The 144179-nt window shown below is 37.6% G+C and overlaps 2 protein-coding genes and 1 long non-coding RNA gene across 7 annotated transcripts; 2 read left to right on the top strand and 1 right to left on the bottom strand.

Moving 5' to 3' along the window:
* Positions 1-6145: 6145 nt before the first annotated feature.
* On the top strand, positions 6146-13419 carry CENPA (centromere protein A). 3 transcript variants are annotated; one of them, XM_051976320.1, is made up of 5 exons: positions 6146-6352; positions 6485-6579; positions 6673-6788; positions 7207-7284; positions 12930-13419. In XM_051976320.1, the coding sequence occupies exons 2-5, from the start codon at positions 6489-6491 to the stop codon at positions 12981-12983; spliced, it is 339 nt and encodes a 112-aa protein (XP_051832280.1). In that variant the 5' UTR covers positions 6146-6352; positions 6485-6488; the 3' UTR covers positions 12984-13419. The 3 variants fall into 3 exon arrangements, with proteins under 3 accessions (XP_051832280.1, XP_051832278.1, XP_051832279.1); XM_051976318.1 differs by lacking the exon at positions 12930-13419 and adding an exon at positions 7779-8120 and having other exon boundaries at positions 6148-6352; XM_051976319.1 differs by lacking the exon at positions 12930-13419 and adding an exon at positions 7779-8120 and having other exon boundaries at positions 6148-6579.
* An 18546-nt stretch (positions 13420-31965) lies between these two features.
* Positions 31966-32985, bottom strand: LOC127548760 (uncharacterized). The gene is made up of 2 exons (XR_007950466.1): positions 32898-32985; positions 31966-32502 (listed from the first exon to the last, which is right to left on the bottom strand). It is a non-coding gene; the product is annotated as an uncharacterized LOC127548760 (long non-coding RNA).
* On the top strand, positions 32958-139943 carry DPYSL5 (dihydropyrimidinase like 5). Of its 3 annotated transcripts, none has more exons than XM_051976316.1 (13): positions 32958-33079; positions 74186-74450; positions 104864-105022; positions 107831-108010; positions 108809-108877; positions 109810-109854; positions 111677-111752; positions 115410-115566; positions 119716-119861; positions 121904-122042; positions 122893-123100; positions 132501-132669; positions 136495-139943. In XM_051976316.1, the coding sequence occupies exons 2-13, from the start codon at positions 74190-74192 to the stop codon at positions 136578-136580; spliced, it is 1695 nt and encodes a 564-aa protein (XP_051832276.1). In that variant the 5' UTR covers positions 32958-33079; positions 74186-74189; the 3' UTR covers positions 136581-139943. The 3 variants fall into 3 exon arrangements, with proteins under 3 accessions (XP_051832276.1, XP_051832277.1, XP_051832275.1); XM_051976315.1 differs by lacking the exon at positions 32958-33079 and adding an exon at positions 33120-33222; XM_051976317.1 differs by lacking the exons at positions 32958-33079; positions 132501-132669 and adding an exon at positions 33115-33222.
* The last annotated feature ends 4236 nt before the right edge of the window (positions 139944-144179 follow it).

Raw genomic sequence — 144179 nt, 5'->3', positions numbered from 1 at the left:
CAAAAATTAAGATGAAAATATATGTTAATAGGAAAGTGAGATAAACTCATAAAAATTTACAAGCCACAATAGATCTCTATTACACAATTACAAACACATAAAACTTCTAATTAAAAAAAAAAAAAAAACATAATTGTTGAACTTGTAAGCCAAAGTCCATTAGCTTGGAGGAAAAAAAAAAAAAAAGATTTTAGGTTACATTATCTTTATTTCCAAGAAAGGCCCTGAGAATTGCAAAAGAAAACAATTCAATTCTTTTACTAATAAGCATTACATATGCTATTTGAATGACTATAAATTGTGACTTAGGATGGCCACATATTATTGGTATGAACCAGTGAAATTTTAGTCTATTTTAGAAAACTGAAACCACTATGTAGCCTTTCTTGAGTTACATGACAAAGCCAATCTGTGTCCTATCTAAGAATGGAACTTTAATACTAGACTTCGACTCTAAATTATATTATCTCTCTCACTAAAGCTCATTTGTAACAGAACTTTTCACAGCCTTCCAGAGATGATCAAGAAAACAAAGCACTCTCTGTATCTCTGCTCATTTAATTCTGTTTGTCTAATTCCATTGAACATTAATGGAAATTTTAGGTCCTAATACACACATACACACACATACACACACACACACACACACACACACACACACACACACACATATATATACCTTCAACTCTTCTACATTATATATATATATGTATATACATACTTTTAACTGTTTCTTGTAGTTTTTATTCCTGAAATAAAAGAAATAAAATGCATCACTCATCCAAAACATACAATATGGGTGGGAAGTCAGGAAGAGCAGATCAGGGAAATATATATCGGGCGTTTTCAACCTGCTTTTTAGTAGCAAAAGGTGCTTCTAATTTCAAAAAGGCATGTTCTTTCTAGTAAAGATAGAACAGAATGGAACAGGAGAGCTCAAAGTAAAAGGATAGAGAAATGTTTGAAAGGTACAATAATGTTGGGGTTTTTTTTAACTTATAAATGTGAGATGCCCAGAAATTGATTCATAGCATATGCAAAGTCATGGCAATATTCGTGTATCAAGTCACTTGGCAATGACAAAAGTGCTCCTAACTTATCTTTGTCAAGAGAAAACTTAATTATTACTGATTGACATTAAATCTCAAAGTAACTATGGTATATTTAATCTCTCCCTATTCCCCCTCTGCTGGACACCTTTACATCTGCAAGATATCCTGCTATTGTAATTCTTTCCTCCTGAAAGAATTCCTAAGAGCAGTAAGAATGCTATGCTATTAAAGGAAAAGATTAAAAAAAAAAAAAAAAATCCAGACCATGGGTGCCAAATTCAAATAGAAATAGGAACCACTAAACATTATATAACAATCCCTGTAGGTCACATATTGACTTTAAAATTACATATTCACATTATATTTTATTGTATTTTTATTTTGTTAAATATTTTCCAGTTATACTTTAATGTGGTTCATCCCTCACCATGGAGGTTCCCCAGACATGTGTTTGACACCTCATCCAAAGAGTAGGAAAGGAAATCTTCTGGGATATTGTAATGCCAGAGAAACTGAGCAAGACAAGAGATTAGAGACCAATTCAATAATTTATTAAATGGAGAGAAATACTGGGACCAATGGATCCATGTTTGATCCCAGGGCTGGACAAGACTATCATCTCAAAGAGTCCAGCCCTGAATCATCCGAGGGCCAACTTTCATAGGATAACAAGAACAACAACACAATGGGGAAGGCACCTGGTGGATATAACCCAATGGGGGGGAGGCCCCTAGGATGACACAATGGAGGGAGGTATTGGAGCGGTTACTGATATTCTAATGACATCTAAAATGGATAGACTTTTATCCTGTCAAACATTAAGAAGGAATGTCTATAACCTAAAGATATAAAACCTTCATTTCATCAACCATTTAAGAGGAAATGATTATAACCTGGGGTTTTGGGGAATAGCAAATGAGGTAGACTTTTATCTCATCAAACATTAAGAGGGGAAAGTTACAGACTTGAAACTATTTCTAGCTATATGAAAAGATGTTCCAAGTCATTATTAATCAGAGAAAAGCAAATTAAGACAACTCTGAGATACCACTACACACCTGTCAGACTGGCTAGAATGACAGGGAAAGACAATGGGGAATGTTGGAGGGGATTTGGGAAAACAGGGACACTGATACATTGTTGGTGGAATTGTGAACACATCCAGTCATTCTGGAGAGCAATTTGGAACTATGCTCAAAAAGTTATCAAATTGTGCATACCCTTTGATCCAGCAGTGTTTCTACTGGGCTTATACCCCAAAGAGATACTAAAGAAAAGAAAGGGACCTGTATGTGCAAGAATGTTTGTGGCAGCCCTGTTTGTAGTGGCTAGAAACTGGAAACTGAGTGGATGTCCATCAATTGGAGAATGGCTGAATAAATTGTAGTATATCAATATTATGGAATATTATTGTTCAGTAAGAAATGACCAGCAGGAGGATTTCAGAAAGGCCTGGAGAGACTTAAATGAACTGATGCTGAGTGATACGAGTAGGACCAGGAGATCATTATATACTTCAACAACAATACTATATGATGACCATTCTGATGGACCTGGCCATCTTCAGCAATGAGAAGAACCAAATCAGTTCCAATGGAGCAGTAATGAACTGAACCAGCTATGCCCAGCGAAAGAACTCTGGGAGATGACTAAGAACCATTACATTGAATTCCCAATCCCTATATTTTTGCCTGCCTGCATTTTGGATTTCCTTCACAGGCTAATTGTACAATATTTCAGAGCCCGATTCTTTTTGTACAGCAAAATAACAGTTTGGTCATGTATACTTATTGTGTATAAGAGGGGAAGATTATAACCTGAGGCAGAATAACTAAATATGACAATTGGAGAAACTGGGTCACGACATTAAAAGGGAACTTTGGCACAACAATATTAAAAATCAATTCCTTTGTTATGCCTATAAAATATATTTTTGGGTTTGTTTCTATCATTTTGAATCATCTTGCTGCACACTCCTGCAAAGGCAAACACGAACTATCTTTTTTTCATATCTGAAAAATTGAAAGAACTCTAATATAAATCATCTAATCCTCCCCCCCAAAGCAGTTGGTTGTTCGGTTGTTTTTTAGTTGTTCTTTGTGACCCCATTTGGGGTTTTCTTGGCAGAAATACTAGAGTGGTTTGACATTTTTTCCTCTGGCTCATTTTACAGATAAGGAAACTTTAGCAAGTGGGGTTAAGTGACACGTCCAGGATCACACAGTTAATAAGTGTCTCATGCTACATTTGAATACAGTTAAATAGGTTCTACAATATCCCAGTAAGTAGTCCTTCAGGATCTCCAGCAATGCTTTTCATGATGGGGAGCTCCTTGTCCATACCCAGCAACCAATTATATTTTTAAAATTCAATTTGTTAGAAATCTCTTCTGCAAGTTGAGCTAAAATCTAACCCAATTCTATTCCACCCCATTAATCCTAGTTCACTGAAGTTATTCAGAATATATATAATAGAATCCTAAACCTACTTCTACCCAAAAGCCTTTCAAGTATGTGATGCTAGATTTCAGATTCTTAAATCTCTTTTACAGACTAATTAGCCCCAATATGAATACCGTATGTTTTTGGTAAATATTAAAGGAATAACCAACAGTTTCTGAATTTTTAAACCTATATATATTCCTTTGGATGCCTCCATATTTGGTACTATCCCTAAACTGCAAACCAGAGGACATAGGACTGTCATCTCCTTTATTTCACTTAAACTGTTTAGTATGAGACTAAAAGTCTGTGATTCCATTTATTAACTACAAGATCACAACACAGCATTTTTTTAAAATCAAGACATATATTTAGTCCCCATCTTTTCCACTTCCAGAAATAAAATGGATCTCTTCTGTAGCCACTACCTTTTTTTTTTTTTATTAATCAGTTCAATAAACAAAATTATTGAGAGGAAGGAGAAAGAGAAGAGGGAAGGAGAAAGACAGAGAGTAGGAGGGAGAAGAAATATAAAGGGACGGAGGGAGAGAGAAGAGGAGGGAGAAGGAGGGCGAGAGAGGAAAGTTAACAAAGAGAGAGACAGAGACAGACAGAGAGAACAGAGAGAGACAGAGGGACAGAGACAGACAGAAGAGAGAGAGAGCACTGTTAGCAGTAGAAAGCAAAAATGGAATTGTTCCCCCCTCTCCCCACCTCATGATTATTAAATATTACATTTGATCTAGGGGATCACCTAGCTATTTTGCTCTTTTAAATCAATTTTATTACTTTTGTTTAGCTCTCTGAAATATTCACGTGGTAGATTAATTGCTATAGCACCAAATATGTAAATTAATATGCATTTTTTTTTGTTCAGTTGTTTTCAATCATGTTTTTGTAATCCCATTTAGGATTTTCTTGGAAAGAGATGGGGGTGGCTTGCCATTTCTTCTCCAATTCATTTTACTGCTGAGGAAATTGAGGCAAACAAGATTTGCCCAGGGTCACAAAGCTAGTAAGTGTCTGAGCTTGAATTTGAACTCCTGTTCCTAACTCCTGGCACAGGTCTCTTATTTACTTAGCCAGCTAACTGCCCTAAATTAATATGCCGTGTCTCCCTTAAAGTGGTGGTAAGCCATTCTTTGTCAGGCAGTTCAAAGTTCAAAAAGAGCCTCTAAATGGGTCATATGTCCCCACTAAGTTACTTCTTAGAGTTAAAATTGCAGATAGCATGAATCTGATTTGGTAGACAGAACTAGTATCCAAATATTGTGGATACAAGATGAATTTGAATCTGACTTCAGAGATTTACTAGCTCTAAGTGCACCTGTTTCCTCATCTGTAAGAGTAATGATAGTACCTGATGGGGTTATTGTGAGAATCAAGTAAAATAATGTATGTAAAGAACTTTTCAAAAACTTAAAATAGTATATTAATGTGTCAAGTAACACCCTTCAGCCCAGGAATTTAGCAAGCAGTTTGTTCCAATCTCCTTATATTCAGTGGCTCCCCATTCCTGAATGACAGATATTATTTATTATAGCCTAGGGATGTTAGAACAGTGAGTGGATTGACTAATTTCACATTCCTAATTGAAAATACTGAAGATATGTATCTAGATTAAGTGATGTAAGTGGATAAAGCCCTGAACCTGGTCAACTAGCGTTGAGATTGTGGGCAAATCACTTAACTAGTTTGCTTCAGTCTCCCCCTACCCCCGGCCTGTAAAATGGGAATAATGAAATGAGATAATGTGTGTAAAGATCTTTGCAAACCTTAAAGAATTATATAACTGCTCATTTTTTTTTCACCTAAAATGGCTTCTTCAAATGTGAACTACTTTTAATCAATGAAAGTGCAGATCCAGGGGGAAAAAAAATCGGCACTTTTTATTACGTTGGCTCAGTCAGACCAGACAATGAATGTACGTGCAATTATTTGTCTTTCTGTAAAAACAAGTATTTTTCTTTTAAAAATGTTTTATAATTGCATTTATGTCCTTAAGTCTCGTTAGATTGACCTGTACACATATGCGTTTTGAAATCACTTTGAATAGGCTTTCTCCTTCCGCCATCTCCAGATTTTCATGGATTTATTGCAAGGAGGCAAAGGGGGTCCCTAGAGCTCGAGACTTTACAAGCATCCTGTCTCCCCCTAAAACAAGAAAAAGGCGGCCTTCATTGTGTCTATGTGGGAAAAGGCCAGAAGACTATAGCAGTGGAGAGTGAGACGATGAGGAACACGATGACAATACGTCGCGAGAGTTGGGAGCGGAGAAACTCACGCCAGACCCACGAGTCATCGCGGAGGTGAAGAGCCGGCAGGGAACGCCAGACGAGCAGAAGCCCGGATCTCCGCCAGGGGGCGTACCCATTCTGGCCAAGCTACCTCCCCTAACTCGTACTGACGTCAATAAAGTCTAAACTATTCTACTGCCTCAGGCTCTAATTTGTCGGCTGACGCGGAAGTTCACGGACTGCCCACTGGCGGACCCAGATTATGAGTCTCTATTGGCTATTTTAGCCTTCAAACAAGAAATGCCCCCTCCTGCCTGCTTTTTCTGTCACATTTATTGGTCTTCGGGCATAGGCTCCTCCCTAATTCCCGCCCCCCAACTAGTTTATACTTTATTCTGAAACTAGTAAAGGGAAAAGCCGGAAGTGATGTATCTGCTGCGCGAAGTTTGAATTTTAAGCACTAGAGCAGCGGTTAAGGGGCACCTACCTAGATGCAGCCAGTGACTCCAGGTCCGAAGGGAGTCCAAACACATCTGTTCCTGCTCTCCAACTTTCCCCGGCTCTGCTCCGTCATCTGATCTTCTCTCCTTCCCCGGACTGTCCCGTGCCTTCCAGATCGCAGGTCAGTCAGTCAGAACGGCCTCCCTCAGCGCGAGGCGCCCGGAGAAGGGAGGGGAGGAAGGAAGGAAAAAGGGAGCTCTAGGTTCCCAGGACCCGGGAGCTTCGATGCCTACACTCTGCCCCCACCTGCCAGGACCATGAAACCGGGTCGTCGCAAATCCACCCCTAGGAAGCGCCTCTCGACCTCGTCTCAGCCCCGCGCCTCCACCTCCACCGCCATCCCCGCAGGTAAGCGGGAGGGCATCCGACTCCAGCCCCCTCCCCCCCCCTGCATCGTCCTCCCCCTATTTGCCTCCCCCTAATGACCATTGTTTGTCTTAGGCACTTCTCGCCGCCGCCGCTTTCCCGGTGGACAAAGCCATCGAGTTCTTAGGGAGATCCGAAAGCTACAGAAAAGCACAAACCTGCTGATCAGGAAGGCACCCTTTGGGCGACTAGTGAGCATCAGGGATAACCCCATCCTAACCTCTAGGAGTTCTTGTTTGTGAGCTTGCCCAGGACGCTGCCTGCCCTTAACAACGCATTTTAACTTTCTCCGGAGATTTAGGGACATCCTCCCAAACCCCAGGACTTCCAGCGGTACCTTCCACCTTTCTAACTACCCCCACTAGCATTTAACATGATTGATCCTTTGCTTGAGATAACCACTTAACACATGTTTATTCTGTCAGATGACTGCTATTCTTTAAATACCTTCCTGGTGCCGTGTCCGTCTCCTGGTTGGTATTAAAACCATTCCCATGAGTGAAGTCCAGAAAGGGGGGCGGGGAGGGGGAGAAGATTCTCTTTCCTGGCAAGACAATGTTTTAGCCTTGATCTTTTCTTCTTTGTTTTTCTGCCATCCTCAAACGACAGGTTAGAGAAATATGCCTCCGATACACTCGAGGAGTGGACTTTTACTGGCAATCTCAGGCCTTACTGGCCCTACAGGAGGTGAGAAGAGGGTCAGAGGAGGTTCTGTTTAACTTCAAGAGGGTGGTTGGTTGTTGGGGGAAAAGGTTGTCACAAAATAGTATAAGCTTCCCAAATAACTGATTGGAATATGGACTATCACAAATAACTGAACTATGAGGCAGAATGCCTTCACAAAGAGAAGGGAGACTAGGAATACAAGGAAATAAATAAGGGCTTGAGGGGACTTCAAAGATCTAGATCCTGCCACTGTAATACAATGCCTTCAGTGTTATTAGGTTCCATCTCTTACATAGTATTGAGTCCCTCTCTAAGATTGAGGTTCAGGAATGAAAAATTGTATTGCATCTTTTCTTTTTGAATTTTTATATATTTTTAATATAATGAAACTTACTTGGGCAAGGTCAGCTGCCTCTGAATTTGATATGCTAAGAATAGTAAATGAGTTGGGAGCGGAGAAACTCACTAGTTTTTCTAGACAACTTCAATTCTTCTATCTCTTTCCCTATACCCAGGCAGCCGAAGCATTTATAACTCATTTATTTGAAGATGCCTACCTCCTCTCCATACATGCCCGGAGAGTAACCCTGTATCCCAAAGATATTCAACTGGCCAGAAGGATCCGAGGTTTACAGGAAGGACTAGGCTAAATATTTGAGTATCAATGGACCCTTAAACCCAGGAATTAAAAATACGATTCTTTTCTATTTGTTCAATCCCTTGAGTTCCCAATCTGCATTTGTTACTACTCATCTTCAACATCTTGTCATCATACCCTTCTCTTGGGCACAGTTCTCTGGAGAATCTTGGATTGTTCCTTCATACAGAATTTAAATAAACTGTTTTTTAATTAAAAATTGGCCAAAATCGCCCTCTCTTTGGTGGGGAGAAGAGGTGTGTGTGTAGGAGGAGATGAGAGCCGGGAGTATCTAGAGAAGTGTCCTCTGGAGTATGTTACCAGGTTCCTTAATGGAGAATTCATTAAAAACAGAGATAGGAATTAGATCTGTGATTTTATTGGTGTAGGTGAGGAAACTCCCTCTTCTGAAGCAGTGACACCTCATAGCTTTAAGAGTCAGGTGGTGACTTGTCTGGTATCACAAAGTTCATATGTGATGATTAGAAACTTTTCCAGGTTTTGCAGCTGGCTCTCTGCACTATAATACTCTGCCTATCAAATTCACCCCAGGTATGGAAATGGGAATAGGAACAATGGAAAGAATTAGAGAAGTGACCTTCAAGGTAGTACAGAATTTTTCTCACATTCCTCTTTATTTTTCTCTCTTACAAGTGGCAGTACCTGCCTGGTTGACCATAGGCCATCTTTCCCCTTGGGTAATAATTGATAGGGTAGGATAGGACTTAACTATTCTGAAACCTATCTTTCTCAAGGTACTTTGACTATAAGTTGCATCCTCCACTGCTTCTGTACCCAGTAGTGGAGACATATATGTCTTTCCTCTCATGAATGTAATGCTAGTGCCTGACAGTTACATGGCTTATTGTTCAAAATTAACAAGGGTAAGTGAAGTGGCTAATGAAAAGTAGGGACATCTGTAAGCTTTAAAACTCTAAGAGACATGGTGGTATGGTTGTCATTTGAAATCGGGAAGGTCAGGGTTCAAATCCTACCTCTGACATATGACAACAGAGTGAATCTGTACTAGTAATTAATTTCTCAGTACTCTAAGCAAATCTTATAAGACATATTACAGAGTGCAGAGGAAGTCCATTCAGAATATTTTTTTGTACCAATGAAATCAAAATTACGATGCCCTCAAAAGCCCCAAATACAAATGTAAATTGTCATGTTTGAGCTGATCTTCATCTTAATAATGTTTAGCATATTTTTCTTTGAGTTAAAATTTCCCCAGTGTTATCAATTATTTTAAAGCTGTATGCATATATTTGCAATCTTAAAATAATTAAGAATGAGTACAATCTGCCAAGATGGACTAAAGATCCTAAATTCAACTAAATGTTAAAAAAATCTGTCCATGAGAAGAGAATCACGAAAAAGTTTTCCCCTAATGCAGAGAGGCCTGAATTAAAGATACTTTGGTCTTTAAAACAAAATGAAAAAAGATTAAGTCTTAAGCAGCCAATAAAATTGCTAAAATGTCACTCAACAAGCATTGGCTAAGCACCTACTATATATCAGGTACAATGATGAGTAATTAAATGAAAAATATTAAAAGGGTGAATACTGGGTATTTGAAAAAAATCCATATTGATGATAAACATAATGAAACATGCCTGTTTCTTCAGCTAAGAGGTGTTATATATATTATTAGATTTTTTACTAGTTATTTTTACTTAATTTTTTGTTATAAGGAAAAGTTCAGTTCTAAGAAGTAGGAAGGTCATGGGATATATTTAAAAGTGCAAATTAAAAACAAAAGGTATCAATACTCATAATCACTTTAATCTGTTATCTAGAACATGAAAAACATATTAGAACAAAGAATCATAGACACTTGAATATTTTGCTTATAAAGTACATTCCAAAAATAACCACATGAGTATAGTATTTATAGCAACTCTTTTTGTAGTGGCAAAGGACTAGAAACTTGCAGGGCATCCATCAGTTAGGGAATGACTAAAAGAATTATGGCATTTAAATATAATAGAATATTATTAGACCTAAGACACAAAAGGGAAAGTTTCAGAAAACTCTAGAAGACCTGAGAACTTATACTGAGGAGAACCAGGAAAACAGTTCATATAATAACAACACTAAAAATGAATAACTTTGAAAGATTTTAGAACTTTGACCAATGAAGGAACATGATACTCATCTTCTGAGACCTATCACAGGATACAAAATGAGAATAAATTAATAGACATAGTTAATGTAGAAATGTATTTTTAAAACTTTTAGAGGTGCCATGTGTTTTTGTTTGGTTTTTTTCCCCCTGTTTATACATTTTTTAAAATATATATTACTTTATGAAACATGTTGGGAGAGAAAAATCAGAACAAAAAGGAAAAACACAAAAAAAAGAAGAAAAAAAAGTGAAAATAGTATGTGTTGATTTACATTCAGTCTCTTATAGTTCTCTCTGGATGCAGATGGCATTTTCTATCCAAAGTTTATTGCCATTACCTTGGATCACTGAACCATAGAGAAGAATAAAGTCTTTCATAATTGATCATCGAACTATCTTGCTGTTACTGTGTACAATGTATTACTGGTTCTACTTGTTTTGTTCAGTATCAGTTCATGTCAATCTTTGCAAACCTTTCCAAAATCAGCTTTTTCATCATTTTTTTAATAGAACAATAATATTCCATTACTTTCTTATACCATATCTTATTCCGTCATTCCCCAGTTGATGGGCATTTTATTCATTTTTCAATTCTTTGCCACCACTAAAAGAGCTACTACATTTTTGTACATGTGGGTCCTTTTCCCTCCTTTATGATTTCCTTGGGATACAGCACTACTGGATCAAAGGGTATGCACAATTTTATAGCCTTTTAAGCATAGTACCAAATTGTTCTATACAATGGTTGGATCATTTCACAATCCCATCAAAAATGTATTAGCATCCCACTTTTGCCTATCTCTCCAACATATATCATTATCTTTTCCTGTCATCTTAGCAAACTTGAGAGGTGTGAGGTGATAATCTTAGAGTTTTAATTTGCATTTCTCTAGTGATTTAAAGCATTTTTCATGTGATTATAAATGGCTTTAATTTCATCATCTAAAAATTTTTTCTTCATATCCTTTGAACATTTATCAATGAGGGAATGACTTGTATTCTTGTAAATTTATAAATTATATATTTTAGAAATGAGGCCTTTATCAGAAATATTAGCTGTAAAAAATTCCCAGCTTTGTACTTCCCTTTTAATTTTGTTTGTTGGTTTTGTTTGTGCAGAAACTTTTTAATTTGATATAATTAAAGTTGTATATTTTATGTTTCATGATATTCTCTAGTTCTTTGGTCATAAAGTCCTCCCTTCTCCAAAGATCTGAAAGGTAGACTATCTGTTGCTCTCCTAATTTGCTTAAGGTGTCACCCTTTAAACCCAAATCATGTACTTATTTTGGTATAGGATGTGAGTTGTAGGTCTATGCCAAGTATCTGACATATCATGTTCTGTTTTCTCAGCAATTTTTGTGAAATAGTAAGTTCTTATTCCAGAAGCTAGAGTTTTGGAGTTTATCAAATACTAGATTACTATAGTCATTGATTATTGTGACATGTGTATCTAACCTTTTTCACTGAGCCACCACTTTATTTCTTAGCCAATATCAAATGGTTTTGGTGATTTCTGCTTTATCATATAGTTTTAGGTCTGCTGCTGCTAGACTACCATCCTTTGTATTTTTTTAAATTAATTTCCTTGATATTCTTGCCCTTTTGTTCTTCCAGATGAATTTTGTTATTATTTTTTCTAGCTCTTATTTTTTGGCAGTTTGATATGGCACTGAACAAGTAAACCAATTTTGGTAGAATTGTCATTTTTATTATAATTAGTTCAGCCTACTTATGAATATTTGGTATTTTTAGGAATGTATTTAAAGCCTTGCCAATATCTATTTGTAATCAAGTTAGTTGTATTGTTTTTCCACGGGGAAGGAAAGAAGAGAGGAGAAGGGAAAAAAAAAAATACTTAATAGTTGAAAATGTTTTAAAAATAAAACTGTTCAAGGATATTTTAATGTTTAGGTTAAAGTAAGAGAGGGAAGAATCAAGACTAACTCAAAGGTTCTGAACCTCATAAATGGGAAGATGGTGATCTCCTAACAGAAACAGTAAAATTTTAAGGAGCGGGTTTAAGGAAGAAGATGTGATGATTTTTCTGTATTACTAAGACAGCTAGTTACATAACTAGTTGGAACTTGCAAAACTTAGCTGACATCAAATTTAGCTCCAAATAATTAATTGATTAGTGAGAAGAGAATTTCTAGCTCAGCTTTACTACCTCTATTCACTTAAGATGAGCATTTCAAGTAATCAGACATAGCTCCTGTGTTGATGATTAATCTGTATATTCCAGGTTGATCCCTGGACTATGCTGACTAGTTTGTTATTTTATCTGTAGCTCTTTCCCTTCCATCTTCTATCCTTCATCCTTTACAAATATTCTTCTGTATCCTTCCTGCCTTGTCATTTTAACCTATGTAAGATTGCTGAAACAGCTTCTCAGGGACCATTGGTGGTTGTATACCATGGATCTATGTTCAGCATACAATATAAACTGGTTACTAAAATGTTTCTGCATGTTGATAAATATGATTGGACAATTTTTATATCAAATATCAAGTTCCATTTTGGGATATGAATAAATACACGAAACTGTATGTATTAAACCTTTACTATGTGCCAGACACTATTATGTGCTTAAGATATCAATACCAAACCAAAATGTTCCTTTAGGAGCCTATATTCTAATGGGGGAAGAACAATGCATAAGAGTAAATGGTGGCAAGGGAAGAAGTTTTTATCTAGAAAGTTAAAGAGAAAGTGATAGAGCCACAGAGCAGTTGATTAACTTGTTCTTTTCCAGCAATAAGAAGACTGAGAATAGCATGGCACCAGGAAGGCAAGAGAGAGCCTGTTTTGTCTGGTCTGAACTGGCTATATAGAACTCTCAGCCAGAAGAGGAGTTGAAGTGCCAGGTGGGATATATTAAATGTAAGGTTCCTTTAGGATATCCAGGAGGAGATACCCAACAGGCAATTGATGATGTGGAACTTCAGTTAAAGGGAGCCAACTTAGAGATTTGGTTATCATCGGAGTAGAGGCGATACTTGAACCTACAGAACTGAACTGGATCATCAAGATGGGCAGTGTAGAGAAAGAAAGAAAGGGTCCAGGACGTTCCTGAGCTTGGGACAGCTGCGAAGGAACCGTATTCCAGACATGGAAGGTAAAGGGGATCTAGAAGTAGGCAGTGGAATGGTGATCTGGAGGCATAGCAGGCTGAACTAAATAAAAGTCTTTCATGGCTTCTACTTTCTTGCTGCTCTTTAACCTCTGCATTCTGGTTTCTGACCCCACCACTGAACTGAAACTGCTTTCAACCACACAGCAGTGATTCCACCTGCTTAATATAATTCCATTTTCTCAGTCTTTATCCTCCGCAGCCTCTTTGCAGCTTTTGACATCACTGACCATGTCTTTCTCCTGAATTCTTTTTCCTTCTTTAGCTTCCTAACTAGGAGGGAGGAGAGCTACTATGGAGCAGTAGAAGATATAGCAGACAGAGGCATTCATGGGCGGTAGTGACAGGTGACACCTGGATGTCTGCAGGATTGCTGCAGAAGATAAGCATTGTGACAAAGCAGCCATGAAAGGTAGCACTGATGGAAGTCCTATGCAGGGTAACAATGGATGTCACAGAGACTTTGCAAATCTCTGTGGGGAGGGAAGGGTCACTGGAGGGTATTATTTTCTAGTGGCTCAGATGCAAATATCATTTTTTTCTATTAATTTTAAAATAAAATCATTCTGTTTTGAATCTTTTGAGCCTGTGTGCTTATAAGAAGTAATTAATTACCTTTGGATAGTGACAGATACTAAAATGACAGACGAGGGAAGTAAAAGAGCCCCAAAATATACCCATGCTCATAGTGTCACAAGTGAGCCTCTGACACAAGTTAATATAAAGAAAAACTACTTAACAATTCCAAAAGTGTGATAGTTTGTCTCAATATATAGTGAGTTCCCATCACTGGAAATTTTCAAGCAGAAGTCAGAATCACTAAGTTCAGGTATTGTAAAGGGAATTACTGTTCAGATAGAGATTATGCTATATCATATCTGAGACCTCTTCCAACTCAAATTTTGCGTCTGATTTCTTTTGCCTCACCCCTAGACTTTCTCAATAGATTGTAAAGATAAATTCCAGTTTTCTCCATGTAACAAAAATAACCTCCTAATCAAAAAAAGAGGATATGTTTTGAGGAGGTAACTTATTGATATCTAGCCCTCCATTCCCATCCTTAGGCTCCAAATTGTTTGTTGTTCTCTCCTTCATTTTCCAAGAGGACCAATGGCTTTAGGAGGGTGATATCTTGACTTAACAATTGAATTGGACTTAAAGAAGGCAGGACTGTGCAGAGTCATCAGCCGCACTCTCTCCACAGTTACCTAACTCTGACAAGACATAAGTAAAAACAACCGACTGTGGCCCAGCTCTAGACAGCTACTTCCAGACCCAAGGCACTCTGAATATTACCAGAACCACCTAACTCAAGATCTATCAATGTTAAGTTTTAACTCTGCCAGAAAGTCTATACTAGCTCAGAGTAAAAAGCATTTTTTTTAACAGAAGAGAGATAGTAATAGTAACTATAAAAAAAAAAAAAAGATATCCCCCAAATATACAAGATTATGTTCTCTCAAAGGTTACCAAAGAATTAGTGGAAGAATACCTATGTGGAGAGGAACACAAGAGGTCTGTGCAATTCACATCTTTTGCTGCAAAACAAAAACTACAGATGTTTTCTAGTGACATCATCATGTTTGTGTTGTGTGGATGTAATGAACTGCTTTCTGTTAACATCTGTTGGTCTCTAAAGAGTGAGCCTTTGGAGGCCAGCAGGAAAGTAACTAGAAAACCTCTCCTTCCAAGGGAAGCATAAAGTTTTTAGTATGAAGCTAACCGAGCAGCCAGCAGAAGCTGTACACGACTTCTATTAATCACTCTCAAAGTCCCTGGTACCTGCTAACTATCTAACTTGGGGAAAGAGAATATCTTTTAACTCTTGTTAAAACCCTAGTTGTCTACCTGTGTTCCTCAAACCTTTGTGGCAGGTACACCTAATAGAAGCTATCTGGTTGGTGTGTCAGTAAACCTGGAGCAAGAACAGAGCAAGGTAATGTCTGAGCACTGGAAACCAAACTTTACTGATGAAGAAACAGCCCTGAAGAGTTACCCACAAATAACAAATGATAGGGTTGGCATTCAGAATCATATTGCTGAAGTCCAAATCCAGGACTAGTTACAAAGTACTTTCACCTCCTACTTCTTTCACAGGATTAAGATCAACCCAGGCAATGGGTAAGAAAAGAAATTCATAACAATTCAAAAATGCACTATAAAAATAAGGTGGTGGGAGTGTCATCATCGTAGTACAGTAGTTGTCGGTGCAGTTCATATCTTTGGTTTTACAGATTCAACTTCTAAACAAGCTCTGAATTATCCAAACGCATAGGGAGACTTGAGGAGAAATTATATTGCCACAGCAGGGAAAAAAAAAAAAGGTTAAGGGGAGCTTAGGTGGGATTGGATAAGGGGATGAGACTCTCCATGTCCAGCAACAGTGGAAAAAGAAGTTGGGGTTGTATTGGGACTGTAGAACAGCCATTGTGGGCCTGGGGGATTGGAGGGGTTCTGATGGCAAAGTGTATTGTCGCTAGGTGGCACTATTATGCCATAGCCTATATTCTACTGTGACAGATGATATTAAGATAAAAACAAAAACAATACACTTTGCCAGTCAATGAATTCATCAGGTAACATAGCACCTACCAGGTACTCTTTTCCTTTGGACCTACAGTTCCCTCCTTTCTCTGTGCTAGAAGCTGCTTCCTTACCTTAATCTCCCTCCAGTTCCTAAATGGATTGATAGAGGTGCAGGGGACACACTTCACAAAGCTGCTTCCTGCCTTGAGTGCCTAGACTGCCCTTTCAAATCCTCTAGGGCAACAATTTCTAAAGGGATAAGAGGTCAAAAATATGCCTTTACATTTTGTTTAATACATTAGCACTTCCAGACCCACATTGAGAAAAGAGATATTATTTCTAATAGTAACAGACCACCCTGGCCCCCTGTGCTTAAAAGCCAGAAAGGTTAGATTCCATCTCCTCCCAAAGTCCTCTAATATCCCTAAGGGGAATTGCTTTCGGCAAATGACTTCAGCCTCTGTCTATGGTGTCTTTCACCCTTCCCCCACTTTGTTGAGGGTGAGTCTGGGCACTCCAGTTTCATCCAGTACTAACAGATTAGCTGGTACCAAAACAAGTTTACTTCCAAAGGTATAATAACAATTATACAAACATATCCCCACAACATGTGGGAGGTACAATCTTGCTTTCCTCCTGTACCACCTAAGTTTCTAGAGAAGGGAAGGGTATTAGGCTCATAATTTAACTCATTCCCAACAACAAGAATGTATGATGATCAATTCTTCAACAATGAGATGATTCAAACCAGTTCCAGTAGTTTAGTGATGAAGAGAGCCATCTACACCCAGAGAGAGGACTGTGGAAACTGAGTGTGGACAATATAACATTTTCATTCTTTTTGTTGTTTACTTGCATTTTGTTTTCTTCCTTAGTTTTTTTTTTTCCTTCTTGATACGATTTTTCTTATGCAGCAAGATAACTATATAAACATGTATTCATATATTGGATTTAACATATTTTAACATTTAACATATATCATCTGCTATCTAGGGGAGGGGATGAGGGAAAATTTGGAACAGAAGGTTTTACAAGGGTCAATATTGAAAAATTACCCATGCATTTGTTTTGTAAATAAAAAGCTTTAATTAAAAAAAAAAAAAAGAATCTAGTCCCAGTTTCAAATCCAAAACCCCTCTGGCTCAAACTCCAGGGATCCTGGCTTCTCAAAGCATGTCAACCTACCTGAATCCTGATTCAAAGATCTCCACAATTCAAACTCCTTGCCCCCTGGGGATCACTTGCACCTGAAACTGAGGACAAATAAACCAGAACAGAAACAAACCTCACCATATCCACTTCTTATAACTGGGGTAAAGGAAAGGAAGCAGGAAAAAGGTGAGTTCTGCTCTCTCCCATTCAGTTCATTGCATCCACATTGGGTAAAATGGATAGGAGTCATAGAAAAGAGCCCAGCCTAAAAGTAAAGACACAGACAACCAAAGGAGGGTGTTCCCCCGTGTGGAAGGGGACACAGCAGAACTAGGTATTCCCTAAGAAACAATAATGAATTTTCTCTTTTTCCCTATCCTATCCCCAAACTCCATTATCTCCAGCATTCTACTCTCTGCTGAAGATACGGCTCTTCTCCATACCAAGAACGATTTTTATTGCTACCCTTGATCTTCGACCCCTTCTTTCTCCCCTAGAAATTGGCCAAAATTTGCCTAGTCACACAGCTAGTAAATATATTAGGACAGATTTGAATTCAAGTCAATCCAGGTTCTCTATCCACTCACCCACTACATAGCTGCCCTCGACTCCTTTACCACCTACAGACATTATCACCATCACCACCACCACTAGCATTTATATAGCACCATAAGGTTTGCAAAACACTTTATAAATATTACTCCATCTTATTCTCACAAGAGTGGGAGATAGGTGCTACTGTTATCTCCATTTAACAGCTGAGAAAATTGAGGATTGGAGAATGACTGAGGCAAAATTAAAACTCAAGTGTTTCTGAATCCAAGTTTAGTACTCTTATTTACTATTCCACCTAGCTGTCAATATCTCTTTATCCTTTCGAGTCACCATCCTCTATAATGCTTCAATTCCATAGCTAACTCCAACCCCTAACCCCAAAAAAAGCCATCCATATTTATTGCTTCCATTTCCTCTTTTCTCATTCCTCAACCCTTTGCAATCTTAGTTTCCAAACCCACTGCCTATATGAAATCGCTCTCTTCAAGGTTGTCACTATCCTTTCAACATTATTGCTATATTTTATTTTTATTTTACCATCATTTTCAAATATATTCCTTACCTATCTCTACCTAAAATAATAATAATAATAATGATCCTTTGTAACAAAGAATAAAAAGTTTAACAAAATTAACCAACACATCAACTGAATGTTACAGTAAATGAAATGTTCCACATCAATAGCTCCTCTCCCCATCTTTTCCAAAGAAGGGAAGGAAGCAGTTTATTTTCTCATCTCTTACCAATTATCTCTTAATTGCCGACTGTAATGGTCTTTTTCAGTCATGGTGTTCCTGACCTCTGCAGCAAAATCCCTGATCACACCTTCTTTTTAAAAATCCTTTTCCTTAGCTTTTTTGTGACTCATCTCTATCCTGATTCTCTTCTTATCAGTCTGACCATACCCTTTCAATCTGCCTGAATGGATCATTACCTGTCTTCCATCACTTCTGGGGGTTCTGGGTATTTAGGGGATTGGAGCAGCAAATGGTAGTGGGAATGGGGTAAATCACACTGACTCCATTTTGTGATTCAGTTCTGAAGCTAGCTCAATTCTCTTTCAATCTAATTATAGGGTCTTGTCCAATTTTTGTCCCATGAGAAAACTATTCAATTATAAGAATTGTAAGCAGATTTTGTTGCATTATTTGAACTTAAGCCTGTGTGGGTGGGAAGCTAGACCACTCCTAGCAGAGACACTTAACTAAGGACCTAGGTTCTGCTGACCAGAAACCTAACCAAAGCCAAAGATTGATGCAGTTTTCTCACTGTTAAATGTCTCAAGCAACATGTCTTATCTGAAAACTAGCCCTATGCTGATCAATTACTTATTGTTTCCTTTCTGAATTCAGGGAATTGTGCCTGTTCATTCCCCACCTCTCACTTTGGGAAGTACCTAATCTTTCTTTCAATTAGAAATCAGCTTACCTAATGTGGTGTCCTGGTTTCTTTTAATTAATTGATCTTATTTGATTAATTTTTTGTAATGTATAAAAATCTCTCCCCCTTTATTTGGGGCCTGGTACCAATGCTGAGGAAGATAACTGGTCCCAATTTGTTGAGCAATTGGCATGCATTGCTTAATAAATCCATATGCTCAAAAACTTGAACCTTTGTTTCCTCAGTCATTTTATTTTTCTCTACCCTCAGTGTTCCTCAAAGCCCATCTTGGTTCCTTTTCCATTTTTTCACTAGATTCCCATTACTTTGTGATCTCCTTGAGGGCAGGGAATATCTTTTGCCTCTTTTTTTTTATCTCCAGAATTTATTACAGTACCTGGCACATAGTAGGAGCTTAATATATGTTTATTGAACTAGTGACTGACTGATCTCATTAATTTTCAGGAGCTCAATTATTATCTTTCTCTAGGTGATTCCCACATCTGAACATCCAGCCAAATCTCTCTCCAAAGTTCTAATACTAACTACATCACCAACTGCATATTAGATATGTCCTAGTGGATATTCCATTCTCCATTTCAAATTCAATATGAGTTTTAAAAACTCTTCCCCCCAAACTGATTTTCTGAAATTTTTCTTTTCTTTTTGATGACACTGCCATTCTTTTGTTATACAAGTCTGCAACCTTTATGTTATTCCAATTCTTTCCTCTCCCTCACCCTATATAACTAATCAATTCTAAGATTTGTTAAGTCTACCTTTACAAAAGATCTTACAGATGTTCCTTCTTTTTTCTCACATGCCTAACATCTGAGTTCAGGCCTTAAGAGGTCTTACCTAGACTAGTGAATAACATCTTGACTTCTCGTCTTTCCCCTCACTAATTCATCCTCCATACAACTGCCAAAATAGTATTTTAAAAACATTGTTCTAAGGCAGAAATATAAAAATTCCCAAAAAAACCCCAAAAAACCCATATCATAATGACTACCCAAGAAATATCCCAACTTTTAATTGGTGATGGAGGCATTTGCCAAACTGTACTTGACTAGTGAATTTGAAAAGTAGATGGCATAACTATAGTATATAGGAGTATATGGCACACGGGATAGAGTAGCAGGCCTGGAGCCAGAAAGACTCATCTTCTTGAGTTCATTTCTGACTTCAGACACTTACTATGTGACGTGGACAAGTGACTTCAGCTTCCTTATTTGTCAAATTATCTGGAGAAGGAAATGCTAAATCACTTCAGTATCTTTGCCAAGAAAACTCCAGATGGAGTCATGAAGAGTCAAACACTATTAAAACAACTGAACAACATAGCCAACTTGGGTTTTGAGGCCCATCCCTTTGTGTTCTATGTTAGCAAAGGTTTATTAAATTCAAAATATGGGATACAGCTGACCAGAGAAATTTGGCGATCTGAGAGGTGTGCCCAAATCCAGCATACCATTACAATATTTGATGCAACATTACGAGTTACTAAAAACCACTGGAGGCAGAGCCAAGATGGTGGAGTAAAGACAGGAATTCACCAGAGCTTTCCTCCAAACGGCTCCAAATTCTTTTAAATAATGACTCTATGCAAATTTTAGAGTGTCAAAACACACAAAAAGATGGAGTAGAGCATTTTCCATCCAAAGACAACTTGGAAGGTCAGCAAGAAAGCAGAGTGGGAGTCCAGGGCGCTGTCTTGGTGTAGGCCCCCAGCCTCGGTCCCAGCCCCAGCTCCAGCTGGGCCTAGGGACTTCTGAATCAGCAGCAGTACTGGTGGCTTCCAGACCTCTCAGCCTAAAGACACCAAAAACGACTTGGAGGGAACTCCAGAACAGCCCTGGCCCCAGTGTCATCAAAGGAACAGGCCTATGGACTAGCTATTTCTAGACCTCTCAGTCCACACCAAAGATGACTTGGAAAGTTGGCAGGAAAGGTCTATAGAGAGGGCCTTAGAAAAGCAGGTCAGGTCCCTAGAAGGAGCTCTGAAAACAGCTGCCAAAAATTCCTAAAGCTTAGAACAGTGTACCCCTTCTGGAAATAGCCCTACTTTAATAAAGAGTTGAAAGCCGAGTAATAGGCTAGGAAAATGAGCAGACAACAGAAAAAGATTCTGATGATAGAAAGTTACTATGGTGACCAGGAAGATCAAAATACACACTCTGAAGAAGATAGCAAAGTCAAAGTTCCTACACCCAAAGCCTCAAGAATGGATCTCAGGCCATGGACGAGCTCAAAAGGGATTTTGAAAATCAAGTAATGAAGATAGAGGAAAAATTAAGCAGAAAACTAAGAGCAGTACAAAAGGAAATACCAAAAGCTAATGAGCAAAAGAATGCTTTAAAAAAACAAAATTGGCTGAATGGGAAAGGAGATACAAAAACTCATTGAGGAAAATAATTTCTTAAAAATTAGAATTGAGCAAATGGAAGCTAATAACTTTATTTTTAAAAAATCAAAATACAATACAATAAAACTAAAAAAAAATGGGGAAGAAAACCCCAGAAAACAATATGAAACATCTCATGGGAAAACAAGTGACCTGGAAAATATGTCCAGAAAAGATAATTTTAAAATTATTGGTCTACCTAAAAGTCATGATTAAAAAAACCCTGGAGATAATCTTTCAAAAATTATCACAAAAAGCTATCCTGATATTTTACAATCAGAGGGTAAAATAGAAATTGAAAGAATCCACTAATCACCCCCTAAAAGAGATCCCCAAACTCCCAGGAATATTATAGCCAATACCAGAACTCCCAGGTCAAGGAAAAAATATTGCAAGCATCCAGAAAGAAACAGCTCAAGTATAGTGAAACCATAATCAGGATAACATGAGATATAGCAGCTTCTACATTAAAGAATTGGAGGGCTTGGAATATGATATTCTAGAGAATAATGGAGCTAAGATATCAACCAGAAACATCTGGTTGAACTGAATATAACCCTTCAAGAGAAAAGGTAGAAATTCAATGAAATAGAGAATTTTCAAGCATTTGTGATGAAAAGACCAGAGCTGAATAGAAAATGTGATTTTCAAATACAGGGCTCTGGAGAAGCATAAGGAAGTAATCAAGAAAATGTTACCATAAGGGACTTAATAAGATTTATCTGTTTATATTTGTACATGGGAGGATGATACTTGTAACTTATTGGAATTTTCTCATTATTATGACAGTTAGGAGTATATATAGACAGAGAGCAATACATGTGAATTGAATATGAATGGATAATACCTTTAAAAAATGAAATTAAGGGTTGAGAGAGCAATGTACTGGGAGAAAAGGAAAAGGAATGATTTAAATTATCTGCCTTAAAAAGAGGCAAGAAAAAAACTTACAGGAGAGTGGAAGAAGGGAAGGAAAGGGTGATTGAGTTAACCTTACTCTCATCAGAATTAAAGAGGAAATAACATAAACACTCAATACAGATATAAAGATCTATCTTCCCCCACAGGAAAGAGGAGGAGAATGGGATATAGGAAGGAGAAAGGGTGATAAAAGAGAAGGCATACTGTGGAAGGGAGTGGTCAGTAGCAAAATATTTTGGGGGAGAGACAAGGTGAAAAGAGAGAGATTAGAATAAATGGGTAGGTAGGGGAAATACAGTTAGCAATAGTAATTGTAAAAAGAATTTTGAAGCAAATTTCTCTGATTAGCCCTCATTTCACAAACATAAAGGAAAGTGAATCAAATTTATAAAAAAAAAAAATATATAATACGAGCCACATCCCAAATGATAAATGATCAAAAGATATGAAGTATGCCCAAAGGGCTATAAAATCATGCATATTTTTTGACCTAACAATACCAATACTAAACATGAATCTCAAAAGATGGTATGGGCCAGAACTTGAAACAAGGTGCTAAGCCACTAGAAATGATAGACAATGCTTATGTACTTAGTTCACACCGTTAGAGTTCACACCTTTAATAGAGTTTATATAAGGAAGAGCCCATTAAAGGGCAAGCCCATTAGAGACTCTGGGAGATTCACAAGTCAGAAGTCCACAAACCCACTAGAGACTTCAGGAGATTCACAAGTCAGAAACTCACAAGCCCAATCTCTGGGAGATGGAGTCAGATTCATTCCAACTTCCACCTTTATGCTGGCTGGAGGCTTTGGATTCAGAGAGAGCTAGAAGCTGAAGCTGGAAGAGACAAAGGACTAGCAGCAAGAGCTCTCGGAACCAAGGAGAGAAATAGGCCTCTAAGAAAGCTAACCAGGCTATTTTAGAAGAGACAGTAAAAGACTGGACTTCAACAGCTGGCTGCATTTGAGGTGATTATTACATGGAACTGAAACTAAGGCTGCCTCTAGAAGCTCCCCAAGAAACCTGCTTCCAGAGAATGATTATATTTTAGAGAAGAGAACACTACAAAAGAGTTTTAAATTTTTTTTAAAAAGGATAAGATCCTAAATGTACAAAAATATTTAAAACTGCTCTTTCTCAGGGCAAAATATTAGAAACTAAAGGGATGTCCATCAATTGGGGAATGGTTGAATAAATTATGGCATGTGATTATGATGGAATAATATTCTATGGGAAATTTTGAGCAGGATGCTCTAAGAAAAACCTGAAAAGTCCTCCAGGGACTCAAGGAAAGTAATATGTGCTCTCTACAATGTAATAGCAATGTTCTGGTATGATCAGCTGTCAATAATTTTGCTATTCTCAGCAATATAATGATCTGTGACTACTCTGAAGGATTTAGGATGAAAAATCCTATCCATACCCAGAAAAAGAACTGATTGTGTCTGAATACACATTGAAACATCTGTATTTTCTGTCTCTGTCTGTCTCTGTCTCTCTGTCCATCTATCTGTCTGTCTGTGTCTGTCTGTCTGTGTGTCTGTATCACTCACTCTCTCTGTCTCTTTATTCTTTTTTCTTGAAGGTTTTTGTAGAGGGAAAAATCTGTGTTTTCTTTCACAATATGACTTTTATGGAAATGTTTTGCATAACTTCACATGCACTTTCTTAACGGGGGCTGGAGGTAGGAATACAGGGAAAGAATCTAGAACTCAAAAGCTTTTTAAATATGTAAAAAAAAAAGTTTTAGATGTAACTGGGGAAAAATAAAAAATGGCAAATAAAAAATTTTAAGGGTTTACTTATAAGAATGTATCTTACTGGCATAGAAGTTTAGTATAAATATGTGAAAATAACCAAAAGCATTGTATAACAACAAAATGAATATTAAGGAGAGAGAAATCAAGATGAAATCCATTATCTGCTAAAGGAAGGAGCATCTCCGGTACTGTGACATTTCAACCAAAAGTAACTCTAATGTTGAAAAGCTTTTCCTCAGACTTGCTAGAAAATTTGTTGAAGACCTTAATTCAGAGTCAGTTGTCATGTCTGTTCTTGCTCCCCCCCCCCCAATAGTTGTCATGGATCTAGCCCTGGCAGTGCAGAATGAACAGGACTTACAGATTGCTCAGACAACTGTGCTCCCTGATGAAGGAAGGTGGTGGCCCATAATGGAATGCAGCCAGAGCCCAAAGTCAGAGATCTTCTTTCATAGGCAAACTGTTCTGTGAAGTCAGTGACAGTAGGTTTACCATTTAATTAAATAAGTAGCACAATCTATGCTGAATCTTTGGGATTCTGAAAGAGTTAAATGGACTTCAGAATGAATGTGGCAATTTATAATATACATATATGCATCCACACATACATGTATATATGCATACACTTGGATGTATATGTACACATGTGTTTGTATGTGTATGTGTACATGTATGATGCATGTGTGTATTTTTGGATGCCATGTATTTGCTGTTTGGGACTATAATTCCATCCCTCTTGTGTTTCAAATACAAGTCTGCTGCAATTTCATCACAATATTCAGTGATGGATTTTGCCTCATACTATCGTTCCCATTCCATTTTCATATACATCATAGTAAAATTGCTTTTTCAAATATCTAAAAAACAAAAAACTTTTTATATAGTTCTGACCATTTCACACTCTATATAAGAACTTTCAATGGTTTCCTATTGTCTCTTTGATCAAATAAAAGCTCCTCAACCTGAAATTCCAAGCCTTTTCTATTAGTATATCTCTAACCTGTCTTTTCAGTAATATTTCATATACTCTCTATCTCCACAAAACTATTATTTTTCTCTTTCCTAAGTTCTATAAAATTAGCATTCTTCTATTACCCATGTTTTTGTATAGGTAATCTACCTAGAATTTATTTCTATTAGAATCTTTTAAAAATTTTACATTAAATTTTATTTTATTTTTAGATTCACATTTTTTTCCCTCTCAAATAGAGAAATCAAGGTGTATGTTTGTGTGGGGGAACAACCTTTTTCTCTCATGTTATCCTCTTAAATCTTAAAATAGTTGCAAGGAAATCAAACTGAGGGACCATAATTCCCTGCAGCTTTCAGTTCTCAACTCACATGAGATGAATGAAAACCCTGAGAGACAGTTTCTGGGTAATTAATGATCGATTTATTAATTAGGCTAGCTGGAAATTGTGGAGATTAATATCATCTATCCCACCTACAGTAAGAGCAATTGGCAGAGGTCTGAGTCAATGGCACTTTATTAAAAGGTCCTTGTTCTTTCTAATGAAGTGGACTTCAGATATTCCTCACAATCTGAGATGCCACTTCCTTCCAGGGCCTATTTTTATAGGGCTAGATGTCCAGTCATTCTAGAATGGCTATAACCAAATACACTAATTCCATTAAAGAAGCAAAATAACATGTCAGCAAGGTCACAAGTTGGGTGAAATAAAAAAAAATAATCTCCACATAAAATAGATAGCTTTTTCTTAATTTGGGCAGGAGGAAATAGTCACCTAAGTGATCATGATTGGTCCAAAAGTATAAAAATGTTTGGGGGAGACTTTCCATGTAGTTGTGATCTCTGCCATGCTGGGCTTGGTCACAATGACAAGGCAAAACAAGGGTAGAGGGCCTTTAGCTAACTTTTTATAATTAAGTGAACTTAGAACCTGCAGTTCACAGCTCTAGGACCTTATATACAGAACTTTCATATGGTTCTATCAAATTGATTAATACTGATTGGAATAGAGTAGAGTAAAAATTGAAATAATATGAATTATTTCTCTCAGAATCAGTGGTTTCTCTTGGTAAGCAAAGACATCAAGGGAAAGGGGGATAAATCCCTTCTGAAAGAGAACTTCCCTGACAAGTGAATATCAATCCAGAATGGTGGACAGTTAATGAGGCAGGCTAACAGTCTCCTGTTCTTCCTGCGGAGAAGATGGCTTGATCATGAGACCCAGCAGCCTCCAGCAATCTGGTTAGGGGAAACCATTTCCATCTGGACCTCTTTAGGTAGAGAGCTGGATTGCCCTGAACTCTAATAAAAGGTATCAAGGACAAGGGGTTCTTCCCCCAAGCAAAGGCTCACCCAGACTGGATTCTGTTTATTCTATAGATAGAAATTAGGTCTCCCAATTGGATGAGGACTCTCATATGCCCTGTGGGTTAGATGCAAGTCTCATTACTCAGCCACAACCTTTAGAGATTTACTGACCTTTTCTGGAGTTGGGTTTTAACAGAAATAAAAAGAAAAGAAATCACAGATTAAAACTTGGTTATTAATATAATAATCAATTATTCATCTGTGAGAGAAGTACTACTTCAGATCATTTACCAATTGATTTACTTCTTTTCATGCAAAAAAATTCTTGTGGCCTTTTCAGCATCAAATTTGGTTTGAAAGAATAGCAACTTACAAGTTCTTGAAAAAAAGAAAAAAAGAAAAAAAAAAGAAAGCACTCTTTCTTCCTTCCATCAATTCCCACCTTTTCCCTAAGACCTGTACATACAAAAACTCCATAATGAAAGAATCATACCTTAAGGACTACCTGTACCATAAGATTGAGGAATGCCCTCTCCCATATTATAGTAAAGTACTTTTGATCTCTGGAGAGACCAAAAACCTTTCCCCAAAACCCTGCAATTTAGAGCCACATATCTCACAATACTGTTAAAGTTGAAGGTCTGGATTTGCACATTCACATCAAGGATCTCTTTACTACTTGCTGATGTATACATCTAACTCCAGATTAATTCAGGATCTTGCCTGTTTCTCTACTACTGCCATGCCACTGTTGCCATTTTTGCTCTGTAATTCCTTCTATGGCCCAGGCACTCCTTGTCATTTTGCTTCTATGTCCATCCACTGTCATCTGTAGGTGCTTATGGCTCCCTGGAACAATCATACTTTTGTACCGGTCATGTTGGACCCTAACTCTGGGCCCTAGGCCAGCCTATGAAAATTTGTAAAATCATTGATATAAGCATATTCAGACATGCTAAGGCTACAGGAGGGATTCTTCCCAAGTAATTGTTCCTTGAATCCCAAAATCACATTGATGTCCTGACTATTTCTGTTTTCAGTAGATCCTGTGGCTAGACTACTTTCTAAAAAGATTCTCTTTCTAACAACCTCAGCATTTTTGTAGTAATCATAGTACTCCTAATATGGCTTAGAACCAGAATTATGGCTTTTAAACTTTCTTCCTCTTTACCCTAATAGCCAACTAGTTACTCTTGCTTCCTTACTCCTGCTTTGGTGAAATAAAATTTTCATTCAAAGAGAATCCTGTGTAAGTGTTCTCATTTTGACTCTGAACTAAATGCTCTCTGCAATCTTTAAACTCATGGTCCTTATCCCCAAATCTAGGTATCACTCTGGAAACCTGAGAATTCTCCACAGGATCAGGCGGCTTATTCAACACAGTAGTCATTTTGTTTTCTTTCCTAAATACTTTCCCTAGGACTAGACATGACTTTTTGATATATCAAATCTGAGGTGCTGATGGTCATATATTTGGCAGGAAGATCAAGGTTGAAGATAAAAATTTGAGAATCATCTGCATTAATGTGATGGTTAAAGCCATGAGAGTTAATGAGATGACCAAGGCAAGGAACTGAGAAAAAGAAAAAAAGAGAAGAGGAGCAGGGACAAAGCTCTGCAAAATTGTCATTTTAAGAGACCAAAAATAATTAGAGAAGGAGGCATTAGAGATTCAAGAGAAAAAAAAAAATAGGACCATATCTTATCTCTGATGCTAAGAAAGGCCAGAATATTTAGTGTCAGCAATGTCTAATGCTACAGGGAGGTCAAGGAAAAGTCATAAAAATGCAACTGGATTTATAAATCAGGTAGTCATTGGTGATATTTAGGAGATTTGTCTGTTTTCTTAAATACAAGTAATAATTCTGAAAGAAACTTCCTAGTATTGTAGATAGAGATCTGGCCTTGGAACCAGGAACACAGGGGTTCAAGTCTTTGATGTATCTTTGATACAGGTTAACTGTGTGAGCAAATCATTTCTTCTTGGTGCCTCGGGAAATTTTCTAAGAACTATAAATTGCAGAGGTTTGAATATATACTAATAGAGAGCTCATGGCTTCTTAAACCATTAAAATCATGAGCTACAGTAGGAGGAACCTGGAGCTACAGACCTACAACCTGGGAATAATAACTTTGCTGGAGAGCAATCTGCAAACCTATGAATGCCGAGTTAAGGACGAGAGAAAGCAAAGGTACAAACTACAAAGATGGAGGCTAAAAGTTATCTGACCCCTAACCCTTCAGACATGTTAAAGTGAAGAACAGTGTCTGGGATACAGTAGGTACTTAATAAATGTTGATTCATTGACCTAAGGTAATGAAACTTACCACCAATTCAGGCGAAAGTCATGGGAGTTGTAAAGCATTTTCTCATTTCAACTCAAATAGTAGGCCTTGGAAAGTGGTTACTGAGGCAGAAGTAAAGCAATTCAAAAGGAAGTCTTGACCTAAAAATGCCTTTGGCAGTCAGTTGGCTGGTTGTTTGGCTGGCTGGTGGAGTTCATTAAGGTATGCAAATAGGGAATTTAATTTTGTTTTTTCAGGCAAATATTTATTGAATGCTAAGTAATAAATGACTTTTTATTCATGAAATAAAAGAAATTAAAGCCAAAATTTATTTTTAAAATGAAAGGAAAAAAAAGTGAAAGAGATGCAATTTATAGAAGAACCAGAAGGTGGCAACACAACAGAGACCACGGCTCCTGATGACTTCTTCAAAGCTCACAAATGGTTTAGCAGAAAGTTCAGAATAGCAGAAGACAATACCAAACCAGATGGTTTCATGGCAGCTTCAGAGTCAGAAGAGCTATCTAGCTTGTCCTAAGTGTGCCGGCAAAGCCTCAAACACTTATTAGCTATGTAACCTTGGACAGATCAACCACTTTTTGCCTTAGTTTCCTCAATTGTAAAATGAAAAAAAAAAATAGTGTCTTCTTCCCAGGATGGTTGTGAAGATTAAATGAGATATTTGTAAAGTGTTTGGCACAGTGTCTGGCACATAAATAGTTACTATTTAAATGCTATTTGCTTATAATTATTATTTTCCTTGCTATTCTATTTTAATTAAATATTCTTTTTACTTTGAATTAATGCTTTCTCTGGGTTGGTCTAGTAAAAGTCAGCGTTATGAGCTATGTTTTCTATGGATGCTGACCCATATCTTGAAAGCTTTCATGTTTGAAGAGGTATGTGATACTCCTAGAGGGTCTGAGGACTCTTGGATTAAATGTCTCAGTCTCACATACAATAACCTCTAGATGCAGGGTCTGGTAGTCATCTCTTGTACTAAATAGATGTAAATATCAGTTTTAAATAATGGACCTAGATAGAAAACAAGCAAGAAACTTAAAATGTAGAAACACAAGTTATTAAAAAGATACTGCTTGTGCCTACAAGCAGTTGCTGAAAATGATTTCTGCCCCCCAGAAACTACCTGTGCCTTTCCAGTATACTCCTCAGCTTTAAAGAGTCAACTAAAGCTGGCAATGTTGATTCATTTCAATGAATTCTCTAGGTTGGTTCAGCATTGGGTCTGTGCCAAACTAAATTAGGGATTTCCCTGTAGTGTGTTGTACTTGTAGCATACCCCAAAGTGTGAGTACCCACCTTCTTAACATGCACTTTGTAACCACACTCTATATTATATTCTTGAGTACCTAGGTTTCATAATGCTGTTGCATGGTTGCAGAGAGTACTACAGGAACTCAATATCAACAGGGGCTTATAAAAGACATAGAATAGACACCATCTCCTTAGAGTTGAGTGACTCTGAGAGATAACACAGAATTGTTACAATTGTCCCAGTCACTGTTACTTGCTATGTAACCCTGGACAGATCAACCACTTTTTGCTTTAGTTTCTTCGGTTGTAAAAAGAAAATAATAGTGTCTTCTTCCCAGGATGGTTGTGAAGATTAAATGAGATATTTGTAAAGTGTTGTTTAGAGCTGGAAGGAAATTTAGTATTCACCTTGCCCAATCCCTTCAATTTACTGAGGAGGAATCTTGGTAGAGTTGATAAGCAACTTGTCCAAGATCACATAGGGGACACTCCAACAAGCATTTAAGTGTCTAGAATGGGCCAGGGACTGTGCCCTAGGGACACAAAGAAAGGCAAAAATAAAGCAAAAACCCCCAAGTCTTTGCATTTTAATAAGGGACATAATATGTAAATAACTAGCTATACACAAAATATGTACATCGTTGTTGAATCTAGTCTGACTATGATTCCATTTGAGGTTTTCTTTGGCAAAGATGCTGGAGTGGTTTGCCATTTCCTTCTTCAGCTCATCTTACAGTTAAGGAAACTGAGGCAAATTGGTTAAATGACTTGCAGGGAGGAGGATCACACAGCTAGTAAGTGTCTGAGCTAGATTTGAACTCAGGAAAGTGATGAGTTTTCTGACTCCAGACCAGACACTCCTATCTGCTTTGCCAACTAGCTATTCATGTGAATAATAGGTGACAGTAAAGGAAAGGGGGAAGGCTGAGGTAGGAACTGGGAAAAGCTATTTGAGCTGAGTCTTGAAGTCAGGGAAATGAAGAATCAGAGATGAGTAGCTATGCAAATATAATGGCCAGGGCAAAAGAGAAAATGTTCAAATAATTCCAAATTGAACAATGTAGCTTAATCCTAAAAAGTAGCAAAGCTGGGATTGGAACCCAATGTTCTCTGCCTTTAAAATCATTGCTTTTTCCACATGTTAACTCTACTAAGGAAGCCCAAGCCCAAGCAGATATTGACCCAGAAATGCAAAGCACAGGACGCCACCAAGTAGCAAAGGGGCGGGAGGCGGGGGGAGGGGAGAAGGGGAAGCGGAGCGGGACCATTTTGCTTAGCTTTGATTAGCCCTTTTCCCCCTCAGCGTCAGATGCAATACTGCTTTTCTTTGTATTTTTTTTTTCTTTTTTTGCAACAGAGGGGAGGTCCCTCTAGTGACAGTCTCAGGGTTGGAGTAATGAATAGCAACTTTGCTTGGAAATATCCCCGGAGGCATTCTTCACGTAACTATTCTAGTGTTACAGCATTGCCCTGAGGATCCCCCTGGGGAGGTTAGGTTTTTAAGGAGGGGAATCTCTTTTGCATCCCTTGCTGTACTCCCTGAGGTCCTTTGGAAGGGAATAAACGGGCATATTCCTCAGAAGTTTACTCATTTTTCTGGAGCCTAAAGCCATTTTCTTCCTTAAAGTGTTTAGATTTTGGAAGTGATAGAGTAAGCTATTGACTATAGAGTAGCCACACAAGGATTTTAACATAAGAGATCCCAGAAAACGAATAGGCAACTTTGTCCCAAAGGTTTAGGTTCAAAATAGCAAAATAAACAACAAAAAAGGAAACTTGAAGAGTACATTTATAATGATCTAGTGTGACCCTAAAGAAGAAATGAGAACACTCTTCCCCTCCTTTGAAATCTTGCTTTCAGGAACTTTGGGTGTGGGACTTGCTCCCCACCCCCACCTCCCAACCCCGCTCTTCTTTGTTTTTGTTGTTTTAAATTCTTTGTTACAAAAAATAACTCTCTGGACCAGGAAGGGATATGTTTAAAAAGGAAAGTGATGTTCAAGCAAAAAGCTATCACTATTTGAATTTTTAGAAAGAAAAGCTCTGGATTCGGAGAACTGTGTTTTAATGTAAGAGAAGCCATTCAGTAATAGACATAGATAACAAATTTAAGATTGACATCCTCAGTAATATATACTATGAAATGTTAAGTTAACTCCGGGGCTGGAGTGTGATGGAGTCGCGCCCCTGCCCCTCCCCCATAACCAAGAATCGATTTTTTTTCCTTTTCTGTCAGTTAAAGAAAAATAAATGTACACATGTTTAACACACTCAAGTCTTTATTTTGTGTTGTCAATTACCCATTCTAGTGGACAGCAACCCAGGGGGCGCCATTTTCAAACTTAAACTGCCCAGAAAGCGTTGATAAATTAATGTTTCTTAGGGATCAGAGGACCGCGTCAGATTTCTACTTTGTGTGAATGGTAGTAGACACAGATTGTATGTGCGCTCCACCTGATCTACTAAAATCCTGAAAACTGCCCTCTAGAAAGAGGAAAGGGCCCTGAAAACAGAGGAAACTAGACTGGAGGGAAGCCCCGGGGAGTTCAGCTTCTCCAGGATCTGGGACTGAGCAGCCAGGAGAGCCCCCACGCAGCATGACCATAGCTCGTTGGTGCTATTGTTTCGACTTCCACTGGGGCTCTCTGCTGACTCCGGAGCGGGAGCAGGGGTGGGAGGGTACACCGTGGGCCTCCTTTGGGGTCCCCGCCCCTCTTTTCTTCCCGAAGTTCTCTTGGGAGATCCGCCTTCCCGGGCTTTGTGAAGTGTCTTCGGTCACTATGGAAACCAAAAGGGAACTAGGGAAGAGGGGCGTGGGCTGTGCTGTAGGTTCCTTCTGCGGCTCTCACTTGTCTCCTTTCCCGGCTCTGTAGCCAGGCCTGACGGGAGTCGTAGTCCTAAGCCTAGCAGCTTGAGGACTATAAGATTGGAAGAGGGATGGTCCCTATAAGCCTTCTACTCTTAAACTAGGATCCTCGTCTGCGGGGTACAGAGGGGGAGGGGAGGCGGAGCCAAGCGCTTAGTGATTGGTTAAAGCTGATCCCTCTGTGCCCTCTTCCCCGCCCCCATTCGCGGTTCCCCTCTCGCATTACTCTTTCCCCCGCCCCAGCGGCTCCTCCCTCTTCCCCCCACCCCACCCCCCGCCCCACTCGATTCCCATCCCAGAGCTCTAGGTTAGTGTGCTGGGGGTTACCGAGCGCAGTGCGCGGCCACGGCGGAGCCGGATCGCGGCGACAGCGGTAGCAGCAGCGGCAACAGCCGCCTTTCCCGCTCAGAGCATCCACGGCCCCAGCCCGGCAACGGCCCTGAAGGAGGTCACAGTTACCGGAGGACGGAGGAGGACGCAGGAGTTTGCAGCGGCAGCAGCCAGGCAAAGTGGGTGATGGCATAGTGGGCAGTGGGCTTCTCCCCAAATGACAGCAGCGGCGTCATCTGCCCCCTTATTACCTCGGCGAAGCCTTACAAAAGGGCGTGGGAGGGATGGGGAGGAAACAATCCCCGAACGCACCAGGAGGGAGGTAATTTCCCCCACCCCGATTCCTAAAGGGGGCAGAGGAGATAGGGTGGGAGTGTGCATTCCATCCCCCACCCCCCCTCCCAGCACTGCCACCACCCTCACACACACGCACTAGAGGCGGGAGACCCGAGGTCAGAGGGCCTGGTCTGGGTGACCTCTGGTCTGGGCTCCTGAGGAGGAGAGGGCTGTTGCAAGAGGAGACTGGGTGCAGCGGGAGCTGTTGTTGCGATGGGGTTCGGGGGAGGGGGGTTGGCATGGGATGAAGAGGAGCAGTTTGTGTTGAGATGCTGATGGGGGGTTGCTGCAAGCAGAGGGGTTCAGGCCGGGGGTGGGGGGCTCGGGCCTGGAGATGCATGAATCCCACTCTGGTCCCTTCCAGCCTCTTCGAGGTCTCCGGTTGCACGCTCCCTCCACCCCCGCAGCCTCTGTGTCCCTCGGCCCGATTGTGGCCCCAAGACTCGGGATTTCAGCGGCGGACTGAGCGCTATTCTTTTCCAACCTAGTCCCCGCGCTGCGTCGGGGAGAGGGCGCGGCACTACCGCATGCCTCCGCCACCTGCCCAGAGCCACAAAGAGACCACTCGCCACCGCTAGCTCTAGGGGCAAGGAAGCTGCCTGCACGTATTATTCAGCTCTCCGAGTCTTTCGGGCAATGTATTCTGAAAAAGGAGAAAGCTCCACCTTGCAAGCTTTGGGGAGCGAGATGGGATAGATCCTTTGGGGCTGGGCTCTTGAAGAAGCTGGAAGGGCGGGGTGGGGGGAATAGAGGAGGGGGTTGTTGTTCAGAGAGAACAGGAGCTTGGATTTCAGGAGAGAGAAGGGTGGAGGCAGGATATTGGGTGGGGTGGGTAATGCTATGGGGTTTCTGGGGAAGAAAAAGAGCTCTGAAAGTGGGAGTTCGATGAAATACTTGATACACAAAACCAAGGCTGTGTGGGTATGCATAATCTGGAGGCTGGGAAGAAGTCTCTGAGCAGGGCATGATTGTAGGTTGGTTGGTGTAAGGGAGATAGATGCCGGGGACTAGAGAAAGGTAAGATTAAAATCTGAGCCAGATGGAGCATTGTTTCAAAGCTTAAGACTGGGGGAGGGAGATCAGCCACACATTTAGGGAACCCCAACGGATCCCCAGTCCACCCACCTTTTCCTCGTGGAAGCTCGGAGGCTGTCACAACAGCAGACCTGCCTGAGAATGGCCTAAGAATGTTTTTGTTTTTCCAATTTGTAAAATGTGGAAACAAGTGCTGAAATCTTTCAGATAATCATGTGTAGAAGAGGATACCCCTCTTTTCCGCCCATCTCACGCCCTGGGAAAAGGGTTCTAATTCTACCTTCCTGTTGAAATGAACATTTTACTTAAGATATCTGGTGAATATTTTGCTTAGGGTCCTGCCGGTGTCATGCAAACCTTGTTTTCTTCTCCCATCGGACACATTGTTGAATCCTGTCTGGTGTGGTGAATTTGCGCTGCTCCAGCCTGCCTGAATTTACAGACCTCGGCTACTTGCGCTGTCCCCACCCGCCTAGTGCTTCTGTCTGTGGACAATTTACCTTGCTCTGTGGCGAGGTCGACATCAGGCGTTCTAGTCGTAGCCGCGTCTCTCTTCTTCGGGAGCCCCTTCTGTACCAACCCCTAGTGCAAAAATGAAATACTCTTGCGGTGGCTTTCGCTTAAAAGACGGGGCTTTGTCTCCCGAGCAGTCTGGCACGACTGGTTGCATGTGCGTGTGTAAAAGGGAAGTCGTCATGGTCGGGGATGCTTCTAGTGAAATTTGGAGCAAAGCTGCTGTAAAAATCATGCCGGGGGTAGAGCTGATTCTCATTTCTTAGTGGTATAACGGGGAAGAGGGATGGGCTCGGATCGGCTGCCAAATGACCACACCCAGTCTGTCGGTTCCGATCTCACGTATTGTCTCCCGACCTAAATTAGGACATCGATGGCCTGGATCGGGGAAAAGATTTTTTTTTTTTTTCCGATGGAAGCATAAGATAATCAGGAATTTGGCAGAGTTCTCTATTCTTTCCTGTTAGTTCGATCCACAGATATCGATGTTGTCAGAGCTGCAATTGAAATTCATGTCTCGGTTATAACTTGATACATAGAATCATGGAGATAAGGGCCTTAGCGAGACGCTTTAGTCCAAGCTGCTCATTTTATTAATGAAGCAGCAATTGAGGCCCAGAGAGTTACACAAGTAGCGAGTGACAAAGCTAGGTTTTGAACCCGTGTCTTTTGACTGTGAATCCCCCTGACACCACATGTGCCTTGTCTGACAACCAGTGTTTTGGGCTTGTTTGTTTGAGAAAGATGTTTAGCTAATTAATAACAAAGTTAGAGATGATGCTTATTTAAAATCAACAAACAAGCCTCCATTAAGCATCTATTATGTGCCAAACACTGTGAAGGGATTGGCATTTTTTAAAATAAGTGAAAAGCAGTTTGGTGCCAAGCTACCTTTAAGAGAATAACAGCTGAACCGGAGCTGTGATAGAGATAAATAATGTGATGATTTAATCATGCTCCAAAAGAAAACACTAATTAGTTTTAAGTTTGGCCTTCCATTAACTAATGAGATTTTCCTCTCTCTTCTCCCAAGCATTTACTCAGAGTATGAATTTCCCTTTTAATTTTTAAAATACCAAATCTAACAAATAACAAATTTCCTCATATAGTAAAACAGAAATAAGATTGTGCATGAAGTTCAGGTCTCTGTTGTGCACAGCTACCTTTTGTTAAAAAAAAAAAAAGTGTATATTAAATACAACCTGTAGCTTTTAATGCTGTTTTGTTTGTGCTGTTTACTGTCCTTCCTTCTGTTCTCTTGTTTTCATTTTGAAAGATGATATCTCACTGACCTTATTTTAAGTACAAATTCTCTAAAATTCTGATGTGTTTACCATATTATAATGAAGAAACACCTATTTTTTGACAGAAAATACTTATTGGGTGTGTTACTCCATAAAGCAGGTAGGAATTTTTTTGAGTTTGTGGATATGAATCATTTTTTAAGTAATTAAAAATACTCAATTTGACTTTTAATCTCCCAAATTCAGAATTCACTATGAATATTGTTCATCTAAGTTCACTATGAATATTGTTAGCCATCTAATTTTATTTTTAACCAAATAAAATTTGTAAGAAGGGGACAGCCAGAATAACATTTTAAATACACAGTAAACCATAGGGCAAAATTTGTGGGAAGCTAATAGGAGATCCAATAAAAGCAACAAACCCAAACTCTTGACATTGAAATTTCTTTATCTTATTTTATAAAAATGGATAGGTTTTTCGGCTATTACGTGGAGGCTTGTTACAAAGAATTTGTTTTTTAGAATGGAATCATTTTTGTAATCTGCATGACTTTGTAGAGATTTTTAAAACTGCTTTTAATTCTTCCACTATTTTGGTATCACAAACCATCTCCCTGAGTCTCAAATTTGATGCACCTTGAGAAGTGATTGAAGGAATTCAATTAAAGATATTTAGTCTGGAGGAAAGGAGACCTGGGGGAGAGAGGAGAAAGAGAGGAAGAAACATGGGAGGGTGTTCTAACTGCCTGCAAGTATTTGAAGAACTGTTATGTGGAAGGACTTTGAATTGGTTTTCTTGACACCAGAGAGCTGAAATAGGAGTCATGTGTAGAAATTTCAAAGAGCTATATTTAGGCTTATTATAAGGAGAAAAACTTTTTAATAATTATTGATGCCCAAAGTATAGTGAACAACCTTGGAAATTAGAGATCTTCAAGATCTGGTTTTTTGCCCATTTGTCAGATCATTTCCCATTATGAGATTATTGATTCTTCTCTCTATGGTAGCAGGGTTAATGGTGGTAAGGTAGATGAAATGATCTTATCCAGACCACGCTAGCATGTAGGCAAAGTATAGGGAGTAGCAATTCCCTTCCAGCCAGTCCCCATTATGCATGAATGTGGCTGTTTTGGTCTGCTGCATCTCTAGCCAACCTTGGATGTTCATGACCCAAAAAATGAGGAATAAAGGTATACAGAGCAGAGCAATTATGTTCCATTGGTGGTATTCTTAGCTTTTCCTGCACATGTACACATCTTGTCAGGGAGCAATGGGTAGAAGAATCCTTATGCCATCTATTGGCATAACTCTTGCAAATGGCTACCTCACATTCTCCTTTGCTGGATTCCAGTTTCTTAACTCTTGTTTAGATTTTTCTAAAAGGAAAGAGATTGAGTCCATATTCTAAAGGTATTTATTAGGAAATCAAGAAAATAGATTCACATTTATATTTATTGAATTAATTGGAAAAGCAGAATTCTACATTATAAAGAACAATGGATTTAAAGTTGGAACCTCAAATTCTATTTCTGTTATTTAGTACCTTGTGAACTTGGTCAAATCTCTTCATTGGTTTGGTTATATGTTTTCTTATCTATACAATTGGTTGGATTGATGTCCAAGATACTTTCTAGCTCTAAATTCTTGATGTAATATATATTTGTATGATATATATGCATATATATACAAATATATACATATATATGTATGTATGTATATATATACATATATATATATATATATTTTTTTTTGTATGGAGTGGCAACAAGATATTATGAGAGAGTGTTCAATGTGGCTGCAGAAAGACCTGGGCTTTGTGATTCTGAGCAAGAAATATAATCTTGATTCAGGCAATTACCTTGAATTTAGTTTCTAAGTCATAAATGGGTTGCAATTTGTATTGGTGAAGAGAGTTCTCACACCATGAAGTTCTATAATGATAAAATCACTGATGGTCTATCCGAATAAAACTATGTACTAAGTTCAATGTTAGCTGCATCAGTGTTTAAGAACCAGTTCATATTGGTGCTCAAGAGCCTGATTTATTAAATTTTTAGTAGGAGCATTTCAGAAATTTGTCAATAATGCTACAAACCAGGACTTAATCTATTGTTTTGTCTGATAAAGTAATGGAGTAAGGTTGAAAATATGCCCACCTCAACAAATCATTAAACATTTACAAGCATTCTCTGGCTAGATTTCTTTCTTGCTGCTTGTGCATTCTATTAGAAATGGGATAATATCTGGAAAGTGCTTTATAAAAGCTAGCTGCTATTATTATTAATAAAGCCATTCATGCTATGTTGAAAGTTCACTTAATATTAAAAGAGTATTTTGATCAGGTTACATTTGTGAGTTGGGCTTATGGTACCTCTAAGAGTCCTTAACTGGAATTCTTATGCAAACTCTGCATTTTAGTCTGCCAAGTTATGGGTTTCAAGATCATATCCACATAGGCCAAGGAACAAAACAATACAAATCGCTAGGGAAATAGTTTAACTGGCTATTTTGGAGCTAAGTACTTCCAAGTCTTCCTGAGGCTGAGGTACCACCTGGCTATACTTGCAGACGTGACGCTATGGTAGAGACCCATCCATTAGCCTTATTGGATGGAATACTACAGCCTCTATGGAGAGGGGAGCCTCCAGAAGGGCATTTATGTTTTTGTCCCTGGCACATAATAGGTGTGGACTCATTTGATTGGTGAGGAGCCTGGGTGGGGATCCTCCATCTATTGAATTGCATATTTAAATGTTGAGAGTGATGGACTAATATTAAGGATGAAGTACATTTTTGGATTTGGTCAATAAGGGGATTTGTTTGGCCTGAACAGTACTTATCTAGTAAAAAGGTGGGTTTGGGGATTTTTTGAGGGAATTTTGGTCTTTAGTTTTTTTGGAGGGTGTAAGTGGGAAAAGGAACAGGAGATGTGGGAAGAGAAAAACAAATTCTTGATAACTGAAAAAAAAAACTTTTAATGTTTGAGAGAAGTAAAAAAAAATCAATCTTTATCAACCCAGGAGCAGCAGAATGTATGTGATAAGCGTTCTGAGTTGCAAATCTATTTGCTTTATAATTTGGTATATTAGTAAATTGAGATAAAGAGGAGAGAATGTAAGTAGGGGCTTGGTGTGAAGTTTTAGCAAAAATCCATAGATTCTGAGAACTGCAAGCTCAAGAGATTTCAGAGGTCTGTCTTCCAGCCTAGCCTTTGCTTGTGCAGAAAAACACCTTTCATAAAACATCATGGTAGACAAAGATCCCAGAGAACTCCAAAAAAAGAGACTTGTCACCAGTCTCCCAAGGCAAAGAGCTAGTACCTGACAGTTAAACAGTGATTATATAGGGCCCTCTAGACCTGGGATTCTGAGACCTCGGACTATTTAGATGCATGTATCTGGTCCAGGGTATGGGCTAAAAAAGGAAACAAAGGAAAATCAAAATTTGGAAACAAAAGAAATTAAAAAGACACTGTCATCATAAATAGTTGCTGAAATGTTTTCTTAGCTCCAGAAGCTACCTGTTCCTTCCCAGATGCCCTTCCGCAAAAACCTTAAAGAGCCAACTAAAACTGGCACAGTTGGTTTGGCTTAGGGCATTTTTCAGGTGAGTTCAATGTTGAGTCCATGCCATGCTTGTTTAGGGATTTCCCCCAAGTCTATTGCACCTGTAGCAAACTCAGGAGTGTGCATACCAATTTTAACACACACGTATAATTACATTCCATTCACAATTCCTGAGTACCTCATGAGGCAGATCTGATACCTAACAGCTACAATGGTTAAGAAAATGCTCATGTAATTGTGGAAATATATAAAGAAGAATTGTACTCGTTTAACATAGATTAGATTACTTGACATCTAGGGGAGGAGCAGAGGAGAAGGGAGGGAGAAAAAAATTTTTGGAACACAAGATTTTGCAAGAATGAATGTTGAAAACTAACTATGCATGTGTTTTGAAAATTAAAAGCTTTAAAAAAAAGAAATTGCTTATGATTGTTTCTTGGTAATTTCCTCACAGGGCTTCTGACCCTCCAAAGCCAAGGAAAATAAGCTTAATATGCATGATATTAAAATGCATTAATGCATATTTGCTATCATGAAGAATATAGATTCACTTTGGAATTTGCTTTCAACTTGCCTCCTGGATATTATTTTGGTGCTACTCAAGCACACTGGGGGTAAAGGGGTTATTTCCTCCTTTTGGGCACCTATCCATGTTTTTCCCCCCCAGGAAATTCTGGGTTCATCATATCTCACAGTGGATTTTTATTCAGAACATTTTTTGCATCCTCTTCTGTTGCTTGCTTTTTGATGATTTCTCTTATGAGCACTCCAACCAGACTTGGAAAGGAAAAAGACAATAAAATGAAATATTACTGGTTATTTTGCTATGTCGTACTGTTTGACAAATAGTTTTAGTGTCAAAGGTTAAAATTATCATCCCAGATTAAATTTTGGGAATGTATCACCCTTATTGTCTTGATTTAGGAAGCATTGTTCCTGGAGGAAAGAACACTGTCTCTGAAAACAAAAGCTGCAAATTTCAAATCCCATCTCTGATAGTTATGACTCTGGGTAAATTATTTAACCTCCTTGTGCCTCAGTTTCCTCAAATGTAAAATGAGAAGGTTGGTTAGGTGGCCTCTAAAGTCTTTACTAGATCTAAATCTCTGATTCTGTGAGTCCATAATCTATAATTCTCCTGTACTCTCTAAAACTAATTATTAAATTAATTAAAATTAAAAATTACTAAAATTAAATTAAAAATTAAAAATACCTAATACTTTTTGTTGTTTAGTTGTCTCCAATTCTTTGTGACCCATTGGGCTTTTCTTGGCAAAGATACTGGAGGAGTTTGCCACTTCCTTCTCTAGCTCATTTTACAGAGAGGAAAGTGGTTTAAGTGATTTGCCCAGGATCACACAGCTAGTAAGTTTCTGAAATTGGATTTGAACTTCAGATTCCAGGGCCAGTATTCAATCTGCTTTGCCACCTAGCTGTGCCCCTTTTTTGGCTGTGTTTTGTTTTTGTTTATATGGAGGCAATGTGGAAACACTGGCAAATCTCTTAAATCTCTCAGTACCTCCAGCAGTTCTTTAAATTACTGAGTTGTTGTTAATGTACATCTGTGGAGGAAGTTCCCATACATGGAAGTATGGAAGTTCCCATACTTACAGTGAATAAATCAATATTTTGTACACCACCCCTCTCCAAATTTCTTTGGTAATTTTAAGAAAATTGCCTCCTTTCATCTAATTCCAGATAGAATGGGCTCTTTCCTCTTTTTTCCCTGTAATTAATTTTTTGGGATTTTTTTTCCAACTTTACACCTGAAGCCTTGAGAGGGAGGGAGAGAGAGATCTGTGTTATAATTAGTATCCTCACAAATATAGGTAGACCAGAACATAAGGAGAAGTTTAAGGTTGTAAACATCATCACTGGATACTCTTTATGTAAACCAGCAATACAAGGAACATTAACTGGTTCTGGGGTCAGAAGACCTACATTCAAATCCTGTCTTTGACATTTAATACTTTTGTAACTCTAAACAGTTCACTTAACCTCACAGGATATCATTTTCCTCATCTAGAAAGAATGTTCAACTAGCTGGCCTATGATGTCATTTCCAGCTCTAATCTATGGATCAGCTAATAAGAAATAATATACATGTAGATTTCTTTTTTTTCTTTTTAAATTTAGGACATAATTGAATAGATGTCATAGGTCAGAGAAAAAACTATTGAACTTTCCAAGATTTGGAAAGCAATTTTTTCTGATTGAATCTGTCCATATTTATGCTTTTTGTGTATGTTCTGGGACACATCAAACTTGTTTTTGTCATTTGAGATTTAGTAACTAAGTATCTATAAGAGATTGGCAACAGAAGAATAATTAGTTTAAACGTGTAATTCAGTAGGGATAAAAGTCTATAAAATGAGTCCCATGGAACCAAATTTGATTGTAATTTTTTTCAAGTAAAAAAAAAGTTGAAGTCTTGGTATTATTATGAGGAAAAATTGATAATTATGTAGTAAATAAGACAAAAATAAAGAGGGATGCTTTGCTCTAAAAAAATTCTTGTGGAGATAGAAGTTTCAAATTCTGTGGTATAGTAGATAGAACACTGGACTGAGTCAGAAAGACTGAGATTCGTGTCCTGCCTTAGTACTAGAGCTAGGTGATCCTAAGCAGGTCACTTAACTCTTGTAATCTCAATTTCTTCATCTGTAAAATAAAGGATTGAACAAGACTCTTGAGGTCATCCTTAGCTCTAAATCAATGATTTTATGGCCTGAATTCAAATCTTCTGACATTTACTAGCTATGTGATCCTGTGGCAAATCAACCTTGCTGAGTGAGACACACTCAGTTTTCTCATCTGCAAAAGTGGAGGTAGAAAACTAGCACCTGACTTACCAGATTGTTGTAAGAAAGAGATGAAGTCATATGGAATGTGCTGAGCAAGATTTAGGTGCTATATAAATGTAAATTACTATTACTATCAGAGTATTTAGTATTTTAGTAGAAAATTCATCAGAACTCCCATTTATAGCATAAAATTAGCTGGATTTCATTCCTAGCCTTTTTTTTTAAAGTTGACTGACTCAGCCACAAAATACTTTCTCTCATAATTCCCTATCCCATGTTACTCAGTTTTTTATGTCATCTCAATTCCTCAATCTAAACATCCATATAACATGAACCTTCTAATCAAATATATTTGAATTTCATTCTAGCCTCTAACATAAGAGTACAAAAATAGTTTTTCCATTCCTCAGTTAACCCTTATTAGAACTGGTTGGCAGCAATGAGGAAGACCCCTGAAAGCAAAAGCAATAATAATGATGGTAATAGCTTGGTATTTATATAGAATTTTTGAGGTAGCAAAGCACTTTGTACTTTTTATTGTTGCATTGGATGCAGATAATTGCCCATCTTGCTTTTTCTAAGTAGAAAGCTTATGGTGATGTAGTAGAAAGAACACTGTATTTGGATTCATATATAAATAGTAGCTCTACAATTTGCAGCCTGTGTGACTTTGGGGCAAGTCTCATCAATTTATGAAATTTATTTTCTTCAACTTTATAGTAAGAGTTTAGAGGTGATGGATCTCTAAGATGCAGTGGTGATTATATAACTAGCTTTCTGGGGGGGAAATGTGTGCTTGGTGCAGTTTTTAAGTTTCATATAGATGTTAACATTTTCTCCATCACTTAAGTTTGGACGATCAAAAAAAATCAATAAATCAAATCCTAATTTGTATGTTTGTATATTTCCAAGATGTAGATGCTTAAATGGAAAATTTAACTAATGGCTTTCATGAGCCCATTTGAGCTTACTCTAGTATACCCTTCCCACTATGAGCCTTGGGGAGTCTGAGGTGATTTGTATACATTATACAACTTCTAAGTGACAGAGCTCAGACTCAAACCTAGGACTTCTGACAATAAGGGTAACATTATTTTCATTCTGCTTAAGCTTCTCTATTCCCTCAAGCATCTGTTCATTTCCCCTCCTTTTTTCTTTTTAACTTGATTTGTCTGGATCACAGAGGTAGTACGTGTCTTAGACCACTTTTAAACTCAAGTGCTCCTGACTTTAGGTCTGGTTCTCTATCCACCATACCCTGCCCTCAGTCACCCATTCTTGAAAGACTTTGGAAGAACATCAGAAAGTAATATTTCCTATTCTTTATTCACTGCTATTAGAATGACATGCTGTGATAATTGTGGAAGTATGTATAGAAGAATTGCACGTGTTTAACATATTGGATTGCTTGTCATCTAGGGGAGGGAATGGGAGAAAAGAGGAAAAAAATTTGGAACACAAGGTTTTGTAAAGGTGAATGTTGAAAATTACCTATGTATATGTTTTGAAAATTAAAAGCTTTAATAAAAAAAGATTTACCAAAAAATGACGTATGCTGGTCACCATTCAAAGTATCTTTTGCCTCTGAGAACTTGATTACACTGACTTAATAAGGGATCATCTAGGCCATTTGGACCTAGAATGGCACTCCTCATTCTTCAAGTCATCAGTTATCCTTGGATCATTCACGGTGATGATTTTATTATTATTGTTACCTTAGGGTGACAGTAACTGTGATTTCATTGATACACACACACACACACACACACACACACACACACACACACACATAATTTATATTCTTGTGGAGCCTGGGTCACATAGCCAATTTTTAACAGAAACAAGACTGATATCTAGGTTTTCCAGACACTGAGGCTTGCCTTTCTCTTAACCACACCACACTACCTCTACTAAATGTTATTTCCAAGATTCTTTCTCCGGTATCAAACAGAAAAAAAGAATATTTGTATTTGTGTTCAATTGTGGTAAAATATAATGAATAAAAATATTCTGACTTTCTCCATTTAAATATTAGTTTTTTAAATGTGCTTCTCAGGTTTAACCCTAATGTATATTCAAGGTTTTTAGATGATGTTTTCTGGCTCTTTCTTGGGTAGCATTCTGGATAGAAGACAACCTGAATTCAAATCCTACTTCAGAGCTGGTTAGGTTTGAAACTTTGGCCAAACCATTTGTTCTTTCCCAGCTTCAGTTTCCTCAAATGTAAAATGAGGAGAATAAATAGTACCTAACTCACAAGGATGTGATTAATGCAAATGAGTTAAAAAGTTAAAGTGCTTTGCAAATCTTAAAATGCTATAAAAGTACTAGCTATTACAAAGATGATGGACCTTAATCATGTAAAATATAGCATGGAATCCTCCCCATCCTAGCTTGTTGCACATAGTATCTTGCATTGTAGTAGCTACTCAATAAATACTTGTTGAATTAATAATTGGGGAATGTTTTTAAATTTGTATATAGTATCATTTTTCTGTTGCTCAGACCTTTGATTCTCTTTTTAAAATTAAAACAAATTAAATCCAACTTTGGTTTAATAAAGACTGAATGTTATTGGGGAAGGGCAGGGAGGAGAATGTCTGTGTTTTCAATCAAGCATTGTGACTGGGTTTTTTTTTCCTTCCATCCACCCTTTTTCACCAGAAAGTTTCCTGTGACTGTCACTGCCTTGACTTCTCATGAATGTTTGTTTCATAAACATTCTCTGTGCACCAAGAGACAATCCCACTATCTTTGTGTTCACCTCAGTTTCCATTTCCAAACAGCCTCTTTGTTTAATTTCAGACCCTCTATGGGTTTGCTCCAGCCTTTTAAATCTTGACTCTCTGTACTCCCTCCCATTGTCTGCTACAGGCCTTTTCTTTGTCTCTCTGCATGGTGAAAGGCACACTGTTGATGCTGAAGCCTCCTCCCTTATTGCTCCATTTGTGTCGTATTCTTCCATCATTGATCTGAGCTAGGTCTTTCAGGTTTAAAATCCCTTTGGAAGCTTGAAATTTTCCATCCTATTTCCTTTTCTCTCTTATTTCAGTGCCTCTTTAAAGTCTCTTCAGATTTATTCAAATTAGTTTGCTATTTTTGACAAGTAGATCTAAAAGGCTGTTAAGAACATGGATGTAGAAGTATGCAATATGGTGCTTACATGACTATTTTCTAGGTCCCTAAAGACTAAATTATACTTGCTAGGGATTGATCAGATTGCTTTCAACCCATTTAATGCCTTAACAAAAAGTGTTCATTTAAGCTGTTTCTATATGCGCCCACATAGCCTATCAGTTCAGTGAAAACAATTGTCAAGTTAGTTGTTGAGTACTGGAGTTAACAAAACAACTGATTGGTTGACTGAAAATGTCCAGTTCTCAATGGATTGTTCTGCCTTCTGCCTCTTGCTAGGGCTCTTTGTTTTGAGAGAAAAGAAAATAGGAGGCATTGTAATTCCTGGTACATGAGGCAGAAGATCATTCTGTCGACCTCCTGGTAGCCTTAGGAAAGATTGGCAAGTGATTTTCATTCTGTAAACTATTTTGTGTTTCCTTTTGACAGACAGAATGGCAGTTTTGAGTTTTAATTATATTCTTTGGCTTACACATTTCCCAATTTTAAAAAGTGTCCATTTAAAATAACAAAATCAAACTTCTTTATCTTGGAGATATGATTACAAAATGAGAATCAACATGATGTGTGACCACCAGTAGGCCACTAACCTCTCAGTGGCCCAAGTGATTCTAGATAAGATTATAAATTATATATAACTACGGCTTATAAAGTAGCTGCCAAGATTGAAAATTTTATCTTTGCATTCCTGGTGCTAGAAATAATGAATTCTTGGTTCGTTGGTTGAGAGAACTTCTCTAGCTTGAATTCCCACACTAATGAAGTCATAGATGTCGACCCCCAAAAATATATATCAATTTGTAGTCGGTTAACATTTAGTAAGTATGTACTATTTACCAGACACTCTGCTAAATTCTTTTGTACTTTTGACATAGACTTACAAGTTTACAGTTGCTTTGGAACTATTAATAACATTTCTTCCATGTATGATTTTGTTTTCAAAGAAAGGAATAATTTCTGAGTTTGTAGGCATTGTTTCTTCTTTCACTAATTGTTGTTTTTGTTCAGATTTCAAAAAAGGTATGAAACTTTAGGAAAATGGAAAGAACTGACTGCAATCTAATATTACCCTCCCTACTCCAATGCAGAAAGTCAGTAATGAATCTCTGCCAGTGTTTGGCTCATCTGTTCAAAAGCATGATGGCATTTTTAATCACTTCCTTTCCAATACTATTTCTAGTCTAATAAATATAAAAGTAATGACACTTTCTTTAGGACTTAGTTCAGATTTTCTTTTGTCCATCTTCCTCCTATTAATCACTGATCTTCTGAGTGACTGAGAACTGGCACCCTATGGATACAGGGTGTGGAGGGGAGGGGAGAAAGGGGGAAAGAGAATCCTCCTTTGTCCTTCCTTCCACATTCTCCTCTTCTCTGGGTTTTTGCTTGGATGGGGCCAGGATTAGCTGATTTACTCTTTAAGAGCATTGTCCCTGGCTCTACATAGCAGTTTAGATTAAAGGCTCCTGGAGTCAGCCTGTTGGCTTTTTTGTTTGTTTTTATCAATTTTCTGAAAAGCCAGAGAGGCAAGGAGGAAAATCAGGAAGGGAGATGTACCAAGGGATTTACTTCAAGTACTTAGTGAACTCAGAACTAGCCAATGTAGCTCATATGTCCACATAGACTGCTTCTGGTATATTGTACACAGCCCTGGCTCTGGGTTCCTCCTGCACCCCACAATCAAGTCTTTGTATTTCTCTGACCAGGTTGTAGGCTCAAACAGTTTCATCCTGTGGGAGTTGTATCTCTGATAGAGAGAACAAGGGGCCATAGAAGCATAGGGTTAGAGTTGAAAGAGATCCTAGAAATCATCTCATGTAGTACCATTTCCTTATTTTATAGATGAGGAAACCAAAGGCCAGAAGTTAAGTGATTTGATCAATCTTGATTCTCCCACTTATTACCTGTGTGATCTTGGCAAGTCCCTTACAGGTCACTTAGTTTCTGCTGGCCCTAGTGTCCTCATCTACATAATGAGAAGGCTCATTGGATGACCTGTAAGGTCCTTTCCAACAATAAATTGACTCTCCAGCCCTGTACTTTGTGCCCATCCTGGTCCAGATACAAATATTACTGGTATTACCTGCTTTAATGGTTATTGGGAGGAAAGTGCTTTGAAAACCTTAAAGTTAGATAGAAATATGAGCCCTGATATCATGAAGATGATGATTGAGGATGGTGCAATCCTTAGCCTTCATCTCTAAGCTTCCACCTTCTATATCTAACATCACCTTTTGTCAATTACTTTGTCAGAAAGGCAAAGAAACAACTTTGGAGTTAAGTCCTTACTGTATCCAATTTGATTTTGTAGATGTGCATTAAGTGCCTTCAATGTGCAAAATATTATGGTAGACCCATTAGATGACATAGAGATGAGTAAGAAACCCTCCCTCACTTTTTAGGGCATCCTCATGTACAATGAGAAGCTTATAATGTACCAAAGGAGATAAGATTATACCCATTTTTAGCAAGCTCCAGTGGCTAAGGGAGGATAATGCAAACTCTTTTTCTGGCCACTGAAACCTCTTCAGAATCCAGTTCCAGTTTATCTTTCCTTTTCTTCTTTAAAAAAATTCAGAGACCATCTTAAAATCTTAACTGAAACCTAAAATAAAAATCCTTTCTGCAGTGTTTCTGACAAGCAGTCAATCCAGCCTCTTTGAAGAACTATAGTGATGGAGTACCTGCTTCCTCCTCAAGCAGAACATTCTATTTTCAGATAACTCTAATCATGAGAAATGTTTTTCTTATATCCAGGCAAACCCTATCTTAAGCTTCCATCTATTGCTTCTAGTTTTGCCCGATAGGCACTAAGCAGAAAAAATTTAATTCATCAGGAAAGACAATGGGGAAAATGTTAGATTTATAATCAGAGGACAAAACAGATTAAATTCTGGTTGTACTACTTATATTACCTTTTTGGTTTTAAGAAGATCACTTAATTTCTGAGTCCTAATTTCCTCATTTATAAAATAAAAGGAATGATTTAAATGGCCTCTCAAGTCTCTTCCAGTCCTTAAATCTATGATCATAGAATCTCTTTTCTATAAGCTATCATGTCTTCCTAAGTCACTTTGGGACTGAGTATCCCCTGTTGGATCTTGAATCCCTTAAACATCATGGCGACCCTCTTCTGAACATTATCTAGTTTGTTAGTTGCAGATTAAAGTTATACATTAATATAATAATGGAGAATGTGATGTGAGATACTGAGAGCACAAGTGGAAGACTTCAGCTATACTAAGAGAGATACTTCTTCCCTTGTGAGAGGAAATAAAGAGGAGAAAATGTAAGTGAAATTACAAAAATTAGTTGTGAAGTAGAATGAGATTTCACAGTAGAGAGCCTCTTCTCTCATTGACATAAATCCCCTTATTAAATAAGTAGGCCACTGAATACTGCCTTGTTAGTAGCTTTAGAATGGGACAACTGAGTATATCCAGAAAGACAGTTTTTTTTTTAAACTTTCACTCTTTTTCAATTAATAAGTATTTTTTTTCACTCTCCCAACTGTTTCCCTTTATCTCAGAGATCTATCCTTTCCTCATTCAAACACAGAATAATGCTACTTTTATTTTATTATTTAAAGCATTCATATGTCTTCTTTAAAAAGTGGTATGAATCAAGTCGAATTATAACAGACTTTTAGGAATAAAAATTCTCCCCATAAGTTTTATTATCAGGAATGTGGATTTAGGCAAAAGGAGGGTTAGAACACTCATTTGGTGAAAAGAGGAAAAGAAGAGTTAAATGTGCTTTTCCTTCCTTTATTCCCTTCCCAGTACAGTATCTGAAGTGAATCAGAAATGTGCTTATGGGTGAGGACACTGAGTTTGGTTCTTTGAGAAATACAAAGCAATGTTACACAATGTAACAAAAGACAGCCAACATTATTTTTATTGCTTGGATGAATCCATTTTTACTGCTATACTCTTCACTAAGTACAGATATTAATACATCAATCCCTTCTTATATAATTCTTGTCTGTATCTTTCTATAAATCTCTTCCACCCCAATCCAGAAAATCAACCATATATGCTGATGTCCCTCTTCTGGCTCCGGATGTCAGCATAATCTTTGGCTTGTCTGTGTCCTTGCTGTCCATTGCTTTGCTAAGTTATTGGCCCAACTCCTTTTTCTGATTATATACTTTCTGGATGATATCCCTTATGCCACTTCTCATATTTCAAGCCCCCTTTGGTAATATGCTGCAATATATTTAAATACTCCATTATCTTAAAATGTCCTTTGAGACCCATGTAATTTTGTTTCTTCAGAAAGCTTGGTGGGTGATTATTCATAATCACATAGGATCACTTGGAAACATATTCATGTTTTTTAAAAAAAGATGGATTTTGGTAATAGAAAGAAATGAGATAATTGGAAGTACTTTCAATTTCCCAAATATGATTCAGCCCTTCCTCCTCCTAACCCCATTTCCATCCTTGCTCCACCTTCTTATCTTTCTACAGTGCCCTTAGAAGCTATATTTACTGATGGACTAATTCAGTGGATTGCCAATCCAATTGCCTGTCACAATTTAAATGATATTAATTTTTCATCCGCTTGGTTTTTCCTGTATGGATGACTAAGAGATATCTCTTTAGAGTAATCATGGATTAAATTGAGGAGACTTGATAATATTATAGGGCTTGAAGAAATTAATGAAATGACCCATTTATGAGAATAATATCTGATAAACTTTACCTTAGAGAATACTCTTCCATTTGAACTTTAAGACATCTTTCATTACACCTTCCATACGCATAGTTCTGTTAAAAATATTTACACAGGACTTCAAGGTTATAAAAAACTTTTGAGTGCTATATAAATACTATCATTATCATTATTATTGCTCATTGAGAAAAATTATCTCTGTATATGTCAAGGAATATTATATAATATATTACTTCCTAGTAAGGTTTGTCCATCCTACCCCATTCCTTCTGCCCTGGTAGATGATTGAGTTGATAGTATTATTTTTCTCACTCACTTAAATAATTAATTATAAACAGAGCTGACAGTATTTTTGATGTTGTTTCTAGGTTTTGAGCATTTGTCAAGCTAGTGGAGCCCTAAAATATCAAAGGATGATGCCGTCTTTTCACCCAAACTATTCTCAATTTTCCCATAACTGCCAATGACCATATAGTCTCCTAGACTCAAAACTTTGGCATCATTTTCAATTTCTCTCTCTCTTTTGCCAAACCTTTTACCTCCTGTCACATCTCATATCCAGTAAACCATCATGTCCTGCCAATTCTTGGTCTATAGTGTCCTGTAGCTCTTAATTTTTTTTCTACTTCCACAGCCAAATGTTGTTGTAGTCCCTTATCACATCATACCTGGATTACAGTAGCTGGCTACTAGTTGGTCTCCTTGCCTCCAGTTAAACAATTAATAAGCACTTATCAAGCACCTACTACTGGTCAGACACTGGGGATATATATATACAAAAATGTAGTAATCCTTTACCTTGTCTTTTACACATAGAACCTCTAATCATCTTCAGGTAATATAATCAAGTTTTAACCCTACTTTAGAAACTAAAATAGGTGCCAAGCATCTCTCTCTATAAAATATAAATTCCTTAATTTGACCCTTAAATCCTATTTACCATTCAATCTATTCCATCTTATCAAACTCTTTTTCAACTCAGCTCAGTAACCTTTTATTAAGTACTTACTATACACAAAACACTGGGGATACAATGATGATAAAATAGCCCCTGCCCTCAAAAAGATTGTATTTTACTGGCCAGGTCAGGTAGGAATAATATTTATGCAATGAGTTTGGATCACAACATGGCATTTTCACTCTTTTCATTGTTGTTTGCTTGCATTTTGTTTTCTTTCTCTTTTTTTCCCTTTTTGATCTGATTATTCATGTGCAGCAAGATAATTGTGGAAATACGTACAGAAGAATTGTACCTGTTTAATATATATATATATATATATATATATATATATATATATATATATATATATATATATATATATATATATATATATAGGATTACCTGCTGTCTAGGGGTGGGGGAGGGGGGAAAGGGAGGAGAAAATTTGGAACACAAGATTTTGCAAGGGTGAAAGTTGAAAATTATCAATGCATATGTTTTGAAAATAAAAGGCCTTAATTAATAAAAAAAAAAGATAAGGAGAGAATGTATTTTAGACAAAATAGCTTATTTTTCTCTTTCTTGATCTTACTTGCTGTTTTATCTCTACTCAAACCAATCTGTTTGCCATCGTCAACACCAGCTTGCTCATTGCATACGCCAGTCTCCCTATCAAGAATGATTTTCCCATGCCTATCTATCAATCTGTGCTTTTGACACTTTCAAAATCCAGCTTGAAATATATTTCCTTTGGGAAGTCTTAGCTAAATAATACCAACCATCTACTTCTAATACCATCAGCTCTTGTAGTATATTAATTTGCACTTTTAATATATTGTGGCAAGTTTTCTTGAGTTGTTCAATCTTTGTACATCTTGCTTCTCCGTATCTCCTCCCCTCAACAAAAGTCTCCTTCTGATGGGTGCCTCGTCATGATGTGGAGGTCAGAAGCCTAGCTGAGAAGATTGCAAGATCTAGCAGATTTGACCAAACCGAGAAGACTTTAAGCATGGCCCCAGCAGTGGACAGGATATCAGCCAGCTGAGTCTATTTAAGTTTGGCAAAGGCAGCCACAAAGGCATAAATCAGAAGCTTGATCTCAAGTGATGAATTTTTCAGCCATAGCAACTCTGGAAGTAGTGTATCAAATTACAGAGGGATATGATCATTGGTAGAAGGAATGACCACCTGAAAACCTTTGTATCCTTGTATCTCAGGAAGAAAGACTACCTGTCAATCAACAAGTTTGAATTGCTAGATGCTAGTACCAGCCCTGTTCCTTTTAAGCATTTTTCTGTGTCTGGTGGTGTTCGGTTCACAAAAGAACTCCTGAAAGTCTATTGTCCAGTGTATAAGGGCACCTAGGTGGCACAGTGGATAAAGTAGTGAGCCTAGAATAAGGAAAACTCCTCTTTCTGAGTTCAAATCTGCCCTCAGACCCTTCCTAAGTGTGTGACCCCTGAGCAAATCGTTTAATCCTGTTTACCTTTAGTTCTCTTCTCTAAAATGAGCTAGAGAGGGAAATGGCAAATCTTGCCAGTACCCTTGTCAAGAAAACACCAAACGAATCATGAAGAGTCAGACACAACTGAAAAATGACAATGTCATAATTTGGGGGGTAAGTGAGGGGGGAAAGAGGTCTGTGATTTCATTGGTAGGGAATTTCCAGTGAGAAAACTCCCTATATACCATTGCAGGTGGCCATTGCTTTGTGATTTACAGTCCTCTACCAATTTTCCCTCCCTCTACCAATACAGATAGTCACTGCATTGTGATTTACAGTCCTGATTTCTTATGACACTGAGAGGTCTTAGCGAAATGCAATATTATTGAGAAATCTAAGTCTTATGTAAGCAGTCTCTTTTGGAAGGGAGAGAAGCAGGTTTTAAGTAAGATATCAAGAACCTGAAAGTCATTTAAGTGGTAGATTCATGAGCTACTCTAAGTCTGAGTTCAAGGCTTTCATTTTGAGTTCTTGGCAATTTTTTATGATATAAGAGAAAAAGAAACTGGAATAGCTCACAGATTATTACTGTGCGTAAAATAAGGAAATGGGACAGTTTGCCCAAAGGCACAATCTTATCTTAATTTTTTTTATAAAGTAGATTTTTGTTTGCATATTATCTGAATTTCTGTGCCCATCATTTCCCCTCCCATTCCAGAGAGCCATTCTTTATAATAAAAAAAAAAGGAAAAAAAAACAATTCAGAAAACTGATGAATTTGCTGAAAAAAAATTTAATGTTGTATGCAGTGTTTCATACCCATGAACCTCCATTTCTGCAAAGGAGTTGTGGGAGAAATATTACCTCATATCTGTTTTTTGGGACCAAGATTATTATTTTTATTTGTGGTTCATTTTTGATTGCTTTGTGGTGATTGATCTTTCTATTTTGAGTATTGTAGTAATTGTGTATATTGTGTGATTGACTTTGCTTACATCACTTTGCATCAGTTTGTTTTCCCCATGCTTCTTAAAATTCATCATTTCATTTGACCTAATAATCCATGTACTACTATACTTAGCCATTTTTTCAGTCCAAGAACATCTATTCTGATTCCAGTTCTTTGCTGCCACAAAATATGCTGCTATAAATTATGTTATGTATAGGAACTTTCTTTGTCTTAGATCAGTTTTTTGAAGACAGAAAAAAAATTTCATAGCCTCCTAAAAAGAAATGGGATTTCATTTCACCCTTTCTAAGAAATGAACATAAGCTTTAACATTTTAAAAATAGGAAAAAATTCTCCCTTTTCCTTACCGTCTGTGTGATGTTAGAAAATTGCTTTACTTCTTCAGAACTCAGTTTTCTTATCTGTAAAATGAGGGAGATCAGAGCAAATGATCTCTAAGCTCCTTTCTAGGACTAGCCCTCAGATCTTCTCACTCAGTTTTTTCCTCAAAAAAAAAAAAAAGTATCTTAAACTGACTTAATGGGAGATCTGAGATCATTGATGCTTTTCTCATCGGGGCCCTTTTCCTCATGCCCCCCCTTTTTTTTAAGTAATAGGCAAAACCACAGACTCAGAAGAGTGTTCCTCACTCTTTTTACCTTTTGTTGAAAGGCTCCTAATTCTACTTCATTTTTTGGCTCTTCCAAGTGCTTGGGTCCAATCTGTTGGCCTGATGGAATCAGGTTGTTGGGGAGCAGCTGTAATCTCTTTTAAAGATCTTAAGCAATTACTTATAAGGGTCAAAGACAGCTGGTATGACGTAGACCAAAAAGGGCAGGGCAAAGGAATATGCCTGAGGTCCAGCTGTTGTGGAAGGATTTGGGGATGGTATACATGTCATCGAGAGCCCTGGAATTCTCTAGGGAAATTCTCACTGAAGATGTATGAGAGATTCTTGCTTTTTAATATGTACACGTCCTATTTTTTGCCTTTCTTCAAAGACTCTTGAGAATCAGTGTAGCAGAGCTAATACAAATTTTGAAAAATACATTTTTTAAGGAAAAGACATGACTTAATTCCTCTCTCACCCAAGCTGGAAAGTACAGGGGCTACTTGTGGACCCAATTTCACCACTAATTAATGGGAGCTTTGACCAAGATCTGATCCACTTCTGACTCTGACCCCCAAACACTTTTCTTCTCCACAGAGCAGTCAGTGGTTTCTTGTCTCAGCCAACTCCAGCGCCAACCACATTAAAGTTAAATTTGATCAACATAGCCCACTGCAAACTCGCAGCTCAAAAAAGCCTCTAGTCTTGGATTCCGCAATTAGCTGGAATCATAGATGTGTATCACTATGTCTGGCTATATGTATACTTTTGCTTTTTTTTATTAAAGCTTTTTATTCACAAAACATCCATGGGTAATTTTTCCAACATTGACCCCTGCATAACCCTCTGCTGCAAATTTTCCCCTTCTCCCCATCCTCTCCCCCACCCGGCAGACAGTCATATACATGCCAAACATGCCAAAATTGGATGCGTACGTCAAATAATTATTTGAAATGTTTTTTGTTTTAAAAATATCAAAATAAATATTTACCCAAAAAATGACTTCCCAATTTCTAAGCTATAAAGCAAGGAAATAGAAATCTTAAGTCTAAGCAATTTTTCTTTTGCTTATTTATATCATAATTATTTTACTTTGATTTATATCATAATTATTTTACTTTGATATTCTGTTACCTGTGGTCTCTTTTCTCCCCTTTGTTGGCTTTTGAAAATATCAATCTATTCACCTACTACTTCCCTTCCAGCTTGGGGCGTTTTTTTATTCTTTTTTTCCTAGTAAATTCATTCATTTTTAATACACATTGCTTTATGAATCGTGCTGGGAGAAAAAAATCAGAGCAAAAAGGAAAAACCATGGGAGAGAGAAAAAAACAAAAATGAAGTGAACATAGCATGTGATTTACATTCACTCTCCTTAGTTCTTTTTTCTGGATGCAGATTGTGTTTTCTATCCAAAGTCTATTGGGATTGCTCTGGATCACTGAACCACTGAGAAGAACCACGTCTTTCATAGTTCATCACTGCACATTCTTGCTGTTATTGTGTACAATATATTCCTGGTTCTGCTTGTTTTGCTCAGCATCAATTCATGTAAATCTTTCCAGGCCTTTTAAAAATTATTTTGTTTCTCATTTTGTAATAAAGCAATAATATTCCATTACCTTCATATACCACAACTTGTTCAGCCATTCCCCAGTTGATGGGCATCTACTCATTTTCCAGTTCTTTGCTACCACAAAAAGAGCTGCTACAAACATTTTTGTATATAAAGGTCCTCTTCATTTTTTTAATTAAAAAAATAAAACCCTCAAATACATAGCAGCAAGTCTGCAAAACAAATTCTCACACTTGCCATGTCCAAAATGTATGTTTCTTTATGGATTTTAATATCAGCACCTTATCTATTGGTGGGGAGGAAGCTATTCTCTTATTTCAGTCTTGCACTTCTCATCACCATTATGAATTCCTCTCAGAGAGCTAACAATTAATTAGTAATCTTCCAAAATACCAGAGCAACAGCATTGGCTTTGATCATCTACAAGATCATCAACCATTTGGTCCTCTTATACATTTAGGGCTCCCCAATCCTAAAGCACCCATCCTTCATTTGACCCTACTTTCTCTTTCAGCTACCGTTTGATTGTTCTCTTTTTGAATGAATAGTCACCTACACTTCTATTTTCTCAGTGCTTGATACCCATTGTCTACATTGTGAAGCTTGGTCTTTGCTCTCACCTTGGGGAGGGACTCTCGGTTTCCTTTGTCTGAGACAATGTTCCCTCTGAATTACAGCCATAGAGATGCAGTGACAGGTAGACCTATAAAGAAATTTTTTTCAGGGAAAATATGATGTTTGTACTTATTGATGCCATCAGAGGTAGCAGGCTAGAGGATAAATCACTCCGACTTAGTATGACAATTCTTTTATATTCTTAAAGAGGATGTCATTGAAGGCAGTTCCAGCAGGAAGTGTAGAGGGGAATTCTACATTATAGGAATGAAGATGGGTAGCAAATGTAGCAGTAGGAATAAATCACAGCAGTCAATTATAATTAGCATTTATTAAGCTCCGGCTAGGCACTAAGTTATGGATATTCAGTTGTGTATACTCTTTCATGACTCCATTTGGGATTTTCTTGGCAAAGATACTGGGGTGATTTGCCTTTTCCTTCTCCAACTCATTTGTCAGAGGAGAAAACTGAAGCAAACAGGGTTAAATGATTTGCCTAGGCTCATAGATCTTATATAAATATCTGAGGCCAGATTTAAACTTAGGAAGAGGAGTCTTTCCAATTCCAGATCCCAGCACACTATCCACTGGGCTATTTGCTGCTTAGGCACTAAAGTATACAGATGCAAAGTCCTTGAGGGCATTTTTGATCTTGCATTTTTCTATTATGGGGAATGCTGCGAGATGGGGCAGCTCTATCAATTCTATCACAAAGAAGCTGTATCAACTGGGGAATTAGAAAAGAGTTCTGGAGGAATCCTATGAATTGATCCTTGAATAGAATAATGGGTTCTAAAAGATAGAGAAGGAAAAAGAATTCCAGGAGTGCAGGAAAACCTGCACAAAGACATGAAGATGAGATGTCATGTCATTTGCAAGAAACCACAGTTTGGCAGGAGCATGGAATGCCTGAGGGGAACCAATATATAACCAGCCTGGGAAGATGAGCTGGAACCAAACTCTGGAACACTTTGAGTGCTATTTTATCTGAAAGAACTAAAATTTGTTGAGCATGGGGGTGAAGTGATCTAATCTGTCTTTTGGGAATGTCAATGGAAGACCACCATTTACCACATATTGATGACATCCTTCCAACAAATAAGATAATCCAATCCTTCCAAAAATGTAGGCCTTCTGGTACTGAAATTTGAGTCTAGTGTATTGAGTTCCCTTTGGCTGTATGACCTAAGAGTGGTCAATTAGCATAGTAGATGTTCCATTTCTTTGTATATTTGGGATTGGAAATAGAGCATTTATTTATTTATTCATTCATTCATCCATTCATCTGCACTTATTGTGCCTGTACTATATAAGACTTTTTATGTTAGGGACTATGTGAGGCAGTTTTATAGTTAAAAATTGGTTACGGATAATGTAGCTTCATTTGTATATAGCATCTATATGAACTGCAGATTTAAAATTTTGTCTGGTAGAAGGAAAGGATAAAGGCTAGAAAATGCATACTCAGATTATACAGGAAATCCAGCAATTTCCTATTTGCTAGATTATAAACTAAACTCTCATGCAAAATACCCGTTCTGATGTCTCAGCCAGGTGATCTATTTCTTCCCCATCTCTGGTTAGTGTTCTGTCACTATTACCTGTAGGGGCTGAAACTCCAAAAGGTGACAATTGAGCACTTAAGGCTAATAACCTATTTGATGTGAGACAATGACTCTATTAACATATATTTGGATAAATGGTTTTTCTCACAGTTGGTGCTTGCTGAATGTTTGATGTTAAGATAATGATAGGCAAGGGACAGTGGAGGGAGGGAGGCCAGGACTAGGAGGAGAGAGAGTGGTGACTCTGGACTCCAGACTCGAGGATTCTGCTTTCCTGCCTCTTTCACTTCTCCTTCTAAAGACCAGGACTTTTAATTCATTCTGACTCTGGCTGACCCCGAGGCCTCCAGGGAGCTAGCCTGTACTTTAAACAGGGAAGAGAGTTTTTTTTCCTAGGCCAAATCCCAGGACTTAGATTTTTTTTTTTTTACTCTCCTTTCTGTTTTGGTGGTGTTTTTCCCCAGCCCTTCTATGGCAGAAAATCACACTGTTAGAGATAGAAAAGGAGGACAAAAAGGATCCCTGAGAGGGATGGGAATTAGTAGAAGTTCCAAAAGCATATTTTATCAGTTTACCATTTTATCTAGCTCTCTGGAGAGTTAAATAAACAACAACAGTAGCACCTTACCTTTATCTCTTGTTCTAAGGTTTACAAAGCACTTTCCTCACCACAAACTAGTGAGGCAGATGGTGTGAATTTGATTATCTGTATCTTATAGATGAAGAAACAGGCTCAGATGGTAAATTACTTCTCCACTGTTACACAGTAAGTTATAGCCAAAGCTCATTCCCAGATTCTCTGATTTAAGACCATATTGGTAAAACACTGGAAAATTCTTTTTCTAATGAACAAAAATTTATTTCCCTTCCTCTCCTTCTCATTAGAAAAAGAAAAACAAAACTCTTGTAACATACACATAGTCAAGAAAATATTGAAAATTTCAAGGAAAAAAATTATCTCATTCTGCACCCTGAGACCGCATTACCTTTCTGTCAGGAAGTATTTTATTATCATCAGTCCTCTGGACTGATCATTGAATTTCCTAAATATTTCAAAGCTTTTTGTCTAGTAAAACACTTTTGGCAGAATTATTCATATATTTCAGGAAAAAAGTGCTTTTGAGGCCTTCAATAACTGTCTTTTATTTTCCATTTTAGAGTGTCATATTTGGGGGAAAATCAATCTGGTTTAGCTGGAATGTCATATTTGGGGATGTCAGTCTGGTTTAACTGGAATATCAAATGCATGAGGGGCTAGAAATGTAACCTCAGGGCAGCTAGGTGGTTTAGTGGATACAACACCTGGTCTGGAGTCCAAAAGATGAGTTTAAATCTGACCTTAGATACTTGCTATAGGTGTGACTTGGAGCAAGATTATTTTGACTGCTGTGTGGAGGATGAGTTGGAGAGAGGAAGAGATTAGAAATGGGGATGTCAATCTACTGCAATACAGTCTAGCTGAAAAGTGATAGATAGTATGAAAAAAGGGGCCCGATGTGAGAGATGTGGAAGATTTAACAGCTCATTGGATATTTGTGGGAAAGGGATAAAGAGGAGAGAAGCAAGGATTTTTTCTGAGATTATGAATCTGGATGCCTGGGAAGATAGTGGTACCCCCTAGAAAAAGAAGGATGTTTTGGAGGCATGGATGAGTCCTATTTTGTGCTTGCTGAGTTTAAGATGCCTTTGGAGCTGTCCAAACTGGCAGCTGACAAAATGGGGTTGGAGCTCAGGAGAAGAGATTTAAGGCTGGATGGATAGATCTGAGAGTCATCTGCATAGAGAGGATAATTGAATCCACTGGAATTGATGAGGTTACCAAAATATAAAGAGAAGAGAATCAAAGGGCCAACCTCAGGGGAACACAGTCAGGGAGCTGGGTATATTCATACTCTTCCATCTATCAACAGAATGGAGTTAATATCCCAACATTCTCTGGCATTGTAATAAATTTAGTTCTAAATGGAGATCTATCGTGTCTCACTGGGGTGATAACTGAAAGGGCTACTTCCAGTAAAGAGAAAATAGGGGAAAAGCAGTAAAACTCAAGGTCAGAGCTTTTGACAGGCTCCATTCCTTGGTATTGGGAGCAAATAGTTAATTGGAAGGAATAGGATGTGGATGATAATCATAAAGCAAAATAGGGAATGGTTATATGCTTAGACTCATGTTATATAGAATGTGTGCATGCTGTTAATGACAGAAGTTGGTTTCTTTCACTCCTTGGCAGTTGTCCTGCATGGCAGAACAACTGGCACCCCAGACACGTCATTCTTTGACAGATTCTTGACTTCAGTGGAATAGATATACTTTTACCTTTCTTCATTTGATGTAATTCTTGTTCATGTCTTTCCATAAAAGCAACACAGAGGATGTCCTCAGTGCATCAGAGACCTTCCTCTGGTTATTTTAATATCTTGAGACAACCAGTGTAGAGATTTTCACTTCACAAAGCCATCACATCACATCAAAGGGGTTTTAATTTTTCTCTTGATTATTCTACATGTGTCCATATGGGTATTTGAAAAGTGCACACATCCTTTTCTTTGAATGTGGCAAAAATATTGACTACATTAACACCATTCATGACACAGTGTCCATCAACGCCTTTTGCCAAGCCAAAGTCTGTCAGCTAAGCTGATGTCAGCTAGCAGCCATATGGAATCATGTGGCTTTTCTAATTGTGCCCTCCTGGAAGAGGCATGTGCAGAGAGTATTTAAGAGAGACAGACAAAACACATTGTGCTGTTGTTGCTTCCCTGATAGACTGCCTGGAAATGAAGGGGGAAGATTTTGATTTATTTTTAACATTCATTTTTTAAAAAACTCTTTTACTCTCCCATCCATTGAGAAGGCAAGATATGTGATATCAATTAGACATGTGAAATAATGCTAAACATTTTACTTTATTAGCCATGTTGCAAAAAATTAATAAAAATAGTGAAATATTATGCACCAATCTGCACTCTGATTCTTTAGTTTCCCCCTGAAGGTTGATAGCATTTTTTTATCATAAGTCTTTCAGAATTGTCTTAGATCATTGGCCTAAATCATTAATATTTGATCCTTGTACATTATTGCACAATATTGCTGTTACTATGTACTGTGTTTTCCTACTTCTGCTCACTTTACTTTGCATCATATAAGTATTCCCAGGTTTTTCTGAAACCATTCTGCTCATCATTTCTTATGGCATATTAATATTCCATCACAATCATATACCACAATTTGTTTAGCCATTTCCCAATTGATTAGCATACCCTCAATTTCCATTTCTTTGCCACCACAAAAAGAACTGTTATTGAATATTTATATATATATATATACATATATATATTATTTCCCTTTTTAAGATAATCTCTTGGAGATACAGATTAACAATGGTATTTTTGAGTCAAAGGTTATACATAGTCTTATAGGCTTTTTGGCCTAGTTCCAAAGAGATTGTTCTCCAGAATGATTGGACCAAGTTTAGAACTCCACCAACAGTGCATTAGTGTCCTAGTTTTTCCATATCTTCTTCAACATTTGTCATTTTGCCTGGAAACTTTTTTTAAAAAATATTTATTTGTTTTTAACACACATTACTTTATGAATCATGCTGGGAGAGAATAATCAGAACAAAAGGGAAAAAACCCATGGAAGAGATTAAAAAAAACACAGAAAAAAGAAGTGAACATGGCATGTCTTGATTTACATTCAGTCTCTCCGTAGTAATTTTCCTGGACGCAGATGGCATTTTCTATCCAAAGTCTATTGGGATTGCTTTAGATCACTGACCACTAAGAAGAACCAAGCCTTTCATAGTTAATCATCGCAAATTCTTGCTGTTACTGTGTACAATGTATTCCTGGTTCTGCTTGTTTCACTCAGCATCAGTTCATGGAAATCTTTCCAGATCTTTATAAAATCAGCTGGTTCATTATTTTTATAGAACAATAATATCCCATTACCTTCACATACCACAACTTGTTCAGCCATTCCCCAATTGACGGACATCCATTCTTTTTCCAATTCTTTGCTACCACGAAAGAGCTGCTACAAACATTTTTGCACATGTGGGTCCTTTTTCCTTTGCCTGGAAACTTCTAAGAGTTTCGTAGGAATCCACTGAAATAATAGAAGTGACTACAACTTTTCCTGTGAAATTTCTGTGTAAGAATAGTCCAGTGAAACAATAAAGTCAAACAGATATTTATTAAGTGCTCACTGTGACGCAGATATAAGAGCTACAAAAACACATTTTGTATAGTTAGGAAGAGAAGAGTTTCAGTTGATGAAGTTTTTGTTTTGTTAACAAAGAGTTTTCAATCAGCAGACATTTATTAGGCACTTACTAATTAGGCATTTCTAAGGACTTCTAAGACTTTAATATTAGTGTCCAAGGTAGTGGTTCCACTGAACTTGATATAAAAAAATGTTTATTAAAAGTTTTTGAAATTCTTGTCAGTTTTCCTCCTGTCTGTAGTTTTCCTTCCATTTTTGTTCTTAAATGATGTAGGGATAACTTTGCTTAAGCTAGATAACTTGTCATACTTTCTTTGAATTGTTTTTTTTTTACCTTTACTATTTTTTTGCTTTATGTGACAGTTTGAGAGTTATGAGTTTAATTACCTTTTTTGAGCATCTGACTCACAGACATTTATATATTCAGTTATAGACTTCTTCCCAAGCTTCAGTTCTGCATCATCAATTGCTTTTTAGACATTTTGTACTGAATGTTCTGCAAGAATCTCCAACTTGACATGTTTAAAACAGAGCTTGTTATCTTTGCCCTGAACATATCCCTCTTCTATACTTTGCTAATTCTGTTGAAGGCACTACAACACTTCCAGTCACCCAGATTCCTAATTTTGATGGCATCCATGACTCCTCACTGTCACTTCCATAACTCATCCATTTATCTTATAGTTTCAGCCTTGTGGCATCTCTCACATGCATCCCCTTCTCTTTACTCAAATAGCTATATCCTTATTCAAGCCTACTTCACTTCTTTTGTGGGAGATAGGTTTGATAATAAGAAAGTAGACTTAATTGGTCTTCCTAACCCAAGTCTTCCCCATTCAGCTTTTCTAAAGCACATCTCTGACCACTTCAACCCTTGTTTGTGCTTTCCTATTAATCCTAATTAATCCTGAATGTAAATTTCTCTGTGTAGTATATAAAGTTCTTTATAACCTTGTCCCACCCTACCTTTCAAGCCTTACATTACATATTTCTCCTCTCCATACACACCTTGGTCCAGCCAAACTGGTGGTCTTGATTTTTTTCACACTCAACCTTCCATCTTCCATTTCCATGCCTTTATCCTGACTCTTCCTCATACTTGAAGTGTCCTCTTCCCTCATGTTCATCTGTTGGAATCCTGGCTTTCCTTCAATACTTAGCTCAAGCACCATCTACAGCAGGAGGACTTTCCTGTTTTTCCCATACACATGTGTGTGTGTGTCCCTGTGAATGTTGTCTCTCCTATTAGAATGGAAGTTCCTTGATAGTATGGGTTGTTTTACTTTTTGTCTCTGTATTCCCAGTACCTGTAGCACAGTGCATGACTCATACTAGGAATCCAATAAAAGCTTATAGGTTGAGTGATTTCCAGATGAATGGAAGGAATCTTGATTTCAAAGATTACCCATTTCTTTGATGTGAGATCACATCTCTTAACACTGAAATTCCTCATGCCATTATGTTGCAGGACTACAGGAAGAACTTAAAGCTTTGTATCAAACTACTGTTAGTCTAAAATCAGTCTGGTGCTGGCTGAATTGTATAGATACAGATATACCCATATCAGTTCTACTAAGAATGAGCTTAGGTGAACTGTACCATTTTATAAAGTCCGTTGACTTTTTCTGAACTTTCCTTTCCAGAATTCTAGTGAGTAATTCTGTTTTGGAATCTCTTCAGGGGCATAGCCTGGGAAAGACCTCTAGGAACAAATGATTGACTCAGTTCTCCATGTTAGAAGCAGGATTACTCTAGGTTCTTGGAAAAACTTGTAACTTACCCTGTCTCCCTCCATGATTCTAGCCTTGGAATGATGATAGGGAGGAAGGCAGTGCAGCCTTTTCGGACACCATAATGTGAAGCAAAAGTACTCTTTGGACCTGCTCTGGTCAGAATCAGTCTTTTTTGAAACCCAAAGCACTTGGTAAGAACTGAACCAGCCTTGGGCACTTAGTCAAATGTTCATGGCTCTTATTAATCAATTGCCAAATCTTGAAACTAATAATATATACAATAAATCTTTGAGATGATTTGAAACCAAAGGGCTATTTTTGGAAGATAATGAAAATGAATTTTTAAAATCCCATTTTGTATAATATATAATTGATATACAAATTAATTTTTTTTAGCACTGAACAGTTCACTGCTCTGTTCCTAAGTTCCATTCTTACAAGATCATAGATTTAGAGTTGGGAGGTGCCTTAGAAATGATCTAGTCTAAGTCTTCTCATTTTACAGATGAGGATGTGAGACCTAGAGAGGTTAATTAACATGCCCAAGATTACATAGTGACTGAAATAGAAGTTAGACCCAGGTAATCAGATTCTAAGGACAGCACTCTTTTCATTTTCTGGTCTTTCAAGACTCTCTAAAATGGTTCTTTTCACCCAGTGTATGCTTTAGGATAAAAGAATTCATGTTGGAACCAAGGAAAAAACTACTAGAAACCCTACCCCTATACAATTTAGAGAAGGCCTGGATCCTGTTTCTTACATCAAAAGGAAAAATAAATATGTTCTTATCCACACTTCTAGGAGAGAAGATTTCAGGATTTTGTGTGCCTTCATGGTTCATGGCACAGAAACCAATAAATTGAAAGTTATCAGCAAAATGAGACAGATGGTTGGGCTGAGATCTAAGGAAGGGATTTATTGCTGTGAAGGACCCATATGTTTCTGGATCTCTTCCAACTTATTCATAACCCCCTCCTAAAATCACAAAAAGTCCTGATTTGGGAAGAGGATAAATAGAGAGGCGCTACGAAGCTCAAGGGTTAAGGAAGGAAAGATGTGAAGTTAGAGAGTTGCTTGTATTACAAATGCTGGCATTTGTCACTTAGTGCTCCTCATTCCCTAGTTTCTTTCTCTTCCTATACTCTCTGCATTTCCCCTATGAATATGATTGGAGACTTAGAGCTGGAAGGGACCATGAAAATCCTCTCATTTTACAAATAAGGACCTGAGGAAATAACCTGTCCAAGATCACACAGATATTAAAGATCATGAGTGGAATTTGAACTTCAGTCCTCTTGACTCTAGGGATAATGTTTTTATGGTTTTCCCCCATTGTATCCCACCATCTCTGGTGCTGTCCTCTTCCTCTCTACTGCTTCTAGTAGTCTGTTGGCTTTCTTTTCTAGGTCCTCTCTTTTTTTAAATAGTAATTTATTTTTTCTCCAATTATATGTCAAGACAATTTTTAGCATTCTTTTTACAATATTTTGAGTTCCAAACGTTCCTCCTCCTTTCTCTTCCCCTTCTCCCTTCCTAAATGGTAGGCAGTTTGCTATAAGTTGTAAATATGCCATCACATAAAACATTTTTATATTAGTCACATTGTGAAAAAAGACACAGAGCAAAAGGAAAAAAAAAAAAGAATAAAGTGAAAAAAGTATGCTTCTGTCTGCATTCAGAGTCCATCAGTTCTTTATCTGGATGTGGATAGCATTTTCCAGCCTGAGTCCTTTGTTAACTTGTCTTGGATGATTTTATGGCTGAGGAAAACTGAGTCATTCATAGTTGATTGTCACACAATGTCACTCAGACTGTATACGATGTTTTTCCAGTTCTGCTCATTTCAGTTTGTATCAATTCGTACAAATCTTTTCAGGTTTTTCTGAGATCCTTCTCATCATTTCTTATTGCACAGTAGTATTCCATGACATTCAGATATCACGTAGGTCCTCTTTTAAATGTATTTTGATACCTCCTTCCAAATCTAAGGATGTATTAAGTAATACTCTGTACAAGGTAACCCTGGATGAAAACAAAAAGACAGATACTCCCAGGGAACCTAAGTATTTTCTCTTTCAAAGGCTTTCAAAGATTTATAAGTCGTAGATCTTGAACTGGAAGAGGGACTTTTGATAAAAACCTTCGAAAGGCCTTTATAATAAAAGCTTATGTATTATCAATTGATTGAACTCTGCTACCTTCTAAAACATAGTCTGGTGGAAAGAGCACTGCAGTTGGAAGTCACAGGACCTGAATTTGAATCTCTGCTCTGGTACTAAGGGCTATTGGATAGATCAGTGGATTAGAGTATTGGGCCTGAAGTCAGAAAGACTCATCTTCCTGAGTTCAAATCTGGTCTCACATATTCACTAGCTGTGTGACTTAACCCCATTTGCTGCAGTTTCCTCATCTATAAAATGAGCTGAAGGAGGAATTGGAAAGCTCCAGTATCTTTGCTAAGAAAAAGTAGGATTTTTAAAAATTATAGCTTGATGGTTTTACCCTTCACATATGCTAAAATATCAGTAACCCATGTCTTCTCCCTGTTCTTCTTACCTGACAGTCCCAATTCCTGACTCATTCCCTTTTCTCTATCTCCCATGCTTGCAGTGTTCTCTCCCTTCACTTCCACCCCCTAGCTTTCCTATTTCCTTTAAGACTGAGGTCAAATCCCATCTTCTGCAGGAAGTTTTTCCTAATATATTTCCCATTGCACTGTATATTTTACATATACTTTCTATAAATTGTTATCCACATTGGAATGTGATTCTCAGTCAGGAACCATGTTTTTTGCTTTTCTTTGTATCTCCAGAGTTTAGCACAGTGTCTGATGACATAGCAAGACTTTAATAAACGCTTATGCTATGACCAGACTGGATGGCCACTAAGATCCCTTCTCTTCTCTATGATTCAGGGAAAATTTTTAGCAATTGAGTTGAGCAACAAGATTCACATATTATTGTTTAAGGTTTTTATTTTAGGGCAGTACTTCTCTTGAGAGATTCTGTCAACTCTGAGAGATCTCAGGATTCTGTTGAATAAAATATCACTATACACAGTCATCCCATGTATACTAGGAGCATTTTTTTCCTTTGGTAGAATTCAGGAAACAACCTAAGGGTAAGCAATGAGATAATTAATTTGTTAATGAACTCCAAAAGGAAGGGAAGGCAAGATCATCTTTTTTTAAACTTTTATTTTCAATTAACAAGCATTCACCTATTCTCCCTCCCACTCATATTGCAAAAAAGAAAAGCCTTATAACAAATATGCATAGTCAAGGAAAACAAATTCTCAAATTGGCTTTGCACAAAAAAATTGTATTTATTTCTGCATATTGAGTTTATCACTTCTCATTAGGTGCTGAACATCATTCATCACTTCTCAGTAGGTGCTTAACTTCATTTATCATCCAACCCCAGGAATCATAATGGGTCATTGCATTAAATAGAGTTCTTAAGTCTTAAAATCATTTGGCTTTACAATGTTATATGTGGTTCTCCTGGTTCTGCTAACTTCATCATGCATCAGTTCATACAAATCTTCCAAAGCAAGATCATTTTCAACAGTCACCCACAAGAAGAGACTAGCAAAACTATACATCTTGATATAGAGAAAGGAATTGCCGAGAGCCTTGTATTATTATCATCACAGCCATATAATTTAGCTCTTTGTTTATCTTTCAGAACTTTCTTGCGTACGATTGTTGGTAGTTTTTAAAAACAACATATTTATGTCATTTTAATAAAATTTTCTGCAAAAGTACTAAACTAGGCAAAGGCATATCTTCAAAAGGAATAGTGGTGAATAGTACATTAGAAAACATTATTGTTTTCCTACAATGATCTGAAAGTAAGGTTCAGGCTATGTGGGGTCTTACAAAGCTTTTGTTTATCTCCAAGGATTCCTGATATTTTGAAATTTTGTTGCTCATTATTATGAGGACAGTATAATAGTAAAAGAGTTCTCTTATTCCAATTTGGTAATTTGATTTTGGATTTGAAAGGTTATGGTATGGTTCCAAAATAATATAATCAATCATAGAATTTCTAGAATCAGAAAATTGGAGGGAAGTTTCAGAAGCCAGCTAGGTCAAGCATCCCCCATGTAACTAATGAACAACTATATATCCAATTTTTTTCTCTAAGACCTCTGCTGAAAAAGAACATACTACCTCCTAAGGGAGCTTATTCCATTTTTGGAGAATTCCTGTTACTAAAAAGTTTTTCCATCACCAAGCTGAGACCAGTTTCTCCACTGCTTCTACTCATTGCTTTCCTAGTTTTGCCCTCTGGACCAATCACAAGAAGTCTCATTCCTGTTCCACACCATAGCCTCTCTTCCCCTCTCCCCCTCTCTCCCAATCCCAAGTCTTGTCTTCTCAAGGATGCTTCCAGAAGTGATGGGTTCTGCCAACTTGGCAATCTTCAAGCAAAGGCTGTTTGGCCCCTTTCTGAGTATGTAAGCATGAGAACTCCTTTCTGATAATGGTTGGAATAGAAGGCCACTGAGGTCCCACCCTGCTCACAAATTTTGTGACTCTACAATGATAGAAAAGATCTGGGAGATGTGCAATCATGGGGATCTTTTGTTTCTTCTTCCTTCCTCCAAGTCACTGCTTCAATAGGATACATTAATAATGTAAATTAATAATGGTGATTTAGGCAGCTAAGTTTAGGCAGCTAAAACTGCTTTTTGGGGAGGTTTGGGGAGGACCAGTCATGTGGCTCGGTATTCTAGATTGACCTGAGCAATCTCTCTTCTCTTTGCCCCCAGAGTGATTACACTTGGTAGTCTTAGTATATTTTAATTCCAGCCATCTACTTTCTGAAATTTCTATTCACATTTTATTCTTTGAAATCTTCTTTGGATTAAGATCACAGTATCAAATATAATGGTAGAAGCCAGGTTTTGTGATCTCCAGTCTATTAATTAGGTTCTAGGTTCATAAATAAAACAATAGTATCTTTAATAATGTTGGCTATCCAGTCTTGAGCTATCCAGCACCCATCCACTATTAACCATTTTCCTTCTTTTTCCACATCTGTCCTTTCATCCAGGTTACTCTGGGGCATTACTTCTACTACACGATAGGAGTCAAGATTGCTTCTAAAAATTCCTAAGTCTGGTTTGGGGCTGATCTCTACTGTGTCCTAGATCACAACCACAACTTACTTAGTGAACTGAAATTTGAAACACAAATTAATTTCCTGACCTTTATATATTTTTTAAAAGTACAGTAAAATTACACTCCTTTTTATTTTATCACAAATCTAGCAAATAATTTGGCTCATCTGACTCCACAAGGTGTTTTGCATGCTTCTGTGGAAATTCCCATTGCTTTGGCTACTAGTCTCCTTTCTTTTGTCTCCCCTCTACTGTCTTCCTTCCCAAGCCTCTTGAGTTGGGATCCCCTTCCTTGCCAGTCTCCAAACCTTTCTCCCAAATTGACATAAACTGTAGGCCAGCTCCCTTTTCTCTTGGGGGTAAGAATGATACTGAGGAGCAGAAGTCCATAGGATCATATTATCTAAGTGTAAAGAGAGCTGGGTTTGCTATCAGCTGTTTCATTGGAGCTGTCAGCCCGCTAGGGAATAGATGACTTTTCTTAATGTTGCTAATTGGAAAGCACTCTATGTGAGTTATTCTTCACAGCCTCATCATTAGCCCCAGTTGAGAAGCTTGAAGAATTGAGACTACATAAGAATTATCCAATCCAGTGTCTAAATACAATGGCCTCCAGCCTGAGTGATGACCTAGAAATCAAGACTTTTCTACAGTGTTCAGGAGGAAATGATTTTTTAGTAGTTATTAAACCCCATAAAGAGAAGGACTGCTTTGAATTTGTCTTGATAACCAACCCCAGTGATTGGCCCAGTGCCTAGGACATAATAAGCACTTAATAAATGCTTGTTGATTGACCTCAAATATCAAAGATGGAATTCAATTTTAACATTTATTAAGCACCTACTTGTGCTGAATATTATGCTAGGTTTTAGGGCTAGGAAGACAAAAAAAAACAAACCAGTCCCTACTGTTCAGGTACTTAAATATTGCTGAAATAATAATATCTGACTTTTTTAAAATGAAAATTGCTTTTTTAAAATTTATTGTCCCCTTTGAGCTTCCTAACAATTCTGTGAGGTTGTTATTTCAGGTATTATTGTCCTCAGTTTGAAGATAAAGAAACTGAGGTTCAAGAGTTTAGTGCCAGAAATAGAATTTAAAGCCAGGTATTCCAGAGCCTTGTCCACACAGTATCCATTATAACATGTTCTGCTCCACAGAAAACTAAAAAACCTAAACAGATATCCACGATACCATACTGAACAGGTGGTGGTACAGAGTCTGCTTGGTGATTTCCATAGAAATCCACCTCTGGGGACAGCCCATTTTATTTTTGGAAAGCTCATATTGTTAGGTCATTCTTCTTGAATGATATTAAGCCTTCAGGAAGAATGCATTACAAAGATAACTGCCTTCTTGGGGGAAAGAACCAGCCTTCATTCCTTAAAAGTCTAAAATGAAAATAATTAGTGTCAATACCCTCTATGATCTTAATGGTCAGGAACTGCGTATAGTGGAAGAGAGTTTTTATGAACCTTCTGGCTCTGGCTTCCACATTAAGTCTCACTCTAGACATTAAAATTATAACACAGACATCTTGAAATATTTCTTCAAAAGAGCTCATTTTGCACGAGAATAGGGAAGTAGAGTAATCTTGTTGAATTCCTCTGTGGTCAGACCACATCTGGAGTATTACATCCCATTATGGACATCACACTATAACAGAAATATTGAAAAACTAGACTTTAGGTAGCAGAGGTTGAACAATGAGGATTAGATTGTAAGTTCCTTGAGGGACAGGGACTGTCTTTCATACATTTATTGGTGTCCCCCATTTAGTACAGTTCCAGGAATCTAAGAGGTTTCATTGACTGGTAAAGGGCCTGGAAATTTATTTATGATGAGGATAATTGGGGACAGAGGAAGAGCTGGTTAAGGGAAGATGGGGTAGTTATCTTCAAATTTTTGAAGGGAGTAAGGGAGAATAAGACTTATTTTGCCTTGTTTCAAAAGAGAGTATTAGAATAAAATCAATAAATCCCTAATATGTGTCAGACATTGTGACCCAATGGACAGATAGTAGAGAGAGGCAGGTTTCAGACCAGTGTAAGGAAGAGTTGCAGAGTAACATAGTAGATAAAAGGGCTTACTTTGGAATCAGGGAAATCTGGGTTCAAATCTTGTCTTAAATATATACTCTGCAATTCTAAGTAAATTGCTTAAAATCTCAGTGCCTCCAGGCCACACTGTATCCAGACTGCATTAATTTCCCTGCCTCGATGAAATCATAGGTCAAGGACAAAAATATTTTAAATTAAAATACGAAATTTCTAACAACTAAAACTATTCAACAATGGAGTGAAGGCAACTTTGGGAAACTCCTCTTAACCCTAGAAGTGTTAAATCAGAGGCTAAGTGACTGACATTTGTCAGGGATATTGTTGACTAAATGACCACTTAAGATTCCATAACCTTGGATTGTATGGAAACATTTCAAATTTATTTCTTGAGTAGAGAAAAACCAGTGTGGAGTCCATGAAACTGCAGTGGTTTGCTACTTATGTATAAGGATGAGTCTTTTTATCCCCTGAAGAGCCATTGACCTACATACAGCAAAAAAAAAAAAGCAATCTATCCTTTTAGAGAGAAAAGGTTCGGCTTAACTGCTTTTAAAATTAAGAACAGAAAATAAAATTTTATTCCATAGTTAACAATAAACATCTTAAAAACTTAAGTCCTTTTTATATTGTAGTCAATTAAGAGGATACCTGAGAATGGTCTATAGAAAAGGAGGAAGGAGAAGGATGGAGAGGGAAGAGCAAGTAGGTAAGGAGGAAGAGAGAGAAAGGAGAGGAAGGGGAGGTAAAAAGGGGGAAAAAAGAGAAAGGAAAGAGCAACATAGCTTGAGAAGCAAGGGAGAAGGAATTGGGATGTAATAGATTCTAAAGTGAATGCTTAAGAGAAAATAAACAGCTTTTTGATAGTATTTTAGGTGATAAGCTTCAGAACAAACTGCAACAATACAATAATCTGTTTTGATTCTGATTGATCATGAACTGTTTTTATCTTAGTTGATAAGTCAGAGGTTTGCCTGAATCTCAGGAAGGGATGGCTTGCCTAGGATCATTTAGCAAATGTTGATGGTGGGATTTGAGCTCAAGCTTCCTTCATTATAAGTGTACCACTCTATCTACTGAGTCACACTGACTCAGAATAATTCACATTGGATTTATAAATTCTTGGATTCAAATCCTGCCTCTGATATTTACTAGATATGTGATCACAGACAAAGCAGAGCCTAAATTAAATCAGCATCCTAAAATTTATCTGAGTTATAGAAGGACTGTGATTCACATTGGAGGAGTAAATTTACAACTGGGAATGCTTCATGTGGATGCATTTGCATAGTTATTCCATTAGAGACTCTGTTCTGAATATATATCATAGCAGTCCACACTAAGAGGGAAATCATTTTGGTGAATAAGACTTAACTCTACAACACACACTGGGCCAAAGTCAAGTTAAAGGTTCAGTCTGGCCCACAGACCAAAGGTTCCCACACTTGTCCTAAATGTTTAAGCTACCACACAGTGAAACAACTAAAATGACATCTGGAGAAATCTCTCATGTAAAGCATTTTAATATTATAGTTATATAATACAGATTCATTGTGATAAACATATGGGACAAATGTCTCATTTATTGTTAGACAACACACCAATCATGAAGTCTAAGAGAATGCAGATGAAAGCAATAATAACTTTTAATTTCATCCTTCAAGTTGGAAATATTTCAAATGATAAAAATAATCCATTTTGGGAGAGACTACAAGAAGATAGGCATAGTGTTAGTAAAATTATGAATTGTTCTAATCACCTTGGAAAACAGTTTGAAAAAGAAAGAAAGAAAGAAAGAAATCATTCCTGTTTTTGACCTAGGTGTCACATTTCCAAGTCAAGAATGTGAGAGACAAAAAGAAAAATCCCAGGCACGAATGTCAGTATTCATAGCAATACTTTTTGCAATAGTAAAGAACTAGAAACAGAATAGGGAGAAAGGCTGTGCAAATTGTGGTATGCAAATGCTATAAAAAAGTAGCATACTTATTAAAAAGAATAACAAGGGGGCAGTTAAGTGCTGCAGTGGACAGAGCACCAGCCCTGAAGTCAGGAGGCCCAAGTTCAAATCTGACCTCAGACACTTAACACTTTCTAGCTGTGTGACCCTGGGCAAATCACTTAAGCCCAATTGCCTCAGCAAAAAAAAAAAAAAAAAAAAAAAAAAAAAGGAATATAAGAAATTCAAAGATACATGGGAATATATAGGAATTGGTGCAGAACCAAAACAACATAAACAATGACTACAAAAATATAATAGAAAGAATAATAAAATGCAGCCATATACCATGGAATTTAAAAATTCCATCTTGTCTCTAGAAAAGCCAGGAAATGCTCTTTTTTGTTGGAAAGGTATTCTATCTATCTCACCTTCTAAGATTCACTATATATGAAAAGAGGGGAATAACTGAAAAGACATTATTATAATTGTTTGTGTCCAACTCTTCATGACCACATTTGGGGTTTTCTTGACAAAGGTATCAGAGTGGTTTTGCCCTTTCCTTCTCCAGTTCATTTTACAGATGAGAAAATTATGGTAACAGAGTTAAGTGATTTGCCTAAAGTCCAACAGCTAGTAAGTGTCTGAGGTCCAATTTGAACTCAGGTCCTCTAAGTCATAATTTCACTGATCTAAGGAGCACTTGATGAGTAAATCCTCATGTCAGTGTAGGTTAGCTCCACATCTGCAGCTGTTTTTTTTTTAGAGAGTTAAACAAAGAGCTTCAGAATCATATAACCTGTGTATGTTAAAGGCCATCTCTGAGCTCAGGGTCTTCCTGGCTCTGAGGTACAGTACTTCCTAACTTCCTCTCCATCTTGAATTATACATTCAGTCGATGTTAAATGTTGTCAGCATCACAACCCATATAAACTAAAAATAGCATTTAACAGCATTATTGTTTTATATAAAGGATAGTTATGTGATAGTGATCATGATCAATGACCAATGTGATAGTGATCAATGACAATGAGAAACGATCAAGAAAAAACAAAAGACATCAATAAAGTCTTTAAAAGGAAAAGATCAGTGGAGTTCTCCGCCCAGGACTCCAGGACTGGAACAGTATTGGCCATGATGGGGACTAAAGGGAGATCTGAGCTTTAACATGTGTTGTGTTCTCTCCTTAGGAAAATGCTTGCCAATTCAGCCAGTGTGAGAATTCTCATCAAGGGAGGCAAGGTGGTAAATGACGACTGCACTATTGAGGCTGACGTTTATATCGAAAATGGCATCATTCAGCAAGTGGGAAGAGAGCTCATGATCCCAGGAGGAGCCAAAGTGATTGATGCAACTGGAAAGTTGGTGATCCCTGGGGGCATAGATACCAGCACTCATTTCCACCAGACCTTCATGAACGCCACTTGTGTGGATGATTTTTATCATGGAACAAAGGTAAGGTTGACATGGCTTGTGGGTCACTCTTTTGGTTCATTCTGCCTGTGAAGAAAGCAGCTTGTTGGACCAAGACTCTCCCCAATGGTTTTAGTAAATCTGGGAAGACACTTGGCATTTGAGCACTTCATTGACTGTGCCCCGGGGGAGGGGGGGGAGAGGGAGAAATAGTAATGTCAATTTTGAGGAATTTACTTCTCAGCATGACCTTGGAGTGATTTCTGTTAGTCTTCTTTTAATCTTGGAAGAAATTGTGGAAAGGGAGCAATGTAAACTACTTGCAACTAGATAAAAGTGGTGGTTGGCTATGTCCCCAAACTAATTTTCATGTGGGATGGAGATCTGAAAGACAATGCTAGCCAAAAGGGTTGGGTTGGTGGGAAATGTTCTTTGTTTTTTTAGGTATAGACCAGTATATTTTTTGTATTCTTGGAAGGCCACATTAATTCTCCTTTTTAGAAAATGAATTTACATCTCATTTGGAGACTAGAAATTGGAATTTTGGAACATTGTCATTCATCATTATGACTATCACATAACTATTCTTTATATGAAACAATAATGCTGTTAAGTTCTATTTTTAATTTATATGGATTTTGGTTCTATAATTGTGTTGCAGTCTTAATTCTGGAATAAAGATGCATCCTCACTTGTAATATGTGGGGGTGTGCATGTACTTTTTAAAAAATTGGACTGCACATGTGATTTATTCTGGTGTAGGGAGCTAAAGCATCATGGTCATCAGGAAAAATGAATCCTGGGGCAGATCTCTCTCACCTATTCCATATACCTTCCCAGCTTCCTCTCAGATCAAAAGATGAGACACAAACAGATGGATATAGTGACAGGTAGATAGATAAGTATAGATAGAAACAAAGGTAGATAGATATAAATAGAGAGATTATAGCCTGATCTTCAATATTAATTCTAACCCCTAAAATGATAATACTAATAGAAATACTCAAGAAGATGGATGTACTTAATTTGCAAGTCAAGATATTAAGCAGCAAGTACTTAAGAATGCTATGTGCTGTAATCTTGGCACTTCCATGGCCTTTGATTTCATTGGTGTGGGGGCTCTCTCTCCTGCCCCAGATAGAAACTCCGTTTTTATTCGTGTTCTTGCAGATATCAAACAAAATATTGAGAGTCTGTCTCAGCCTGTCTTTTAGGTTTTTTAATATTAGGTGATATCAATGGCAATACTCAGACTATCCCTATCATCTTGATCTCTTGCTGAATAATGGTGGTGATGATGATGTTCCTAGAGCACTTTTAAGATGTATAAAGCAATATATGTAAATATGTATGTATATGTACAAATTTACATAACTAATCCATCTCCTTTTCATATCTCGCATATAAGCCATCATTAGTAACATGCTTTAATCTACTTAAAGTCATGATATTTCTCTCCATCACACTTTTGGTAACCCACAATTTAGATTCTCTGACCACATGAAGCTCAATAATTTGCAGCTCTATAGCAACCTCAGGATGTTGTGGATGTTGAAAAGATGGACTTTTGTGTCAACCAACTTGGGATTGAATGAATGAGTGGAAAAGTATTCACTAAATGCTTACTGTATACAAAGCAATGGTTGAGCCCTGTAGATTACAAAAAGAAAAAGTAAGACAGTCTTTGCTCTCTCAAGGGATTACTGAAAATGCTTGCAGTTTCCCAAATATAATTCATTCAACCTTCTTTCTATTCAGTTTTTGGCCCAGCTCATTGCCCATATCTACATACATATCATGTATACATATACATTTCAGATATATGTCCTTGTGAACATTTAGTTTGGTCTAGAGCTTGATGTCACACTAATATTACAGTATCTGATGTTTTCTTTATTCCCCGACTAATCCATTGCAGGCTTTCCCTGAGATGCTGGTGAGATACTTGCCAAATGAAATATTTACAAGGCCATTGGCAACCTGATATTTCTCCTAGTGACCCATTTTGTACCTCTCTTAAAGCTAAGGTGTTGGCTCATTTTTAAGCATCTGTTTAGAAGAGAATTATAAATCCAAGGAAAGCCCACTTAGGTGATTAGCTGAGAAAGAGAGATCAAGTTCCATTATGTGGTGTTTGGGGGAGTTTTTGTCCTTAACAAAAAAATCAGTGGAGTTTTGGACTCTATGGTTCCTAAATTGTTGTCTATTTTATCAATCTGGCATCAACAACCAGAACTGCAAGAAAACTAGCTGAAAGTGCTGCTTTTCAGAATCTGCAGGAATCTTTAAATTTGTCTACTTTTAAGATTTCTCTTAAACATGTTTTCTTTCTTAAAGTATTCACTATTCTGTACTTTACTGTATCCTAAATTCTGACACCAGCCTGAAAGCAGCTAGGTGGCTCAATGGTCTGTTGTCAGAAAGATTCAAATTCAAATTCAACCTCAGACATTTACTAGCTATGTAATCCTGGGCATGGCATGTAACCTGTCTGTTTCCTCATCTATAAAATAAGGTAAATAGGATTTATCTCTCAAGGTGAATGAGATAATATGTGTAAAGCATTTACAAATCTTAAAGTACCATATAAATTTTTCACTTAATATTCTCCTTTAAAATGTATATATATATTCATATGTATACACATACAATATAAACAAATGTATATGTGTGTATAATTCCTCATTAGAAGAGTTGAGATAAGTAGAAAATAATAAATTTTATCATTTTACTTACTGTGACATAAAAAGGCACTGTAGGCAGCAGACAACAGCATGGTGTAGATAATATATGATCTTTGAAAGTTCTTTCCAGCTCTAAATCTCTGATTGAATGATTTTATAATTGTGGGGAGAGTACTGGTCTTAGAAGCAGCATATCAGACCTCATGTTGTAGCCCCACTACTTATTAGCTGTGACTTCAGACGCATCCTTAGATTATTTGAACATCAATTTTCTCATCTTGGGCATAACAGTGTATATTCTCATTGTATATATGGGTTACCATAGAGAAGTGAAGAAAGCACTTGAATCAGTCACATAATCAGCAAGCATTTATTAAGCACTTACGATGTGCAAAGCTCTGTGATCATTAATTCACTATAAAGAATGATAAAAATGTGAGCTGCTACTCCTCAATTGACACAGATTACTTCTTTCATAACAATAGCAGCAAAACAAAAGTCATCCTACTTTAATTAGCTTAACCGGGTGAATATCAAAGTCTACATTTAGGTTAAAAAAAAATTCAATCTTTCAACAACTTACATGAGTTAGGCCAAGTTATTTAACCTGACTGATTTTCATTTTATTTCCTCATCTGTAAAAAAGAGGTTGACATAGATGAGACCTCTAAAGTGCTTTCCAGCTTTAGATCTGCGATTTCATTGGCTTTTTTTGTATCAGTTATGCATAACATTTTCATTAGGAACTTCGCTCATCCTTAGAACAGGCTGTTTCCACTATTTCATGCGCCAGTTGGTTAGTCATTAAATATTTATTAAGCACCTACTTAACACAGTACTAGGAACTGTATTAATTGCTGGGAATACACAGAGAGGCACAAGACAGCCCCAGCCCTCAAGGAGCTTACAATCTCATAGAGGAACAACAAATAATAAATTTGTACAGACAAGCTCTATACAGGATAAATAGGAAATAAAGAAAACAGAGTTGACACATGAATTGAGGGTTTATAAAAAGTTTCGTATAGAAAGAAAAAAAACTTTCTAAAGACAGTTTGCCCTTTTAAAATTCCTTTTCTTTATTTCATTGTGTCCTGCTTTCCTTTTCTTGACTTTTCAAATTCCCTTGCCAAGGTTTCCCCCATTTAAAAAAAAATTCCCAACTAACTTTTTCCTTTCTTCTGTGATGGAGGCAAGAGGGGTCCTACCCATTTTGTTTCCCATTTGGCTTTTTCTTTACTCCCATAAATAACTCTTCTACCCTTTTAAGTCACAAGACCGCACAGGATGAGCTTGTTACCCTTTCAATCTTATCTGCATCTTTCAGTTGAATGGGCTCTTGTAACTTTATGTGCTAACAGCTGCACATCCCTGAGAGACCAATAGCAAGGGTGAAAAGAGAGGCTAAGTAATTGGGACAGTTTGATAACCAAAGGAATTCTCGGCTGAATGAGCCCAGTCCTCTCCAGCTCAGGATCCCTAGTTCATAACCACTGTATTTATGATTCGTTACTTCTTGCCTAATAAAGGCCACCCTTAACATTGCACAAATCACACCAGTTTATCACCCTCTGTGATGGCCATTATAATAATAAGTGGATGCTTTATCTGTGTATTAAGCTTTATTGGGAGCTTTTTTTCATTTGCTAAGGACAGAATCAGAAGAAATGGGATTCATCTGCCTCTGCTAATTAAGAATTTAGATTACTGTTGCACTGAGTCAGAGCTAGATAGGACCTTAGGGATCTTTAAATTCAATCCTTTTGTTTTGCAAATGAGGAGACAGAGGCTAGAATACTGAAGGTCACACAGGTAGGAAAAGGCAGAGCCCGAATTTGAACCCAAACCTGTAACTCCAGACCCAATACTCTTTCTAGTATTTTACACTGCCCCTAGAAGGGTACCAGGAAGGGTTTCTTGGGAGTGAGACATGATAGACAGGAAGGCCATAAAATTGGAACCTATAGAAGTGATAGAAGGCAAAGACTTCAGTGGATCTGTGCCTTAAATCCAGTAGTTTTTCTTTAGTGAATACTGAAAATAGTTATAAAGAACAGGAAACAAATACCTATGATTTCACTAGTATGGTGAATTCCCTTTTAACAATGCAGGTTGATATCTTTTTGACAATTTTAAGTCTTCGAGGGTTTTCTAGTGAGCTGAGAAACTGTCAGAAAGCAAACATTTATTAAGCACTTATTAATGTCTCAAACATTATTAAGGGATTTACTTAGTGTCAAAAAGCCAATGTGAGAAAATCGAATTATAGGTTAGGTCGTCTTTACTTTGAGATTGATTTTTCTTAGCCTCTAAAATATAGCAATCCCTAATTGTTTAGCATTTTAAGATTTTCTTCTTTAAAAAAATTTTACATTAAATTTTAAATATTTTATTTTTTCCAATTACATGTAAAATTTTTAAACATTATTTTTAAATTTTTTGAGTTCTAGATTCTTTTTCTCTTTCCTTCCTTTCTCTTGAAAGGAACAATTTGACATAAGTTATATATATATGTACAGTCACACAAAACATTTCCATATTAACCATGTTGTGAAAAATAAAAGACAACAAAAACGAAGGAAGATAAAGAAAGTAAAAGCATGCTTTGGTCTTCATTCGTCTATACCATCAGTTCTTTCTCTGAAAGCAGATAGCATTATTCATCATAAGTCCTTTGGATTTCTCTTGGATCTTTGTATTGCTGAGAATAGCTAAGTCATTCATAGATGATCATCATATGATATTGTTGTTACTGAGTACAATGTTCTTCTGATTCTTCTCACTTCACTTTGTATCAGTTCTTGTAAGTCCAGGCTTTTCTGAAAGCATGCTGCTCTTCATTTCTTATAACACAATAGTATTCCATCACAATCATCACAACTTGTTCAGCCATTTCCCAAGTGATGGTCGTGCCCTCAATCTCCAAGGTTCTTTGCCACCACAAAAAGAGCTGCATAAATATTTTTGTACATTATAGAAAAAATCTTTTGAGGAAAAAAATCTTTTTGAGATGCAAACCTAATAGTGATATTGCTGGATCAAAAGTATGTAATCTTATAGCCTTTGGGCATAGTTTCAAATTCTTCAGAATGATTGGATAATTCACAATTCCACCAACATTGCATTAGTGTCCCAATATACCCATATTTCTTCCAAAATTTGTCATTTTCCTTTTCTGTCATATTAGCTGATCTGATATGTATGAGTTGATACCTCAGGGTACCAGGAGTACCTAGTAAAACAGGAGTTTTAATTTGCATTTCTCTAATCAACAGAGCTTTAGAGCATTTTTCACATGACTATAGATAGTTTTGATTTTTTCATCTAAAAACTGCCTGTTCTTGTCTTTTGACCATTTATCAATTGAAGAATGACTTGTATTTTTATAAATTTATATAATTGAGAAATGAGGCCTTTATCACAGAATACAAAGCCCTTGTGAAGCTGACAATACAGACATTAGCATTCTCAATTTATAAATGAGATAGAGAGGGCTCAGAAGTTATAGGAGTTTCCACAGCTAATAAATGTCAAAGGTAAACCTCAAACCAGGTCTCTTGGCTCAAGATTCAATAGTTTTTGAACTATATCATAATATCATAGCTAATACCACTAAAGTGACTTCCATCCCCCAAAATAAAACAAATGTCAAGAGATTTAGAGCCAGAAGAACCTTAGATTTTATCTAGTCCAGTGGTGTAAAGAAAGAACATGGTACTGGGAATTAAGATCATAGATATAGAGCTGGAAGGGATTTTAGAGGCCATCTAGTCCAACTCCCTCATTTTATAGATAAGGAAACTGAGACCCAGCAATTTGTCCAGTTATTTGTCCAGAATCACAAAGGTAATAAACCTCAGAGGTAGGATTTGAACACAGATCCTCCAACTACAGAGCCAGGACCCTTTTCTAGTATAACATTTTCTAGTACGAACACAATACCATTGGGCTAACTGTGTAATCTTGGACTGGTCATTTATCTGGGCTTCAATTTCCTTACCCATAAAGCAGTGAGTTTGTGCTAGATCAACCTAAAGAACCCTTCTAGCAATTTTTTGTTATTCTGTATGTATGAAAAAATATTTCATGGAGTTTAAGAAGCTCTATGCAGATCATGAGATATGTGGCTTCTTGGAAGCATGATGCTTATGAACTAGTAGGAAGCCCCATAGCTTCCATATTGTTTTTTCTAGAGATTGTACATCCTCAGGCCTAGATTTCACTTTGAGACTAATTCTACTTGAACACACTTTTTAAACTGATAATCATCAAGAGGAAACATTATTGTAAAATAAGTTAACAGAGTGGTAGATTTGTGATCAGGAAGGACCTGCATTCAGATTCTACCTAGATTACTGTCTATCTGATCCTGGGCAATTCACTAAACTCTCAAGTTTTTTTCTTCTGCAAAAAAATTAAAAAAGGATAATATTTGTAATACTTGTCTTATAGGATTATTGTGAAGATCAGATGAGATAAAGTATGTCAAATCTGCAAGTTTGAATATGCCATATGAATTATTTTATTATTTTTCAAACTTATCTACAGGTATTAGTAAAGTTTAATAGGAAGGGGAGAGAGAAAGAAACAAGGATTTATTAAGCATTTACTGTGTTGGACACTGTGCTAAGAGCTTTATAAATATCTCATTTGAAGAACACTGAACTCAAAGCTGGAAGCTTGTTTATTGATTAACTGATTGCTCTAGCACAGACTGACCAGCTATATGATCTTGGACACATTATTTAATTTCCCTGAGCCTCATTTAATAACTCATCTGCAAAATAACAGGATTAGACTAAGTATATGCTATGTTTCCCCCAAAGAATATAAACCAGTTGAGGGCACAAATTATTTTGCATCTTGCCCTTGTATCACTTGCACCTAGCACCATGCTGGGCACATAGTCAACTCTAATGAATGATGAAGAAGAAAAAAAAAAATTAAGCTTTTTATTTTCAAAATATATACAATAGTTTTTATCATTCACCCTTGCAAAACAAAACCTTGTGATTTTAAAATAAATTTTACTGAGCTTTTATGTAACAATTCAAACACCACACAAAATGTTTGATTAAATGTTTTTAACCTTTTTTAAAAAGAAGTACTACCAAATCCTTTCCACCATACCAACCTGGTTTTGATATGCAAACCAAAGACACCAAAACAGAGAAATAATGAATATCAATGCAAAAAAACAACAAATCAAATATTAAGTATTAAAAATAAATTTAATATTAAGTATTTAAATAAAACATTGGCAAGGACATCACAGCAATACATCATAAATTTTATACACTATGACCAGGTGTAGGATTCACAATAGGATTGCAGAACAGATTCCATATTATGAAAATTATAAGTGTGATTGATCATAGTAACAACAAAAATATATATGAACATTAAAAGAAAATATTTAAATGATCCTATAATAAAATGATAGGGATTTTATATTATATATTAACATATAATAAAGGGGAGGGATGTAGGCAAAAAGCCATAATTTGAGGAAATGATGACCAAGAAGTGAAAGGGAAACTTGGTTTGGGGCAAGATAGAATAAAAAGCTTATCTTTTGAAGCTCAAGTGGTTCCATGGACAAAAGTTCAAGGTATCAGGGAACAGGAATGAAGAGGATAATGGCCAGGCCAGGATGCAGGCTCAGTTCAGAAATGGTGGAAGTCAACCAAGAATGGTTCTAGGGGCAGAGTTTAAGATTTTCATGGGAAAGAATGGGAGAGGATGAGAATAATGGCCAGAGTGCAAAGGCATGGTTTGGAACTCATGGCTGGAAAGTGGTACAATTAATATTTTTTGTATTAGATAATCTCTGAGGTCATTTCTAGCTCTAAAAAATTCTATTACTTGGGTAATTTCAATGTCTAATACGTAATCACTTCAGGGCTAGAGCCCAGTTTTTCTGTCTTTATTAGTTCAGCATCCTTTCTATAATACCACGTAGTCAAGAGAAAGTGTGCCCCTTTTTTTCTTCTATGTTCAGTGCCTACAATGATGATTAATGTATGGGAGGCCGAAACACAATACAAACAATGAATTATGAAAAGGAAGTAGAGGAATATGATCAAAGAAATGTTTAAGTGTAGTAAAGACTCTGGGTTTACTCTCCCAATCCCCTTTCAGACTGAAAAATTGGATCTCCAGAGAGAAAAGCTGGCTATTTTCTCCTTCTAGATTCCAGGGATAATCCAGAAGTTTGGGGTATCATTTTCTAATTCTATATCTCAAAAGCTATAACAATGTACTTTCCCCACTGATTATCAATTGATATAAATTAGCCATCCAAATTTAATTGATTTTTGGAAATTGATATTTACTAAAATGGTATGATTAAAAAAAGCATGATAATGGTATGATAAAAGAACAAAATATTACCTCCAATATCGCCTCCAAAGGGTATATTCTTGGATAAGTGAATCCAGGGGTAAAGGGGATAATTCACTGCTCCATAGAAAAAATTAAAGAGTGAGGGGCAGGATAAATAGAGAAAATGAGAGCAGGCAATATTAAGCCTTTGGTTTTTTTATGCCCCCTTGGAAAAAGAACTTAACACCTTCTAGGGAAGAAGGCAAGCATAATGAAGGAAAGAGGGGTTTGGATGGATAGTATGGTAAAATATACTGGAGCAAAACTGAGGAGCTCTCAACCAATTGTTAAATTTTTCAGCATAAGATTTACACCCCAGGAAACTATAATTTAGGCCTTGATTTATTGTTTTGTTGGTTTGTCTAGACTTAACAAAGTATAAATAATGCAAATTAAATTTAAAAATGTGTACATACATCACATTCATCCCCCTATTCTTTTTATTAAACATTAATCAGCAGGGCTGCTTATTGTTTTATAAACCTTGTTTGAGCTCACCAGGAGTTCGGTACAAGGCTCAAGAAATAAGCTGACTAGAAGCCTGGTGACTGTCAATTAATAAGAAGAACTGGCATTTATATAGCATTTTAAGGTTTGTTAAGTGCTTTATATCCATTATCTCTTTTAAGCCTCATAACTCCCTGATAACATGAGACAGGAAAAGAAAAAATAACTTTTTTCTTGACCTCTCTTCTATGTTTGATACTATTGATCACTCTCCTCTTGGATTCCCTCTCTTCTCTGGGTTTTTGTAATGTTGCTCTCCCCTGCTTATTCTCCCACCGTCCCAAAAGGAAACCTTTTCAGTCTCTCTTGCTGATTCATCTTCCATCCTCTCACTTGGTGACCTCGTTGGCTCCTATGTGTTCAGTTGTCATCTCTTAAGCAAGTGACTCTCACATCTGTATACCTGTTTTCTGAGCTCCAGTTGCTTTCATTCAAAGTGTGAATCCTCAAGTCCCATCCAGCAGCTTTCCTCTTTCTAGGAATATCAATTAGCTTGGGACTTTGTTAGAAATCTTCCTACAGGTGCTTATTTGGCTTTAGACTTTTCCTTCCTTTCTTATGAAAAGGACTTGGCTAAGGGAGGCATTGTAACAAAGGGCCTTTCTTCGGTCTTTATTTTTAAACAATTTCCACTGAGCCATTTGTTTCTCAGACGGTCAGCCATTTTTTCCCTGGCTGCATGGCTACCTTTGAGGATCATATCCTGTTTCCATAGTAACTGCATGTCAAGAGCCCGCTTCTTCTATACTCTGGCTTTGTACTAAACACAATGAATTTAAATTGGATTCTCTGCAGCAGAGATAATCATTCTGGATTGGAGAAAAGGCCCAGAACATTCTATACCAAGATTTTACAAACCTCAGCCAAATTCTCGATCTTAGCTTTGTGTTGAAAAAAATTCATATTATACCCACCCCTCTGTTCCTGAGCTGTGGGTACTTCAGTATCCTTCTGTCTTTGAACTCTCTCCTTGCTTTGGATAGAGATAGCATTGAATAGCACAGGCCCCATGCAAGGCCCAGATGGAAGGGATGCTGAAAGTAAATGAAGCATAGTAATTTTCTTTCTTTCTTTTTTTCTTTCTTTTTTTGGGGGTGTGTGTGTGGCAGATACAAGTGCCAGGGAGGCCTAATGACTTCAAACAAGATGTCATTTTTACAAACCATCTGGTTCTGTATGTCTGGGAAAAACGCTGTCCTTCCATCTCTTAAATACTAAGAATGCTATTTTCAGAATATAGGATAAATGTTTTATAGTCGGAGAAATGTGAATAGTCTGAAAAATATTATTTATATTTATTTCAATGTTTTCTCCAGTGAATGCTCCAGTGAATGGGGACTCTAGAGCTGAAAGGTAGGAAAGTCTCAGACAGTATGTGAGTCCACCCCATTTTTATAAGGCATATTAAACATTCCTCTCCATGTGACAGTGAGTCATTGCATTTCTAGTAGTTTTTTTTATCTTTTAAAAAATTATTTTAATAGTATTTTATTTTTCCAAATACATGTAAAGATATAGTTTTTAACATTCACTTTTGCAAAACTGTATGTTCCAAATTTTTCTCCCTCCTCAAGAGAGCAAGTAATCTTATATAGGTTAAATGTGCAATTCTTCTAAACATATTTCGATATTCATCATGCTATGCAAGAAAAATCAGATCAAAAGGGGGAAAATCACAAAGAAAAAAACAAGCAAAAAAGGTCAAAATACTGTGTTCTGTATCCATATTCAGTCTCCATAATTCTCTCTCTGAGTGCAGATGGCACTTTCCATCTCAGATCTATTGGAATTGCCTCCAATCACCTCATTATTGAAGAGAGCCAAGTCCATCACAAGTGATCATCACATATTCTTTGTTGGTGCTGTGCACAATGTTCTCTTAGTTCTCCTAAACTTCATTTAGCATCAGTTCATGTAAGTCTTTCCAAGCTTTTATGAAATCAGCCTGCTCATCTCTCATAGAACATGATAATCCATTATATTCATATACCATAATTTATTCAGCCATTCCCCTACTGATGGACATCCACTCAATTTTCAGTTCCTTGCCACTTTTTACAAAAAGGAAAAAAAAAAAGCTGCTACAAAAATTTTTACATATATGGGTCCTTTTCCCTCTTTTGCATCTCTTTGGCATACAGAACCAGTAAAGACACAGATGAATCAAAGAGTATGTACAGTTTGATAACTTTTTGAGCATAGTTCCAAATTGCTCTCTAGAATGGTTGGATCAGTTCACAACTCCACCAACAATGTATCAGTGTCCCAGTTTTCCCCCATCCCCTCCAACATTCATCATTATCTTTTCCATAGATCATCTTAGCCAATCTGAGAAGTATAAAGTGATTCTGGGTTGTCTTAATTTGCATTTCTATAATAAGTAGTGATTTAGAACATTTTCTAATATGACGAGGAATGGCTTTAATTTCATCATCTGAAAATTGTTCGTATCCTTTAATCATTTATCAATTGGGGAATAGCTTGCATTCTTATAAATTTGAGTCAATTCTCTATATATTTTAGAAATGAGGTCTTTATTAGAAACATTAGCTGTAAAAAAAATTTTCCCCAATTTTTTGCTTCCCTTCTTATCTTGGAGCATTAGGTTTTTGTGGGTTTTGGGTTTTTTTGCAACAGCTTTTAATTGAAGATAATCAAAATTATCCATTTTGCATTTTATAATATTCTCTAATTCTTCTTTAGCCATAAATTCCTTCCTTCTCCACAGAGCTGAGAGATAAAATATCCCTTGTTCTTCTAATTTGTTTATATGATCACCCCTTATGTCTAAATCTTTAATCCATTTTGACCTTATCTTGGTATACAGTGTTAGATGTTGGTTTCTGCCTGGTTTCTGCCATACTATTTTCTGGTTTTCTTAGCAATTTTTGTCAGATAGTGAGTTCTTATCCCCAAAGCTAGAATCTTTGTGTTTATCAAAACTAGATTAATGTAGTCATTAACTACTGTGTCTTATGAACCTAACCTATTCCACTGATCCATTACTCTTATTTCTTACCAGTACCAAATGTTGACTGCTGTTTTATAATACAGTTTTAGGTCTGGTATGGCTGGACCTACCTTCCTTTCCAGGAGTTTTTAGATACAGGTTCCTGTTGCCTATACTGCAGAGCAGCTTAAAGAATGCCATCTTGGTTCCATGGCACTTGGTCTAGTTAAGAGCACGTCTTAAGGAGTTTCTTTGCGTCTGTAATCTTCCTCAAAGTTCAGAGGATTCCTGGGAAAACAGGTAAATGATGGGGCCTCAGATATCTACTTTCCTCCTTCTTTGCTCTCTGCCAGAGCATATAAACTACTGAGGGCAAAGAGGGAATGGTAGCTTTCTACCCTTTTCCCCTTCAAGGATCTTCTAAAACATACTCACCTCTACCCAGAGAAGATTTGCTGGGGTTTTAGGTACAGAAGAACCCACTACCATCTGCCCTGGAATAGAAATTTAGAAATAGCTGATGGCGATGCAGAAATAATACTGCAAAAATTGTCAATGCTGAAAAATTACCTATGCATATATTTGTAAATAAAAAGCTATTTAAAAAAAAGAATACTTCAAAAGAAAACATATGTCTGAGAAGAAGAAAGCATTAAAATAATGGCTTTCTTGTTATTTTCTGTGCATAATATTGCTGCTCTTGTCCCCAAGCCTTTGGGCTTGATATATACTTTTTCTCACCTTTTTAGCATCCTAGCTTTCTTCAAAGTTAAGCTCCATTGCTACTACATGAGGCTTTTCAAGATTTTCCTCCAAATGTTAGGGCCCCATCCCTTCCTATATTAATTAATGTGTTTTTTACAATAGATTTTCATTGATATCTTTTGCTGTTGCACGGTCTACTTTCCCCATTTCCCTCTCTCCTTCCACCTCCCAGAGAACCATTCCTTATAACAGAATTCAAGAAAGAAAAAAAGAGGAGATGTAACTACCTTTATGGCTTTTGTATTTCTATGGCAGTGTTCTTATTGTGTCCCCCAGTGGAATATATGCTCCTTGAGGGCAGAGACTCTTTCATTTGTGATCTTGTATTTACACAGCACAATGTGTGAGTACTGTGTGCTTAATAAATACTTATTAAATTGAATTGAATGTGTTCCCTGTCTTTGTCCCCACTCAGTAGTCTCTCAGGCCAATCTAGGTCATCATCATGGATTTGGGGGTTATTGGGGGAGAGGAGAGATGAAAGAATAGATGAGGAGCTCCATTCATTGTGGAGGTTCATGGATTCCGTCTGTTCTTTTTCATTTCCAACATAGGCTACTTTGTGTGTGCTTGGATTTTACTAGTTCACATAAAGAGGCCATACTTACGAGGTTACTCTCATTGTATTGCTCTTAAATCGGTAAACCTTCTAAAAGCCTCCTGATACCATATGTAGGAGCTTGGATAATGGATGCTGCCCTTCACCAGTGGGTACCTGATGCAATAGTTCTACGGGCTGCCATGGGCAAACTTAAATAACAGCTTCCTGACCTCTTCTGGGGGACTTCAATTAAACAGTTTATTTGAACAGTAAATTGCCTCTTATCAGTAACTTTGCATATCTTAATGGGGTTGGGGAGAGGGAATAGAATTTTGCCTCTTATTAGCACCTCTTTGTTTGGAATGGAAAGCTTTACTGTAAAAAATGGTTCACTTTCCTTGATAAAAACAAATCCAAGTTATTGCCATGATAAAGTGATAAGATGCACCCTTGGCGCCATTCTGTATTACTTTATCACCAAGAAGAGTTTGTTTATTGCCAGCTGGAGGCAAAATTGTCCTGTCCTCCCCCTACTACATTGTACAGGAGGGACCCTGGCTCTCCAAGGCTGTGTCTGTGGAATGCTGGCTTTTATAGTGCCTGCTGAGCTTGCAGAGGTGTTGTCTGTAACCATGGCAGTGGACTTGCATGTGTCATTCAAGGACCAGGCAACCTAAGTTAGTGAGGTTCAGCAGATGGATGACTAGTTCTAAATACATTTTTTTGGCCCTGGAATTACCTGCTAAAGTGAAGATGAGCCTATGGTTTGTTATAGTGCTATCTTTTGATCTCATGGAGGGATGGCATGGTGTAATAGATAGAACCTTGACTAGCATCAAATGCATGGAAAGAGATTGGATCTGAGATAAATCCTGGTTTTACCCTTTACTGCAGAGTACTTCAGCACTCCCCAAAGTCTGTCAGAGACAATTCATTAATATACACAGATCCCTACTTGGAGAAGAGCCCAAACAGTCCATGTTTCCCTTGCTAATTGGAATTATCTCTTTCTCTCCCCAAACAATTCCCAGTACCATTTTATAGCAATCCTAAAATCAAATTCAAAATTTCATTGCAAAATGAAAACAAAAGCATAAAATTTAGAATATTTGGATTTACTTAAATAGCGAAAGTAAGGTTAATATCTTAATCCCAAAATAGGTTGTAACCATTCCTGCATGAATCTTTAACTTCAGAATTTCAGGCACCCACTGAATGGTCTTGGAAAATTTACTGGTTCCCCTGAAATCTGTTATTTTGCCCACTGAGTAGTCTGTCCTATTTCTTCTCCTTCTGACAGCTATGTGTACGCCTCTCTGAGCTCCTCTTCAAGCCTTGGCCCATGAGCATGTAATGCATACAAATAGGCTCTGGAAATTGGATGTAAAATTTAAATTTCCCATTGACTCCAATACTTCGCTCTTCCTTTGGTGCTCAGTGATTTTGTGAGCTTTGTTTACAGATAAGAGACATCAGTATACCCAAATAGCTAATACTTAAAAGGGAAGCCTTGATAAATGTCAAAGTGAAAAATCTTCACATTAGAATTTTCATATATGGAACACAATAATCACAAAATGACAGTAAAACTCATGGCCAGATAATTGTGGTATTTGTATTAACCTTGTGCTGATGAACTTTGATAGCTGCTTTTCTTAAAAAATGTTATAATTTAAGTACAATGACACTGACCTCTGGAATGATGTTTAACCTTTTTTGAAAGAATTTCCTAATTTGATTGGTTATTGAGATAAATGTAAGGGAAAGAAATTAAACTTCTTAAGTAGGTTCTGTTCTGCTATGCCTGCTTCAAGATCTATCAAATCTCCAGTTCCATAGAACTAGGACTTTGGTTAAGGTTAATTCATCTGTCAGTCAGAGAATCCTTGGACAATTCTGTCTTTTGGGTTTATAAAGAAGTATTGTGACAGAGAATAGAATGCTACCATATTGGAGTCAGAAAAAGCCAGGTTTGTCTCATCTGGCTGTGTGATCTCAACCACTATTTCTGAAATTCAGTGTTCCTTTTTATAAAATAGGGATAACATTGCCCCTTATAGGGTTGTGGTAAGGATCAGATGAAGTACATAATAGTAGAGTTTTTTCAAACTTTAATACTTTAAAATGTCAATTATTATTCTGTCTCACTGAAACTTCCATAAAATAGTAGTGTTCCCTAGTACATATTTTTGTCCTAATTATCATAATCTGCAGTCTCTGGATTCTGACAAGTGGTTCATAATCACTCACATATCCCACACTTTAGAAAGACAGCTTATCAACTCTTCATCAATTCCTGATTGAATATCTCTAGTGCTTAGTATGACATGTGGGCTTTTGAATTAAAAGAGTTTTCTAGGTAATCAGAAAAGCATTTTAATATCAGAATAAAATTACATTGCTGTTTCCTTGAACTCCGATAGGAAATTTTTATACTGCATTACTTACAATAGGGCATCATTAATCCTGAAACTATCAAATGTACCATCATAAGATAGATGACCTTGGCTCCTGAGTGAACTTCTTAGGAATTCTTTTCCCTCATAAGTTCAAGTCCAGATCTCTAAACTCTTGAACTTTTGAGGGCTTTCCTGAACATAGGATTTGGGATTTTAGGAATATTATCTAGGGAAGACTGTGACCTGTGGGGGAGCTCCTTGCTTCTTCTTAAGGAAGCCATTTATGGCTTAAAAGAGAATGAGAAGGAAAGTATTTCCTTCCTTCTGCAGGCCCAATCTGTTGTCAAGAGAAAAAGGCACAAAGGGAAAAATGAGAAAAGAAAAAAAGAGCTAGCAGCAGTCTGTCTGCTCTTTTTTAAGGACAGTAAAAGGGTAAGAGTCTTAGCCAACCAGAGTACCTTGGGGGCAACTTCCAGGCACTGAAACCCATCTCCTAGGAGACACTAAGCTGATGCTTCAAACTAAGCATTTTGTCTTGGGGCAGTCTTAGTTTCTGAGACTTAATCAAGAGTTGTTTTTGGCCCTTTAAAAGGTGCCAGTGGACATACATACACTCTGAGAGGTGTTGTTGTTTAATAGTTTGTCATTTTCTTGGCAAAAATAATGGAGAGATTTGCCATTACAGATGAGGAAACTGAGGCAAGCAGGGTTAAGTGACTTTGCCAGAATCACTCAGTAAATATCTGAACCTGGATTTGAACTCATTTGAACTCAGTCTGTCCAACTTCTTAACTCCAGGTCTAATATTATGTAAGACCCAAACTAAGAGTTTAGGTAGTAAGTTCATCAAATTGATCTCATCATAGGAACTGCACCAGAAGTTAAAATATGTTAAGTGCATATAAGAGGGAAGACAGTATCATGAGATATTGGAAGAGGTTGGGAATTGTTTCTAGGGGATGGGAAGGGAGAATCAGGGAAAGATCACATCTGAGAAGATTTATTGATTTTAGCGAGTGAAGGTTACAGGTGACCAAATGTGCAAATACCCAAAAATGGAGGTGGCAAAAAAGGAATAGGAAACAAGGTCGTCTACCTCTTTGAGCCTAAATTTTCTTATCTGCAAAATAGGGATAGTGTAGTTTACTACACTAACCAGTAAGTCTACTGGCCAAAAAATGAGTGGGTTGATCTTGAGGGACTACTGCTGAACCCACAGGGTCTGGGAAGCTATGTCCATTCACTTTTGTATGCCCAAGCATGTGTTTGAGCTGCTTTCAGTCCTGGGGAGTCTAGTTTTTACTGAAAGGGGAGTAGGTTCCATGTTCTCATGCCGTTTGTTTCATTAAAATCCTTACACCAGTGTCCTGGGAACAAATTATAGTATGAATAAGGCATGGGACAGGTCGTTTACACTGTATACAAAAGAAATGTTAAATATGAGATACACAGAGAAAGTATTAACAAAACAACTTAAAATAGGATTCAATACAACTCATAACTACTGACATATTCTTCTGGAAAGATGATAACAAAAACTTCAGGACACAAAGCAGTTTGCAGAATGATATTTAGACATTTTATATTTCACCTTGGCTTTGCACTGTCCAAACCCCTTCTGTTACGTCTTCTGTCCAGACCTGGATTAATCCACTTGATAATTAAGATTACTTCCAGGGTTCTCCTTCCTTGCTGCTATTCAGCTCATACTTTAAGGGATTTTAGGACCTTGATGAGCCTCTTAAATTTCTAACTTCATCTCCAAGTATGAACATATCCATAGGCAGATTATCCTTAACCAAATATTAAGGAAGGACAAAAATAGAAGACTAGACAGAGGCCCAGGTGCAAGTGCCCCAGTTGAGTCCTCCTGGACAAACTGCCCCAAAGTTTCTATCATTCTGAGATAGAAAAAAGATCAGCCTTTTCCCATCCCTTAAAGGAAATCTTAATTACATAGTATCTCTTAGAGAGTTGAACAAAGAACTGGAGCCAGATGCTGTCAGCATCTCACACCCTTGCAAATGCCATAGTGGATCAAGAGAATCGGAGGGCTACTTGGGGTTTGCTGTGTCATAACAAAACACCAAAGCCTTTCCAATGCTGTATCCCCACAAGGCTGGAAGCAGGCTCCCAAACTCCCTCCCACATGATCGGCCAGTACCAGCAAAGGCATCTCTGAGTGTGCCCCATGCGATGTCCCTTGTTACTGGTGAAAGGGAGTAATGGAGTTTAGACTATGTAAGATCTTCAAGACCAAAAAGAGCATGTCTTTAGTATGGCAGTTATGCAATAGTCGTTCACTGAAATTCTTTAAGTGTTCACATGTCCTGGACAGATTTGTGCATTAGAAATTATATGCCATTATATGGCACTTTTTAAGACTTACAAAAATGTTATCATATATCATTGTATTTGTGCTTTATAATAATTCTACTATGGAATAGTGGGTATTTTTAATTTTTGCATAGACCTGTGATTTGATTTGTGTAGGGAAATCCCAGGATACACAACTTCTTTGAAACTTACAGTCTTAGAGTAATGCCACAGACACTGAAAGTTGCCCAGGATTACACTGGCTCTATTTGTGTGTGTGTGTGTGTGTGTGTGTGTGTGTGTGTGTGTGTGTGATTCCAAGGCTTGCTCTTGGGTCACTATACCATGCTGCCTCTTGAAATATGTATTATTGCTACACTATCCCTATTTTGCAGATAAGAAAATTTAGGCTTAAAGAGGTTAAATAATTTCCCCAGAGTCATACAATTAGAAGAAAGTAGTACTTCAGTGGATTTTGAGCTTTAAAGAATAGATATCCTAATTCTAAGGATAGTTGGCCCCTGTTAGAGTAACTGAATTTAAGAAATGCAAGAATTTGTAGAAAGCATTTTTTAAAATACCCAGAAAAAAACTCAAATGGTTCTGGGATTCATGTAATTGGATTTAAAAAAAAAATTCAGAGAACTTCTCTACATATCTACCACATATCTAACCACAGATGACCCTCAAAGATAAACTGGGAGCTGAATGGGACCGTAGAGATTATCTAATAATAACTTTCATTTTTCCTCAACTCTTATAAAGAATGGAATAAAATTTTTAAAATGGAACCACAGAGAATTTGAATGAACCTATGGAGATAGCTAGGTCCCCTAAAATCTGGGCTCCCATTGTCCAGGTTTATTAGTCTTGGAGATTATCCAAAATTATCATTCTTTCTTAGTTTACTGCCCCTGTGAAAGGTTTACTCTTAGAAGATTTCCATAAATAATAAAAGGATTCTCACAAATGTGGATTAGTTAGTCTTAAGTTTCCTTATAAATAATGAAGGAAGTAAATGCATATCAAATACAACAATCTTATTTCATCCTACATAAAACATAAAAGTTGTAACAAACTCACAGAATCCCAAAAATAGAGAAAACAAATACAATACTCAAAAACAGCACAGGAAGGGAATTGAATTTGGGTTTGCCATTGAGATAACATTTTGGCATTCCAGTAAATCCTCTCAGGGGTTTCTATGCAATCCCTCCCAGACTCATGGTGCCAATCTGTTGTTTGGATTCCCTTAGAAGGCAAATACACTTTAGGGATACCAGATAGACAACCACCAGCTTCCCATCAGACCTGCACTGTTGAAATAACTCATGTAATATTAGAAAGCAAAATACAGGCAGCATTCTCCATCTGGTGACTTTAAAGTCCCTTTCTGTTCCTCCTCCTGCAGGGGACACAGTGGATGCTCCTTTTTCTTTAAGAAATATTTAGCTTCCAATTAGGAAGCCACCATAGTAATCTGGAGGGTCACACAGAATTTGTTTTAAAAAAAAAAAAAAAAAGGATGATCTGAATGAGTCAGTGTTTTTGAAAAACTGTGCAGAGGGGCATATGTGTGTACATATGGATCCATGGGTAGATGTATAGCACAAAGAGCACTATATTTTAAGGGAGCTTTAGGGAAGACCTTGGAGGAGCGTATTGCCTGAAACCAGAAGCTAGAGATTCTTAAAAGACTTAAGGAAGGAGAAAAAGTATGAGAGATAGATAACCTGTGCAAAAGAACAGGTCAGAAGATAGAATCACCTGTGCAGGGAATATCAAAAAGGCCATTTTGACTAGAACTAAAATAAGAGGAATAACAGGAAATTGATGTGGGAAAAAAATAGGTTGGAGGCAGTCTAGGCTAGTGAATAGAGTTGGCTTCATTACCAGACAACCTGGGCTTTCAAGCCTCATACATGACATACACTGGCTATGTGATCTATGGCAAGTCATTTAAACTTTGAGTGATCAAGGCCAGGGATGTCAAACTGAGATACAAACAGGAGTGCCCATTGACTTAGAAAACAACATGGGAATATTACCTATGCTTGTTGTATTTTTATTTATTTTATTAAATATGCCCCAATTATACTTTAATGTGGTTCAGCCCCGCTGACATCTCTGATCTAAGGCACAACACTCTAAGGTTATAAATTGCAGACATTGTCTGGGTAAAGAAAAATTCTCCATCCTGGAGTTCTCTATATCAATTAAGTCACATCTTGCTTGAGTGGCAGAAGTCCCTGTACCTTTCTGTTTGGAATATTTGTTATGGACCTTCATAATCCACTCATAATAATATCCTCATAATCATCAACCTTGTCAGATAAATGTAAATGCAAATTAATTTCAGGAGCAAGAGAATAATAATGGGGGATTTTGGAAATGTTCCATGAAGGAGATGGTACCTAAGCTGTTCCTTGAAGGAGATCTTGAAGGATGATGATGATGTTTAATGGTTTTAGTTTTGTTCAACTCTTTGTTGATCCTGTTGGGATTTTCTTAGCAAAGATACAGGAGTTGTTTCCCATGTCCTTTTCTCCAACTTCATTTTACAAATGAAGAAACAGGTAAGCAGGGTTAAGTGACTTGCCCAGAGTCACAAAGCTGATAAATGTCTGAAAACAAATTTGAACTCAGGTTTTCCTGATTCTGGGCATAGTACTCTACCACTAACTGTCCCAAAGAAAGCTAACAGTTCTAAGAGACAGAAGTGAGAAAGAAGTGTCTTCTAGTCATAGTAGCTGCACCCTGTACAAAGGTAGGAAGATAGGAGATGGAATGTAGAGTTTGGAAAATAGTCTATATAGCTAGAACATAGAATTCACAAAGGAGAGTAATATGAAATAAGGGTGAAGGTAAGTTAGAGAACTTTACTGTAAGCGTCCTGAGGAATTTGTCAGGCTGAGGAGTTTGTATTTAATCTTAGAAGCAATAGTAAATCACTGACTTTTTTGAAGGATATGCATTTAGCATCTTTTTTTGATAGATTGCTTGTAAGAATGAAGCACTGGAAACATGGAAATCAATCAAGAAGTTATTGAAATAGTTCATGTGAGAGGCAACAAAAACCTAGATGGAAAAAATGGAAATAGAATTGAGATTTGACAGCTGATTAAATATTATATGGGGGAGAAGGGAGAGAGGCAAGAATCAAATATATTTCCAAGGGTAGATGTGCCTTTTGACAGCAACAGGAATCTTTAGAGGAAGTATTAGGATAGAAAGGCAATGAGCTCACTTTTGGATATGTTGAATTTAAGATGATAATGGTGCATTCAGGTGGAGATGTTCCAACATGTGGGTAGTCATATAGGACTAAAGTTCATATTAGAGATTAGACCTGATATGTAGATTCGAGATTCATCTAAATAATTTTTTTTTTCTGATAAAGGTCTGATTTCTAAGGTGTGTATATATGGAACGGTCAAATTTATAAGAAGAAGAGCCATTCCCTAATAATAAATAGTAAAAGGATATGAATAAACATCTTTTAAAGGAAGATATCCTAGCTTGCTAATAGCCACATAAATTTTAAAACAACTTGTAATGTACTTTATATCCATCAGATTGTCTAAAGTGACAAAAAGAAAAATAACAAATGCTAAAAGGGCTATGGGAACTTTACAGTTGGTGGAGTTGTGAATTGATCTAATCATTCTGGAAAGCAATTTGGAATCACGTGGAAAAGACTGTTCTTTGACACAATAATACCACTACTATAGCAGGTCTATTCTCCGAAGGGAACAAAAGGACCCATATGAACAAAAATATAACAGCTTTTTGTGGTAGCAGAGAATTAGAACCTGAGGGGGCTATCCAACAATTGAATAGTTGAACAAATTATAGCATATGAATGTAATAGAATACTTCTGTGCGGTAAGAAATGATGAAGGGTATATAGTTTCAGAAAAATCTGAGAAGACTTGCATCAACTTATACAAAATAAAGTGAGCAGAACTAGAAGAACAATTTACATGATAACAATAATTCATATTGGATTCATATTGAAACACTCCATTCACCTCCAATTAATGGACTCAGTGTGGAATAATGCATTCTTTTCTCTTTTTTGTTTTTTTGTTTTGTTTTGTACATGGCTAATGCAAGATTCTGTTTTCATGACCATATTTCTAATAAAATTTGTTTTAAGCCTTTAAGTTTTAAGTCTTAGGTGGGGGAGGAGAAAGGGAGGGAAGTCAGAGATAAAAATAAAACTGAATTGGAGTCATCTGCATAGAAATCATTGAATCCATGAGAAATGATGAGATAATTAAGGGAGAGAGTATAAAGAAAGAAAAGAGGGCTTATGAAAGAGCATTGAGGAACTTCCATGAATAGTCAAGAGGTAGAAGATATTCCAGGAAATGTAACTCAGACAGGTAGTAAAAGAACCAAGAAACCAGCAGAAGAAAGTAAATGACCTTGTCATAAACTGCCATAAGGTCAAGTATAATAAAGATTGAGAAAAAGGCTAATAGATTTAGCAGTTAAAAGACTGTTGGTAACCTTGGAGAGAATAGTTGTGCTCGAGGGACATGATCAGATGCCAGATCACAAGTAATTGAGAACAGGCCAGTTTGGCTTGAGTTCAGAGTATGGGAGATGCCAGATTGCAGAGAGTTTTGAATGCCAGGCCTTTAAGGTGTTTGGGATTTATTAGTAGGTGACAGAGAGCCCTTGAAATTTTTTAAATACTGAATTGATATTATCAGATCAGGGCATAACAATTAATCCTGAATTGTAAAGAGCTGGTTAAGTTGTTCTGGGTCAGGCCTGACTCAGGCTAGTCCAGTGGCTCAGTTTTAAGATTGTAATGAAATGAGTCACTTATAAACCACTTATAAGTAAGTCTTGGTTAAATTAGCAATTGCATGGAAAAGATTGTTCAGTGAGGATACAATAATAGTTCAGACGAATACAACTACCCTTATCTTCATAAGGAGATAGATCCTCAACAAGAAGGATGTCTTAATTGCTACAGCAACATGGAGTTAGTTTTTGAAGCCCTAAGAACCCTTGCACAACTGATCAAGTAGAAGCTACATCCAATGGTTTGAGCCTTAGTCTCCAGGACCAACTAAATCTCAAATAGAGTTTCAAAAACCTAGCTCTGGACTTCATGGGATATGTGTTGTTCATAGCACAGAAAGTATTTCAGTGATCCAAGGAGTAAGTGAGGGCCTGGTTTAAAGTGGTAGCAATGGGAAAGGGTTAAATAGATATGTAAAATTTCCCAAAGAAAATTGACAGGACTTAGCAACTTCTTAGACAGAGCAGGTAAAAGTAAGGAAAGTATCAAAGGTGGCATTAAGGTTTTGATCTAAATTGACTGAAGAATCATCCAGGTATTTTGCTAAGCAATTAGAAATGTGGATCAAGAGGTTAAAAGACATATTTGTCAGGACTAGAGATACAGATTTGGGGTTCTTCCGCACTGAGATGGCATGGAGATCTCCAAAAGGAAGAGTCCAGAGATGGAAGGAGGGACAAGATGGAACATTTAAAGGTGCCTTAACCTGATGGGGGCAGGTGGTATTTGAATCCTTTTACTTTGTGAACATTCTTTATGCCAGCTCCTCAGTAATTTTTAAAAAAATTCTTAGCAAGTTTTGCAATGAAAAGGAAAATGCATTTTCTACTGCTCTCTGGACTAATCTCATAGGCACCTCATGTTCAAAAGCCCAGAAGTAGCAATCATGGTCACTGCCAATTAGACTGTCTTTCCTTTTGAAAGCATATTTAGTCCCTTCAGTTCCTATCCTGCTGAATGCTTCCCAGAATTTTTAAAACACAGACAGAACTACACAAATTTGAAATGCCCCCTCCCCAAAATTTCTTCTCTTGAAGGAGGTATTCTGTGTCTCAAGGTCATGCCTTGGAGAAGAGACACCTGTAAGTTTCCATCATTTTGTCCCTATCTTTATATTTGGCTCTAAATGCTATTCAGTAGATAATAAATTGCTTAATTAATAAACTGAATATAGCATGGTGCCTGGAATATAGTATGTGTTTAATAAATATTGATTGATTAAAAGTTGTGAAGTATTCTCAATATTAAATTCAGTAATTTTCAATTGACTAAGTTGATGTTTCTATATAGCACTTTTTAAACCTTCAAATGCTATATAAATGTGAGGAATTATTATTGTTACTGATTCTCTCCACTTGTCCTTTGTATCCATAATGCCTAACAAATTTTTAATAAACAGTAAGTGCTTAATAAATGCCACCATCTCCATGAATAGATTCTCCCTTCCCCACTCCTCAACTTTGTGTTTCTCATCCCAAAAAAACTTTTTTATCTATTTTGTATATACATATGTATGTACATTTATTTCCCTCTATAGAATGTAAGCTCTTTGAGGGGGAGGGACTGTTTTCCTTGTGTTTATGTATTAATTGTGCATAGGTGCTTAATAAATGCTTGACACTTATTAATGATTAGTTTCAGCACCATCTCTACAATTGCCCCCAAACTACCACTGGGTGGCAGTGGTGCTATAATCTATGAGGTTTTATAGAACAAACAACTTTGAATTTTATGCTGGGTTATCTTATACTCAAATATTCCAGTGCGTGTGGGACCTCATCAGATGGGGGCCTTCCCTCCAATGATGTAAACCACACACTATCCTGTGCTTGCCTTCTCTGTGTAGTTCTCATCCATCTCCCCATAAATTCACCTGGCAGGATTAATCCATGTCCTGGAAGGCTTCCAGGTTATTTTTCAACATGTATGTTGGGCACCTGGCTATCCATAGGTTATTCTTGACTCAACAATGTGAAAAAAAGTATTTTAGAACAGCTGATATTTAATTAAGCATGAATTGTTAAATCCTATCATTTTAAGTACCTGCGTTGACATTGAAAGAATTTTTAGGCAGTTTCATGTAAACTGGAAAGAACACTAGTCTTCTGCCACTTACTAGCTGTGTGAGTTTGGGCAAATCACTTTCTAAGTCTGTCTTCTCATCTATAGACTAGGATTAATAATACTTATACTACTTGCCTGATGGGGTTAGAAAAACTCTCTTAACTGTAAAACACTCTAAAAAAAAGGGAACTCTTGCTATCTTCAACTACCATCATTAAGAGCAATCCACTCATCCTGAGATAAATGTAAAATTCTACATTTAGGCTCAGAAAACTCAGTTACTTGACCACTTTCATTAACTTCTATTGTTCTCAGTTTCCTCATCCAGAAAGAGGAAGCAGATGAAAGAAGGATAAGGAACAGTGGTCTGAGAGTCAGGAGCATCTGGCTTTGACATTGATTTACTGTGTGACTCTGGGCAAATCCCTTAGCCCGTCTGGGCTTTCAGCTTCCTTATCTGTAAAATAGGGATAATAATATCCGTCTCACAGTATTGTTGTGAGGATCAAGTGTCAAGCATTTTATAAATCTTAAAATATTCCATACAATGATGGGATTAGACTAAATAAAACCTCTAAAGTCTCTTCCATTTCTAAATCCATGCTCTTGTGATCCTAATAACAATAATTATATATATATTTATATATATATGTACATTTGCCATATGCCATATTGAAGACCATTGGATGAAAATAACAGAGAGATAAATTTCAGTGCAGTGTAAGGAAGAACTTAATAACCATTAGAGCTGTCCATCACTGGAAAGGGTAAGATCTCAAAATAGTCTGTCACTGGAAAGCATTCAATAAGGAACTGACAAACAGGAAAGGCTCTTGCATCAGGTAGGAAGTGGATCTTTATAGGCCCCTTCCAATTGCAATATTCTATGAAGTTTTAAATAGAATTTCATAACTGCTCTTGAAATAATTAAAACTGACCTAGAATTGAGAAGTACTCTTCTAGATAGAGATTTGGAGACTCTGCCAAGGTCAGCAGCAGAGCTGGAGCAAATATAGACCTGTTTCATACCTAACTACTCTCACTGCCTATAATGCTTCAAAGTAATTCTTCAATCAAAGGCAAAATCCTCTTTAGCACAAGGAAGACGATTGCTTTCTAAGACAGGTGCCACATAGAAGCAGGTGACCTTCTAGTTATTTCGGAGAGTCCTTTTCTGACCTAGCAGTGATATGACAGCCGAAAAAAGAATTCTTTTAATTTAAAAATGTGCCAAATAAAATAATCCTTTCAGAACCTCTCTCTACCATTCAATGGGAGGAGGACATGCTATGGTAGAATGCTACCTGTTCAGATCAGGTAAAGAAAGAGGAGGATGGTAAAGTACCAAAGAAAAATGGGGGCAATCCAGTCATTCCTAAGAGATGTAGGATAGCTTAAGATGTCCAGAAGGGCAAGGACAAGGTCATAGTGTTCTAGAATTTTAGATTTAGGGTTAGAAAAGGCCCCCTTGGGCTATAGAATTCAGCTCCCTCATGTTGATAAAGAAACTCAGGCTGAAAAAAGTAAAGTGATTTGGCCAGCAGGTGTTTGAGGCAGTATTCAAGTCTGGGTTTCCCTGACTCCATCTACTCATCTTCTGCTCTATCTTGCTGCCTCAGTTAAGAAAAACTCTTGGGTTTTAATAGATTCAGTTACTTCTGAGGCCATGACACATTAATTGTTAGCCAGCCTTGTGACAGTCCACAGATAGAGCCAGCCTTCTTCAGGATTGCAAATGATCTGAGTACAAGTGAGAGATCATGATGTATTGGAAAAATCCTGTACCATGACATCGTCATGGTAAGTTCTTAATAAATGCTTATTGAATACAACTTTAGGTGTATCATTTAACATTTCTGGGCCTGTAAAATCAAGGGCTTAAACTAAAGGAGCTCAAAGATTTCTTCCAGTTCTAAGATTATGAGACTACAGGTGATTGTTATGACTTAGTTTTCTCCATAACACATTTATTAGGATCTTGAAATGGCAAGTTTTTCTTTGTATTCCTATCCCAATCCCTTATTGTTGGAACACTGGCATCTACTTATTAGAATGAAGAATTTGGGGAGACTCTGCTAGTCTGTGAATTGAGGGTCCAAACCTTCTATAGATGAGACTTTTTTATTCCTAATGATTTTGAAGATAGTCTCCCTCAATTTATCCAAAACCTACCTACTTATCTTGAGTTTCTTCTCAGTGTCTCAACACAAGGGAATATGTCTGAGTTTTAAATGTTTATGTATAAATGTATCTAGTCTTTCATGTAAACATATATTCACTCTGTCTTGTTTATTTTCGGTTGCCAAATTATCATCAAATTATTTTTAAAAGAAATTAGAGATATACTGATTTCTAGAATATTAGAGTTATTTGGACATCATTAGACATAAAGAATTCATTTCATAGATGAGAGATGGTAAGGCTAAGAAAAGTTAAATGATAAAGCTAAGATCACATAATTATAGCAGCAAAACCAATCAGGCAACTAAACCCTTATTATGTTTGTGCCAAACACACTGATAGGCACTGGAGATAAGGTGATTTAAAAAAAATAAAACAATTCCAGTCCTCAGTGATCTTATATCCTCTCTAGGAGACAGATTTGTCCATATGTCAGAATACAGAAAACAAATACAAAATAAACACAAGGCAGTGTAGACAACTGTGATGGTCAAGAAAGGCTTTTTAAAAAGGTAAGAGATGATACTTAGTTTCACCTTGAAGGAAGTCAAGAATCCCATGAAGCTTTGATGAGAAGATAGTGCATTGAAAGTGAGAAGAAGGAGAGAATGAAGGTAACCAAACTTTTGGGGATGAGAGATTGAGTATTATGTATGAACGACAAAGAGAAGACTATATAATTTTGGAAGCAGAATAATGTATAAGGTAGAAAAAACAGGTTCTTTTCAGACTGTAAAGAACCCAGGTCTCTTGCCTCCAAATTCCAGTCCAGATTCCTTTATATTTTTTTAATTGTATTTATCTTTTCATTCATTTCTCTAATTATTCTTCTCAATCCCTTCTGGTGATGTGATATATGCCTTTTAAAACTTGAACTTTTCCCTTTTAGACATTCCTTCCTTATATATTTTACTTCATTCTTTAAGAAAAGTAGGATTCTTTTTTTCAACTTTGTATTTTTATTAATTGAGTCTATTCTTAAAATAGACTATTCAACTGAAATACTACTTGTTCTATTAAATTGAAATGAAATTTAAAATAACTAGAAATAGACATGGTCAATGTAATGTGGAGATAATTTTTTTGCTTCACCATATCCAAATAAGAATTTTATTTCTATATCTAGTAATATTCTTTCCATTGTACTACATAGCCTCACTGCAAAAACAAAACAAAACAAAACAAAATGGGGCAGCTAGATGGTGCAGTGAATAGAGCAACAACCCTGGAGTCAAGAGGACTTGATTTTAAATCTGGCCTCAGACACTTAACACTTCCTACCTGTGTGACACTGGGCAAGTCACTTAACCCCAATTGCTTCAGCAATAAATAAAATAAAATAAAATTTATTTTTTGGGGAGGGGAGTAATCTTTTATTTTTTTATTATAATAATTTTTTATTGATAGAACCCACGCCAGGGTAATTTTTTACAACATTATCCCTTGCACTCACTTCTGTTCCGATTTTTCCCCTCTCTCCCTCCACCCCCTCCCCTAGATGGCAAGCAGTCCTATATATGTTAAATATGTTGCAGTATATCCCAGATACAATATATGTTTGCAGAACCGAACAGTTCTCTTGTTGCACAGGGAGGATTGGATTCAGAAGGTAAAAATAACCCAGGAAGAAAATCAAAAATGCAAAGAGTTTACATTCATTTCCCAGTGTTCTTTCTTTGGGTGTAGCTGCTTCTGTCCATCGTTGATCAATTGAAACTGAGTTAGATCTTCTCTTTGTCAAAGAAATCCACTTCCATCAGAATACGTCCTCATACAGTATCATTGTTGAGGTATATAATGATCTCCTGGTTCTGCTCATTTCACTTAGCATCAGTTCATGTAAGTCTCTCCAAGTCTCTCTGTATTCATCCTGCTGGTCATTTCTTACAGAACAATAATATTCCATAACATTCACATACCACAATTTACCCAACCATTCTCCAATTGATAATTAAATTAAATTTTAAAAGGCTTATTTTAAAGACGGGAAAAGGACCTGTATGTGCAAGAATGTTTGTGGCAGCCCTCTTCATAGTGGCCAGAAACTGGAAACTGAATGGATGCCCATCAATTGGAGAATAGTTGGATAAATTGTGGTATATGAATGTTATATGGAATATTATTGTTTGGTAAGAAATGACCAATAGATTGATTTCAGAAAGGCCTGGAGAGACTTACATGAACTGATGCTGAGTGAAACAAGCAGGGCCAGGAAATCATTACATACTTCAACAATGATACTGTTTGAGGATGTATTCTGATGGACTTGGCCATCTTCAGCAATGAGATATGAACCAAATCAGTTCCAATGGAGCATGAATAAATTGAACCAGCTATGCCCGGGGAAGAACTCTGGGAAATGACTATGAACCATTACATAGAATTCCCAATCCTTCTATTTTTGTCCGCCTGCATTTTTTATTTCCTTCACAGGCTAATTGTACACTATTTCAGAGTCCGATTCTTTTTGTACAGCAAAATAACTGTTTGGACATGTATGCTTATATTGTATTTAATTTTTTTTATTTTGTATTTAATTTATACTTTAACATATTTAACATATATTGGTCAACCTGCCATCACGGGGAGAGGGTGGGGGGAAGGAGAGAAAAAGTTGGAACAAAAGGTTGGGCAATCATCAATGCTGTAAAATTGCCCATGCATATAACTTGTAAATAAAAAACTATATTAAATTTTTTTTTATTTTAATTTTCCTGTTGAACAGGAAGCTGCTTGCATAGACCAAATAGCTCTTTACTCTGCTAATATGAATGTTACCTCCACTTTGTTACTGTGCAATGAGGGCACGACTAAAACTTCTCATCTCTCTTCTTTTTTCCCACAGGCTGCACTGGTAGGAGGAACAACTATGATCATAGGCCATGTTCTACCTGACAAAGAAACATCCCTCCTGGATGCCTATGAGAAGTGCAGGAACTTGGCTGATCCCAAAGTGTGCTGTGACTACTCACTTCACATGGGAATCACCTGGTGGTCTCCAAAGGTAAGTCTCTCTAATTAGATTATAGCTGTCTCCTGATGTATATTTCCATCAACATTTTAGCCTGTTGTTCTCCAGGGTGTTTAATATCTTTGTATACCTGATCTTAGAAGCCATCTACACAAAACAAAAGAAAAATCAGCTCTCTGGTTACGGGAGAAAGAAAAGGGAAAAGGGGACAGCTTTTCCCCTAAAGTTGGTCAGAATTCCCACAGGATGGTTTTCCATTACATCATACACTCTTGATATATTCTATATTGTTGAGACAACTTAAGGATATGAATTTGGATATGACTGTGACAAGGACTGAAAGTTATTAGTGCAGCACCTCCTCTGGCATACTTTCCCAAATACCCTTAAACTCACAGATTGGGACTTACTCTAACTTGTATGAACTCTTACTGGCAGGTTTCCCATTAGCAGTCAGCCAGTAAAGACAATTAGCCCTTAGCAAAGCATTGACTGAGATAATGTAAGTAATATTCTCTCACATAAATCTGGGGCATACTCTGCCACAGATACAGACATTGTGCTTTGGAAGTATGGCACGTATTTTAAGTATGACGATACTAAGGCACACATATAGGGAATACCAGTGGCTCAGCTCACAACTCCAGAACCAAGTACTCATGGTTGTAATCTTCACAAACCTCCAGTCTGGGCTTAGCATCTCAGCTGGGCTTCCAGTGTATGTTGCTCTGTGTCAAGATTCTTAATTAGAAAAGTCAGGTCTCTCAAAGCCACAGCCAGGGCCCTTCTCTGGGGCCAGAGTCCCTCCACCAGCAGCTCCTTCCTTCCTTGAGTGGCCGTGCCTCTGAATCTGCATCTACCTGTAGCATACGTCTGCTCCATTAAATACAATCTCATCCAGTGGTTGAATAGAATCTATTCTTTAGTGATGTGGCTGATGGGGTTCTAGCAGGGGAGAGTGGGATAGCCCCTCCATTACTCCAAGAAGTTCCTTTATAGGGGCCAAGTTTTTTTTTTTTTTTCCATTGTCAGCTCTACTGACAAAACTCAATACAAAGATAACCACTTGTCCTTTTAAAGGAGTCTTGAGGCATGGCCGTTTTTTTTTTAATAACTAAAAGGCATTTATTTTCTTTTCTCCCACACTAGGGGACAAGAAAAAAGAAAAAGAAAACCTGATAAATTTGCAATCAAATTCCCATGTTGACCATGTTCAAAAATATAAGTCTCCTTCATCTGTAGTCCATCAGAACTCTATCAGTATGAGTAACTAAATTGCTTTTTGTACTGGTGCTTATGTAGCAAAATAACTCAGTGGGTTAAAAAGAACTGAGGCATTCCCCTGCTTCCTGCCACACTAAAAAACCTCTCTATTCTGGAGCCACACTGTAAATTGGGTTTAATACTAGGGAGCAAAAATTCTCCTGAGTTCCTACAATACATAAGACTTGCTAAATGTCTTTAGGGACCCTTATAACATCCAGGGAATCCAATTAGAGATCTGTTCTTTCTCCTCACTGAGACAAGGAAGCTAATAATTTAAATAGAAAATAAAGCCCCAAATGGATGTGGAACTTCCAGACAAGTGATTAAGTTCTTGGGATTGATTACTCAAGGTTACTTAGAGTTTCAGGCAAACAGTATCTTATGGATTTGCAGCCCCTAAGTATATCAGACAGGTTTCCCAGATTCAAATCACAGTAAGTCAAGAAGTCTAGGTCTGCTTAAAAGTAGGAGAAAGAAAATGAACATGAGCAATCTCTGTTTTCTGCCACTGATAGTCATTTTGGATAAGTACATACCTAAAATATTGGTTGTATCTAGGTATACAACCAATATTCTAGGTATGTATTCATCCAAAGTTGGTAGTCATCCCTTTGGGGAGCTCTATAGATACCAGGCTGTTCTGGGAAAGAAGGAACCACAAGTTGATTTTCTTCTCTTTTGTCCTTTCCTCATTGTCTTTATCTTAGGAAAGGTCTCTGTAAGCCCCCAAACAGGCAGTAGAATTTTTATCAAAGTGATATCTACTGATTAAAAGTGTGTAATTGAATTTGGAAATAAATGTAATCCCCAGACTTGTTATCCATACTATCTATCCATTCCTATCCTCATAATAGGTATGGCAATATGAGAGATATTGAAGTATAAGCATAATATAGCAACCTTACAAACTTCTCCAAAAACTAGTCAAACTTATTTTTAAAAGTGTCAGAAAATTATTAATTATTATATAAAACAAGAGCAAGCAGGATTCCTATAATGCTAGGAAAAACAAAGAGAGTCCTAATGAATTAGAGCTATCAAGGTGCCACAATGGATAGAGTACTGAGCTTGGAGTCAGGAAGATGACCTGATATCAAATGTAGCCTCAAATCCTTCCTAGTTGTGTCATTTAACCTGTCTGCCTCCTGTTTCCTCAGTTGTCAAGTGGAGATAGTAATGAAACTTACCTCACAGGGTTGTTGTGATGCTCAAACAAGGCTCAAACATGAAGGGATTAATACATTTTTGTTCCCTTTTATACTCTTCCCGGGTAGAGAATCTCTGCTGAGTCCCTGAGATGCAAATATATCCCAGTTAAAGCCCCATCCTTTAATATTATTAATAATTGATATCAATAATCAATAATAAGGATGAAGAGGACAATAATACTTGACAGTTTTCAGACTTCTACAGCAGATCTATGAAGATCGTTTCCCTATTTCTGATAACTTCTCTGTGTCTCAGGCACTGTAAAGGACTTTTCAAAGTTCACACAGTTGGTACATACTACAGGTCATCTAGGGCCCCATCCTTCAAATTCTTGAGTATGTAATGTCGATCCTTTCCTTCCATCAGGTGAAAGCAGAAATGGAGACTTTGGTGAGAGAGAAAGGTGTCAACTCATTCCAGATGTTTATGACCTACAAAGACTTATATATGCTTCGAGATAGTGAATTATATCAAGTGTTCTGTGCTTGCAAGGATATTGGTGCGATAGCCCGAGTCCATGCTGAAAATGGAGAGCTTGTGGCCGAGGCAAGTATAGAGACAAAATTCAGAAAGGAGTGGGCAGTGAAGGTAGATCTGGTAGTTGGACTCGTCAGCGAGGCATCTGAATGAAGAGTTTTATGGGTCTAAGTGCTGCCAACTAGGTTGTAAGCTCTTCAAGTTTAAAGAACCTTTCTTTTAATTCTTAAGTATCTCCCTTGATACCTGTTTAAATCACTGTGTGATATTTAACTCCCTTATTTATTTTTTCTTAGGTTAAAGTCCTATCCCAATACCTCATTGTGTCCTTAAAATGACACTGTGTTCACTCTGGGTTATACCTCCAAACTCTAGTAGATCCTAGCCAATTGAAAAGACTTCAAATATAAACCTAGTGTGGACTATATAATGTTCTTGTTCCATAAGGACCAGCCTTGCTCTAGGTTCAGAAAGACTGTGTACACTGCCCTGGTCATGGGATGGTTAATTTTTCAGTGATAATCATTCTCCAAGATCATGTATCAGTCTCGAGAGAGGTTGTATCAAAATAGAAGGAAGATTCATATTGATGAAATCCCCAAACCCTGATTTATTATTTCACCTGATTACTTAGAACACATTTAGAAAAATAAAAGACATGTTCAATCATTTAAAAATGTGAATTGAACAACCTTATTGCAAAAGCCCAAACCTAAGCCTTAAGGCTTTTTTTTTTTTTAAAGAAAAATAATGAAGAAAAAAGGAAAAGTGCTGAATTTTTGTATAGTTCTGCCAGCTCAGTTTCATTATTTTCTTCTCAGATTTATCTTAGAAACAATTTCCAACTCTTTCTTTACTATTATTTAGGGTGCCAGAGAGGCATTAGATTTGGGCATTACAGGTCCTGAAGGAATAGAGATCAGCCGTCCAGAGGAGGTAAGAAAAGTTTGCTGTGGATTTTTTTTCCTATCATCCTTCACACAGGGATTTAGAATGTTATGGGGGTTAAAGACACCGACAAATATGAATTGGATTTTACGTATTTTCCTCTTTATGGGAGAGAAAATACCAATTGGCTACTTCACAAGCCTTTTTATATTCTCAAAGTAGCTTAGTGTGTCCTAAATGATAATTTAGCACAAGTACACCCTAAAGCTTTCCTGAAATTTTCTGAGCAGCGCCATAACTAGGAATTTTTGTGCTTAGCCAAATAATTTGGGCCCACGTTCCCTCAATCAACTTTATCATTCATAATGTAAAAATAATGCAAGTAGTGACTGAGACATTTGACCTGGGAGTTAGAACTAATGATTATTGTAGCAGCTCATAGATGAATACTACGGACCAAGATGCTAAACTCTGTTGTTTCTAAAGTCTATGTGTTACATGTTTACTCTCTTTACCTTTTGGTGCCTTGGAGTAAAGTCTCCATCACTGTATTCTAAGGACAGCTCTGACTCAGAGGAAACTGGAACAGCTTTCAATTGACCCTTCATTGAGAAACCATTGCCATGAACTAGGGGATAGTCTGGGCAAAATTGTATTTAAGAAGGAAGAATGAAAAATATCAGAGCCCTTCCCTCCTCCCTTTGGGCTATTATTGAAAAATCATATAGCTAGAAAGTATTGGAAGAAGAAATCAAACCCCTGTCTCCTGACTCAATGTCCAAAGGCCTTTGCACATATATGCAAAGGAGCCCAGACAATTATGGAACTATAAAATGGATGATCTCTGTAATATATATGGCACAAGCAAACGTATAGCACTCCATGACACTATATCTAACACAATGCCTTACATTAAAAAAATGCTAGATTTGGGCGGTGATGAATCTTGTTTTCTTCTTGTGTTCTGTTTCTCTAAACAGTTGGAAGCCGAAGCGACCCACCGTGTAATCACTATTGCTAACAGGGTAAGCAGCATTTCCTCCTCCCTCCTGGGATCAAAATCCAACCATCTCAGCTTGCAGAAGTTATAAGAGCTGCCTTTTATAATTTAGTCTTCATCATTCTCAAATACTTTGTTTTGTGTCCCTCTGCTGCCGCTTCTCTCAAAATATAGCCCCCAGTCAATACTTCCATTGTAAGGAGCTGGTTAAAGATAGTGAAGAGAAGGAGAGGGACAATAGAAAGCATAGGGGAAAGAATTCCAAGCTTGGAGATTCCTTTCTAGTACAGGCAGTTTTCATGATGCCTGACTCTTCCTACTACTGGAATCCCTCTCTTTAAAACTCATTTCACTTTCACTTCACTTACTCCCCAGCTGAAAGTTATGACTCCTCCATAAAATTTTCCATAACTCTTTGGACCTCTCCTTTGAAATTAATTGCATTTATAGAATGAAAATTGAACAGACAGAGAGATAGAAGTGTCTTTAGAGATAGATGAGGATCATCTAGTCCAAACCCCCCCCCCAATTGTACAGATAAGGAAATTGAGGTTTAGTTAAGTAACTTGCCAAGATCACACAGGTAGTAAATGGCAGAGGCAGGATTAGAAGCAAACTCCTCAGATTCTAGATCCAGCATAATCTGGACTTTCATCCCTGCTTTCATCCACACTGCTTTCATCCCTATTATAAGAATGTAAGCTGCTTGAGAACAGGATTGGTAGCTTTTATAAAGTCCCTGGTACTTTGGATATGTTGGAACTTCATGTTTGTTGTATGGATTGGAAAATAAAGACTGCATCAATAAAAGTAGTATTTTGGAGAGCCAAGCTATCTGTCCACTTAGTTTTTTCCTCTTTTAATAACTGTAGTTTTAATCATGAGATTCCTCCCAATTATAACTTATTCCTTGTTGAAAGGAACCTCTGGAAAGCCAAGAGAAGGCCCTTAATTTTATAGATAAGAAAACTAACGAAAGTTGATTTGTCCGAGGTAATAGAATAGTATGGTAAAGTAGAAAAAAAGTTCTGGATCCATAGTCATAGAACCTGGGGTTCACCTGGTCCTTCTAATTTTTAACTATGTTTCTTTGCAGATCTTAATTTCGTCTTTTGTAACATGAGAAGAATGGGAATCAGACTAAATTACCTCTGTAGTCCTAGCACCAAGTCTAGGATCTAGTTAGTGGCAGAGCTGTTCCTAGAACCCAAATCCAAAAGCAGGCTTATTTGGGCCAAACCCTGTGTGTTGGAGTTTGATTTAGGATGTATTTTGCCTAATTAAAATGTCATCTGTTAGAGATTAGTTAGCCCTTATAGTTTCTGATGTCTTATATGCCATCCACTGTGTTTAATCACAACGCTTTATTAGTAAATTTCAAGTCACATTCAGATACTCTTTTATGATAAATTATTTATGTCTATTTTTTCATATTAATTTTCATAAAGTCCATTTCTGACAAGGATAGAAAATGGACAACTTAAATACTTAACAATGACAATAGTCAGTCAATCTTTCACTAATTTTCCCACACAGAATGAGCTCTATGGCACGGAACAGAGAATGGAGTTTAAGTAGGCTTGATTGGTGGTTATCAGTCTCCTTGTTTATAGACAAATGATTCAAGCACAATTTGAGTTCTTTCTATATCAACTGTATGGGCAGGGCACAAAATTGCTGGGTCTGCCATATCCACTATGGGGAGAAAGGAGACTGGATATCCCCACAGTCCTTTTGGCAGTAGAGTTACTTTATCAATGTTATTGTGCCTATGAAAATGCTACCTTCCTCCTATGCCTGATTTGTTGAAAGATTTATTGTGTGAGGACTGTTTCTCTTGTGTTTAGACTCATTGTCCAGTTTACCTGGTCAACGTTTCCAGTATCTCTGCCGGAGATGTCATTGCTGCTGCTAAGATGCAAGGTAAGTCTGAAGGCAGGAATGGAAGATAAGGCTGATGAAACATAGGTTAGGTCATAGGATTTAAAAAGTGATTGGAGTCAAGGTTGGCTGGCTTCTTTCTTTTACTTCACAGGGGCCAACTTGGGTCTGCTAGGATTTCATAGCACGTTGAGATCTCCTCTCCTGTTTTTCTAATGACCCTTTTCTTCCAGTTATCTTACACTGTCCTGGATTTGGTCAGTTGGGGGTAGCATTCCCAATGCCCATGTGTTTAAAGAATTGTATACTCATACATAAAGAATCTGTGATTTCCCCAGTATGAGATCTGTCTCGTTCCACCAATCTTACCTGTGACTCATAGGCTCATAAAATCATCATTCTAAATCTGGAAACCCAATGCCCATCCATTCCAGTCCCTTCCTTTGACAAATGAAGAAAATGAGGCTTTAAGAGTTCCAGTGAGTTGTCTAAGGTCACAAAAACAACAAGTAACAGAGTTTTGGGATGCTTTTTACACTGAAGCAAAATCTGAAGTTTTGAAGTACACGGAAGTTAAACAACTCCCCTGAGGTTCTATAACTAATAAATGTTAAAAGTAGATTTGGAACTCAGGTCTTCCTGACAGAGTTCAGCCCTCTTTCCCCTACAACCATCATGGTTCTAGAATCAGAGTGATTCATGGGTAATGTTCTTCAGTTGTTTCTGACTCTTTGCCATCTCTTTGGAATTTTCTTAGCAGAAATATTGGAACATTTTGCGATTTCCTTCTCAGCTCATTTTACAGATTAGGAAACTGAGGCAATCAGGATGAAGTGACTTTTCCAGGATCACACAGCTAGGCAGTGTCTGAGGTCAGATTTGAATTCAAATATTCTTGTCTCCAGGCACAATGCTCTATCCACTGAGCCATCTGTCTGCCTCTAAGGGTTACTTAAAGTCATACAGATAGTCTTGTAAGTGGCAGGACTTGAACCTTGCTCGTCTTAGAAAGCATAATTTATTTGGATATGCATGTTCTGAGAGCAGTTACAAATTATAATAACATTAATAATCCCCTTTATCTTCAGATTAAGAATTCCTTCTATTTTATACACAAATTATGAGGGAATTTTTGCTAAGGGCAAATAAGTCTTAAGAATATCATCATGGCTGAGTGCAGACTTATGTTTTAGTAAAAATAGTATAATTAGCTCAGAGAATTTAGGCAAATTCCAATTTGAAAATGAATTTTGTTTCCATCTGACCCAAAACCAAATTCCTCAAAGTTCATTTGTGACTTTGACTCCCCCTCCCCCAGAAACATATGCTATAAATGAGGGAAGGTGAGGGGGTGTGTTAGAAAGAGGTTTCCAGCAGCTATTTGGGGAAACAAAGCAATAAAAAGTTTATCGCTTCCCCAAATAATGTATTTTTGAATGCCTACTAGACACAAGGCATTGAGGGAGAAGGGGGTTCAATTCACCTATTTTCCAGAATTAAGATTTGTCATTCTTATCCAGCATTTTGTTCAGTTTCCTATATTCTCTTCATTCACATTAACTAGCTAAATTAATCCAAGTATAGAGAAAAGTCCAGACTTCAAGGCTAAAATAAACGTTCAGTTTCTCATTAGATACTTCCTAGATCATCAAGCTTACTGGCACCCAAAGTGAAGTGTTTTTGAGCTGAAAACAGGAATAAAAGGTAGTCTTTTTTGCATATTACCAAAGATGTTCAGTTTCAACAATGATGCTGAGTCCAAGATTATAAATTTAAACACCATTTGGTTATCTGTGCTGTTATTGCCAGCTTCCATTGCTATCCTTCTCCAAACTTGTCTATGTCAAAGATAAGAGCATCTTCTAATCCTTAAACCATCCATCCTTAATTCTTTTCCTTTCCTCTCCTCTACATCCAATTGTTTGCTAAATCCAATTGATTCTACCACCACAGTGTCTCTCAACTCTTTCCTAGCTAGCACTGTCCTCTCCCTCCTGTAAGCTGTGGTAGTATTTGTTTAAGCCCTTATTACATCCTAGAGAAGCAATGGTTCACTGAAAAGAGTATTGGACTGAGGAGAGCTGGCTTTAAGTCTAGATTCTTTTACTTACTTTTTGGACATCAATAAGTCACTCATTTCCACTATGTATCTGCAAAAGGAAGATTATTTGAACTACTACTTTTAGCTATCATTTCTTTGTTCTTTAACTTTTCTTCCTCCTTGACTTCTTATCATTTTTTCTTCTTCCCCTCCTTTGTTAATTTTTTCCTTCCTTGCTCCCCTTTTTCCTTCCATCCTTCCTTCTTTCCTTCAATCTTTCTTTTCTTTTTCTACCTTTTTCTCTTCTCTCCCTGTCTTCAGATCATAGTACAAGAAAGAACTTCAAAGGCCATTTTGTTCATAATCTCCTCACATTTAAGTGAAGAAACTGAGGCCCAAGTAGGTTAAGTGGCTTCTACAAAATTATATGTTATAGACCTTAGGAACTGTGTTTCCGGTATAACTTGGTATGGTCATAAAATTATTGTATTAGTCCTAAAGAATGTTAAAGTATCATTAATTCATGTAATAAAAATTTTGCTAACTAAATCTTTTTAAAAATATTTATTGATTATAAATGGAACCACAATAATAGCAGGCATTTATAGCACTTTTAAGCTTACAGAATACTTTACAAATGTTATCTCATTTGATTCTTATAACAATCTTGAGAAATAGGTACTATAATTATCCTCACTTTACAACTGAGAAAACTGAGACAGAAATGATATGATTTGCCAGTGTTACACAGATAAGTATCTGAAGGAAGATTTGAATGAAGCCTTCCTGACTGAAAGCATATAGTAATCCAACCACACTACACTATGCCCTGCTGAACTTAGCTCTCAGTTTTGCCAGATTATTGGAGACAAGCCAAACCAGGAGAAGAAACCATTAATATAATAAGACAAATAAAAATATTTTCTGAACTGAACTTAAGCTTAAATTATAAAAATTATATTATTATATAATTTATGTTTACATTTATATGTAATTTATATGTAACATTGTTATTATCACCACTCTTGTTTTCCTTTAATCATACTGATAATAGAAATACAAGCTGTTTCAAAATGATGAGCTCTCATCTTCAAATACTTCTAAAAACTGAAAGCTTAATTTAATTGAATCAACTTTAATGATTTTGCAGTTTTAATTTATTTCTTAATTTGGTTAATTTCTAAACCCCATTTTGTTTATTCCACATGTTGCAGAAGATGATAGAATTTAAATCAGGCAAAATAGGGAATATCCTTGGATTACAAAGGCCTTGCCATATGACAAGATATCCCAGACTGTATTCCTGGACCAAACACCTTAATATACTCTTTTATTTTCCATTTGAAAGTACCTAATCCATATAAAGCTCTCAATGCACTATTTATATTATAGACCAATGAAATGCAAGTGTAGACCTATCATCATTTATGCCTTGAATATTAAATGCAGGAAATTTATAGCAGCATGTATATGGAATCCTTCCATTTCTTAGTAAAGTTTTTTATTTTTACTTTATTTCTGTACTTAAAGGCAAAGATACACCCAAATCCTCTAAAATAGTTTGGCAAAGAATAGCTAGCAAAAATTTGATTCAATGAAATGTTTGCTTTAAAAAAATGGATTTACAAAGCCCAGTAATGTCATCTTATCTTTCTCAGGTAAAGTTGTCTATGCAGAGACCACCACTGCACATGCCACATTGACAGGCTTACACTATTACCACCAGGACTGGTCCCATGCAGCTGCTTATGTCACAGTGCCCCCTCTGAGGCTGGACACCAACACTTCCACCTACCTCATGAGTCTGCTAGCCAAGTAAGGAATGTCTGTGTTGTCTTCACATCATCATGACTAGCACGAATTACTCTGTGTGTGTGTGTGTGTGTGTGTGTGTGTATCAGGATGGGAATTTATAGATTTTATAAAGAACAGAAATCTCTGTTCTAAGGATGAAGAATCTACCCTCCACAGACCACATTGGATATCAGTTTAATGACTCCTAGCTCATGGCACAAGATGACTCTATCAAGTATAGAATCCCCAAAATAAGTTCAGACTAATCTATTGAGTAGCTAGCTTATCTAAAAGTGTCTGAAGGTTTAAGAACAACAACAACAAAAAAAGCAATTGTCAAATTGGGACTAAGGATCGATTAGAATTTTAGAAGACATCAGTAAATCATTCTGAAACCCACACTCAAGGGAACACTTAGTACATACTTAAGCACCTCTACTTGTATTCTTTCTCTCCTTTTTATATCTCTCTCTTTATCCCTTTCCTTATCCCTTCATCTCTCTCCTACTACCCATCTATCCATCTGTCACTAACACTGTGCACATGTTATAAGGGCTGCAGTCTATCCCTGAGTGATAATTCTATTGGAAGGCTGGTTGTAAGTGGCAAAGAAATTGCATACAGGTTATGTGTTTTAGCTGGTAGATGTGCCTTGGACAGACTGTCCCATCTGTCTTACTGCTGTCCTCTTCTTTCTAAACATCGATTGTCACTTTCATATTAGGGAGCTTCTTTCCGCAGGCCTGAAGTCAAGTAAGTGAAATCTCTTAGTCCCATGAAGCTGGGCTAGAACAATGCTAAGAGAGTTTAGAGAGGCAGTTTTCATGTTAGAGAAAAAAACTCCCTAACAGCAAAGTGGAGTGGGAGGCCTCCGAAGGTAGTGCGCTCCTAATGAGCTCCTAATCACTGGCGCTCATGAGACAAAGATGATATGGTCATTTGTTGGGGAAATGGTAAAGAAAATTCTTCTTCACTTGCAGTTGGGCAAGATGACGTGTATGTGCCCGTCCCTTCCAAATGAATTTTTGTGTCTCTTTGTTTTCTTTGTGTCTCTTTTCCCTTTTCTTTTCCAGTAACCCGTTCCCTCATTCGCTCCTAGCCTCTCACTGAGCATAAAATGGAATTGAAGGAGATAGATGTACATACATACACGTACATGTACATATATGCCGTTTGTGTGTATATACACACATACATATATATGTGAATACATGAATGTAAGGTCTAAAGTATATATTGTGCACATATGTACATGCATATCTATGTATGTACACACATATTTAGTGGTTCCCCATTTGTCAAAGTTTTATGTTCTTTTTTATAAGGAAAAGTTCAGCATTTTAAATTGCTTTCTCTTAACAAAAAAGCTTTTCCCTTTAATAAGCCCCTTAATATAAATGATAAAACTGCAGCCATTTTTAAAAGTTAGAGAAAATGAATAGAATGTAAATTCCACTTTTCTCTACTTTTAAGCAAAAACAGTTGTTAATTGAGAAAATGGCACATCCATTGATTAGCATCTGCTCCTTTTGTAAGCAGTTAGACAAAAGGTTAAAAGAAATACAGGCTCTTGATTATAAATTAAGTACTGTTCTTACTCTTTCACCACTAAAAACTACCTAAATAATTAGATTGATTGTGGTGGTATAAACCTATAATCTCTGCTATCAGGGAGACTGAAGATGGTGGATCTCTTGAGCTCTCAGGAGTTCTGAACTTCAGTAAAACTAACATCAAGCAGATGTCTGTGCTAAGTCTGATACTAGTATGGTGAACCCCAGGCAGCACAAGGCCATGAGGCTGCCTAAGGAAGACAGACTGACTCTGGTCAGTGATGGAGCTGGTCAAAGCTTGGGTATTAATCAGTAGTGGGATCAGGCCCACTGATGATGACTGCAATTCTAGCCTAAGCAAGCTAGGAAGAGATCATCTGAAAACAAAACACTAACAAATAAATTTTGCTTTACTTTTTATCTAGAGGAAGTCTACGAGTTTTCCCTTTTAAAAAAAATCTTATGGGGTGCACTAAGAATCAAAACAGAGCTTGGTTGAAAAGAAGCTAAAGATTTTAGAACTAATGAATACTCTTGGTGGAGCTTATGGGGCCAGTGCTGGTTCTTTTGGACCCCCTGGAACCTAGGACTCTTTATGTATCAAGAGATTCAAGATGAGCTTCATCAGTGGAGGCTCATCCCAAGCAGAAAGTCCATAGACTAGTGCCAAAGGATGTCACTTCTGATCTATTGCCACTCCTTTTTATAAAGAAGGGACAAAATGAGACCACTCGAACTGGATCCCAAGTGTCATCTCTCTTCTTCTGCTCTCCCTTTTGGTACATGCAGTGCCTGTTTTTTATTCATGATACCCACATTTGTCCCTCCCGAATTAATTTTGAAAGGCAATGTGGCATAATCAATAGAAAGCTGTTCTAAGTTAGGAAGAACTTAATTCAAAACCCACTTCCAATACATATTTGCTGTGTGACTTTGGCCAAGTCACCTCCCCCAGTATCCTTGGCAAATCTCTTAAGTTTTCAAGCTAACATCTATTTGCCTTGGTAGAAGGAGTTTCCACACTAGGAGTGACCAGTGAAATCACAAGCCTAATTCAAAAAAGTAAATAAAAGCCAAACTTCATTTCTTACCATCTTTAATGATTCATTCTGAGCTTTTCTATCAGTGTTCCTAACAGAAGCAACAATAAAGGTAACAGCTGTGTGCATTCAGACTCCTGTCTTAGAAATTCTCAGAGAGTTGTTTTGAAGCATCTTTTGAAGTCTACCAATGAGCTGCTAATTGCTTTTTATGGTGGCACATTATCATGAAAGTGTCAAGTAGGCCCTATGTACTGAAAACTGAGAAAGATAGACTCCAATGACATGCATTTCTACTAGCATTGCTTTGGTCCAATGCTGAATAACTGTACTTTGTAGTTTTGAATAAACTGAGGAGATGGGAAGGGAAAATGTCAAGTCAACCTTTTCTTCTAAAAACTGCTTTTCACTTTAAAAAGAAGAAAAAGAAAAACAACTATCAATCATCAATATGCATTTTGGAACATCAACTACATTGCTTTGAGTGTAGCTTTTTAATATCACTGGAATATTTTGAATGTCCCACTTGTTTCAGGGAAACGTAACTAAAAAGTAAAACAACAACAACAACATCATACTGAGAAATACAGCTTTTTAAAGAAATCTGGGTCATTCAAGTTGTCCCCAATCCACCTGAAAAACCCTTTTCAATTCTAAGATAACAAGGGAAATTGAACTTATGTTTGAATTAGTTTATGATAGTTTACCATTTTTAGATTAAATTTGTAAAACTGTAAATGTTGGGATTGGCAGGGGGAAGCTTCAGTGTAAAAATTTTTAAAAAGAAGTAAAATATTTTTAATGATTTCTTAAATTATACCAGTGATTTAATTGGTATAGTTCCCAGTGAGAAAATTTCCTCTACCAATGCAAATTGATAACTGCCCTACAATTTATAATCCTAGAGAGTTCCTATTGGCTTGTTCATAGTCTTATAACCAGTATGTATCAGAGGCAGGCCTTGAATCCAGGTTTTTCTGATTCCAAATTAAGCCTCCTATACACTATGCTATTATATAGTGCCTCACTTTTTTTTTAAATGTATTTTAAAAGAGAGAAAAATGTTAACAGGATAGAATTATAATTTTTATGTGTCATGTATATAGATATGTTCATTGAGATCCTTTGCATCAATAAAGTAATTTTTGTTATTTTAAATTAATTTGCAAGTTAGTTGCTATATCTTTACTTTATTATTGGTCAAATATGTTTTCTCAGTCCTTATTTGGAAATATACCCCTCACTTATATCATCATTCCTATGGGAAAAAAGATATAATCCAATTTTTTTATGCAGGAAAGATAAGTTGATTATAAACACACTATGGCCTTTCCAATATCTATTCCATTATGCCAATGGTATCCCAGAGTTGTATTTTCTATATGACGTAATTTTCCATCATACAGATTACTTCTCCCTGTCCTTAAGCTGATTTTTAAAAAATTAATTGCTGATGCTCTGAGATTTCTAACCATTTCAGATTAATTTTTTGACAGGAAATGAGATTTTTTTTGGCATTTTAATTAACCATAAGTAGTGCTTATTATGGTGCTTATTATGTCTTTCTGTCCCTTCAGTGACACTCTGAACATTGTAGCTTCTGACCATCGGCCCTTCACCACAAAACAGAAGGCAATGGGCAAGGAGGATTTCACTAAAATCCCTCATGGAGTGAGTGGTGTACAAGACCGGATGAGTATCATCTGGGAGAGAGGCGTGGTAGGTTTTGTGTCTGATTTTTTTTTCTAAATTTCCCTATCTCCTGACTCACATTGTTTTCGTACTGAATGTGTGGCCTAAGCAGGTTCTTAGGAAGGCTCCATCAGCTTATTTCAACAGCTTCCTATCAGAAGAATTCTACCATTTTTGCTTCAGGTTCAAGTCACTTTTGCTCCACAATAGTAATCTGGAACACAATGTCAAGGGAGGAAGTATTGATCTATATCCCATAATAAAAAATGATTACAAACATCATTATCCTTTCCCATCCTTCAGTCATTAAGAATGTGGTAGGAGAGGGAAAAGTTGAAGCACAAAGGAATGCCGAAGAAGTTTTCTCCACTGGAAAAGATTTCCTAGATGAGAATAGGACTTAATTTTGATCTTCCACAGACAAAAATATCACTTAGAATATGAGGCCCAAAATTCAGTGATATATTATTTAGACTATAAGCTGCCCAAAGAAAGTAAAGTATAAGTTAACAAAAATAAAAAACATCTGCCAAGACAAAAGATAAAAATCTTTAATGTAAAAATCAAAAATCTTTCTCATTTCTCAGAGGGCAAGAAAAATTGAACTTAATTAAACATGTCATTTAAATTTATGATAACTAGCCATGTTAGCTTTAGGTAAAATTCAAATTAGCATAGAATTTTAACTTTTATGTTCTGTATCCATGCAGCTATGTTCATTGATATCCTTTGAATAATACAAATTTTATATTATATCTATTTCACAGGATTTGGAGCAGAAATTTTGCCATATTACATAATTATAAATATTACCTAAATCTATGTTTTAATGACATATGATCAGTCAGGTCTTTGATATATTTAAATCTGTGTTTTTGACTAAAAATGTAACATGTGAAGGAATAATAAGGCTATCCCTACCTACCTTAGTGCCTTGAAAATGTTCAGGAAATATTGGATGCCCTGAAAATGTACAGGAAATATTGGGAATTGAAAGTTGAAATTATCAAAAAAAAAGTAGGATAACTATACTGTCAGCTACACAAAATATACATATAATTACAGACACATTGTTACTGGTTTGTATCAATAGATTTTACTTTTCTTTTAGTTAGGAGGGATATAGATTACCAAGCTTTTATATTCATTACAATGGATTTATACTTCACAGCCCTTTGCAGCACTGAGGTTTAAAAAAAATGTAAATGACTGGATAGAGTTAGGTTCATGATGCTCATAAGGCTTGGTGATGCTCATGAAATAAGGCAAACAAAATGTTTGTGGCAGCCCGGTTTGTAGTGGCTAGAAACTGGAAATTGAATGGATGCCCATCAATTGGAGAATGGCTGGGTAAATTGTGGTATATGAATGTTATGGAATATTATTGCTCTGTAAAAAATGACCAGCAGGATGAATACAGAGAGGCTTGGAGAGACTTACATGAACTGATGCTAAGTGAAATGAGCAGAACCAGGAGATCACTTTACACTTCGACAACGATATTGTATGAGGATATATTCTGATGGAAGTGGATTTCTTTGACAAAGACTCAGTTTCAATTGATAAATGATGGACAGAAGCAGCTACACCCAAAGAAAGAACACTGGGAAACGAATGTGAACTATTTGCATCTTTGTTTTTCTTTCAGAGTTGTTTTTACCTTCTGAATCCAATTCTCCCTGTGCAACAAGAAAACTGCTCGGTTCTGCAAACATATATTGTATCTAGGATATACTGCAACATATCTAACATATATAGGACTGCTTGCCATCTAGGGGAGGGGGTTGAGGGAGGGAGGAGAAAAATTGGAACAGAAGCGAGTGCAAGGGATAATGTTGTAAAAAAATCACCCTGGCATGGATTCTGTCAATATAAAGTTATTATAAAATAAAATATTAATTTTTAAAAAATGAAATAAGGCAAAGATCTCATCAAGACCATGTTCTCTCCAGCCAAGCTAATAGGCCTCTGGAAGGAATAAAGGGAAATAATGGAGATTGCATGGTTTTATGAATGAGTCTCGTGGCACTGTGATTTTATATCTTCTACGTGTCTTTTTTTTTCTCCAGGTAGGAGGAAAGATGGATGAAAATCGTTTTGTGGCTGTCACTAGTTCAAATGCAGCCAAGCTTCACAACCTGTATCCCCGAAAGGGTCGCATCATCCCTGGAGCTGACGCTGATGTGGTTGTGTGGGACCCAGAGGCTACAAAGTAAAACCAAACCCCAAATTAGTTTGAAGAACTTAAGAGAGATAGTATTCTAGGATAAGGGCAGACAAAATGAGACTTTCACTCATTTTTGTAAACCTAGAGCCAAAAGTGGTTTTTACATTTTTAAATAGTTTTATTATATTTTAAAATGTAAACCTTGATTTGGACCTCAGATCTAGTTTGTTGACCCATGTTCTAGATCTTTTAGAATGATAAAGAGACTTGAAGCATTGATTGCATTCAATTCCATAAAAATTTTATGAACCCACCATGTTAGAGGCAATGTTCTAGATACCAGGGATACAGAGAGAGATGATATAGTTCCTGCTTTCCAGGATCCCACTATATAAAGAAATGCATGTGAATACCTAAAAAACAAAAGAGTAGGATAAATGTAAAAAAAAAAAAAAAGTTAATCCAGGCAAGTTATTTTAAACCTTTTCTTAAACTAACTAAACCTAATCAGTCTTATCCAGGTGGATTATTTGGGGAGGGGGTGGAGGGCAGAGTTGGACTAGACTTCTGATTTCATAGTATTGGGAACTTTCTGTGGAGATAGACTATTATCTTTTTTGTAATCTTGGCAAATTGCCTACAACACTAAAAAGGTAAATGACTTGGAGTCACAATGCCAAGATATGTCATAGTTGATAATCTGTTATTCCCTGCTGCTTTCTGAGTGGCTGATTAGCTAAAATTCATCACTTGTTAATGGTTCTTTTATTGTATTCTTAAATCAGTGTGGCAAACCACAGTAACTTTTCTAGAATTTAATAATCCATATAAGTAAGCACTGTCTGTAAAGTGTGTTATATTTTACCTGTGACATGCGCATCTCCCTCCCACCCAGGACTATTTCAGCTAGCACTCAGGTGCAAGGAGGAGACATAAATTTATATGAAAATATGCGCTGCCACGGGGTACCTTTGGTCACTATCAGTCGAGGACGAGTCGTGTATGAGAATGGAGTCTTCATGTGTGCTGAGGGCACTGGCAAGTTCTGCCCACTTCGATCCTTCCCAGATACTGTGTACAAGAAGCTGGTCCAGAGAGAGAAGGTAAGAGTTGGAGGGGGGAATAGGAATACTGGCTTGTACTACTCAGAGATGTCTGAGGAAAGCCCTCTTGTTTCTCATAAGTGCTGGTGCTCTTATGCCAAATCCTTGCACAGAGTCTGCCTGAGGCCTTGATTGGCTTAAAGTCTCTTCTCTTTCATTCCTCACTTTGCCAAAAAACAGAAAGAGTAGAAAATGTCAGTGGAGCAAAATGAAATTCAGAAGGAAAAGCTTTCCTGATTCTTCCAGCAGGAAAGCAAATGGAAATATTCTTAGCATCTATCCTTAGATGTCAGAATGGTGGGAAATTGCTGGTCCAGCCTCCAAGTAGGATTGAGTTGATCTTGGTAAATTTCTGTTGTATTCTGGTAATTGCCCAGGAGTTAACTTCATTCCCTGAAACTCTATTGTGAATTGTGGATATATCAGCATTAGATGGAGTTCTACTAAAAACCCGTGCTTCTACAGCATCTGAATTTATCACAGGAAATCTGAAATATAGATAGATCAGTACGGCCTGTTAATCATACTCTTGATATACAAGCTTTTCCCCTAGGGAATCCTGGCAGGCAATTAGATAGGCAGTGATCCAGAGAACTCTATGACCTCCTATATTGCTTAGGAATATAGAGGTGCAGTGGAAAGAGTGCCAGATGTAGAATCAGGAAGACCTGAGTTCAAATCCAGCCTTAGACACTAACTCTGCAACTCTAGGCAAATCACTTAGCATCCATCTGCTTCAGCTTCTTCATCTCTAACATGTAGGTAATAAAGCTAATAATAAACAGGATTGTTAGGAGATAAAAATGAGCAATTTTTGAAAAGCACTTTGCAAACTTTAAAATGCTAGCTGTTATTTAGGAAGAGGTTTAACATCATTTTGAGTCTAGCTGTGAGTATTCTTATATTAATATAAATGGACAACTTTGAGCCCCAGGTACTTCATGTCTTTTGGTCATTCCAGGCTTGTCACATGGATGAGGGCCCTAAGGGACTGGAAAAGATTCAGTGAGAGAAAAATATTCCTGAAGGCACTTTGCTATTTCTCTCACTGTTCCTATCATTAGTTCCCTAAATAATCTGTAATAAAATATAAATAGTAAAATATAGATTCAACCTAATGTTACTTTAAAATCCATCTAGTCTGATATATTCCTGGTACTTCCTTGTCTATTCTACTAAGTGCCCCTGTGAGGCATTTGGAATCACTTATTCCTTTCTCTAACTTCTGTCCTCAAGCCCCAATGCCCACAACTCCTATCCATCAGAGTATAAGAGGGCTCCTCTCCCCACCCACATATTGAGAAGTCCCTTGTTTCAGGGGGCATGAAATCCTTAAAAACAATTCATCCTCTCCTCTCCCCCATCTTTATCTGCTTCTATATTATACTCAGAGTTGGAAAGGACTTCAGTGTTCATTTATTCTATGCTTCACCTTTCAATTAGTCTTAGTTCTTGTTTTCCCCCACTATTATCTCACTAGTTCAGTGCTTAGAGCATAGTAGATTCTAGGGTTTGGGAGGGGTGTGGGTTTGGTCCTCTGGTTTCTGGATATATGACACCCAGAGACAATTCCCAGAAAAGAATCAGGAAAATTGACCCAGCTCAAGAGTCTGATACTGGCCCTGGATCTGCAGTTCTTAAATATAGATTCCCATTTAAGTAGGACTAGGCAAGAAAAAGATATTTGCTATTCAAAACAAACTCAGGGAAGATGGTTTTTTGGGCATTTCTTTTGAGTATCTACATGATTGTAAGTCCTACTTGTCCCCAGACAAAATTTTCCCTCCATCTCCAGCTCTAGAGTCAACTCTGGGTTACAGATTCTATCCAGGGGCTTGAGTTGGGAGGCAGATTCCCACCCCAATCTTCTAAGCACCTGGTATTAATCCCTACTTCTACCTGTTCGTGAGCATAAGAATTTCTTTACCAGGAAGCTGGTTGGTATTATAAATTAAAAGATAGGGATTTTTTTTCTCATTTCAAGGGATGAGGCACTTTGATCACATTCTGTCTGATTTTTACTCTAAATTACCAAGGAGAGAAGAAAATGTTTCCTGTATTCTCTTTGGGATGAAATGGATGGCCTATCTGCATGATCCCTCTGACCAAATGTCTGAGAACTTTTATTCTTGCCCATGTTCAGTCTTTTAGTTTTTTTTCTGCAAAAAGCTTTTCATATAAATGATAAATTTATTGTTTTAACCTATACCTAGCTTTCTTATGCTGAGGGGTTAGTATGTTAGGGACAATAGTATACTTGATTGATAACAGAAAATAGTATCTTTTTAGTCAGCAAGCATTTATAACATACCTACTATGTATCAAGCGTTCTATTAGGCATTGAAGATACAAAAATGAAAAATCACTGGCTCTCAAGCTTATATACTTTGATCACCAACTGGATTTCTAAAATCCCCTTCAGACAGGCTTGAGCTCCAGGGTACTTTGGATTGTCTGTTGTATAGCAGAATTCTTTCTCCTGTTACCGGAAAATTCTCTTGGTCTACAATTTTATTGTACTCTCTTGGTTCCCACCATTGTATGATGCTTAAATACTTCATATTATTAATGAAGTAAGGAACATTATTTAATTTCAGTGGATGAATTTCCTATCTCGTTTATACAGATCTTCAATAAGGCAAAAGGGAAAAGTGAGACTAATTCTTTGTACCAAAAGATCAAAGCTTTCAATAATCCTATATCCTGAAAGTTCAGAATGTTCTCAAACACTCTTTTAAGAGCCAACAAAGATGAAGAGAAGAAATTTAATACTATATCATCTATACAAAAGAAGTTTTTGGTTGCTAGGAAATGCATATTTGAAAATTGAAGATACTAAATCCAAAAGCAAACCAGGTAGTCCCCATCTATGATACAGTGCCGAGTCAAAGACAAAATACAATAGGCCACAACACAGGATCTAAGAGGTATTTCATATTGAGTCAGAAGAGTAATGCAGGATTATTAACATTTGTGATAATCTAGATAATCTCATCAACATTTGACAATGATTCTATGAATTCCTGTAGTAGGTCTTCCCTCCCTCCCACTTCCATATTAGCCAGGTAGTGTAATCAAAAAAAATAGGAAAAATATTTCTAAAATATTAAAGTTCACATCTAAGAATGCTTCATAGGATTTCTAGTTAATGAAAATTTAGTCCCTAATATTACCTCAATAGATGATGATTCCATGAATAAAAATTCATAAAAGAATCTTTGGTAAAAACATGGTCAAAAGACTATGAAAGCCATGGGAGACAATGAGTTGAGGAAAACCAATATAGCATGAGTTGCATCTCCAAACCCAGCTTTCATCCATCTGGCTAGAAAATATACAAAAATCTGCCTGACTTATTTGGTTGATTAGTCATCCATTATTTCATAAGTAGATAAAGCAAACATTTAATTACATTATACCTCAGGGGTAGAACATAGGACCAAGGCCTTTATGTATCCTAGACAAGGTCTGAAAATTGCATTTGTGTTGTCTATTGGGTGAAAAGTGGAAAATAATCTGTTAAAATTTCTTTTTAAAAAGATAGAACCATATTTCTCTCCATTGCTCTTTTTTTTAAATAACTTTTTATTGACAGAACCCATGCCAAGGTAATTTTTTACAGCATTATCCCTTGCACTCACTTCTGTTCCGATTTTTCCCCTCCCTCCCTCTACCCCCTCCCCCAGATGGCAAGCAGTCCTATACATGTTAAATAGGTTACAGTATAGATAAAATCCTATACATGTTAAATATGTCACAGTATAGATACAATCCTATACATGTTAAATATGTCACAGTATAGATACAATATATGTGTGCAGATTCTCCCTTGCTCTTTGGGGTGACAGTGGAACCAGTGCATCTGGATGCTAATATTACTGTTCTCAATTCTATATAAGAAGTGTAAATAGTACCCAGGAAAACAAAGTTGGGAAGAATAGTTGTGCTATATCACTATACTTAGAGAAGGGCAGGCTACAAAAGTGGAAAATGCCCAGTTATTGAAGGGAAAAAAATTATAGAACTTGCCATTACCCAAAACATTTGATCAGTAAAATATCACAGAATTTTGGAGTCAAAGGGAACTCAGTAGCCAGCCTGGTTGTTATCCCTCGTGCTCAGAAGACCAAAATGGCATCATCCATTGGAGACAAGGTACAGTGTATCCAAATGTGGTTGATCAGAGCTATTCAAGCTCAGAAGAGTCTATCACAAATGGGATTCAAATAGTCCCTATGAGACATTTAGAGTGGAGATGAGCAAATTTGCCAGCTCACAGGCCTTTTGAACTACTGCAATACTGCCTTTGGCAGCTAAGCATCTCAGTGCACAGAGCACTGAGCCTGGAGTCAGGAAGACTCATCTTTCTGAGTTCAGCACTGGCCTCAGACACTTACTAGTAGCTGTGTGACCCTGGGCAAGACCCTTGATGTTGTTTGCCTCACTTCTGTCACTGTAAAATGAGCTGGAGAAGGAAATGGCAAACCACTGAAGTATCTCTGCACAGACTTTGAAATATTGTGGAAAATAGAAGGGTCTGGAATGTTTGTGTCCATGGAGTCATGAAAAGTCAGACATGACTTAACAATTTTGCCTTGTTGTTTTTTTCTCACATAAAGCCTAAATTTTCCCTTTGAAAATACCATCTATTGTTCCTGGTTTGAGTTCTCCTATAGCTAAAGTGAACGAAACAAACTACTACTTCTTGCATGTGACAGTCCTTCAAATGCTTGAAGACAGTTCTTTTGTCTCCTGATAATCTTTTCTTCTCTATACTAAACATCTACCCTTCATTTTATCTATTTATGCCTTCAAAGCTTTTCACCATCCTATCAATAATTATTGATCCAGCTGCTGTCTTCCCCATTTTTATGAGCTTAATCTACAGAGGTATTGAGGTCCATAATCACTCAGAAAATTTCAGCCTAACTATTCACACAGAAAAAACCCGAGTGAAGAATGTCCATTGTCCAAACTATCATGTGTGCCATATCAATCTGTGTGTCTGTGTGTATAAAATCTTAGACAGGCACTGTGGCTTGACTCTGAATTGAACCAAGAATTTTATTGCTTTTGGAAAATCATGCAATGCTTTTCATGTTTGCAAGCTTCTCCTTGAAAGAAGAAACCCATCTTTTTATATTAATAATTTAATAATCTTCTCATGATTTGGTATAACCACAAATCTTCAATATATCACAGTCTGCAGAAAATTAAAGTCAGAAGCCACCCAAAGAGCAATGAAGAGGGCCAATGTGACTAGGCTGCAACATATTACCAATGAAGACCTGCATAGGAGAAGCTGTGTATAGGGAGTTAGCAGAGTGATGGATATTTTTGTAAAAGAGAGAGAGCTGGTCATGTACCAAGAGGGAAAGATAGCTAGTGGATAGCAAGTGTGTTCCATTTTTAGATATATGATGTCATGATACCTAGAGGAAAGGCAAGAAAATGCTAAGTGGACATATCTGGAGCATTTTAGGAGAAGATACAAACAAGAATCAAACAGAATGAGAAGACATAGATAGGTTGCAATCTGTACTGTTGGAAAAACCACCCACTGACATCAAAAATTCTTCAAAGTGTTTGTCAATTTCCAAAGTTTCTGTTCACCAAAGTCTTTGAGCTTTATTTATTTTGGTAAATAATCAGCGGAAGAAATTTTATCAAGAGGATGGAATGAGAATGTTCAGTGAAAACTGCTAATACAGCTCATTTGAAATATGGAATGTATAAAGGAGAGAAAAATGAAATTAGGTGAGGAGAAAGTCCATGAAATATAGAAGTGTCAAGAAGACAGTGTATGACAATCAAAATGAGATGCAACACTTCCTGTCTCCCAGAGCAAAAATAAAGAAAAAGGATAAACTTATGAATGTCTTATTCTTGTGAACTCTGAGGAATGAAGATAATAAGTTGAAGCTGATGGATTTGAAGGTGGTTACTGATACTTAAACAACAATAGAATATATTTTGAAGGCTGTTAAAAAGTAAAAATCACTAAAACTTCAAGGACCTGTGCTCAGCTGGGTATGCCCTGTGTGAACCTCCTTTGTGTCCAAGTAAGTAGTTCCACAAGTTTCTGTGACCAAAAGTATTAGTAACTTGCTGGACAATGAGTTTCTCAGAAGTGAGTGTAAGATTAATCAAGAGTGTATTCAGATGATAAACATACTGCAAATGACCTTGAATTTTTCCCAGTTTGGTAGAGCTAGTCATATTTGTATTCCATTAGCATTGCCTTTCAGAGCCCAGGTCACCTCCATACCATGATCAAGCATCAGAGAAAGGCTGTTAGATGAATTAAAGATATTGAAAAAAGATTAAAAATTGGGGGGGGGGGGTCATTGAAATCCAGAAACAATTTTGGGGGAAAGGATGAATATTATTAGGCATAAATTTTATTTTTCAAAGTTGCTATGTTATAGCCTCCAAATTAGTCATCAGGTTCTACATAAACACCACTTCTTTTAAGAACAAAGCAAATGACAATAAAGCAACTTGATATATAGAGTTGCTTCAGGAAAACAAAAGTGACTATTTCTATTAGTTGGATTTAACCAAATTCCCTGTTATAGATGAGACATGACAAAAATATATAATGATAATATTTTGAGGTCTTGAAAAAAAGTTTAAATTATATATTCAATATATTCTTGTTAATAGGGCTGGGAAATTTGAAATAAATAGATTAAGTTACACCTAAAGCATTAATCAATTATTCCACAAAAGCATGATATATCATAACTGATTTGTATGACTGAGGGACTATTAAGGGGTATAATATTAATTATGAGTGATTTTAGAGAGAGAGAGAAAAGAAGAGAGAAGGGGCATTTCTTAATGTGTGCACGTGCATAAGAATTATTGACTGAATGCCAATTTTAGAAATTACACTTAGCTAGGTGTTCTAAAGAATTTTTGGACAGGCATATATTATACAAGATTATTCTTTGAAAATATTAATAATAACAGAAGCTTGCATTTTTTAATTACAAAATACCTTCATATACATTAAGAAAGATCTCAGGGGGGCAGGTCTGACTTTCTTTCAAAGAAAACTTGCTTTTCTTCTTTCTCTCCCCTGATACCCCTTATCTCAAGCTTTGGCTTTGGAGTCAGCATTCTAGAAGTCAATAAAGAGCACATAAGAGGGTGTGATAGCTTGTCAAGTTCCATATCTTCTTCCAGCATCTGGCAGAGCCTTGTTTCTATGTAACAGTATTCAAAGGAGACAAGTTATTTTATTACTGATATTTATAGCTACATGGGTCTCATCCAGCATCAGCACCTAATATGATGCTATAGAAAAATCTTAGATTCAGAGCTAAAAGTCCCAAATTCAAATCCCAGCACAGTACTCAGGGATGTTGTACCCTGACGCATTTTTCTTTCCTTTCAACCCCTTTTTTCTCCTTTGTGAGCTCCTCCTTTCGTCTCTGTTTCAGGAAGGGCCCTAGGCCAACCTGCTTCTGACTTCAAAGATTTTTCTACCATGTTTCCTCTACTCCTCACTAGATACTTTCTCCATTCCCTACCCTCAGTTTTCTAGATCCTTTTTATGGATTTTCTTCTCTCATTAGAATGTAAGCTTCATGAGGGCAGGGGACTGTCTTTTTTCTTAAATGTGTATCCTCAGTGTTTAACAAAGTTCCTGGCACTTAATAAGCTCTTAATGAAATGCTTATTGCCTCTTTTCCCTGGCTGACTCTGTGCGACCTACTTTGTATGACTTTAGGCATCCCTTTTTTGGACCTCAGTTTCCTCATCTGTAAAATGAATGGGTTGGACTAGGTGACCTTTGATATCCATTCCAGTTCTAAATTTGTGTTTGTGTGTATGAGAGAGAGTGACTGGATTTCAGTGATTCCTGGGGACCAAGAATCGTATCCCTAAATTTGAGGGCAAGGCAAAAAAGAAAAAGAGCCTTACTCTGCATCCCTAAGTTATGTAAAACATAAATACAGTACCTCCCCTGCCATATCCTTAGAACACAAAGTAGCATGGACCCCTGTACAAAATATAATTTCACCCCCACACTAGGAACCTGTTTCATTGAGAGCACAGGAAAGGATGGTAGACTTTTTGGCTACTGTAATATAAGAGAAAGTCAGCTTCACCCGTCTATGATATTGGATGCTTTTAAGACTTATGGGAAAATATGATACATTAATATTTTTAAAACTATAGTTTATAATATATTTAATGAGGCCATTAATTTTTTTCTTCTCTACTTAGTAGCAATTTTGTAAGTGTGTTTTCTCTTGAGGTCTCTTACATAATGCTTCTCTGTATTCCTCTGGCTAGGATGATCATCCCTTTTTATAATTGCAAAGAAAAGAACCAACCAAATCATTCTAATTAATCATTAATAAGTTAATGTTAATCTAATTAATCAGTAAATAAGATCTAAGCTTGGCTTATTTTCACAATCTAAATTTTAAATGCTGAGTGAATAAATTTTTCTTAACTATTTGTGCTTCTATAGTGGGAAAATCGCTACTCACCTATATAAATCGTATCTCCCCACCTCTGCAGCATGGCAAATTTTCTGAAAAAATTGTTTATCTCTTTGAGACAATATTTAAAATCAGTGTTGTAACACAATTCAATTTGGTAAGCATTTATAAAGTGCCTTTTGTGTTTGAGGCCTGGTGTTGGTTGCCAAAAATAAAATAGCCTCTACCTTGGAGAAATTTAAATTCTGCCAGAGCAAGCTGATGGGGCATGATGTGGAAAAAGGCTGAAGAAATACAATAAGTAGACAGATAAGTAAATACAAAGTAATAGGGTGGAGAATGGTCACTAACAACTAATGGAAGTATCAGGATCAGAAAAGACCTCTGGTAAGGGACAGCCCCAGAGTTAAGCCTTGAAGGAAGCAAGAGGTTTCAAAAGGGGAAAGCAAGAAGAGATATTAATCCAGACATGAGGGATGCCTTACTCTACAAAGGGACATTGGGGGGGAAGATGTAATATTTATATAAGCACTATTTCCTTAATGAAATTACAGTGACAAAATAAGCATTTTTGGATATTAGGCAACAGGAATGTGTCTGAACTACCATTCGTTTTATTCGGTTTTAATTATTCTGTATTATCAATGTTCCTTAATGTCTCCAGAATCTATATACTCCAATAACCAGGGGTGCCTCCCCTGTTTCCTTGGCTGTCTCCAGTGTTGGAGATGAGCCTGAGGCTTTCTTTACACACACAATTCAGGGACACAAAAAAGAATTCTTCCTTAGAAATCAGAATGTATCCTTTGCTATAGAGGTGAGTGTAGCTACATCCAGTATTCTGTCGGCCACCAAGAATATCCCTGGAAGAAGCCCTGAGTCAAACCACTTGGCTCTGATGGTGTTGTCTTTTTTTTTTCCTCCCCTCCCCCCTTTATTAGAGCTTAAAGGTTAAGGGAGTGGACCGCACTCCCTACCTGGGGGATGTAGCTGTGGTTGTGCATGCTGGGAAAAAAGAGATGGGAACTCCACTTGCAGACACTCCCACCCGGCCAGTCACCCGACATGGGGGCATGAGGGACCTTCACGAGTCCAGCTTCAGCCTATCTGGTAAGAGCAGGGGCAGCACAGTGTGGGGATCTTCGCTTGGGCCCCAGGGGGGTGGGGGCAGGGGGGCAGGGAGGGCAGAGGGAAGAGGCAAAACGATGCAGCTACATCAGGTAGGAGGAAACTGCCTGAGGTACCTGTTCATCCCTCCCCCACTCTCTGGAAGCAAGTGTTAGAGTAGAAGAGCTAAGAGTTTTTGGAGCAGGCTAGGATACTATCCGATTTGTGCCTAGAGAGTTCCCGGGAGCTAATTCCTTTAATCAGTGTGGCCACTGCCTTTTCTGCAATTTTCAGTCTTAAAATTACTTGGGATACTAAGAGATTAAGTGACTTGCCCTCCATCATATAGCCATTGTGGATCCAAAACTGTACCCGAACCCAGGTCTTGTTGCCTGTGAAGCCAGCTCTCTAACCATCACATTGCTTCTCATAACTCTGAGCTAGATATGGTAGCAGAGGTCCTCAAACTTTTTAAATAGGAGGCCAGTTCACTGTCCCTCAGACTGTTGGAGGGCCGGACTGTAGTAAAAGCAAAACCTTTGTTTTGTGGGCCTTTAAATAAAGAAACTTCATAGCCCTGGGTGAGGGGGATAAACGTCCTCAGCTGCCACATCTGGCCTGCGGGCCGTAGTTTGAGAACCCCTGCTAATGCTGAGATGAGAGAAAGACAGACAGAAAGGGACCTTTTGGACATATCCAAAACAACCATCTCTCCCGAGACTGTCAAGTTTAAATCAGTATTTAGCATTTCCCACCCATCAAGTCTCCACCCCTTTCAATCTACTTGAGGCTTCAATATATAGCAAATTCTACTCTAGCAATGAATTAGCACCTCAATGTGGATGTCATTATCCCTGTGGATTCTGGGAGCCCACCTCTAATTCCTCCAATCAACTTTCTGGCTCTTACCTGTTCTGTAGGATTTTTTATTTCTGATTTTTTCCCCCTTTCCCTAACATCCATTCTCTCTCGCTCCCCTTCTCTCTCCCCTCCTCTCTTTCCCCCCCTGTCCTTCCCTTCTCTCTTTCCTTTCCTTTTTCCCCACTTCTCTCCCCTTCTCTCTTTCTATTTTCCCCACATACATCATTTTTCAGTTTTCTGTCCTTCTTTAAGCTTTTAAACTTTTTTCCCTGAGGCAATTGGGGTTAAGTAACTTGCCCAAGGTCACAAAGATAGGAAGTGTGTTAAGTGTCTGGAGTCACTTTTGAATTCAGGTCCTAATGACTTCAGGGCAGGTGCTCTATCCACTGCACCACCTAACTGCCCCTAAACATATTTCCTCTGTTGAAAAGACGCATTATTTCCTTTTCTTTTTTCTTTCCTTATGAGTTCCAGTTTCTTTTTTTATCTTTCCTCATAGTCTCTCCCTAGCAGCCTGTAAAATCTTGGGGATCCTTGGAGTATCTAGGTCCAATTCCAACATCTTTCATTTCTTCAAAAATGGGATTACAATTTGATTCCTTCAAAAATGAGATTACAATTTGATCCCTGAGCCTGGGACCATGGGCTGCTTCTTGGCAAAGATAGTGTCCTCATATGCTCTGACATTTAATAGCAACATATGGATAAACTGCTTCTTGTTGGCAAGTGCAGAGATTTTGGAGTTTATAAAATGTGCTAAGACTTCCAAATTACTCTGTGTTAGGAGGAACTATATCATCTCTCCCCTAAAAAGGACAGTGAGCACCTATCTCCCAATATTCTATAGTTAAATACTCGATTCATTTGTAGAATCTCACCAGCTATAACAGCATGGCAATTGGATTGAATAAGGATCTGATACACCAATTCAGGAGTAGGAAGGGCCTTTTATTTTTTCTTTTAAAAAAATATTTGTGTTGATGTTTGTTGTCTTAATTTAATATATTTCGAGTTAAAAAGGGACCTCAGAGGTCATGTAGTACAACCCTTAACTCAACGGATGAGGAACCTGACTCTGTATTTGCATCCTAGTCATTTTATTTTTTGTTTAACCAGAATTGTTTTTCTCCCAACCGTCTCTGATCAAAGGATATGCACAGCTTAGTGACTGATCATTTTATAATCAATCATAGTTATTTCCCAACAACCTACAATCTATACTGAACCCTCCTTTGTGACAAAAAACAATTTAAATAAAAACACCAAAAGTAGAGAAACCTTGTCTGACAGTGTATATAATATTCTTTCTGAGTAGTCCCTTCCCCCCCCCTTCTGAGAAGGAAAAGGATTGTTTTAAGTTCTCTCCACTAGAAAACCTCTTCATTAGTTTTCCTGTTACTCAGAATTCACCTTTCTCTTGTAATCATTGTGTATTTTGTTCTCAGGAGTAGGAGTCTTTAACTTCTACTTTCTATGAATTTCCTTATTCTCTTAGTTGCCTACATAGGGCATGGAATTATCATGTCAGAAGTATGCAAAATAATGCAGACATTCTTGCAGGGCAGAAATTTTCCATTGCTATCATTGTTCCCACCAGTCATGAGGAGTGTAATACAACATAGAAAAGGGAAGCCCACCCCTTCAGTAGTCTCTGGTGAGAGAGGGTGGGAAATGGTACATTGAGACTCAGAACGCTTGCACATTTGATGGTTTCTTCTTACTATCATGCAGCCTAACTCAGGGTCTTTGGTATGTTGATTACCCATCTCCTGGCCTACCAGAACCACCAACTACCCCATTAATTTACATTAAATTAATCTAGAATTGTAAAAAGCAAACCCTTCTCCATGCAGAACCACATATGGTCATATCTATTCTAGTCCCAGAAGTAAATAGAACCTCTATCCTCACCTTAGCTTTCGAACTACTAATTCTCTTCTTTCTATGCAGAACTCAAGAAAAAAAAATAGCATTGCCCGTATGTATCTAAAAAGTTCTCAGAGTTGGGGGAGGGAGGGATCATAGACAATTAGGAGAAGAGATCCATGAGGATGGTGAGAGATCTAGAAAGATGGTCTACAAGAATTAATTGGAGAAACTGGGGATGCTTAGTTGAGTTTAAAACTCAAGAAAGGCATGAGAGCTGTTCTTAAGTATCTATAGGGCCATCATTGGAAGAGGGATTATCCTTGGCCATGGATGGAGGAGCTAGGAACAGGAAGTTGTTGAGAGGCAGATATAAGCTAGATTTCAGGAAAAGTTTCTTGACAATTAAAGCCATCTGGAAGTAGAAGGGGCTGTTCATTATACCAAGGCTGGATTTCCATTTATCAGAAGAAAAAAAAAAACTGTAGACAAGATTATTTGAATATAGATTTTCTAAGAATCTCTTTAGCTCTTCGATGTTTGTTTCTTCCCACTTTAAACCCCTTCCCTGGCCCAATGATCTGGACCTCAATCCTGTGCTGGCACCTTAAAGCTAGAACTCAGCTGGTTCCGTTGAATTTCATGAATCTCTTGCCGAAACTAAGTCTTGTTATGTCTTTAGCCAGGGTCTCTGAGGTCCGACTCTGATTTCTCAGTACAGTGAAGTATTTTTGAAATGAAAAGAAGTTTGGTAAGAAGCAGACCCTTTCCAAGAGAGCGGTCCCTGCCTGCTTTTAGACCCTTTTACTTTGTATAAACCACCAGAATCCTTGGGTGCCAAATTTAGACTAATATGCCCCCAGCCCAGGACAGATCTATAGAATATAGAGTGGACTGTCCAAATGAATCAATCAGTAAGCATTAGTACCAGCTCTGTGCTAGGCATTTTGCTATATTCTGGGAATACAAAAAAAGGCACTAAAAACACACAAAAAAACCCCAGGCCCTGCCCTCGAGGAGCTTAGTCTTTAGACGGAGGGAAAGGGTAGCGGCCTCGGACAAGGTTAGCAGCGTCTCACTCTGTCGTTCTGCCCCTTACAGGTTCTCAAATCGATGACCATGTTCCAAAGCGAGCCTCGGCTCGGATTCTCGCTCCCCCCGGAGGCAGGTCGAGCGGCATTTGGTAAAGACGCTGACCAGCCTCCCATCTAAGGATGCAGCAGCAGCTAGCCAGCCCACCTTCTGGCCACCACTGCGGTTGCACGGGGAGGCTGGGCCAGACAGTCCAACACCCTAGACGGCGGGAGGGGGGAAGGGAAGGGCACACAGGACACTTGGGAGCACTTCACATGTCTGAAACGTCATTCACTATGCTTTGAGCCAATCCTAACAAGCACTTTGGGACGATGCTCCTCTTGCTGTAGTCCTTTCCTTTCCTGGCCTCCGCAGGCTGCATCGGTGGGCCAGGGGGGCCCGGCACTATGCACTGACTGCATTGCATAGGCAGCGGCCTCGCCCCAACTCTCACACTGGCCTTCGGCTGTTTGCTTGGCGAGGAAGCAGCAGCTTGAAGGGCCTTCTTCCTAGCCCGGCCAGCCGCTGTCCAGGGCACTTTGGCAGAAGTGTTTCAAAAGCAGTCGTCTCCCTCCCGTCCCAGGCCCCTCCCGTCCCCCGGCCCCCCTCAGAACCCCATTTCCCAGTTCTGCTAGTCGGTGTACCCAGCCCTGTCCGAGACTCCCTCCCCTCCCGTAGTTCCTGAGCTCCTCAGCGGTCCCGTTCCAAGCCGAGGCGTTTATGCAGATGAAGCAAACGAACCCTTTGCCAGCTCCCCCGCCTCCCCTCTTCTCCCAGTCCCTCCCGCACTTACACAAAGAACAAGCAGCCGAAGACCGAGCTGGGAGCCGGTGCGAGGCCTCGTGCCATGCGCGTGTAAATGATTTTGTTTTGCACGTTTGGTTTGAGCAGTGGTTTGGTTTGGTTTGGTTTGTTAGTGCATCATGTGAAAAAAACAGTGCTTTGTGTCACTTAGCGTTAGGATAGAAACGGGGATAGACATGATCCTCCAGAGATGCTGCAGTCAGCGCCAGCCCAAGCGGCAGGGCAGGAGAGAACAAGCCCCCATGCTCCCGAACTGGGTCTTCCACTTGGTTAAAGGGCAAAAACGAGTCCTGCCTCCACCCTCCCCCAAGCCTGATAGACACAGCTCCCAGATCCTCACGGCAACCAAAATCTAGAATCTGATCCTGTAAGAACAGCCTGGGCATCCATTATTTTAAAAATTCAGACTTGTATGGTCTTAACCCTCCCGTTGCTGATCTCCCTGAGCCGATCGAGAGCTCTGGGACAGAAGCCGGAGCGGTCCTCCTCTGTGACTGGCAAGAAACCTCCCATCTTCCAAGAGAGGAGGAAAAGGGGGGGAGAAGGGCCTGGAGAAGAGGAGGGATGGGGAATTTAGGCAGGAAGGCCGCAGCTACAGGGGTCTGGAAGGCTGTCCTTAGGACATCGCGACCAAGCCTCCAGCCAGCCCCATCCCCACACCCCAGTTCTCGGGTCAGCTCCACCCCCACATCCCACGTCTCTGACCAGCCCCACCCCCACAGCCCACGTCTCCGGCCAGCCCCACCCCACAGCCCATGTCTCCGGCCAGCCCCACCCCTATCCCCAGTGTCTCAGCCTTATCCTCTACCCCAGCCTGCTGCCACCATCTTCCCAAGGTTCCTAATGCCTGAACCCAGCCCTTTCCTGATACTGAGGCTATTCTTTATTTGAAAGGAAATGTAATTTTAGGAAGGGTTTGCCTTCCAATATTGAAGACCACTGGGCTTTTCAGTTGGGATACTCAGATTTTGAGACCTCAGCCACATGGGGTGGGGGGTCTCCATCTACTACTGAGTGACATTCTCTCTTGACAGAAGGATGGGAGGACTTACTCAGGCCAGGAGACACCCTCCTTTTCTTGAGCTCTATTTTAGTTCCTTAGTTTTAGCCCTGCCCTTGTTTAGACTGGTGTCCCATCTCCCGGGAAGCCAGTCCCCCACGGCTCCTAAGCTCCGACGGGACTTCTGCTGGGCCCCTGGCTAGTCTCGCCAGAAGTTGCCAGAATTGCCCCCGCAGCTTTGATCAGGCATCCTTGCTATGGAGAGGAGGTGTGAGACCACTCCTGGTTGCCCTCCTCACCAAATAATTGCAAAATCACTTGCAGAATTTGCCTCCCAAGTGAATCCTTAACAGGCCATATATGTGTTTGCTTGTTTTCTCTGATGGCCATTCAGTCTAAAGCAAAAATCCTTAAGTCCTTGGTGTCTGTGCTAGGACTAGAGAACATCAGAGGCTTGCTCTGTGTTTTGAACTCTAGTCTGCTATGGCAGTTTTACACCCACCCTCGACTCCCAACCCGATCTCAGTCTCAGGAGGACCCTGGAGAGAAGAGGTCATTGCTGGCCAGAAGATAAAAGGCAAAAAGATGGTGGGAATGAAGTGTATTACAGGCAGTTATAGAAATGGTAGCCAAGTGGCAGAAACTGGGGTCTGGGGAATGGAGTCCAGCTTGGCCCCATGAGGATGTGGATGCCAACAACGGCTGCTCTGGTTGTGGTTCTGAATAAAATTAACTTTCTCCCTACTTTCCACGTAGTGGGACTTGGGCAGATGCCAAAGAGCAAGGAGAGAGCTGGCCAGCAGAGTAGACCAGAACTACCCCATAGTTTTGCTGGGAGAGCTTTTTTCCATACAGGTCCCAATATTGCAATTTTAGAATTAAAGTGTCCAGTGCAGGGAGGAAGGAGAAAGGGGAGTTGTGGAACCACATTCCTTCTCTTATCATAATTGCAGATCTAAAAGGTCATTTTTCCCACCCCCCTCCCTACCCTTCTGACCTCTCTCCATGACTCACCCACACCCAAAAGCTTTTAGCTAGAAAATCAGTTGTTCCAAAATGTCATAAAAAATAGCCAGCCTCTCCTCTTCCCCTCCACCCTGATTCTCCTTGCCCCTTTACAGAGCCCAGAGCCACCTGGAAGACATATAAACTTGTGTCTCATGGTTGGAATGAAAAGGGTCTCTGGTTGCATTGAATGCAGCTCTCAAACTGGTCTTGTACTTGCTGGAATAAATGCTGTTTTTCTTGCCTTAGCTGCTCTCTAGGTTTGTGGGGTTGTGTTATGGGAACATTGTGCTACTACTGTGTGTGTGTGTGCGTGTGTAGTGCTAGGAATCCACAGTAGGTCTCTGTCAAGTCTGTACCGTGATGAGGGCTTTTTGAACTCTGACCCAGAAACCAACAGAACCAAACTGAAACCAAAACCTCCTCCAGCAGCAACAGAGGCGGCAGGCATGGTCTGGGGTCAGCATGGAACCACCCCAGAGCCCAGGCACCCAAGTGACTTTCCTTATGCCTCCGTAATGTTATGGTGCTAAGAACGTGTCAGTCCCCAAAAGGACACACTTTTCCTGTGCTTTAGCCACCTGTTTCAGACAAAACAACACACACACAAACACCCCAACACATTGTGTTCTGGTGCAGGTTTGTATTAAACTGTAGCTACTTCTCACTTTGTCTCAGTTGTGTTTTTTCAAGGGAAAAATGTGCATGGAACCCTTTTTATTGAACTTGGAATGTTTAATATGTAAAAGCCCTGAATACAGGAGAGAGAAAAAATGTTCTCTGCTGATTTATTCCCCCTTCTCCAGAATCAACCTCATTTTTTTTAGCCATTTGGAAATCCTTGGCCCAAACCTATACTCAATCTTAGTCTGTGCTTTCAAACGTTGGTTCCCCAACTGCTAATCCTCTACCATCCTTTTATTTATATAACTGTTCCTATGGAGAAGTTTGATCACAGAAGTGCCTAGAAGCAGGACTGATTCTAGTCAAAAATTTGAAAGACAAATCTTGTCCCCAAAACCCATATATCTTCCTTTCTGCACCCCTTTTCTCCCCCTCACCACCAGCATCCTCAGTACCACCTCTGATTGTCTGAAATCTCATCCTCCAATGCTCTATATCTGTCTAATCATATCCTGAGTTACGGAATTACCTTCCCAGGGTAAAACACCTTTGTGAATTTTAGAAGAATCTAAGTTAACCTAAAATGAACCTCTGGTGGATTTTTTTTTAATCATGGTAAAGTGGACAAGAAATGTGGGGAAAATAAAAAGGGTCTTATATCCATAGCATGTGATGATGTATCATACAAAGTAAAAGAATTCTTGAGACATGATTGGTCTTGACTGAAAGAACCACATCTGTAGTACTATAGTTAATACTGTGGCTATGATAGAATTTTAATTACCCAGAAGGGTTGGCCAGGTCTCGGATAAGAACGAGCACCTTGCTGTTAACCCAGTGCTCCTTTTCACAGGATTTGTACGCCACAGAACATTAGTTGGGGTTTAGGCTCTCAGAGCTGGCTCGATCTCCCCTTTTGTGGTGCTGTGCTTATCCTAGGGTTTTAGTGTGGATTTAAAATCTACTCAGAATCTTGGCTTACTGCCCCCACCCACTAAGGAAAAAAATGCCAGTCCTCCAGTGCCTGCTGTTTCAATGGAATTTACTCCTAAAAACATAATAGAAATTCACAGAGTTTTTGAAACTTAGGAAGGGGGGGAAAGCATAGGTATTACCCCAGGCAGCTTTTCAAATTACAAATCCCAGACCAAAATCTTCCCACTTTGTCAGCAGGCAAGTCAAAACTCACTCAAAACAAAACAGTGTCTGAATTCAAACTTTCTCCTCTCACTACAAGGAGGGAACAATATTAACCAGCCATGGTAGAGCAAGTCACTGAGGCTATGGGGCTAGATCCCCCACAGATGCCATTCTTCCTCCTCAGCCTCCATTCTGATGGTTCCTGCTTCTCTCACTGCCATCACAGGTCACTCAGTGTTGGCCATGCTCTTTAGTTCTCATCTGGATATATATATATAGTTCTCATCTGGATATATATATATATATATTACTCATATATTACTCCTTCCTGGACCTAATACACACAGAGTACTCTGGTACTAATATTAAAAGTCATGGGCTAGATGGCACAAGCCTTAGAGTCAGGAGGACTTGAGTTCAAATCCAGCCTCAGACATTTGCCATATAGTCCCGGGCAAGTCCCTTAACCCTGTTTGCCTCTGTTACTCCTCTATAATATGAACTGAAGGCAAGGGAAAACCATTCCAGTGTTTTTTGCCAAGAAAATACCAAATGCAGTTACAAAGAGTTGAACATGACAATTAAGAAATCAGGATTGTGAGTCAGGCTGTCTGTCATTTCCTATCTATTTCACCAAAGTGTGTATGTTCCTGCTCAGTTTAACATCACTCCTCTAGTTAGACATCTCCCTACCTTCTTCAAGCCCACCTTCCCCCATCCCCTAGCCTGGAAAGGATTCTACATCTCTCCAGGGATACAATTGAGCATCTGTCAATATCACAATATCACAAGCAACATAATATGTAATAGTCATAAATGATCATCCAACTACATAATACAGTGCAAATATAGATACCTAATACATTAGATTTGCACATCTAATATGAATGCATGTAGCAAATATTCTAATAGCTTATCAATAACCATTAAGTACCTGCTTTGTGTCAGGCCCTGCTAATCTCTGAGGGTATAAATACAGAAATAACAATTCTCTGCCTTCAGAGAGCTTACATTTTATTAGAGACATGTATGTATATATGCAGTCAATAGAAGGTTATGTGGGAGTAGGAAAGACTAATAAAAGCCACATTTAAAAAGGGGTACTTAAACCAAGAGATGAAGGTGAAGGAGTGCATTCAAATTGGGCTGCCATGAGTAAGAAATGGAGAAGTGACCGGCTTTTTTTTTTTTGGCTGAAATGAAGTATAGGGAGAGACTGAGAAGGTAGCTTGGAACCAGATTGTGAAGAGCTTTAAATGCCAAAAGGAAGAATTTGTATTTGACTCTAGAGATGATGGTCATTAATTTATTAAACTGAAAAGTGGAATGGTTGAATCTGTTTATGGGATTCCTTGGCTCCTGTTTGAAGAATTACTTGAAGAGGAAGAAACATTTATATAACACATAAAAATTTACAAAGTCCTTTGCAAATATCTAACTTTTTCTCACAACAATCCTAGAAGGCCAGTGCTGCTCTGCTTCTCATTTAACATGTAAGAAAACTGAAACCAACAGAGGTAAAGTTTCAACCAGGGTCATAGCTAATGTTTAAGGCAGAATTTGAATTCAGGTCTTCCTGATTCCAGGTCCAGAACTTTATCCACAGTGCCATCTTTCTCCAAGACAAGGCAGGGTGGTCAGTTAGAAGATTATTGCAAGAATCCATATAGAGATGATAAAAAATTAAAGTAGGTGGTAGTCTTTTGAGTACAGAATGGGATGGACAAAATGATATGGATATAAAATTGACAAGATTTGTCACTTTATTGGCTATGTGACATAAGTGAGAATGAGATACAAAGGATGCCTCCAAGGTTACAAACCTAAGTAGCTGGAAAGATTATGGTATACTGAACAGAAATAGAAAAGTTAAAAAGAGGAATGGGTTTGGGAGGTAGGGAAGAAAATAAATTCTGTTTTGGACACATCCAGTTTGACATGTCCGCAGGACATCCTGTTCAAAATGTTTAATGAACAATTATTGATACAAGACCACTATTCAGGAGAGAGACTAGATCTGGGAGTCATTTGCATTGTGACAATTAAATCCATGGGAGATAAGAAAGAAGACAGAGACTTGGGGGTCTTGGTAGGAGACAGATAGGAATGGTGATCCACTAATGAAGATTAAGAAGAAATGTTCAGAAAGATAATAGGTGAATCATGAGAGGGACATCACAAAGACCCAGAGTATCCAGGAGGGGAGGTCCAAACTGTCAAATGCTACAAAGAGCTGAAGAAGGGTGAGGATTAATGAAAATTCATCAGATTCAGCAATCCACTGGTCACCTTGGAGAGCAGTTTTAGATGAGTGAGGAAGGAGGAGGACAGATTGCAAAGATTTGAGGTGGGAGAGTAAAATAGCTTTTTATGGGAGTTTTGCTATGAAAGAAGAAGGTTTGGTAGAGTCAAGTGAGGGATTTTTTTAAGACTTGAGAACTGGGCAGATTAGAAGGCAACAGAATAGGAGTCAGTAGATGAATTTAAAGATTGGAGAACAGAGGGTTGGTTGATTCTAGAAAGAAACTACCAGTAGAGATGGAGGAAATGAGATCTGGAGTTTCTATAAAGAGCTTGATCTTGACTTGGAAAAGAACTACTTCGCCAGAGACTGAAGTGAAGGAACAGTCGAGAATGGAGGATAACATCAATGGATTTTAAGATGTAGAGAAGTGCAGAAAAGGAACCTCATGGTAACTGATCTCTATTTTTCTAGTGAAGATTTCAAGGTTCTCAGTTGAGGGGTAGGAGGGGACATGCTGTCTGAAGTTTGAAAGAAGAAATGGTTTGGAACAGCCTCTTCATGCGTTCAATAGAGAATCAGTTGGGCAGAAGTAAAAGGATTGCCTTGCTACAATGAGGAACCAGTTGAGGTTAGATAACAAATTTGTGATGGATTCAGCCAGGATAGCTGTATGTTTTCTTCTAGCATTGTTCAGTTACATCTAAATAGAAGCAAAGGAGGAAAATGGTTGGGGTAGTCCAATATGGAGGCTTAATAAAACATGAGTAATGATAAGACAAAGAAAAAAGTGGACTTGAGATAGAATATAATTGACCTTGGTAATTATAGATAGGGTCAAGACTGAAGGAAGGAAAGAGGAAAAAGCAGAGGTGATAGACAGGAAAAGTAGTGAAG

The sequence above is a fragment of the Antechinus flavipes genome, chromosome 2, assembly GCF_016432865.1.
Source record: "Antechinus flavipes isolate AdamAnt ecotype Samford, QLD, Australia chromosome 2, AdamAnt_v2, whole genome shotgun sequence".
Classification (NCBI taxonomy): domain Eukaryota; kingdom Metazoa; phylum Chordata; class Mammalia; order Dasyuromorphia; family Dasyuridae; genus Antechinus; species Antechinus flavipes.
Note: the sequence above shows the minus strand (reverse complement) of the source record. Positions and strands in the feature narration are given on the sequence as shown.

What these genes read in the sequence shown, in the direction of transcription:
- CENPA (XM_051976318.1), top strand. Translation starts at nt 6,489, where the DNA reads ATGAAACCGGGTCGTCGCAAATCCACCCCTAGGAAGCGCCTCTCGACC. An exon ending in AGGCACCCTTTGGGCGACTA is followed by an intron (nt 6,789 to 7,206) that starts GTGAGCATCAGG and finishes CTCAAACGACAG; the next exon opens with GTTAGAGAAATATGCCTCCG. An exon ending in CCTTACTGGCCCTACAGGAG is followed by an intron (nt 7,285 to 7,778) that starts GTGAGAAGAGGG and finishes CCCTATACCCAG; the next exon opens with GCAGCCGAAGCATTTATAAC.
- DPYSL5 (XM_051976315.1), top strand. Translation starts at nt 33,185, where the DNA reads ATGGGGAGGAAACAATCCCCGAACGCACCAGGAGGGAG. An exon ending in CCGAACGCACCAGGAGGGAG is followed by an intron (nt 33,223 to 74,185) that starts GTAATTTCCCCC and finishes TTCTCTCCTTAG; the next exon opens with GAAAATGCTTGCCAATTCAG. An exon ending in TCACCTGGTGGTCTCCAAAG is followed by an intron (nt 105,023 to 107,830) that starts GTAAGTCTCTCT and finishes TCCTTCCATCAG; the next exon opens with GTGAAAGCAGAAATGGAGAC.